General features: G+C 40.1%; 1 protein-coding gene across 2 annotated transcripts; it reads left to right on the forward strand.

The window, feature by feature from the left end:
• The first annotated feature begins 29287 nt into the window (after positions 1-29287).
• On the forward strand, positions 29288-97130 carry ERH3 (P-loop containing nucleoside triphosphate hydrolases superfamily protein). 2 transcript variants are annotated; one of them, XM_087673457.1, is made up of 8 exons: positions 29289-29836; positions 50071-50245; positions 52288-52789; positions 55704-55904; positions 67781-68025; positions 68144-68302; positions 68422-68509; positions 95878-97129. In XM_087673457.1, the coding sequence occupies exons 3-8, from the start codon at positions 52460-52462 to the stop codon at positions 96154-96156; spliced, it is 1302 nt and encodes a 433-aa protein (XP_087529583.1). In that variant the 5' UTR covers positions 29289-29836; positions 50071-50245; positions 52288-52459; the 3' UTR covers positions 96157-97129. The 2 variants fall into 2 exon arrangements, with proteins under 2 accessions (XP_087529582.1, XP_087529583.1); XM_087673456.1 differs by lacking the exon at positions 50071-50245 and having other exon boundaries at positions 29288-29836; positions 95878-97130.
• Positions 97131-144179: the final 47049 nt, after the last annotated feature.

Raw genomic sequence — 144179 nt, forward strand, 5'->3', positions numbered from 1 at the left:
TTCTCTTGCCACTATGTTTGCACATCATAAGGATTTTTGAATTCATGAGCACTTCACATTGCACTTGTCAGATAAACTACACTCAAGAGTCATCTCTAGATTTTATCAATTACTTCCGTGCCATGGGTTGGGTTGATGCAATTTTTTGCACCAACATTGAGCACTAGCATTGCATGATGCCCATTGCAATTGTATGCAGTAAATCTTAGATGTGTGCGTACTTGGGAGAGCACCTTCAAGAATTGTACACACACAATTCTTTGCATGCACGAGAGTTGGGATGTTCATCACCAAATTAGGAAACCTAGAATTAGTGGGAAAGGAGGTTGGGTGAGTTTGAGAGTCATAAAGGTTGCTTACAATTGTTAGAGGGGTTGTTTACTTGGTCAACGTCATGAGGTCTATATTTTTGTTGAGTGATTGTGAGATTTTGGGTGGGTGAAGCGGAGTACAAAACTTCTTATTTGCTGAGAGTTGAGAGGTGAGTTTAAGGATTTTAAATTAATCAAGGAACTATGTTTGCATTTCACACGATGCATGGGCACATGTAGATAGGCTACGCACTAATTATTCAATGCATCAATATCTTTGTGTGTGGCATTGTTTGTATGATTGTGTAACATGGTTCGAATTATGCATTTCTTTTCAAAACATAAGTGACCGAGCATGGAGTTAATCTTCAATAGCACATTTTGGCTAGGACACAATGCACTAAAACAAAAGCATTTAATCTAGGAAATTAATACTCTTAGAAAGACATGAGCATTGAATTTATCTTCAATAGCATATTTTTGCTAGGACACAATGCACTAAAACAAAAGCATTTAATCTAGGAAATTAATACTCTTAGAAAGACACGAGGGATGATCGAGCTATACAAGGAGAAAGTTTATTGTCTTTCGAGCTCTAGGATCTATGCCAGGATTTTATTAAAATCGATTGCATTTTATTTTTGCTAAGTATATTATGCAAAAGGATCAAGGTAAGTCTTCCATGGAGGAGACCATTGATACTTTGAAGCATGCTAATATACGAGAAGTCGAGATGGCTGCTTTAGAATGACAACTCACTCCTACCAAGCCAACAACACCTAGTCCTACAGATTGATTGAGAGCTATTGGTTTTGTGAGTGTTGGTATTGAAATTGAAGGAAATACAGGAGCAGGTGCAGCTGATACTTTTAGTCAAGTGCTAAGAGATCCTGACGAGATGGATTTTCAAGAAGGAGAAAAGAGTGATATTGAAGATGTGAAAGTGGAGTTAGATCAAAAGCATATTCGTGATATAGTATTTGGAAAGTTGGTAAACACTCATAGGAAGCTTATGGAGCAAGAGGAAAGTACTAGAAAGAGAGAAAAAAAAGAATAAATGGGCGATGTGGAAAGGTTCAAAAAAGAAAATGTGGCAATTATCAAAGCTAGAACTCGACAAATAGCCAGCTTACAATTGCATGCTGGGGGGAGAGTCCTCTAAAGTTAATAGGATTATCAGTAAAAATCTGGCTAGTGTAATCATAGTGATGCAAAAGGAAGTTGGTTGCCAGATAGAGGATCAAAATCATTGTGTCTTTGCACTGCATATTTGATGTGTGTCAAAGGACGCAAAAACTACTACAATCCATGTAAACTACACTGTGCCGTCATGTAGAAGAAAGATTAGCTGCCACAAGAAAGAGAGTGGTAGGTATACAACATAAATTACTTGAGCACTAATTGTGAAAGCCATTGAAGAGGAAGACAATGCCATAAATCTTGAAGAATAGCGAAAAGGGCTAGCGATTGCATTAGCACAACTTTGAGAAATAAGGGTATCTATATCATTAAAAAAACTTGTCGTGAGTTATCCAAAGATTTGTAATCTCAAAGAGGAAACTGAGAGCTTCTAGAGATAAATCAAAAAGTGCTACAAATTTTGGCTATGATATGCCTCAAAATATCATCATTTTAGGAGAGCATTAAATTTTCAAATATACTAGCTTTCCTTCAATCAAAAGACTACTTAATGCATGCTTCAGGAAAAATCACGTGCTATGCTACTAGCCAAGCTATACAAAGGGAGAGTAAGGTTTCATCATGCAGCTATGAGTTGCTTGAAGTTTTCCAGGCTCATAGATTTTTTACTATAGGGTGGTGGCTTGGTTTATGAGGAAATTTTGAAAAGCATAAAGGAAGAAAAAACACAAGGCTTTTCAATAGGTTTAATGAAACACAAAAGCGTTAAGCTTTTGGTTGTGGTTTTTGGAAAGAGAAACACTATATAAAGCCTTCAAGATTTAGAAGGAGGGGCCTTCCTCTTGTGTATGTTTTTTATTTCTCATATGAGAGAGAAGAGGGTCACACAAGAAATAAATTAGATTGTAAAAACAAGAGTTTTCTTGGGAAACGCCTATGCCATTCAAGTTTTTGAGCTTTGTGGAAGTGACAAGTCTTGTGGATCTAGAAGTCTATAGACAAGTTGACATGAGTTTTTATGATGTTGCTATATATAATTGCTTTGTGTGTTCCATACACTATGACTATGAGAGGAGAAATTGTGATTGGTTGACTTGTGTTTCAAACAAATATTGTCGTTAAATCCCATCTTAAAATAAAGTCAATAAATACACCAACACTCCTTGTCTTCTTGTTTTCAGGTTGTGTGAGAGGAATATTTTTGAACAACATTTGCGAACATCTTTTTTTGGTGCCTCTACTGAGGAGTGCCGAAAATTTTAACTTTGGATGCAAGTTTTGAATTGTTGAGATTGTTTTCCAATGGCTAGTTCTTTTCTGAAATTTTATGACACAAAAGGAGAGGATCCTTAGCGATTCCTTGAAAATCTTGAGCTTGGATGCATAGTCTAGCGAATTACTAACTCAACCTTGAAACTTCAAATTTTAAAATATCATCCAATTGAATGAGAATAGAATTTGGTTTCAATATTATGAAAAAAATCTAAGATTGAGAAATCCTCTTGTTCTCTTATGGAATATGAAGCTATAAAATAGGTGTTTCTTGATAGATTTAAAGAAATCAAAACTTCCTGGGACCCTTGGCTAAAAATAAAAACTTGCTAATAAAAAGAAGACCAAACCATAGAATTTTTTGCCTTTGAATACACCCGACTTTGGGATTATTGGAAGACACCCATAGGCCTAAGAGACAGAACACCCAAAATATTAAAAATAAAACATTTTGTGGAAAATTTATGGGAGAGATGAGCACAAAATAAGAAATTAAAGAGCCAAGCACCTTTGAGAAAGACAGTAGTAATAGCAATTGAAAAAGAAAGAAATTTTGAGAAGCTAAAAAAGAGAGAACATATAGAAAACCAAGCATAAAAAATAGAGACCAAAATTGGTAAGGGGATGAAAAAAAAATTCGCATTTTAGCAAGACAAAATGCACAATTAGCTCCAAAAGTTGAGGATCAATTGTTTGGGCAAATGCAAAACATGAGGTTGGGAGATTTGAGAGTGGTGCACAGATTGGGTGCCATATGCGCGCATAGTGAATGCAGGAAAGTCCCCGAGAATAAAGAACTCTACAATTCTTCATTAAAAAGTAAAAGAGAATTTGCATAACATGAGACAAAAAGACAATTTGGGTGCAATCTCCCCCTATGCCTTATGTGAGCACTTCACAAGGCATGTATTTATAGATTAATTTATCTCCAAGCTCAATAATAGCCCACTTTACAAATAGCATGCTTTTGGCTTTTGTGTTTGCTTTTGCCCAAATAAAGAGTAAAGCGTTTGGGCGTCCAAAAATCGGGTTGTGCCCAAATACAAATATCAAACAATGAAATATTTAATCGAGCGCCTATGCGCATATAAAATAATAAATGTTTTGTCAAGTGCTTTAATAAATAAGTGCACCTAAATAAATATTGGCGCCACGCCTTTAGTGATAAGGCATGTGCCTACCAAACATAGTAAATCTTCTAGGCATTTTGAATTCACACCATCGCCCAATGCTACCCAACGCCATCACCACCTGCTCTACACATCAACTGGAGCATTCACAATTGTTAGAAAAGAATAAGATAAAACCTAACAAAAGTGAATACCTAGCAGTCTTCAACTACAAATAATTAAATAGGTTGGAACTCTGTCCTAACCTTAATTTAATTTGAGTGTGCACTCTAAACTCATAAATATCTATTAATTTGAAATGTATTTTACGGAATCACCTAATGCGAAATCACCCACGTACACATTAAATTAATTTGACGCTCGAAAAGGGCATGCGTCCCTGTCAACTTCTCGCACAAGGAACCCACCTTGTGTACAAGCCGGCAAATAAATATAGTTTTACGGAATCCACCGAAAAACCTCATGGAATCCACCATAGAATAAAAACCTCACGGAATCCACCGTGGAATATGCCTCATGGCATCATACACCCAGGGTGGGATAGCAATTGTCCTCAATTGATGTTATCTCAATGTAGAGCGAGTAGTGAGGGATAAGCACTTAGGTCACAGGCGTGCATCCATTGGGCTTCTTCAACAGGATGATTTTTAAACTTAACCAAATATCTAGAATATCTACGGCCAATTCTAGTGGTCATAAAGTCAGTGTCTAGAATAGTTTCAGGTTCAAGGATTTGAGTGTCTTCTTCTAACAAATGAGGGTTTTCATAGACAAGGTGGACATGTAATTGGCCTCTGAAAGGTCGTAGTAAACTTATATGAAAAGTATTATGTATCTTCTAATGTTGGGATTCTTCTAATTTAAATACATTGTCATTGATCTTGAGAATTATTTTGAAAGGTCCATAAAACCTAGGTGCTAGTTTAACGACAAAGTGTTTCTCAACACTTTGCAATCTTCTCTTTTCAATGCGTAACCATACATAATCACTAACATTGAAACTCACGGATTTTCTTTTCTTATTAGTGTGTTTAGTGTATGATTGCTAGGCTTTCGCAATCATATCTTTAACTTGAGCAAAAATAGTAGCATGCATATTGGCAATATCATCAACAGCTTTAACTTTATTCGACAATGATGTAACAGGTGTACGCAATCTATGTCGATAAATGATTTCAAAAGGTGATTTTGAGTAGCTATGTGCGGTGTATTATTGTATGCAAATTGAAGTAGGTGCAAACGTGTATCCCATGTTTGTGGTTTTAAATTTGTATATGCACGCAAAAGATCTAGAATTGTACTATTAGTAGCTTATATTTGCCCATTGGTTTCAAGATGGAATGCAAATGAGAAATCAATCTTAGTACCCAAATTAGCAAATAAAGTAGTCTAAAAATTATTGCAAAATCTAGAATCACGATAAAAAATAATAACTTTTGGCAAACCGTGATTAGTGAAAATAGTCTTCAAAAATAATTGTGCAGCTTGAGATGCAATTAGTATTTTCTTGCATGGTAGAAAATTGGCTTGTTTGCTAAATCGATGTACTATAGTCCAAATCATATCATGATTAGCTTGTGCATTAGGCAGACCAGTTATAAAATCCATTGAAATATATTCCATGGATGGTCAAGAATTTGTAAAGGTATTAACAAACCATATTGTTTACCATGGTGTCACTTGACTCTTTGGCAAATTAAACACTCAGAAACAAAGTTAGAAACATCAGATTCCATTTGTGGCTAGTAAAAATCTTCAATCAAAGTTCTTAAAGTGAAAATAATACCTCTATGTCTTTAATATGGGGGACAATGAATTTCGCGCAACACAAATGATCTAAATTGAACAATGACACACAATCATTTTTCTCATAAAACATAAATCCATCAGGATAAGACAAAGAATCAATTGGAATCCAGTTATTAGCAACTAATTTATTCCAATTAGCTTGAAAAATTTGGGGTCATAGTCATAGGTATCCTTCATAGGAATAAGGGAATCAAAAGATAGAATGAAAATATTATGGATACTTGGTCTTCCAATCAATGCATCCGCAACAACATTCTCTCTACCTGGTTGATATTGGATAAGTGGATGAAAACTTTGAATGAAAGCGGCCCATTTAATAAGGTGGTCAGAAATCTGTGGCTAACTAAGGAGATGTTTGATACTTTGCTGGTCAGTTTTAATTATTATTTGAATCCCATTGGATAGTGTTTCCATTGACGTAAAGCTTGTACTACAACTAACAATTCTTTATCATAGGTGGAATACTTCAATTCAGAAGGTTTAAGTTTGCAACTAGAATAGGCTATGGGATGTGAATCTTGCATGAGGACAACTTCTATTCATGATCCGCTAGCATCACTGACTACTAGAAAGAATGGTCGATTAAAATTAGGTAATTGCAAGACAAGTGCATGTGTTAAAGCCTGTTTCAACAAATCAAAAGACTTTTGCTAGTTGTCAGACCAATGATATACAACACCTTTTTTTAACAATTTCGTCAAAGACAATGCAAGTAATGAAAAAATTCTCTCAAATTTTATATAAAAGTTGGCAAGTCCTAAGAAAGAATGAAACTCGTGCACAAATACCATCAAAAGAAAAAAATTGCCTCTATCTTTTTAGGATCAACATGAATACCATCAAAAGAAACAATGTGACCTAAGCATTCAATTTGGGTTTGGAAAATTTCACTCTTGTCAGGGTTAGTATACAATTGATTCTCTTTCAACAATTTGAAAACCAAAGATAGATGTTCACAATGCTCATTCTCATTCTTATTGAAAACCAATATATCATCAAAGAAAACAATTACACAATTCTGATACTTCAAAAATATATGATTCATCATACAACTGAATGTAGCTAGTGCATTAGTCAAACCGAAAGTCATAACAAGAAATTCATAATGACAAAACTGAGTTCTAAATGCAGTCTTGAAAATGTCACTTGTATCCAATCATACTTGATGATATCCAAATTTGAGATCTATCTTACTAAAAATATGGCCCCTTGTAGTTTATCCATGAGGTCGTCTACCCTAGGGATCGGATATCTATTCTTAACAATGATTTTGTTTAGGGCGAGATAGTCAATGCACATTCTATAGCTATTATTTTCCTTCTTGACTAATAGGACAGGTGCACCAAAAGGAGAACTACTAGGCCTAATGAGTCCTCGGTTTAACAGTTTTTCAACTTGTGCTTGGATTTCTTTCTGTTCAATCTGATTGTGTCTATAAGGTGCTTTACATGGTGGTTGAGGACCTAGGATTAAATATATTTTATGGTCTTCAGGACGTGTAGATGGTAAACCATGTGGTAAATTGGTAGCAAAACAATATTTAAATTGTGAAAGAAATTTTGCATGCCTAGGATGCATCTTAGCTTCAATTTCATTCACCCATACTAAATATGATTTACTATCTTTTCTCAATGCATGTTTAGCATGTATGTGACTAAGCATTGGAAAGTTATCAAAGGTGTGCAATCCATGTAATGTGATTTGGTTCCCTTCAAAATGAATTTTCATGGAATGTGTGGAATAATCTATGTTAGGGTTATATTTGTGACGCCAAGGCATTCCTAAAATAATATCACTAGCTTGCAAAGGCACAACCAAGAAATTTATGCACTCAACATAATCACCAATTTTAATTTCTAAATCATGAACTTCTTGTGTACCATTATATCTAGTACCTAAGAATGCAACCTTTATGCGATAATGAGTTGGAACAGTAGGTAAGTTCAATTCCCTTACCAACTTTCTGGAAATAAAATTATGTGTACTTCCATCATCATGTAAAACAATCTTTTCTTGACTATACACAAAACATTTCATTGTTAGTAATGAATGAGGATTTGGCATACCTGGTAAAGAATCTGAAGCATCACCGATATCATCATCATCTTTAGTGAAGTCTAGCATATCTTCATGGTCCTCATCATCAGTCACTCCCAAGTGATTGATTTGAATAGCTTGCTTCTTGGACTAACAGTTCACTGTTACATGTCCAGGTTGATGACACTTGTAACAAAACATAGGTTTTGCTTTGGAGACATTATTGGTAAGGGCTGGAAGTTTGGGTACATTGGGATTTGGGTGGAGAGAAGGCTTAGGGTTTGAATTAGCAGTTGATGGTAAAGCAGGAAGTTGAGTCCAAGGTTTACAAAAAGAAGAAGGAGCAAAGTGATTTTGATTGAATCTTCGGAAGTTAGAATTGAATTTCTTTGTACCAAAGTTACCATTAATCGAAAATTATTGCGGTTGCTTTTCTCGTCCATGAATTTTATCCTCCGCATCATGCGCTAAAGAATCCTCCAAAGTCTTTGCCTTGAACATTTTCACTTCCGCATAGAAGTGACCAAGTAAACCGGACATATGCATGCACTTATGGGTCGCCTTAGGAACATCTTCAAGCATTCAAAGTTGAAGTAAGGCACTCCAAAAACGCTCAGTGTATTGCAGAATGGATTCATGATCTCTTATTGCAAGACATCCCACTATTTGATAGCTTTTTCATGGAATTGAGGTGGAAGGAAATTCTGCAAAAAAAATATTTTGAAAATGCTTCCCAAGTAGAGGGACAATCAACACTCTTGCAAACAATAGTCCACCATAATGATGCTCTGTCTGCTAGATGGTTAGTGATGCATTTAAGTTTATCTTTTTCAGCATATTGCTCTTCATGAAAATAGTCATCAAACTAATTGATAAAAGCAAGAACAATTTTGCCTTCACGTTGCCCATTAAAAGTATGGAATTTGAAATTTATTATACTTATCTTGGCTTCTTTCCTAAGAGCCTATGTATCGAGTGTCGCATCAAATAACATCTTCAGGTTGCGCTCCATCTTGATCAACAGTGGATTGTTGAAGTATAACCAGTTGTGCTTACAAATTTTGACATGCCCTTCACTATTCTTAAATTTGCATCATGATTAGGTCCAATTTTTGCTCCATAGTCGGCTTTGGCAAATCACCTTCGCCAATTAAATCCTCCATGTGATGATCGAACATCCTGCAAAAATCTCAAATAATCTCACACACTCAAAATCTCATTAGAAGGATGAGCGTAGCTCAAATTTGGATTTACAAGGCTTGCTTTTTTTTATAAAAATGGCTTTTGCTTTTATGATCTTGCTTTTTTCTCGGGTACGACAATTGATAAACGGTCTTCTTACAAAGCAAAAAAATCTTCCACATAAACTGTGTGTGACAATCTGCTTGCTATGAATCAGCTCTGCCAAGTTGCAAATGGGAACAGAGGCTTGTTGAAGCTTCAAAACTGGTTTGAGAATACGACAATGCAGACAATTGCTAGATAGGAGATTGGTAATTGAATTTTAAGCTTTAGTTAATCTTTAGAACTTAAGCTTTTAAAAATCTTAAGGAATTTTTGGAATTCATTGCAGGATGATGAGAATTGGTGACGACCAGTACATACTCCCGTCACAAATTGTTGAATTTCAGAGGCTTAAGCTCCTTTTAAGCTTATTAAGCTTATTAACTACAAACTTCATAATCTTCTTCTTTGCTTCTCTGTAACAAAAAACGACTTGCAAAAGAACTTCAGAAGTGGTCCTCCATCTCCTGGGACAGGTTCTTCGCGATTAGAGGGTACAACAAGGGGTTCTTCACCACCAGGAACACGCCTGTATTGTAGGTTTGAGCCTGTAGAGCCCGTTCATTCTGGGAGCTTTGCCTTCATGTGAGATGGTAAGCGATTGGAAGCTCTTGATCTTAGCCTCGCTTTGATATCACTGATATGCAGATCAGGTGTCGTATGCATGCGTAGTGAATGCCGAAAGGTGCCAAGAACAAAGAACTCTACAATTATTCATAAAAAAGCAAAAGAGAATTTGCACAACATGAGACAAAAAGACAAATTGGGTGCAATCGGCCCCCATGCCTTATGTGAGTGCTTCACAAGGCATGCATTTATAGATTTATTTATCTCCAAGCTCAATGATGATCCACATTACAAATAGTATGCTTTTGGCTTTTGTGTTTGCTTTTGTCCAAATAAAGAGTAAGGTGTTTTGGGTGTACCCAACGTCGTCGCCGCCTGCTCTACACATCAACTGAAGCATTCACAATTGTTAGAAAATAATAAGATAAAACCCAAAAAAAGTGAATACCTAGCAGTCTTCAACTACAAATAATTAAATAGATTGGAACTCTTTTGTCCTAACCTTAAGTTAATTCGAGTGCGTACTCTAAACTCATAAACGTCTATTAATTTGATATGTATTTTACGAAATCACCCGCTATGAAATCACCCACGTACATACTAAATTAATCAGATGCCCAAAAAGGACAGGTGTCCCTATCAACTTCCTGCATGAGGAATCCACCTTCTTGTGTACGAGCCCCAGCAAATAAATATAGTTTTACGAAATCCACCAAAAAACCTCACGAAATCCACTATGGAATATGCCTCCTAGCATTAGAGAGGTAGGCCTTTATGAAGAGGTAATGGGAGAATGATAAGACAAACTAATCAAGAAAATATGAGAGGAGCAAGAGCAAGAAATGGAAGAGGGTACTTTAGACAACCACTAACTTGTTATTCTTGTGGGGAGATAGGTCACATAAGCACAATTGCCTGTATCCACCAAGAGCAAGAGGGGATATGTATTGTCTAACTCAAAATCTTCCCAATAGATAGAATGATTATGGTATAGAAATTAAAGACCATACTTCTTCTCAAACACCAAAGCCAATTGAACAAGAGAAAGGAAAGACTACCAAAAATTGTATCCTTGTTGAAAAAAAGGGTGAAGAAAACAAAACTGTAGATGGAATGCCAGCAACCAAAAGAAGGAGAAATGTAGAGAGAGATGAACTCGAGACTAGTAAGGCTGGTGAAGAAAGAGGAAGAAATATTAAAACATGAGAGAAGAGAAAAAAAAAACTAGGAAACATTATCATGCTTCTGGTATCCCTTTAGGAGATGGGAAAAGTGACTATGACCTAAGAAATGATTTTATGGGTAGAAAAATAGATATGAGATTTGCTCAATTGATGGAGTTGTGTCCTAGGATGAGAGGACAATGGAAGAAATTAGTAAATCCAAAAGAGAGAGAAAGAAGAAAAGGAACAGTAAGAATTTTGAGTGTAGAGGAGTTACCTGATATTTGACCTATGGTTGATGCCTTGTATAAAAATCAAAATATAGGAGAGGCATATGTAGATGGAGAAGCACAAGTTAATGTGATTACATAAGCATGTGTATAATAATTTGGACTCTAAATAATTGCAAGATCTGGATTTTGGATCAGGCTTACAAATCATGCTAAAGTTAAATGTTTAGAAATAATTCAGAATTTGGAAGTCAAAGTGTATGGAGTAGCTATGAAAATAACTTGCCATGTTATGCCAGTTGGTTTGGGTGCTTTTTCATTTATCCTAGGTAACCATGGCCTAGGAAGGTGAGTGTAATATAGGATTGGGAGAGAGGAATCACAATGATTTATGAATGTAAAGGAATAGAAAATAAGTTTAATATGGCTTCAAGAAAGGAACTAGTAAATGAGGATGATAGTGAAGAAGAAGAGGAAGAAAGTGAGTTCTGAGGAAGATGAAAGTGAGGATGAGAGTTCATAACAAACCTAGAGGTTTTATCAATAATAATATAGAAAGTGAATTTAAAAAAATCCTTAAACACGAAAAAGAAGTCAATAACACATCTCTATCACTCAATAATATTGAGAGTATTTGAAAATTTAGAAAAAGATACAATACTTCCTTTAGCAAAAGAAAAAGGACTTTTGTTTTTGCTAAAGGATGAAGAATTATCATCTGAAGAAGAACTTTCAAAGAATATTGAGGAAGAAAAAAGAAGAGTTCAAGTTATAAATGTAAAAACGGAAGAAGTTCAAGAGAACATAATGATCAGAGAATATGAAGAAGGAAAAATAGCGGAATTAGAAAAATTGATGGAATGACCTCAAGTTTCTTTTTAAAAAAAGAGAGTTGTTAGAGAAAATGTTGAGTATTCACCTAACTGAAGAAGAGAAAAAAAACCAAATAGTTATCAATAAATATCAAGAAGATACAAAACTAGTTTGTCAAAAACTAAAGCCCTTGAATTTAGAACAAATGTCTGTTTTGAAAGAAGAGGTCAAAAAGTTGTTGCAAGTAAGATTTATTTATCATGTTGAACATTTTGAATGGATAAGCACAATAGTGATAGCACCAAAGAAAACTAGAGGTTGGCAAATTTATGTAAACTATAAACCTCTAAATGCAGTCACAAAGACATACCATTATCCACTTCCTTTCATTGATGAGATTTTGGATTTGGTTGTGGGATATGAAAGATATGGTGTTTGTGATGGCTATTCAAGATACTTTCAATTACCCATTGCTCCTGAAGATCAAAGGAAAACAACTTTAATAACATTGTGGGAATGTTTTTGGTAATAGAGTTCTATCTTTTGGACTCGGTAATGGACTAGCTTGATATCAAGGGAGAGTAAACAAAGTGCTAGCTTCTTTTTTAGGAAAGTTTGTGAGAGATTTCATTGATGATGTTTGTGTACATAGGACAAGAGTTAAACATTGTGAAAAGTTGGATAAAGTATTTGAAAGAGAGGGCAGCTATGGTTGTCAATTAAATCTAGAAAAATGTAAGATAGCTCAACTAAAAGTGAAACTTCTTGGTCATATGGTTTCCAAAAATGGAATTGAGCCTGAACCCGAAAAGGTTAAAGCTCTGGTTACCTTAGTATCACCTGCAAATACAAAGAAACTTATGACTTTCATTCATAAGATAAGATATTTGTCAAGATTCATACCTTTGGCATCTCAATTTCTCTATCTATTGCAAATGGTAGTAAAGAAGCTTTAGAGTGGATAGTAGAAGCTAAGTATTTTAACGAGTTAAGGAAACTATAGGCCATGCATCATCCGTCCAAGCACCTAATTGGAAAATGGATTTATTTGTAAAACTATCAATAGGAGAAGATGTTATTGGAGCAATCCTTATGCAACAAGGAAAGAATTCTAAATACATGAGACTAATCTAATTTGCAAGTTGAGTGAAGTTGCAAGTAGAAAGAATATACACTGAAATTGAATTGGTGACAATAGCGTAATATTTGCTTGTAAAAAGTTTAGGAGATATTTGTTACCAAAATCTTTTATAGTTTTGACAAGCTATACACTCTTGCCACAATTAGTAAATAACTCAAATCTTTCAAGGAGGGTTATAAAATGGATTGTTGAGCTTGAGGAATTTTAATATAAATTTCAAGTTAAGGATTCAACTCGAGCTACAATAGCAAATTAACTTATAGGGGAAGTTCATTCTTGTTAAAAGAAAAATTTGGAGACAAAGAAGAAGTTAAACCAGAAATTGAAAACTCATTTTTTATGTATTTCCATGGATCATATCGGAAAGCTCATCAAGCATCATTAGGAGGGATTGTAATTTATAATCCACATGAAAAATAAAGAAAGAAAATGTTAAACTTGAGGCAACCAGCAACACTGAAGATGAATATGCAACCTTGCAAGCAGCTATCTTACTTTGTCAAAGGATGGAAATTTGAAGATTGAGGATTAGAGGTGATGCTCTACTTTTAATAAAGCAAATTATCGTAGTCTAGAAAATCAAGAATCCCAAACTTAAAAGAATGTGTAAGATTTAAACCAGTTTGAGGCTTTGTACATAGCTAAGAAAAAGAATTAGGAAGCTCATAATGCTTCCCAAGAAGCAATCTATCAAGTATTTTCTATTAAAGTAGATTCCCCTTTATATAGAGGAAGAAAAACCCTTGAATTGGAATAAGAATTTCTCTTAACTAAGAAAGTGCCATCCAGTGCTCCTAAAGATAAGAAATATGGCTTTTTTAGTGTATAAATTAGTGAATGATGTTCTTTATGCCAAGCGAGTGGATTTGATTTTGGAAAGAGTGACTTGGAAGGAGGAAATATATCATATTCTTAAAAATAATCATGAGGGAACATGTGGCAAACATTATTCCTACAAATAACTCTTCAAAAACTTTCATTTGAAGGATATATGTGGTCAAGTGTGCATAAGGATGTCAATCAATATTGGTGTAAATCATGTCATTAGTGTTAGAGAATGAGTAATGAAATATTAAAACCAAAAACAAGAAAAATAAATATTGAATATGACATTTTTGAAAAATGGAGAATAGATGCAATTGGTCCATTACCTCATACATCAAGAGGAAAAAAATATATATTGACTGTAGTTGATTACCTTTCTTGTTGGGTAGAAGCGAAAGCAATCAAAAACATCAGAGCCATTAATGTGGGTAATTTCATATATGAGGACATATGCTGCAAGTTTGGAACACCTATAGAGATTCTATTTAATAGGGGACCATGCTTCAAATGAGAATTGATCGATTATCTTTGTGAGAAAATGAAGATAACAAAGTGGTTTGCTTCAATGTATTATCCTCAGTGTAATGGTCTAAATGAGTGATTCAATGGTGAGTTCATAAGAATGTTGTCAAAAATGACAAAAGATCATCCTCAAACAAGGGATATTAGGTTGCCAAAGTGCTTTATGGGCCTATCATTTAGCCAGAAAAGAAAGTATTGGATTTTCTTCATTTAAGATGGTTTATTAAAGATAAGGCTTTTTACCTATAGAAGTGGAAATATGGACTTTGAGAATGTTTGAAAAATCGATTGAAGGTGAGGAAAAAAATTATTTCACAAAGAGATTGTTGCAATTGCAAGAAGCACAATTGAATAGACAAGAGACATGCATTCATTATGAAAGAAGCCAAGAAAGAAATCTTCAATAATTTAATTAAAAAATCAAAAATAAAAATATAAAAGAAGGGGATTTGATTTTAAGATATGACAGCAAGTTGGATCATACTTTCCAAAAGAAATTCTAAACAAAATGGAAAGGACCATTCAAGGTCACTAAAACATATAAAAATGGGACTTCTAGATTAGAAGATCTAGCTGGAAAGGCATGTAAACAAAGAATCAATGGATATAGATTAAAGAAGTACATCTCAAAGTTGATGTCAATTAAACTAGAAGAGTGGTCAGAACACAAGAATGAAGAAATTGAATGGATGATAGATGTAGTATCACCTCATGAAAGTGATTGTTGTGCATGAATGCTTACAGACTAGAGGGAGGGCTAAATATGTCAAGCACTTTCACATAAATAGAAATACCCTAAAAAAAGCATTAGATAGGTAGGATTTTTGTAGGTTAGTTGTATGTGTAATTGTTTGCTTTGTTGTTTTGTAGATTTTTTGTGTTTGTTTAGATCAGGAATAGTTTTCTCATTTTATTTTGATTTTTTGAGCTTGGAAACTTGATGGCATTGATCCAGATTGGTGTTTTTGTCAATAGATTGGAGCATGATTTTGGCGGTAGCTATTAGACATCCTAAAACGGGTATATTCTCTTACCACTATCTTTGCACATCGTATGGATTTTTTGATTCACGAGCACTTCACATTACACTTGTTAGATACATTGCACTCGAGAATTGTCTCTAATCAATTACATCCATGCCATAGGTTGGGTTGATGCACTTTTTTGCACCATTGTTGAGCGTTGGTACAGCATGATGCCCACTTCAACTATATGCAGTAAATCTTAGAGATGCATGCATACTTGAGAGAGCATCTTCATTGTACACGCACAGTTCTTTACACGCACAAGAGTTGGGATGTTCATCATCAAATTAGGAAACCTAGGATGAGTGGCAAAGGAGGTTGGGTGAGTTTGAGGGTCATAAAGGACGCCTACGATTGTGAGAGGGGTTGTTTACTTGGTCAACATCATGAGGTCCATATTTTTGTCGAGTGATTGTGAGATTTTGGTGGGTGAAGTGGAGTACAACATTTCTTCTTTGCTGAGAGTTGAGAGGTGAGGTTAAGGATTGCAAATTAATCAAGGAACTATGTTTGTGCATTTTGCATGATGCATAGGCACATGTAGATAGGCTAGGCATTAATTATTCAGTGCATCCATATCTTGTGTGTGGCATTGTTTGTATGATTTCATAGCATGGTTTGGATTATGCATTTCTTTCCAAAACATGAGTGACCGAGCACTCTTCAATAGCATAGTTTTGCTAGGACACAATACATTGAGACAAAAGCAGTTAATCTAGGAAATTAATACTCTTGGAAAGATACAAGGGATATTGAAGCTATACAAGGAGAATTTTTATTTCCTTTCGAGCTCCATGATTTATGCTAGGATTTTATTGAAGTCAGGTGCATTTTATTTTAGCTGAGTATCTTATGCAAAAGGATCAAGGTAAGTCTTCCAGAGGAGACCGTTGGTACTTTAAAGTGTTCTAACATATAAGAAGTCGAGATGGTTGTTTTAGAACAGCAACTTGCTCCTACCAAGCCAACAACAACTAGTCCTACGAATGGATTGAGAGCTATTGCAAGCATTCCCACACTTGCTACTGAGCATGAAGAAGAAGTTGAAGGAATTTCAAGAGCAAAGGCAACACAAACAAAACCTGTTGACCCTGAAGACAACCTTCTTCTTATCCTCTTTTGTGTGTCCATATCTAAAACCTGTTGACCCTGAAGACAACCTTCTTCTTATCCTCTTTTGTGTGTCCATATCTAGGGAGCCTTAAAAAACTAATGTGAATGTTGGTATTGAAATTCAAGGAAATACAAGAGCAAATATTGTGGATACTTTCAGTCATGTGCTAAGAAATCCTGACAAGATGAATATTCAAGAAGTAGAAAGAAGTGATGTTGAAGATGCAAAAATGGAGTTAGATCAAAAGCATGTTGCTGATATAGTATTTGGAAAGTTGGTAGATAGCCATAGGAAGCTTATGGAGCAAGAGGAGAGTACTAGAAAGAGAGAAAACAAAGAAAAAATAGGTGCTGTGGAAAGGTTCAAAAAAGAAGAGGTGGCAATGATCAAAGCTAGAACTTGACACATAGCAAACTTATACAGTTGCATGCTGGGGGGAGAGTCCTCTAAAGCTAATGGGATTATTAGTAAAAATCTGGTTGATGTGATCATAATGATGGAAAAGGAAGGTGGTTGCCAGATAGAGGATCAGAATCATCGTGTCTTTGCATTGCATATTTGATGTGTGTCAAAGAACGCAAAAACTACTACAATCCATGTAGACTACACCATGCCTTAATGTATAAGAAACATTGGCCACCACAAGAAAGAGAGTAGTAGGTATACAACATAAATTACTTGAGCACTAATTGTGGAAGCCATTGAAGAGGAAGACAATGCCATGAATCTTGAAGAATAGAGAACAAGGCTAGTGATTACATTGGCACAACTTTGAGGAATAAGGCCATCTATAGCATTAAAGAAATTTGTCATGAGTTATCCAAAGATTCGAAACCTTAGAGAGGAAGCCAAGGGCTTCTAGAGATAAAAAGCACTAGATGGCTATGATATGCCTCAAAATATCATCATTTTAGGAAAGCATTAAATTTTCAAAGATACTAGCTTTGCTTTAATCAAAAGACTGCTTAATGCATGCTTGAGGAACAATCACATGCTATGCCACTAGCCAAGCTATATGAAGAGAGAGTAAGGTTTCATAATGTGGCTATGAGTTGCTTGAAGTGTTTCAGGCTTGTAAAATTTTTACTATAGGGTGGTGGCTTGCTTTACGAGAAAAAATCCAAAAGCATAATGGAATAAAAAACACAAGGCTTTTCAATAGGTTAAACAAAACACAAAATCTTTGAGCCTTTTGTTGTGTTTTTGGGAAAGAGAAACATTATATAAACCCTTTAAAATTTAGAACGAGGGACTTCCTCTTGTGTATGTTTTTTACTTCTAATATGAGAGAGAAGAGGGTCACACAATAAATAAATTAGATTGCAGAAACAAGAGTTTTCTTGGGAAGTGCCTATGCCATTCAAGATTTTGAGCTTTATGGAAGTGACAAGTGTTGTGGATTTACAAGTTTATGGACAAGTTGAGGTAAGTTTTTATGATGTTGGTATATATAATTGCTTTGTGTGTTCTATAGTCTACGACTATGAGAGGAGAATTTGTCATTGGTTGACTTGTGTTTCAATTAAATATTATTGTTAGGTCCTATCTTAAAGCAAAGTCAATAAATATACGGGCACTCCTTGTCTTCTTGTTTTCGGGTGTGTGAGAGGAATATTTTTGAACACTGCTCACGAAACAACGTGGTGGCTATTTTCTACAACAATATATTGATGATGCCTATTGCAATATTGAGCAATGTAGATTAGCTTGGCGTCATCATAATCAAATAGCTTTGCAAATTGAATGTGTAAGGGGTAGCCAAATATGGTGAATTCAATTGATGCAATTGATACCAATATTAGTGGAGTTGTTGTGGGCAAGAGAATAATATTGCCATCTTCTTTTACATGATGACTTGGATTCACGTACCAGTTATATCAGGATGTTATGGCAATTGTACACAGCAAAGGAGAGCATGATCTATTTATTACCATGACATGTTATCCTAAGTGGCAAGAAATTACAGATGCTTTGTTGCTTAGGCAATCAACATATGGTCAGTCAGATTTGGGTTGCATGAGTTTTCCATGAGAAACATAAGGACATTATGAAATTGGTAGTGAAGAAGGAACTTTTGGCAAGGTTGCTAGTTACGTATCTATTATAGAGTTTCAAAAGAGGGATTTTTGCACATAGTCTTGATATCAAAGCCATGATTTAAGCACTTAGAACTACACCATTGTGATAGATTAGTGTGTGACAAGCTTGCTAATAAAGAATAATTTATGTCTTTGTATGAAGTCATCACTAAATGCAACACACATGGTCCATCCAAGATGTTCAATGGAAGAAATCCTCACATGAGGGATGGACAATGTACAAAAGGGTATCCAAAAAAGTTTCTACATGTAACTATACTTGTTAACACCAATTATCCTTTATATTGATGTCGAGATGATGGAAAAAAGCATAATGGCAATGGTAATATCTTAAACAATTGATGGGTTGTGCTTTATAATCCTTATTTGAGTTCAAAGTACAATACTTATATGAATGTAGAGGTATGCTTGACAATTGTAGCAGCAAAATATTTGTATAAATGTATTTATAAGGGTCATGATCATGCAACTATTAGATTTACAACTAGGCATGGTTCCACATCCAATGAAAATAGTAGGAAAGATAATGACAAGTAGAATATTGGTGAAATTAAGAGCTATTTAGATGCACAATATGTATTTACTTTTGAAGCATGTTTGTGGATATTTGAATATAAACTTCATGATGACAAACCTGACATTCAACAATTGTAAATATATTTACCTATAGAAAATAATGTTGTGACTTTGAGAGTATTCACGATGTGTTCCAAAATGAGAATGCTCAAAAAATAAGTCTCACAAAGTGGTTTAGTTGCAATCACATGCATCCTAAGGCTAACACCATTCTTTATCAAAAGTTTCCAATGTATTGGGTTTGGAATGAACTAAAAAAAAGGGACAAAGAGGAAATAAGAAAATACATATGGTAGGATATATTTTGTTGCTCCTATATGTGGAGAAATATATTTCTTGTGTGTACTCCTCACTATATGCAAGGTGCACTTCATTTGAGGCTTTGTGTACGATTGACAATGTGTTGTATTCTACATTTAAGGAGGCTTGTATGGCATAATGCTCATTGGAATTTGATGAAGAATGAAAAATGTCATTGCAGGAAGCTACATTAATGCATAATTAAGAGCTTTATTTGTGTCCATTTTGGTATTTTGTCCACTTGCCCAATTTGGTCTACTTTGGAAAGAGCTTTTGGTGACATTAACAAAGGATATAATGCATCAATTGCCTTTAAAAAATGAAAAAGTATTTATCTACAAGATTATTTCAATAGATAAAAAAGTGTTGAGAAGAGCGGGTAGATATGTTGGCTTAATCAAATATATGAATTGTTTTGCTTTAGAATAATGTTTTTGATTTAGTATTAGATACATCCTAAAATCATATTGAAAAAATATCTAAAATCTTAGTACATTTATATAGCATAGTTATACATGTGTCAAGTATAATGAGACTTGAATTATGATGTAAAGTGTCATAAATATTAGAAATATTGATGCTTCAAGCTTTTGTGTGAAGAAATAAGTGAATACTAGTGCGAATCACTAGAAGAACACTTGCATGAAGCGCTAGTAGAACCTAGGTGTGGAGCACTTGGAAACTATGTTATGAATACATGATTACATAATGATCATGCATTCTGTGCAAAAAACTACACTATAAGATGATTGAGATGCAGATTTAAAGGCATGCCTTATATAATTTTATGGCTTTTAGACAGATCCACAATGTATTTTTAGTGTAAAATGAAGATTTCCAACTTAAAAGTGGTTTGTGGTGTGGAGCATTAAAGGCACAAGGCACAAGGCATTTCAATGCTAAACGCGGAGCAGAGCACAAAATCAAGTCTACACGCAGTGAAGAAGTGTCTAACCGTGATAGTTGCATAAAATCTATGCATTTAGATGTTAAGTGCATGTATAATGACCTTAGTTTGAGGGAAAATGGGTGAGTGGACTACACAATGTAATGTTTTAGAGTTTTGAGAGATCTTCTGGTCATTGATAGTCGCTCATGGCCACAAGGCCATGGGGGTTGGTTGTTTAAGGTTTGATAGTGAGCTTAGAGTGTAAGAGAGCCATTGTCGAGCCCATTTTAGGACCTGACAAATGGTGCATTTACCGAGGGTCTTTAGGATTTCTCGTTAAGGTCCTAAGACCCATGGCTCACATTTATAGCTCTCCATTTTGAAGGTAGAAGGAGAGGAACAAGGAGTCATTCCTAGTGGTTTTAAGTTTGTATCATGGGTTCTAGGATGAGTAGTTCAACAAGTGCTAAAGATGGCACATCGGTCCTTTGTGGATTAGCAAGGGTCGTTGTTGGCCAATGGGTCATGTTATTAAATTTTTGCCCCACAAATGAACTCATGTTTGAATTTGAGGCATTGTGGTTTAAGTCTTCTTGTACATGTCATGTAAATATATTTAGCGAAGTGCCTATGGGGTATTTCCACTTTAAGGATGGTCAAAGCGTTGCACAACATATGACTTTAATGATGGTCAAAGCATTGCACAACATATGACTTGAGATAAGAGTGCACTTAGACCTCTTGTGCAAATACATATGTACAACAAGAATATTTGTACAACAAGAATATTTGTACATACATTGCAAATTTGGTTGAACCTAAATCATTCTTAATGCTAAAAGGCAAAATGCATTAAGTTGTGCATCTCACTCAACCTTCTATGATAGGAAGATTATATATATATATATATATATATATATATATATGAAAAAAGGGCAATGCTCTTGCATGTGTGATAGTATGCCCTTGTTCTACGAAAAACCTTGTGCAATATTGTGGCTTTAAATTGACATGCATAGGGCGAATGACTTGCCTATCAAGCCTACCTGATAGACCATTCTGCCAGAGGCATGCAATAGGTGATGACTTCCCCCCAAACATGGCTTAGAACTTTCATTGTATCATGCTCTTTGAGGAGCAACTCCCCCTAAATCATAAAGGACCAAAAAAGTTGGCAAGTTATGAATTGTGTATGGAACCAAATGTCAGACTCAATCTTGATGTACCCCAAATGGAACATTTTTTACTACCCCAAGATGTGACTTGTGCAAGCAGTGCCAATTGACATAGAAAAAGCATGAACACACACTTGGCTAATTTGATTTTGATGCCAGGAGGCATATTCCACGGTGGATTCCATGAGGTTTTGCGGTGGATTCTGTAAAATTATATTTATTGTCGGGGCTCATACATAAGGTGGATTCCCTGTGCGAAAAGTTGATGGGGACGCCTGTCCTTTTTGGGCATCTTGTTAATTTAATGTGCAAGTGGGTGATTCCGCAAAATGCATATTTAAATTAATAGACGTTTATGAGTTTAGAGTGCGCACTCGTAATAAATTAAGGTTAGGATTTAGTTCTAACCAGTTTATTTATTTTGTAGCTAAAGACTGCTAGGTATTCACTTTTGTCCGTTTAATTTTATTATTTTCTAACAATTGTGAATGCTTCAGTTGATATGTAGAGCAGGCAGCGGTGGCGTTGGGAAGCACTGGGCGATAACGTGTATTCAAGTTATTTAGAAAAAATTATTATTTTTTATGGGCATGTATCTTACGCGTGGCACCAATATTTATTTTGATACACTTATTTATTGAAGCGCCTGACATTTATTTATTATTTTGTATGTGCATGGACGCACGATTTAAATATTTGTTATTGGACATTGTATTTAGGCACCGCCCGACTCTTTGGACGCCCAATAGCTTTAATTCTTTAGTGGGACAAAAGTAAACACAAAAGCTAAAGTGTGTTAATTGTAAATTGGGCTATTTTTTTGAGCTTGGAGATGAATAATATATCAAATACATACTTTGTGGAGCGCTCACACAAGGCATGGGGGGAGATTGTACCCAATTAGTCTTTTGCTTCATGTCGCGCAAGCCTTCTCTCTTGTTTTTTGTGCAAAAGTAGAGCTCTTTTGTTCTTGGGGACCTTCCGGCGCTCACTGCACGCGCATACAACATCCAATCTGTGCACCATTGGTATCAAAGCGAAGCTGAGATCGAGAGCTTCCAATCGCTTATCATCTCGGGCGAAGGCGGATCTCCTAGAATGATCGAGCTCTATAGTCAATCTCGTGGCAATCCGTCAATCCCTGTGCATTCTTGGCGATGAAGAACCCCCTGCTGTGCTGTCAGATCACGAAGGACCACTTCCAGACGGCAGAGGACCACTTCCCAAGCCCCTTTGCAAGTTGTTCCATACTCAAAGAAGTAGATAAGAGATTATTATTAAGTTTAGTTTATAAGCTTAATTAAACTCAACAAAAGCTTTATAAAGAAAAAGCTTAGCTTTCCAAAATCCCACGAATCATGGCGAAAGGACGCAGTGAAGGACGTCGACGTCATTCAGGACATATCGACATCCTAATTTTAAAAAAAACGACTAGACTAAAGCTTAAAGCTGTAAGCTTATTAAGTTCCAAATTACTAAGTCACAAAGGTCAAGATTCAACTCTCTTTCATAGCGGCAGTTCCCAACGGATTAAACACAAACTCGTCTTCAACCTTCTACAAGCCCCTGTTCACACCTGTGGACTGACAGAGCCAGATTCCAGCAAACAGTTTGCAACATGTAGTCTACACGCACGAATTATCTTCTTGGAAGACGACCGTGATATCAAATTCTGCATCCGTAAAGAAGAAATACTACAAAAAGCCATAAAAGAAAAAAAGAGAAATAAGCCTTGTAAACTCAACTTTGAGTTATGCTCATCCTGCTAACAAGATTTTGAGTGTGTGAGGTCTTTTGGAATTTTGGGGGATGTCCGATCAAACCATGGAAGATTTTATGGTTGAAGGTGACCTACCCAAACCAACAATGGAGCAAAAACTGGATTTGATTATGATGCAGCTTCAAGAGGAGCGCACGTCAAACTTTGCAAGCTCAATTGGCCAATCTGCAATGATCTACCGCCGACCAAGATGGACCGCAATCTGAAGATCTTATATGACGTATGATCAATGCAACACTTGAAGCGCAATCTATTCAGAAAGAAACAAAGATAAATAAAAGAAATTTCAAATTTCATACTTTCAATGGGTCACGCGATGGAAAGGTTGTACTTGCTTTTATCAGACAATTTGATGATTATTTCCATGAAGAACAGTATGCTGAGAAAGACAAAATTAAGTGTGTCACTAATCATCTAGTGGACCGAGCATCCCTATGGTGGACTATTGTCTGCAAGAGCATTGATTGTCATACTACTTGGGAGACTTTCCAAAAGAAATTTTTGCAGAATTTTCTTCCATCCCAAATCCACGAAAAAGCTATCAAACAATGGGATCTTCTACAACAGAGGGATCGTGAGCCTATTTCACAATATACTGAGCATTTTTGGAATGCTTTATTGCAACTACGAATGCTTGAAGATGTACCTAAGGCAACCCATAAATGCAAGTTTATGTCTGGCTTACTTGGACATTTTTATGTGGAGGTCAACATATTCAAGCCAATGACTCTCGAAGATGCAATTTCCTTGGCCCATGACTCTGAAGACAAAATTCGAGGACGAGAGAAGCGACCACAATAATTTCAAACTAATGGTAACTTTGGTTCAAAACAATTCAATTCAAATTTTCGAAGATTCAATCAAAGTCGTTTCCTTCCATCTTCATTCCGTAAATCTTGGACATGACCACCTGCTTTACCATCAAACACAAATCCAAACCCTAAGCAATCTCTCCAACCAAATCCCAACATTCCTAAACTTCTCGCTATTACCAATAATGTATCCAAAGCCAAATCCATAGTCTGTTACAAATGTCATCAACCTGGACATCTAACGGCAAATTGTCAATCCAAAAAGCCAACTGTACACATCAATTATTTGGGAGTGATAGAAGATGAAGACCATGAAGAAATGCAAGATTTCATGAAAGACGATGATAATATCGGTACTACTTCAGATACTTTACCAGGTATGCCAAATCCCCATTCTTTATTAACGATGAAATGTCTTGTGCATGGTAAAGAAAAGATTGTTTTACATGATGATGGGAGCACACACGACTTTATTTATGCAAAATTGGTCAAAGAATTGAATTTACATACTGTTTCTATACATTATTGCATTAAGGTTGTATTCTTAGGTACTAGATACAATGGAACACAAGAAGTGCATGACTTAGAAATTAAAATTGGCGATTATGTTGAGTGTAGAAATTTCTTAGTTGCGCCTTTGCAATCTAGTGACATTATCTTAGGAATGCCTTGGCATCATCAATACAATCTTGATATAGATTATTCCACGCATTCAATGAAGATTAATTCTAATGGGAAACAAATCACATTGCATGGTATGCGCACTTTCGATAATTTTCCATTGCTTAGTCATACTCAGGCTAAACGTGCATTACGAAAATGTAGCAAATCCTATTTAATATGGGTGAATGAAATCGAAGCTAAAGAAAATCAAATGCACCCTAAGCATACACAAATTCAAGATTGTTTTGTTGCTGACTTACCACCTGGCTTACCACCTATACGTCCCAAAGATCACAAGATAGACTTAATTCTTGGATCACGACCACCAAGTAAAGCACCATATAGACATAACCAAATTGAACAGAAAGAAATTCAAGTCCAAATTGAAGAATTGTTAACTCGAGGACTCATTAGACCTAGTAGTTCTCCATTTGCTGCACTTGTACCATTAGTAAAAAAGAAAAACAATACCTATCGCATGTGCATTGATTATCGTGCCCTAAATAAAATCACTGTTAAGAATAGATATCCGATTCCTAGGGTAAATGATCTTATGGACAAGCTACAAGGATCCGCAATATTTAGCAAGATAGATCTTAAATCTGAATACTATCAAGTAAGATTGGACACATCTGTTATATTCAAAACTGCATTTAAAACACAATTTGGACACTATGAATTCCTTATTATGCCTTTTGGTTTAACTAATGCACCAGCCACATTCAGTCGTATGATGAATCGCATATTTTTGAAGCATCAGCATTGTGTCATTATTTTCTTTAATGACTATTTGGTTTTCACTAAGAATGAGAATGAGCATTATGGACATTTATCTTTGGTTTTTAAATTATTGAAAAAGAGTCAATTATATGCTAATCCTAAAAAGAGTGAAATTTTCCAAACACAAATTGAATACCTAGGACATATTGTTTCATCTGAAGGTATTAAAGTTGACCCTAAAAAGATAGAAGCAAATTTGAAGTGGCCGATACCTAAAAATGTGTACGAATTACGTTCTTTCTTAGGTCTTGCTAGCTTCTACAGAAAATTTGTGAGAAATTTTTCATTGCTTGCATTACCTTTGACAAAATTATTAAAGAAAGGCATTGTGTATCATTGGTCTGACAATCAACAAAAGCTCTTTGATTTACTGAAACATGCTTTGACTCATGCTCCTGTATTGTAATTACTTAACTTCAATAGACCATTTTTTCTAGTAGTTTTATTGATGCTAGTGGATCTAAAATAGGAGCAGTCCTTATGCAAGATTCTCATCCCATAGCCTACTCTACCTGCAAACTTAAACCCTCCGAACTTAAGTATTCTACATATGATAAGGAATTGCTAGCTGTAGTACAAGCTTTACGTCAATGGAAACACTATTTAATGGGATCTGAATTCATGATCAAAACAGACAAACAAAGCATTAAACATCTCCTTAGTCAACCACAAATATCTGACCCACACATTAAATGGGCTTCTTTTATTCAAAGTTTTCATCCACTCATACAATATCAACTCGGAAAAGAGAATGTTGTTTTGCCAAAGAGTTAAACGACACCATGGTAAACAATATGGTTTATTAATGCCCTTACCAATTCTAGAATGACCATGGAAACAGATCTCAATGGATTTTATCACTGGTTTGCCTAACACTAAAGCTAATCATGACATGATTTGGACTATTGTTAATAGGTTTAGCAAACAAACATATTTCATTCCATGCAAGAAAACGTTAACTGCATCTCAAGCTGCTCAATTGTTCTTGAAAACTGTTTTCACTAATCATGGTTTGCCAAAAGTTATTATTTCTGAACATGATTCTAGATTCTGCAATAATTTTTGGATTACTTTGTTTGCTAATTTAGGAACAAAGATTGATTTTTCATTTGCATTTCATCCCGAAACAAATGGGCAAATAGAAGCGACTAACAGTACCATTTTAGATATTTTGCGGGCATACACAATTTCAAAACCACAAACATGGAATACACATTTACATTTACTTCAGTTTGCATACAATAACACACCACATACAACTACACAGAAAGTACTATTTGAAATTATTTATGGATATAGATTACCTACACCTATTACATCATTGTCAAACAAAAGTTCAAGCTGCTGATGATATTGCTAACATACATGCTACTATTTTTGATGAAGTTAAAGATATGATTGCCAAAGCCCAGCAATCATACACAAAACAAGCCAACAAGAAAAGAAAGGCTATGAGTTTCAAAGTTGATGATTATGTCTGGTTACGTATTGAAAAGCGAAGATTACAAAGTATTGACAGACACCCTGTTGTAAAGTTAGCTCCTAGATTTCATGGACCTTTCAAGATCATTCACAAAATCAATGACAATGCATTTAAACTAGAATTATCACAACATTGAAAAATCCACAACACTTTTCATATCAATTTATTACGACCATTTAGAGGCCAATTACATGTACACCCCCTGTCTATGAAAACCCTCATTTGCTAAAAGAAGAAACTGAAATCCTTGAGCCTGAAACTATTCTAGATACTAACTTTATGACCACTAGAACTGGCCTTAGATATTCTAGATATTTGGTTAAGTTTAAAAATCATCGTGTTGAAGAGGCCCAATGGATGCACACTCGAGACCTAAGTGCTTACCCCTCACTGATGGCTCCACATTGAGCTAATAGAAATTGAGGACAATTGCTATCCCACCCCGGGGGTATGATACCAGGAAGCATATTCCACGGTGGATTCCGTGAGGTTTTGCGATGGATTCCGTAAAATTATATTTATTGCCAGGATTCATACACAATGTGGATTCCTTGTGTGAAAAGTCGATGGGGACGCCTGTTCTTTTTGGGCGTCTTGTTAATTTAATGTCCAAGTGGGTGATTCCGCAAAATACATATTTAAATTAATAGACGTTTATGAGTTTAGAGTGCACACTTGTAATAAATTAAGGTTAGGATTGAGTTCTAACCAGTTTATTTATTTTGTAGCTGAAGACTACTAGGTATTCACTTTTGTCAGTTTAATTTTATTATTTTCTAACAATTGTGAATGCTTCAGTGTTGATGTGTAGAGCAGGCAGTGGTGGCGTTGAGAAGCACTGGGCGATAGAGTGTATTTAAGTTATTTAGAAGAAATTATTATTTTTGATGGGCGCGCATCTTATTATTTTGACGCGCTTATTTATTGAAGCGCTTGACATCTATTTATTATTTTGTATGTGCATGGGCGCACGATTTAAATATTTGTTATTGGACATTGTATTTAGGCACCGTTCGACTCATTGGGCGCCCAATAGCTTTAATTCTTTAGTGGGACAAAAGCAAACACAAAAGCTAAAGCGTGCTAATTGTAAATTGGGCTATTTTTTTGAGCTTGGAGATGAATAATATATCAAATACATGCTTTGTGGAGCTCTCACACAAGGCATGAGGGGAGATTGTACCCAATTAGTCTTTTGCTTCATGTCGTGCAAGCCTTCTCTCTTGTTTTTTGTGCAAAAGTAGAGTTCTTTTGTTCTTGGGGACCTTTCGGTGCTCACTACGTGCGCATATAGCATCTGATCTGTGCACCAGATTTAGCATTTGTGGTTAATTAGAGTCAACAAAGAATCTCCTCAAGAGGGGTACTTTGAGCAATTGAAGGCTTTCTCTACTCTCATCTCTACCCTCCTATCTCATTTGTGCAAGTGGGATTCATAGTGAGGTTGGGGGCATAGCCCAATTGGTTAGAGCTTGTGGCTATGAGCAAGGGTGTGCGAGTTTCATTCAAGCTTCTATCGAAGATTGCCCTCATCTGTATTTTGTAAGGCAACATATAACACCTAAAAAAGAAAAGTGGGATTCACATGTTGTTTATTTGCATGTGTAGTACAATTGTAAAATAGCTTGAGTCCACCATGTAGAATTTGATACACTCAAGGATGAGCTCTCATATATTTAGAGAACTCTTGACCTTCGTGGGGCTTTCTAAAAGGTATTAAACTCTAGAGAACTCTTGACCTACACAGGGATGTGTTCTTAGGTATCTAGACTCTAGAGAACTCTTGACCTGGGGGGAGGGCGGGATGCACTCTTATGTTTCGTTAATCCAAATAGATTGAAACATCAAACTCTTGGAGTGCGCGAGGATGGGCTCTTAGGGCTCGTTAACACTCCAATAAGGACAACAAAAGTTTGAAGGGGCGTGGAGCTGACATGCCAAATGCTCATGCCTCAAGAGGATTGTCTGTGGATGGAAAATTTGACCAACATGACCTTAGTACCCAACCTAATAAAGGAACAATAATTGTACAATGCTAGTTTTGAATCAATGAGTTGCAAACCAACTAGTATCATGCAATCACTTTATTGTTAGGCTAATTCCCATTCGATAAGTGGATGAAGCTCTTTTACATCATCAATCAATATCATTTGTTTGTGGTGCATGAAATCACCTTGTCGAGTATTTTATTGGATCCGTTTTGGTTGTACGCCCGAGTGTTGATCTAGTTGATCTAGACTCTAGAGCTCAAAAAAGTTGGCCCATGTTTCCATTGCACATGCATGGGTTGTTGTGCTTTCAGAGTCTCCAAAATGAAAGCTTTACAATCCTCCGAAAAAAATTGACAATTTCAAAAAATCAAGAGGGGAAGAAAAGGCAGAAGCTCTTCTAATGCCTGCGTGTTGTTTTGCACATATGTGCATCTACCCCCCCAATCTCTCTCTCTCTCTTTGTCTGTCTGTCTGTGCCTTCGTTGTAAATTGCTACATTCTCTCTCTCTCTCTCTCTCTCTCGGATAGCCGCAGCTCCCTTCAAATTTCAATTCGCCCCAACCTCAGAAGCACCCGTCCCCGCATCGTTGAATCTCCCATTTCGCCTCGCCTGGCTTTCTTCCCGTCTGCATTCCCATGAACAGGGTTTCTTTCTTCCCGGAGTTTACTTCTAGCTTAGGTCCAGGGGATTCCCGCGCCTTGTTATGAGTCACAGATCGATTCATTGCGTCCCAGATACAAATAAGAAGCAGCGGAAGGAATCCACAGATACAGGGGAGGAAGATGGTCGGGAGTGCCATAGCCGGTATCCAGGAGCATTTGAAGTTGGCCAGAGAGTATGCCTTGGAAGGGCTTTATGACACCTCGATTATCTTCTTCGATGGTGCCATGGCGCAGATTAACAAGTACGTGGATCCAAAGTTTAAAAAAAAATTCTGGATTTGTGGGAATTGCTTGGTAGTAGGGTTTTTCCCCTTGCTTTCTGATGCAGTCGCCACAGTAAAAGAGTGCAAAGCAGATACCATGTCAGCATTGTAGCATATCAACTCGATGTGGCAGAGCGTTTTACATGCCCCGTTTACTCGACACATCTCTTGCTCCTGCTTGCTTGTCTGGACATCCTGTAATATAAGTTCAGCAGAAAAGCACATGTTACTGTAAACTTCGCTTCACCAATGAGCCATCCTTTGACTCCGATACAATGCTAGAATTTTTTCTGCAAAGGTAGATGACATATAGAGATGGATATGCAAGGTGCCAAGGCTTATGTGTGCTCGGGAGAGAGAAAATGCAATTTGAATAGAAGACCTTGGCTAGGTTTGATAAGTTTGGGTAATGGTGTAAAGAGTGCAAACACAAACTGCTTTTGCATCATAGTAGCAAGGGTATGAGAACGAAAATGGGAACTAGAGGTCCTGGGGGAATGGGGATCTAGGGGGAACGGGAATGTGAGGGGAATGACTTCTACTATATACATAATACATGAGGGGAATGACTTCTACTATATACATAATACATATATGCCTAAATTTATGCATTTATATACATATCTTACATAAGCTCTTGAAAAGAAACATGTACAATTTGGAAAATATATGACATGGTTACATCAAAATGGAACATAAGACCCGAAATAAATGATAATCTAAAGGTAAAACTAGATGAAAGAGTCAAGAAGCATCAAGATAGTTGAAAGTGGCACAAGCTGAATGTATGAGAGAGAGAGAGAGAGAGAGAGAGCCTATTTTAGCCATACAGCCTGCTTGAAAGGATTTCTTCATTGGGAGCTCGACTTGATTGAGTTAACAAATATTCTCTCTAGACAGGATTTGTTCAGTTGGCATGTTGCAGTTTCTTTTGCCCCTCTCTAGTCACTTTGCTTCCTTTGTACTTTGATTGTGATGTCTCAAATTTTATGCAGGATGGTCTAGAGCCATCTTGTATTTTGTAATCATGTAATCTTGGTACTTTTTTTGTAATTAATACAATTACCATTTACGAAAAATAAGAGATAGAACGTATTTTGAGTGAAATTATTGGCACATGTATATGACTATGGAAGGAGACAAAAGCAATGGTGCATGGGCATTCAATGCAAGTAAGATGTTTTTCTCTTTTCCAACAATTAACACTAAATCCCATGTTCCTCTTTGGTGAAATGGGAGTTGTGAGGTTTCCCTTTGCATACCCCTGTTGAGCTAAGAAATGCATTCTATGTCGATTAGCCACTTAAACAGCCCCAAAACAAGCTTAATTTAATGAAAACCCTAGAACAGGGAGTGGTTTGAGAGAGTTCAGTGAAACCCTAATTTCGGAGTGTCCATCCTCATCTATAAATAGACAGGCTGTCCCCATTCAACCTTAATCCCGTCTATGCAGGTTTCTCACCCTAGAGTGTAGATTTCAGCCATTAGTCGACACACACATGGCTGTCCAGCCTTCACGAATGCTGCCATCACCTTATTTTACTGCTGTGTTTTATTGCGGCGTTTTACTACGGCGTTTTACTGTAGCGTTCTAACGTGGCATTTTATTGCAGCGTTCTATTTCTACGTTTTGCTACTTCGCCCACATCATTAGGCATCATTCTCTGCAGTCGCCTCAGTCTCCTCGCAGTTTGGTGATTAGTGTTTGGTGTTTCTCTCACTCCATCACTCCGATTGGTGGTCACAACACTTGGGATTTGTCTCCAGTGGACGTGACTTCCTGACACACTGCTCTGCCCTTGGGCACACTATATACTCTTGCATTCATGTCAACATTCATTCTCTTCAAAGTTGTGTTCTTTCTATCCCTTCTTTTGTTTGTGTTTGAGTTGGAGTTTTATGTTTAGGGTTTAAGTTTTGCTTTCTGTGTCTGTGTTTGTTACATTGTGCTTCTGTCATGGTCGTATACTGTGTTTCCTCAGTGTAAACCCTAGCAGTGCCTCCATACTCTCTTGACATGGTATCAGAGCTGGTTCTCTTATAAAGAGTATCCTGCGAATATTGTGGAGTGCTAGTCTTTGCATGAGGCACACAATACAACTTGTAACCGAATCATAATGTCACAGAGACCTTCTCGTGACCCCATGATGTCTTATTAGGCTTCTCCATCACTGGAGGCGTTGAGGAGGCATTATGGACTCGGTGAGGAAGATGACACTATATATTCATCCTCACCATCACCCTTTATGTTTACATCTATGCTAGATATTCCGGATTTCATTAACTTGATAGAGGAGGAGTTTGAGGAGTACCCACGCAACAAGTATGGACTAGAAGACATCCCTTCTTCTAGTTTTGCTACTTCTTTTGGATCGGTTGGTGAGGTTGGTCGCCTTTCTGATCATGGAGGCAATATGACATTTGGGATGATTGGTGATTCATCTTCATTATCTTTGCTAGGCCTCGTGTTAGGTTAGTACAACCCTTTTGAGTTGTTTGAATTAAAACCCTCTTCTATTTTGCCTTTTGGTGTGCAGGATCCGGATGGTCAAATGTATGTAAATCTAAATACAGGGGGCTCAAGAAGCAGACATTCATTGTTAGGTATACCTATATCTTCTGTTTCATTTGAGCAAGTCAATTGCGCTTCTTCTGTCCCTCCCATCCCATCCTTTGCTCTTGAAGCCATATCACCCTCATTTCAAAACCTCGGCTTACATTCCACATCCGTCTCTACCACATTGGGAGTTCGACCTTCTGTCTCTGCTCCTAGCAGATTCTCATTCTCTATTCCATATTCACATCACAATGTCTCGTTAGGGGGCATTCCACCTCTTAACATTATCACCTACCCTTTTTCCCAATCCATTCCGCACTATGGGACTTGTCATAGGGAATTCCACCCTCTAACAGAGGCATCTCTTTTCTTACTAGGATGGTTGTGATGGGCATCCCCCTCACTACCCCCAGCTACATGCACACCATGACCTCTCAGATGCACGGATTTCCATCCTCTCCTTATGGTGCGTCATCACACTTTCCATGGGTCACTGCTACGCAAGGATTTTCATCATGTGTTCTACGTGTCCCTATCCCTTCACCATTGGTTTCTCATGTGGCGACAATGCCCATGCCTAGTCATCCCATGAACACATTTGTATCCACCTTGCACACTTCTCGAACGCCTGGTGGGCACTATGGGACCCATTCCCAAGTGTACTCTTTTCCACCACAATATCCACCCTATCCACCTTCTCCAAGCACTACCACTCCTGTTGCCTCGGCCAAGAATGCCTTCATGGATAATACTCATTTCAACGGGTTGAATTTCACCCCTTTGTCGAACTATATGCAACAAGTGCTTGAGTCTTAGGGTCTTTGGGACCTTGTTGTTGGTCTTGAGCTTATGCTTGACCCTCACCTAGCCCACCTTGATTACATCCGTCTATGGAAAGCTCGCAATGCTACAGCCAATGTTGAGCTGATGTAAGGTTTGCTTCCAATACATTATCTCATTGCCTAGATTACCGACCTACGAGTTTGAGTGTCAGTTCTTGTGTTATACGAGGTTGCACGATCAAGTCCACAAGAAGTCCTTCACTCACATCTATTCAGAGGGGCAAGGGTTGGTTGCCTCTTCTTTGGAAGGGAAAACCAGTAGTGGTAAGAACTCGCAAGATGTGAAGGCAAGCCAAAACAAGGGTGATACCAGTTCCTTCTACAGAAACAAAGAACCTCGACTCCTTTGGCAGCAAATTCCTAAGAAAAATGGGTTTTGTATTGATTGCCAGAGATTGGGCTATGTGAACAAGGAGCGTCGTACCAACGCCAAAGGTCTTTCTTCTAGAAAACCACATCAGACTCCTACAACTACATAGTCTTAGTCGGGCTTCGTCTCCCGCTGTTGCCTCATCTTCTCCTTCAGCTCCTATGGCTATTGGAGATGTGGCACATGGATAGCCTCAACGGCCATTCTACTCTACTTTTGAGAGGTTGACTAATTGGTTTGCTAGCACCGATCCTATTGTACTTGACGCATCCATTCCTAGGAATTCCATTGCACCTTCTAGGTCTTCTTTCCTACCTCGTCTTATGTAATAGTGACCACACACTTAGTCTTTCATTTTCAAGTCTTCCGCTACATTTACACACATACACACACACATTTGCATTATTATACTTGTTCATTTAGTTCATTTTTCATTCAAGTTTTGTTTTTCTTTTTAGAGCATCTCACTACTAACCTTTGTGATTGTAGATCTCACTCTCTTTTGAAGACTTTGTTTTCAGTGTAGGGCGATTATACAGGTTTGCCTAGTTCTACCTAGGCTGGAGAGATGGGATATGTACCGTTCCTTTCATGGTTTATCTTCCAAGGAGTTTTGCTCTTTTACTAGCATGGAGGCTTTCTCTCTTGAGGCGGATCATATAGCATCTCTCTTGATGCTACCATGGCGGTGACTTCTAACTCACTCTTCAGTCGGGATGCTTCTCATTATGGTTCTCAGCACTATATGAGCTCTTTCTCCTTCGGCGTTGCCATTCCAAGTTGAAGGGAGGTTCTATCCTTCTTGGTATTCTATAGGCTTCAACATTGTAGAATTCATCATTGATATTCTCAAGTGGATGGGTAGCTTGTCTATTTTGTGATGGGTTGGACCTAACCATCCCTTCTCATTCTCTTGTCTTCTCCTTAATTGATCACAAACCATCTCTCACTTAAAAAAGAATAAAAAAATCAACATTCATTATAGTTCCATCTACCTTTGTAGAGCTTGGTATGCCATTGGGCAGCCAATGTGCACCCTTTGTTCGATGCCTTGTCCTCCTTGGGGTGACTACTTGGACTTTCTTGGTAAGATAACCATCACCTTCGTAGTCTTGGTAGGCCACTGAGCAGCCAGTATGCATCCTTTGTCTGATGCCTTGGTTGCCTTGGGGTGGGATGCCTTGGGCAAAATGGGTTGGCATTCTCTCCTCACCGTATTTTGGGCATGAGAGTGGGTATTGAGCTAAGAAATGTATTCCATACTGATTAGCCACTTAAATAGCCCCAAAACAAGCTTAACTTGATGAAAAACCTAAAATGGGAAACGGTTCGAGAAACCTTAATTTGGGAGGATCCATTTGCATCTATGAATAGACAGGCTGTCCCCATTCAACCTTAATCTCATTTGTGTAGGTTTCTCATCCTTGAGTGTAAATTTCAGCCATTAGTCCACACACACATGGTTGTGCAGCCTTCGTGATTGCTGCCGTCACCTCGTTTTACTGCGGCGTTCTAATGCCGCGTTTTACTGCGGCATTCTACTGCAATGTTCTGCCACTTCGCCCACATTATCATGTTGCACATTGGCTTCAAAGGATGAAGTCAAAAACTTTTTGTTAAACATATTCTTAAACTCTTTTCAAGACTTGGGTTCCTTTTCTTCTTGAACAACTTTGAGCCACCAATTCAAAGTGGCATCCTTCAGATCTATTTTAAATTTTGATTTTTCTGTATAATCTTCACCACTAAAAGTAACATCAAATTGTCTAGTAAAAGACAGCTTTCTAAGAATCTCTCTTACCATAGAAAATGTCGAACTTGACGCTCTTCTCTCTAGGCTTGAAGTCTCTTTTAGCATCATTTTCCTTTGCTAAAAGGATCTTTGGAGATTTAGCTACCATGGAAATAGCTGGTTCTTTGTCTTTCTTTGTGCCCTTCTCCATGGAGAGATTCTTGGGACAAGAGGAGGCAACTTGTGTATTATGTGACTGTGAAGTCACCGCTTGGGTGGATCCTTGAATAATAGGTGATATGTTACCTTTCATAGACTTAGTTGCATCAATAACATTGATACCTTTCATGTTGAGATAAGTCTTCATAGCCATAATACCATTTGTTTCAGGAGCCTTGTCAATAAGGAAATCGTCAAAGATCTTTGCTTTAGTCTGTGCTTTAGTGCTTTTCTTTGTCAAGGCTTGAATTTTGGATCGGCTTTCAGCTTCTTGTATCTTCTCATAATCAGAGAAGTATACAAATATAGAATATTGGGAGCCTTCCGGTTGTTCACTAAAATTCTCCTCTTTGCCTCTTGACATTGTGAGAAAGCTGAGCCCAAAGATTGTCACCTAGAAACGTTCTTGCAAAGATAAAGTCCTTGCTTTGATACCGTTGTAAGCGCGGGGAAGGATGCGAGAATGACAATACTTTGAACTTAACCAACTCGATCAATTATCACCACTAAAGTTAGTAGATAGAGTGTATGAGAGAGAGAAAAGAGTTGACACTATGTGAGAGGGAAACTGACCCCTTCCCCTTTTTAGGAATTTATTGAAACAAAACCACAGGCACCAAGGGCTTGAACCATATACAAAAGGGCTGATTTGTTCCAATTTTGAAAATTAGGGTTTTGAAATTCTAATTTCTGTAAACTTCAGGCAACAAGTTGATTTTCTTCTTTAGTGCTTGGATCAGATCAAGCTAAGTAGAAAGTGTTTTTTAGATGAGAGAGAGATAGAAGAGTACAAAGCATGAGAGCTTGTTTTCAAATGAAAAGAGAGATCTCCAATATATATAAGTGTGGGGCTTAAGCCTTAGGTGCTTAAAAGTGAAAAGTAGAGGCTATAAATGACAAGTGTACTAAAAATGACAAGTGCAGGATTACTTGTCTCTTCAAAATAACACATGTTCTCTTCTAGATGCCACATGTCACTTTCCTAGAGAAAGAAGCTTCCAAACCTTCTACTCTAAAAATCTCTCAGATGGTTAGGAATTTGAGATAGTTGTTGAAGACAAAATTGTTCCTCGTGAAATTTTGGAGGCTTTGTCGCGAATGGAATTTCCATTTGAGCAACTTCCAAAAATAGTAACCTTCTAAATTTTAGGAGTTGCTAAATTGAGCTTCTGGAGAGCTTCATTATATAGGTTTACCAGTTCATGGTTTGTTTCTTCGATCATGAGCACCTGGTTTTACTTTTTGAAGCCACTCATTATATAGGTTTCTAGTCAATGTGACTATCTGAGTGGAAAAGTCTTAGTTATTTGAGCTTTCTAGTCAGTCTGACCACCTCACTGAACTTTCAATTTCTCTTGGGCATCTCGTCAATGACAACCCAAGTATAATAATACAAATATCCTTTCAAAGTATATGAGCATCAAATTAATTTGGAATCATTGAGCCGATATGTCTTGGTAACAATTGATATACAAAAGGTTTGTTACATATAGTGAGATGGAATTAAGTAGTGATGATGCCTCTCAGTATGGACACTCACGTGGGGAAGAAGAAAATGTAATACTTGAACTTGGATAAGGCTCAGACCATGGACAATAAGCTGAAAATGATACTGTTGGGCAAGATGTAGGGCCTTCAAGGCATAATGAGGTTGATGACTAGCAAAGTGAAGAGGGATTTGATGACTAGTTTAAAAATTGGATGAGGACAACAACAAATGTGTTTGTGGAATTGACAAAGGATCCTCAGTTTGCCCGATTTTTGAATGCTTCGAAGGACAGTAAGGTGCTTTGAGGGTAATGGCAGAGTCTTCACTTAAAGCTCCTCAAGATGCTAATGAAGCAAAATAGTTGGTTCTGTTAGCCATTGACTTGATATATTATCTTTGCCCTTAGTATGGTTCAGAGCCTTAGTCTTTACTATTTCCCGTATGAAGTAGACTTAAAATGTTTCATGGAGTTGTAATAGTTATGTTGGCAGTTTTCAGGCGTGACTTGAAGAGGTATTATGGATGTCTCACGTTTTTTGATCATTGCTGATGATTATGACATGTTGTATGATGGATTTTCTTAATATTACATGAGATCTAACAATTGGTGCCATAGTTTCTCTATACTTTTGATCTATTTTCAGCATACACTTTGATATCTATCTCTGTAATTATTAGTATTGTAGAGTGTGGTTCTATGCCTATATGCCATTATATCCATGTTTTTGGTTGATTGCTTGATATAGCATAATGTATTTTCTATAGTGCATGAAGCAGTATAGTCTATTCTTGTATAAGGCAGTTCAGCCCTATTATGCACTCTGCATAGATTTGGGGCTGAAACAGGTACCTACACGGTAAGAAATGCAAATGCAAGGCTATCATAGAAGTGCATATCCAATGGACTTTGGACAACCGGGCATACATGCTATGTTGGGGTAGCCAAGTTACTTTGGTGGTAGGATGATTTTTCATGCTATGGTTGGAGAGAGACTATATATGGGAATGTATAGCGCAAATCCTTGTGGTATGCAGTAGCCAATGCATAGTGTTCAAGGCCCAATGCATTTAGGTATGACTGGGAATGTGCATAACCCTATGTATGGTAGCATTGCCTTGATGCCTGGGGCACAAAGTAGCATGTTTGGTAATGTATTTGCACCCTTGAATGCTTATGGGGCTCAAAGAGCGAGTGTTGGTCATGCAAATGCTCCATTTGGTGTTGGTTTTGATGTAAATTCAGCAAATGCACCCTTTTTACAGCAGCCAATGTATGACAACTTCACACCCAAAGGGGCAGCAAAGGGCTATGATTAGGGTGGAAAAGTAGTCAAGTTTGAGTCCTTTGGTGGTGTATAAGATATGTTGAAAGCTTTTACTTTCATTCGATAGTTTGATGTGTCTATTTATGAGGAAACTTTACTAAGTCCTCAAAGATTCAAAAGGCAACCACTTTCTTAAAGGGGGATGCATTGCAGTGGTGGTCGACGGCAATGGAAATTTCAGCATTTGAAAAGTTAAAGGAAAAGATGACCTCAAATCTTGTGCTTGTTTTTCTAGATCTAAGGAAGTCATTCATAGTTCGGTGTAATGTTCGATCTAGGGAAGTCACTCGTAGTTTAGTGTATTGCCTGGTCTAAGGAAGTCATTCATGGTAACAACATTGGGGGTGTTCTTATTGCAGGACAGTCGAGTTGTGGCTTATGAGAGCTAAATTCTCCACTGCGCAGAAAAGAATTTCCAAGTCTATGAGAAAGAGCTCTTGGCTATAATTCATGCATTGTCTACGTTGAAACATTATTTGTTGGTGGTAGATTTTACAGTGCAGATAGACCATTAAACTTTGAGGTACTTCTCTGACGCAGACAAAGTTGTTAGAAAAGTATATACGATGGGCAAATTTTCTCTCTATGTTTCACTTTTAGATTGTACATATTGATGGTAGAAAGAATGTCGTGGTTGATACACTATCGCTTAAGCCATAAATTTCAGTCGTTAGTATGGTTTATCACATTGAGTTGGATGCCATGAAACAACAATATGTTGTTGATTCGGACTTTGCTAATGTTTATGATCAGCTCTGCAATGGCCAAAGGCCTAGAGTTATCATTGAAAGTCATGCCCCTTCGTCTGCAAGACATAGAGGTATTGATGCTACGGTCAAGGCAGTGGAGCATTTTATTTATTGGCTAGCTTGGAGGCTTGATGTAGAGCAATTTGTTAGGATTTTGAAGAAAAGTATGGAGGCATTGCTAGGGTTTGCACTGAGGAAACACAGTGTACGACCACGACAGAAGCACAAGGAGACAAACACAGACACAGAAAGCAAAACTCAAATCCTAAATACAAAATTCAAAACTAAAACACAAATAGAAGAAGGAATAGAAAGAACAGAACTCTGAAGTGAATGAATGTAAGAGTATACAATGTGCCCAAGGGCAGAGCAGTGTGTCGGAGAGTGACATCCACGCGGGGACAAATTCCAGGTGCCATGACCACCAATCGAAGTGATGGAGTGAGAGAAATACCAAACGTTGATCACTAGACAATGAAGAGATTGAGGCGACTGTAGATGATGATGCTTGATGATGTGGGTGAAGCAACAAAACGTAGTAGTAAAAGGCCGTAGTAAAATGCTGCAGTAGAACGCAACTGTAGAATGCCGTTGTAAAATCCCGTAGTAGAGGAGCAAACAAGGTGATTGCAGTAGTTGCAAAGGCTGGACCGCCATGTGGGGGGAGAATGATGGTTGCAATCTGCACAAGGGTGAGAAACTTGCCGGAAGAGATAAGACTAAATGGGGGCAGCCTATCTATTTATAGATGAGGATGGACCCTCCCAAATTAGGGTTTCACACTGAACTCTCTTGAATCACTCCTTGTTTTAGAGCTTTCATTAAGGGCTATTTAAGTGGCTAATCAGCACAAAATGCATTTCTCAGCTCAACATCCCCTCTCAGGCTCAAAATAGGGCGAGAAAAAAAGGCCAACTCATGTTGTCCAAGGCATCCCATCCCAAAATAGCTAGGGCATCGGACAAAGGGTGTATGGTGGCTGCCTAGTGGCCTACCAAGACTATAGATGCGATGGTTATCTTACGGAGGGAGTCCAAGTAGTCAATCCAAAGAGGTCAAGGCATTGGACAAAGGTTGCTCGTTAGTTGCTGAGTGGTTTACCAAACCATACAAAGGCAGATGGAACCACAATGAACTTTGATATATATGTAATTTTTTGGGGTGTAAGTGAGAGATAGTTTAGTGTCAATTGAGAAGAAGATGGAAGAATGAGAAGGGATGGTTAGGTCCAACCCATCACAAAACAGACAAGCTATCCATTCACTCAAAGATGTCAATGACGAGGGAATGGTGAAGAAGTAATGGTGGTGTGGTGGACAAAGTGCCAACGGAAATGAATTAGGATCTATCTAGTGGTGCTTTGCACAATGAGTATGCTACATGCTGTGAAATGCTCGTGCAGCGGGTGCCACTTGAACAGTGTCCCTCGTGGGGAAATTGTTCATTTGCCCAAGCATCCTAGTATAAAGATGATGAAATCATACAATGCAAAGGGTGAAGGTACAACTGGAGGGGGGGGGGGGGTGCCGAGGACCATGATGAGAAGAAGCATCTTGATTGGAAGAACGAGATAGAAGTCACCACCATGATAGCATCAAGAGAGATGCTGTACGATCTGCCTCGAGAGGGGAAGTCTCCATGTTGGTAGAAGAGCAAAACTCCTAGGAAGATGAAACCATGAATGGAACAATGGGTATCCCATGTCTCTAGCCCAGGTAGAACTAGACAAGCTTGTGTGTTAGCCTTGCATTGAAAACAAAGTCTGCAAAAGAGAGTGAGATGTGGAATCATAGAGGTCAGTAGTGAGATGCTCTAAAAAGAAAAACAAAACTAAAATGAAAAATGAACTGAATGAACAAGTGCAATAATGCAAATGTGCATGTGTATATAAATGCAGCAGAAGACTTGAAAATGAAAGGCTAAGTGTGTGGCCACCATTGCATATGACGAGGTGGGAAAGAAGGCCTAGAAGGTGCAGTGGAGTTCCTAGGAATAGATGCGTAAAGTGTAGTAGGATCGGTGCTAGTAGACCAATTAGTCAACCCGTGAGGAGTAGAGTAGGATAGCCGTTGGGGCTGTTCGTGTGCCACATGTTCAGTAGCTGTGGGGATTGAAGGAGTAGATGGGGCAGCAGTGGGAGACGGCGGAGCCCCACTAGATTGTGTAGTCATAGGAGTCTACTGTGGTTTTCGCCTTGGTACGACCCTCTTCATCCAAATGGCCTGACCTCTGGCTGTGAGTGCAAAATCTCTTTACTTAGGAATTTGCTGCCAAAGGGTCGAGGTTCTTTGCTTTTGTTAGTGGAAGTGGTGTCACCCTTGTTTTGGCTTGCCTTCGCATCTTGCGAGTTTTTGCTACTGCTGGTTTTTCCTCTTGAAGAAGAGGCAATCAACCCTCACCTCTCTGAATAGATGTGAGTGGAGGATTTCTTGTGGACTTGATCATGTAGGCTCGTTTAACGCAAGAACTGACACTCAAACTTGTAGAAGGTCAGTAATCCAGGTAGTGAGATAATGTGCTGGTGGATAAAATGGAAGTATTTTATCGCACAACTTGTTTAAGAAGAACGTGACCTACTGATTGTCGTTTAACTTCGAAGAGCCAGTAGTGGCAAACTCGGTTGATAAGCGCTGATATTTGGCCAACTTGACTTTCAGATCATCCCCTTCTTGAATGGAAAACTCTTGAAGCTCAAAATCGATGTTTATATGCCGAGTATGATTTTTGTCCACATAAGGGTCGATGAGATGACTCCAATGTGCTGATGCAAGAGGAAAGTGTTGTAACTGAGAGTGAAACTCAAGAAGTAAACCCTGCATTAGCTCGACATTGGTTGTGGCATTGTGAGCTTTCCATAGACGGATGTAATCAGGGTGGGCTATGTGAGGGTCAAGCATAGGCTCAAGACCAACAACAAGGTCCCAAAGACCCTGAGACTCAAGCACTTGCTGTATATAGTTCGACCAAGGGGTGAAATTTGATTCGTGGAAACGAGTATTATCTGTGAAGGCATTCTTGGTCAAGGCAATAGGAGTGGTAGTGCTTGGAGAAGGTGGATAGGGTGGGTATTGTGGTGAAAAGGAGTACACTTGGGAATGGGTCTCATAGTGCCGACCAAGCATTCGAGAATTGTGCACGGTGGATCCAAATGTGTGCATGGGATGACTAGGCATGGGCATTGTTGCCGCATGAGGACCCAATGGTGAAGGGATAGGGACACATGGAGCAGAGGATGAAAATCCTTGCGTAGGAGTGACCCATGGAAAGTGTGATGATGCACTATAAGGAGAGGTGAAAATCCGTGCATCTGAGAGGTCATGGTGTGCATGTAGTTGGGGATAGTGAGGGGGATGCTTGTAACTAGCCTTCCTCCTCGGATAGGATGGTTAATAACTTGATTAAGCACATTATTTACAGCAATTAACAAATTCACAAAACTGAAAAGTACACTTTACCATATAATCTTGGACATTGGACACCTTGTTGGCCCCAAAACTGGCGCCCCTTTTGGTATTATTTAACTTAATTGAAGAAGAAGTTGATGTACAATGGGATTCTCCCAATCCCTTTCGGTATTCCAACTCCCCTTGCTGTCCAAAATGACCAGTAAGTCTTTAATCTGATTTTCCCCTTGATTCAGGCAATCAATTGGCCTTCACCTGCTTTGATGGAGATGGAAAATGCCCCAAATTCATTATTTGCTGGTCCCTCCCCTTGAATAGGCTAAAAACGTCTTTAGCCCTGTTGAATCCAAGTCTTAGAGCTTCCAATTTTGGCACGCTTCTTGAGGCTGCTGCTAAACCCTAATTTTTGCTGTAGATTAGGGTTTACAGCAGAGAAATCTGAAATTTCTTAGCCTCTGGTGATCTCAATGTTGTAATCTTTGGAGCAAAGTTACAGAAAGGTTGGGAGATGAGAGAGAATGTTGATGAGAGAGAAAATTCAGACTTTCTTTGCGAAGAAATGAAGAAAATCTGTCATTTACTGTTGCTGCCCTGTCTCAGCAGCTTGTAGATGCAAAGAATTGAAGAAAATCAGCCATTTACTGCTGCTGCCCTGTCTCAACGGCCTATAGATGTTGTCACCTGTTGTTGATTGGTCTTCACTTGCCCGTGGTTGCCTCAAAAGGTCCTCGAATGGCTGTAAATCAGACCAATAGCATCTCCTCCTCCTCTCTTGCAGGCTGAATACACTCAAAAGGCCTCTCTCTAGCCTCTAAAGACGTTTTTCAGTCTTGCATGGGTATTTTTGACACGTAACAACCTTCCTTAATGGTTTTTCCAACATTATCCATAATAAATATTAAATTTCAGTCTTTAAATACTGAAAATTAATCTAATAATTATTTTGGTGCCTTGAAAAATAATTTGACTAACCAATAATTGAATTGGCTAGAAAACTTCCATTTCCGAGAGTCTCTACGTCATCTTTGACCATCAAATTGGCATTAGGTACTATTAAACGCCACTTCTCTAGTGTCACCAACTGGTAGAAGAAAGGGCTATTGTGGGTTGCTTTTTGCTACTCCAAGAGATAACACTTGTACCCAAGGTAAAATAGTAGCCTGTAGTAGATCTCTGGTGGTCCACATCGCCAGCCCAATCCGAGTGGCTCTAACCTACAAGAACAAGATCGGCAGCATTTGTACCTGCGGGGTACGAAATCCCTAAGTCTGAGGGCACCCTCAAATATCGAAGAACCCTCAGGATAGCCTACCAATGCGCCTGTTTGGGTTCACTCATAAACCCCGCCAAAAGACCCACAACAAAACAAAGATCAACACGAGTGTTGAGTAGCCAAATCAAGAATCCAATCAACTGACGGTAAGGGAGAATCTGAGTGTGAAGTGGCTTTCCAGTTCGGATCCATAGGAGTAGAAATTGTACGACAAGTCTCCATCTCAAAAGTCACCAAGAGCTCCTGAATGTATCTCTTCTGAGAGATGAAAATCCCCCTCTGAGACTGATAAATCTTGTGACCCAAGAAGAAATGAAGAAGTCCCAAATCAGTCCTTGAACGTCTGATGTAAAGCTGTCTTGGTCTCTTGGACCTTCTGTGCATGATCCCCTGTTGAAATCAAATCATCAACATACAACACAAACAACACATGACCAACCGCAGAAGTGTGCACATAAAGCTGCGGATCGGCCTTGGAGTGCCAATATCCCAACTTTAACTGAAGAAATGAGTTAATCTTCTCGTTCCATGCACACCGAGCCCGCTTGGGGCCATACAAGGGCTTCTTCAACCTGTAAACTTTCCCATCCTAGGATCCAAAGCCAGGAGGTTGCTCAACATAGATCTCCTCCTACAAATCACCATTGAAAAATGCGGACTTCACATCCAACTGATAGATATGCCAATCTCCTATGGCCAGCCAAGGCAAGAACAACTCGAATAGTCGCCATACGAGCAGTGGGGGACAAAAGTATCATGGAAGTTAATGTCTGGGCGTTGAGCAAAACCTTTGGTAACAAGGCGAGCCTTGTGCTTGTCCAAAGAACCATCGCTAATGTACTTGGTCTTGAAGACCCACTTGACACCAATCACCTTTTTGTGAGAGGGACGAGGCACAAGGGACCAAGTGCCATTCCTCTCAATGGCCTCCAACTCGGCTTCCATAGCCTTTCGCCAATGATCAGACTGCAAAGCCTCCTTCATGGAAGTGGGCTCTCGATCTTGCATAACATGGGTCATCAAACAATAGTTAGAGCAAACAAGCTCCGTAGAATGTGCCCGATTCCTCTGTGACCTTTGTGGTCCATCTTGCGGTTCCCACTCCTCAGGGACCCCCTCGATCCTTGAATCGCGAAGTGTGCCATGGGCCCAACAAGGAGGAGGCCATCGCTCCCCATCTGTTGAAGACTCGGGAACATCCACCGGCGGAAGCTCCATGGGGGTGGCTGGTAGAAGGGAAGACTGTGAAGCAAAAGAAAAATCCCCATCAAGAGGCTCTAGCTCCAAAGGAACTGTCTCGAGAGCCCAACTCTCCCTTGGATCACCAAGGACGGGGTGCTTCTCATCCCCTCTTTGGCCAGAACTTCCACGAACCGTACATTTCGGCTCGTGTAGACATCCCGCTTGACGGGATCAAACAGACGATAACCTTGGGACTAGGAGCTGTAGCCAACAAAAACCTGTCTTTGGGAAGCTGCCTTGAACTTGTCCCATTGCGTCTTCGGGATGTGCACATAGGCGTGACACCCAAAGATCTTGAAATAAGAGACATCAGGCGTAGTTTCAAAGTAAGCCTCAAAAGGTGTCATCTTGTCAATGGCCGAAGTGGGAGATTGATTGAGAATGTGAACTACAGTAGCCACGGCCTCGGCCCACAGAAACTGAGGTGTCTATCAGTGCTCCATCATGGTACTCGCCGTCTTGATCACACTTTTATTCTTTCGCTCCAAAATGCCATTCTCTTGAGGAGTGTTGGTGTTAGCAAACTCCTGGTGAATGCCCCTATCTGCACAAAAATGAGCAAATTCATTAGACATGAACGCAAGGTCTTAAGTCGCCAGCTAGATCGGTTCTCCTAAAAGAGAAGCCAATCCTTGAAGTAGAAGAAAGCCTTGGACTTCAATGTCAAGAAATAAGTCCATGTCATCCTGCTATAGTCATCTACGATCAACATGAAGTACAAGCTCCCCTTCAGGGACTTGGTCCTTATCAGGCCACAAAGATCTGTAGATACAAGCTCCATAGGTGAAGTAGACCGGCTCGAAGCTTTGTTGGGAATCGCATCCTGATGCAGTTTCCCGCGAATGCAGGAGACACATGGCTGATGGCTCACCACTATGTTCGGCAAACCTCGGACAAACGATCCTTGCGACGCCTTCCGAAGGTACTTATAGTTCAGGTGGCCAAACCGAGCATGCCATAGCTCGGACTATGTCTGAGAGGTAAGAGCTTTAGAAGACTTCAATTTGTAGATGCCATTCTCCTCATATCTTGAAGAAAGAACCATCCTTGATCCACGATCAAGAACTCGAACAGCATCACTGTCAAACTCCACCATGAGACCAAGAAAACAAATCTTATGGACCGAAAGCAAATGATAACCCAAGCCTGGTACATGTAACACCTCGGAAGTGTGGGTACCACCACGTCCATCTGGAATTAGCTGCATCTCACCCTGCATAGCAATAGACACAGAAGAGTTGTCTCCAATGAGAATCTGCCCATGCGAAGGTCTCAAATGGGCAATACCAATGGAAGAAGGAGTCATGTTCCGTGAGGCACCATTGTCCATGATCCACTCTCGAGCTTGGGGAGCTGTCATTGCAGCATTAGAAGTCTTCGGTGTAGTTCTCAATGACTGCTAAGTGTAGAAAAGCAGTTGATGAGGGTGCAGCCACCGCTTCAGAATCCTTCATGTCCTTGTCTTTGTCGGGGCAATTCTTCTTCCAATGACCGGTCTTACTACAAATATGGCAAGTCGATTCCTTATTCTTGTCCTTCTTGGATTTGTTGTTCTCTTTTCTTTTGGTCCTTTCCCTTCTTCTAAGAGGCTTGACCAACCAAAGCCTCCGATTTGGAAGCATTCTGTCCCTTCAACTGTTCCTCTTGGTCTAAGACCATAGGAACCAACTCTTCCCACCAAAGAGTCGACTTCCGCCCTGATGCAATAAGAGCGGAATAAAAGGTATCAAATCGTGGTGGTAATTGGGACAACAAAGTGATCGCCATGTCTTCGAAGGAAATAGGCTTCCCCGCATTTTAAACCTGCACCTGAAGCTGTCAAAGCTTGTTGATGTGTTCCTGAAGCGAAGAAGACTTATTCGTGGGCAAGGTTTGAATCTGTACCTCCAAAGAAATCCTCTTCATCAAAGTCATCCGGTTATACATCTGGTCGAGCTTCAACCATATCTCTCGAGCCACCGTCAAGTGCTCGATGTGAGCTATCATGACTATAGTGCAAGACAGAAAAAGAAAAGAACGAATCCTAGCATTCAGTTTGTCCCAATGAGATTGGGCCTTGGTCAACTCCGCCCGAGCATCATAAGAGAGTTTGGACTTATCTCTCATTGAGGGCGTGTTAATCTCCTCCATCACAAGTTCCGCCAAATCATAAGACTTCAGAATGGCCAACATCATCACTCGCCAGATGCGGTAATTGTCACCATCTAGCTTCTGATCTGATGGAAGAGCCGGTAGGACAGGCACCTTCCTGTCCATGATCGCATGGAACTCCAAATCAGTCTCTGTAGACATGTCCACTTGCAATGCCTGCACAAACGCAAAATCAGCCCCCTCTAACTGTGTAAACGCAGCCTATTAGTGCTGTTTCCTCTGCTTCCCGATCCTTCTTCAGCCGCCAGAGGCAATGAAAAGGTAAAATCTGCAGTGGAAGGCCTAAAACATAGCCTTCCTTCCCTTTGAAAAGTAATAACCTGCAGCAAATTCACCAGTTGGACTCCTTTCCCGCACGCCCACACTCGCTTCAGCCTTGTTCTGATGCGTAGGCCTTCCGCTTGCCCTCGAATGCTGAAAATGTAGCCTTGTGTCGCGCTGAAATCTCCTCTTCAGGTAGGTTCTGCAATCAGTCAGTCCGATTTCATCGCTCTGATACCATGTCAGAGTGCAACGATGTAGAAGCACAGGACAAAGATTGAGAGAGAGTGAACATAGAGAGAAGAGAGAGAGAGACAGGAGACAATGAAAAGCAGAAAATCTGCAGTGTAGTATGCTGTATAGGAGTGCAGAAATATACACGGGTGCAGAGAAAATATCTGCGTGTGTCTCCGCCTTGAGGACCTCGATCTTCGTCAGCCCACGCCATCAATCACAGCAGGCTGTCTCTGTCAGGTCTCAAGATCAGAATATGTGAGAGTGTGCCACAAACTGACTATAAATAGCCAAGAAAAAATAGTGCCCAGCACCTGTTCGGCTGCAGTAAATGCAGCCAACTGCATAAAATAATGCTAAAAACTGTATGACTGATCAAACTGCTACTGATTAGTTTGCTGCCACATGGCATCTGCGGCAGCTGATGTAGCTCCTACTATGCACTTGCTCTGCTGATGTGGCTCCTCTGCTGTCCGTATTGCTGACGTGGCACTGTGCTGTCCAGGAAAAAGGAATATACGAATTTGACATAAGGCCTAGTTGTGACGAAGGAGATGGATTGCCAGATGCGTCGAATGTCGTGGTCCCTCCAAGATCAAAGAGATGGCTAGTCTCACCAATTGATCCAAATGGAGTAGTAGCACTCGTTGGAGGAGTGTAAACCGAACTGTACGTGATGCGCAAGGACTCCTAAAACTCTTCATTTGTAAGGTGACCAAAAAAAGAAAAAGAAGACGGTGAAGGTGAAGGTGTGCCTATCTCCTCCTCGAGATCATAATGCCTTCTTAGAGTCTCCAATGATGGAGAATTGTGATAGGGCATGATAGGATCCTTAGAAGAAGGCGTCTGTCGGACCAGCTTTGATACTATATGAAGATATGCTAGGGTTTGCATTGAGGAAACACATGTACGACCAATATTGAAACACAAAGACTTAGATAGAGATAGACAAAACTCAAACCCTAAACGAAAAATGCAAAATCCAAAAACTTAAAACTCAAACATAGAGACAAGCACACAGTGAAGAAACTTTGAAGTGAATGAATGTTGTAAATGAATGTAAGAGTGTACAAAATGCCTAAGGGTAGAGCAATGAAGTGCCACAGAGTGACATCCATCGAGACAGATCCCAAGTGCAGTAACCACCAATCAGAGATGAGACAGTGCTGAATGATGAAGGGCAGCAGGGTGGTCATCAAAATAGAGCAGTTGGAGGTTGAAATCTAGTAAACGCAACAGCTACCACCAAAGGAAGGTTGAAAATTGATCACCCAAGGCAGAGAACTATTAGGTGACAACAAAAGAGGGTTTGCTAATGTAGATGGCCTGCTAGACAGCAAAAGCGCAAGTACTGGACCCAGTGGGAGAGATGGCAGCTTGTTGCCTGGCACTAGATGCTGAAAACACAGGTTGATCAAGTGCTATGATGACAAGCAGATGGAGACCTCCAAACAAGAAGGGAATGGTTGAAAACAGGTCGCCTAGGGCTGGATAGTGATAGGCTGTAGTCGGTGATGGCTGCACAGCAGATGGTAGGTGACTGATGGCTGAAATCTGCACGGTAGAGTGAGAAACCTGCACAAAAGGATGAGGCTGAATGGTGGGCGACCTGTCTATTTATAGAGATGTTGACGGGTGCCCCAAAAATCAGGGTTTTGGGGGACCATTGAAACTCTCTCAAACTGTACACCAAATTTGCATTTTTCATTAATTAAGCATGTTTTGGGGCTGCTTAAAGATCTAATTAGCTATAAAGCATGTTTTACCTTAACAGTGTGTACTATCTTTCTTCTAACCTACTTTGTGGATCCACCATAACTTGTGACCAGTCATAAGTGGCTAGCTCCAATGTACGTTTCTAAATATATAGTAATTACAAAATAAACAAATTCAATAGATAATTGATTTGTGCAAACTAATATTATGTTGTTACAATAGCAATGTATTATGTTGTTACAATAGCAATGTCAAAGGGGCTCTTCAAACCAAGTCATTAGGCTGAGAGGACCATGTGACAGTGGGAGCAGCACTCGGGAACTGAGATATCCTCCACGAAGGGGTGTGGACAATAGTGGAGGTTAGAGTGCTGAAGTTAGCTGGCTAGAATGAAAGGGATTAAGGATTCACAAACACAAGACTCCTATTTAGTGAGGATTGGGGGTGCGTTTGTCCTATTGTAAAAAATTAGCCATTTACTATTGGTAATTTTGCGATAATTGCTTTTTGGGGCTGTTTTAAGGAGGCAAAATTAGAGGCTATGCACCGTAAATATGACTGAGTACAATCCCTAATATCAGTGGCTTAACAGCAGCAGCAGTCCAGAAGGCTTTATTGATGTCTGATGATGATGGCATTGTTTTTGCAGTGTACATAGTTCAGCAGGCTGAAAATACAGATCTGGCTTAGTGCAAGTGCTGGAGAGGGTTGTGATCAGCTGGCCGGCATCTAGGAACACGAAACACAGCACCTGCTGGATCAATGTGGCAGCAGTCACAGCAGATCTTCCATTGATGACGATGTCCTCCACGTGGCACCTGCAGGTAGATGGTGAAGATAGGCTCAGGAATGACCAAAAGCTCCTCTATATGGGGTGTGCGAAGTAGTGTGACGGTGTAGGCCGATGATTGTACAGCAACAGATGCACAAGCGTTGACTCTATTTGTAGGGGATATTCATGCATTTGTCCTACTGTTCAAAAATGAAGCCATGTAATTTTTGATAAATCAGCATTAAATGCTTTTTGAGACTGTTTTAAGGAGAACTAATTAGGGATTAATGCAATGTAATTAAGTATTAATGCAAATCCTGTAGCATGGTCACCATGAAAAGTGTTTCAGTGGGCATGAAACTCGAAACACATTTCACTAATGAAACGTTTTGGTATGCAATGTTTCACATATTTGACTCATTCCAAGGGAAAAAAGCAATTTCTATCAAAAACCTGCTAAATATATGTACTTTGAATGTGTTATTTTGCTGTTTCATGTGGCATTTCACTTGGCACCTACCCAAGTGTGAAACATTTCGTGCTGAAACACAACGTTTCGGGCATGAAACGTTTCAAGGGTGAAACACTTGGCGGTTACCTTGCCCTGTAGTGGCTCAACACAAAACTTGTACTCTCTGCCAACTTACTGGTCCTTTGAAGTTGTGAGAGTGCACAAAGGAGACCCTCCATGATCATGTTCCGTGTTTTTCACCCTTTGGTGTAGCCTAACTGGCCACCCTTTGAGCAGGTAGCTGCCCATCTTTGACTGCTCTTAGTCTTGCAATTCTGTACTTAGATCTGACACCCTGGGCCTGCAATCTCTGCCCAGCGGCCATCTCTTTTGGGTCGAACCTAGTAACATCTGGCAGCCCCTAAACAAGCCACTGCAGGCCTCTGATTGGCCACCTTTGACATGATGGGTTGGCTGCCAATCTCAGGTCTTTCAAGCAGTCTTGTTAGGCCTGCAATGACACCTCTAGTCAGCTACCTTCTCTTGAAATTGGATGAGAATCATTTGGCGCATTGGAACTTTTCGAACCTGAAATTCACAAGTGAGCAGCTGTGCTATGCAAGTATCCAGCAGATATGCCTGCTACGAAGTAGCCACCATCAGCTTCAGTTCTCAACTGACAACTCTTCGAACCCTCCCAAATTGTCCCATACCATCCAGCTGAGAGAAAGGATGGAACCATGAGGGAGTGTCAGAAACCAGCTGATGTATTTCGCCCTTTCTGAACCTAGTTGTCGTATTGGGTCCATCCCAACAAACTGTGGCTTTGTTACCACTATTAAGGCCACGCTTGAATCAATGGATCAGCCTTAACAACCCTAACATGACAGGAAAGAAACACTCAGCCCACTTGTTTGAGATCTATACCCACAGATTAAGATAATGATACTCCAATTCTACTATTCCATACAAGGATTAGCAATTCTAGTCAAAGAGGACAGATAATAATGTTTCAATTCTATTAATTTATACAAGAATTAGCAATTCTGGTCAATGGGGACAGATTATTGTTCACATTTCCAAACTTGGAAGGACTTAGAAATGCTCAAGTAAAAACAAATGCATAAACTAACTTAAGGAACACAAGTAAATTGAGTTCTCATATATCTACAGCTTTTGCAGAAACTACATTGTTATCAGGGTGCATGACATTTTCATGTATAGAAAAACTGGTATGTTTTTTGAACTAATTTGGAAAGCTTGAATTGGAGTAAGTTAATTCCAAAATTTTGGAAATTAGGATTAGGTAATTGGCAAATTTTTAGAGTTGGGAATAGTCTAAAATTGAGTTGCAAAATTGGGATTTCAGTATTGGAGAGTCGAGATCTGGATGGTGTGAAAATATATTTGAATCAGAGGGCAAAGTACATTCCTTCCTGCTAATTGTGAACACTCTGATATCAGATTCCTGTCAGCAGGATGTTGAAAGCATTATGCAGTATAGTTTGTGTTTGTTGACATGGTTCTTTGTTCATGTTTTACTTGGAGATTATTTTTTCACAACGGTTTAAGGCGAATATGGTGCAATTCAACAAATATTAAAAAGACTGAAAAGTTTCTACTTCTATGGTCTGTATTTACAGGCATTTGAACACAGTAGAAGATTCTTTGGTTCGCACTAAATGGCTTAAATGTAAGAAGGATCTTGCAGAAGAAGTAGAAGTTGTCAAACAGCTAGATGCTGAAAGACAAGCTTTCAAAGATGGCCCTGGATCTTTTCGTCCAGTTCCATCTCATGGAACGTCTAAAGCTTTTATGTTCACAGCAGTTGACGAATATTCTTCTGGAATGTCTGAAGATCCTGATGTTTGGAGAGCTCCTGGAAGAGATCCTCAACAGCAGTATGGGAGCCGTAGGCCAACTAAAGCTGGTCAAATGAATACAGCAAGACGTGGTAATCAGGATGGAGACAGCAGAGCTCCTTCCTGGGCTCGTAGCTCACAAGTCAAAGGATCTGGCCGGGGTTCTAAAAATACTTCTGGTCCATCTGGCAGGCCAACCAGTGCAGGGGCTCGTGCGGGGAATACCTCTGGTCAAGTGGGGAAAAAAACGTCCGGAAAGACCCCAAATAAAAGAGACTCTTTGGTATGCTCATAGCAGTGTTTCTGTGGTCATTTAAACAAACTGTTAGCAATCTTTGCATGACGATATTCTGCATGGAATTTGTAATTTTCTTTTTGAAGCTTATTTGCTGGCCGTTGAGTAACTGCTGCCTTATCCTGTATAAGTACGATGTTCAATGTATTCATTTCCAGTTGTGTTTCTCTGAAAGGAGGGGTAATGCATGTTAGTTGTTTGTATTTTGCACTGTCAACCTTGGAGTTAGCATGTGCCAGCTTGTCCTTAAGTCCACAGCACTCAGGACATCGAGCTCTACTGCAGTCCAAAGCAGGTGGGATGGATTTTACCCCGATGGTGATCCATCAAATATTCGGGATTGCAATCTCTGTGATAATCCTATTTAAATTCCCACACAAAGGGCTCAAAACCCAGGTGGCTGCTATTTGAATTTCTACCACAGCCAGCACATACGAGCTGATCCCTAGTTTGTTGGTTCTATTGTGCATGCACATTCATTTTTACTATGTGTAGAAAGTGAAAAGAAGATACACAGGTTGGCCCTTCAGAGGAGTGACTGTGGTGTAATGTTGTTCAGGGGAAGATCTACAGTGTGGAATATAGAACTGGACAGGAGGGCCATCCACCATAGAAATTGAGTAAATAAGCAATAACATACACCCTCCTTCTACATGGAAGCTATCTTAAAATTGAGCTTTGATGTATGCAGTATCCATATTGCAAGGATGAGAGAGGTATTGTACATACCTTTTATGAAGCACATCATGTGCAGACTGAGGATCAAGCTCCATTTCTGTAGGGACCTCTGACAAATAAGGTACTCTCAAAGCTGTAGTATCGTCTGTGAAGAGAGAGTCACTGTATTTAAAAGAAATTAATCTTGGTACCTGACCTTTCTTGAATTCCACTCATTGCTGATTATAATGCAAGGCAATGGGCTTTGGTACCAAAGGGGGTTGACCTTGTAACGATGGGTGCATTTGCTGCCTTCACCACATGCTGTCCAAGGATTGGCTGCCTTGAGATTATTTTTCTGTATTGTATTAGTTTCTTGAGCCTTAGGATGCAGGAGAGCAGCTAAATCCTTTCAAGGCAAGGTATCTTCCCTTACCCTACATTGTCTTCCTCTGTTACTGTCTTCTGTTGTTCATACATGACCCTCATGAATTTGATTGAAATAGTCCTTGTGCACATTTTGTGACATACATTTGGAAATACGTTAAGCGAGTTTTGTATTGAATAGCTACTCAAAATTGAAGCCCACTGTTGAAATAGATCTGTATGGGGATATTAATGTTGCACAGTAGACAAACCCTTATGTTTGCATGTGCGGTAAGTTACTCTTACTTAGGAACATTTAAGATCCTTCTAAGAAGCACACATTCACATCAATCCTCTTAAAAAACATTAGTTTGAAATTGACATGTTTCATGGTCTCTTCTCGTAGGCATTTACTAACCAGATTAGATGGCAGTTCAGTGGTGGACCCTTTGGAACCAAATCAATTGTACGATCCTAGACTCCTTTAGGAGGCAACTCTTTCAGAAATGCGTCTATGAACAATTGTTAAAGGTCTGTGTGAAAGTTAGCCTCTGCTTATTCTTGGGTTCTTTAGGCACCTACCGGCTAGAGTCCTTTAGGAGGCAACTCTTCGAGAAGTGCATCTACGAACAATTATTAAAGGTCTGCAGGAAAGTTAGCCTCTGCTTATTTTCAGAATATTCTGGGCTTCTTTATGCAACAACTGACAGTTTTGTGTTCTTATTTTCCTTTAATAAAGCCAGATTTTTCTTTCCTTTTAATAAAGACTAACTATGACAACTAAATCTCCCTGTTGCTTTTGTGAGTTTCACATGGCTTACAAGTGGAATTTAATTCCCATAATGTCCTACATCAATTGCTGTTCTTGTATCTCTATCGATCAGCTGATTTTTGTCATATTCTGGCTTCAGTCTTTCAAAGCCTAGGCTGTCCAATGATGGGACCACAATGAATGCTGTACAATGCTGGCACCACAATGAGGCTTGAGCTGTTTAATGATGAAAGCTGTGCAATGATGGCTCCTCATTCTGGGTTTTCTTGCAAAAAGCAAGCTCAAACCATCGAGTGAAGCTGAGGGCTCTTGTAACATGCACATATAAGGATTATTTATGGTCTTCTCTCATACATTGAACTGCTCAAGCTGCTTCTCATGAGCCACTATAGGACTAAGTGGATTAAGGCACTTTACTTGCACCTGGCACCAAAGTTGTAGGATATATTCCACTGCTGGTACAAGTTTTATTGGTCCCAACGCAAATCACTAGGGAACAAACTATTCAATTTTGTCCCCTTTTCGTCTTTGAAGAAGCTGGATGATCCTCATGTTTTTCTTCTTCTCTACTGGGATATTTGAGGGGAACGAGGAATCTTTCTCCATTCCATGAACTGCTAGGTTCTGTATCGAACAAGGAAGCCTTCAATCACTGATCCATTCTTGCTGGGTGACGAATCAAAATCAAAAAGATAGTAAATTTACTAATTTTTCAATGTTCTTGTACAGGATAGTGAGATTCGTTTGTAAATAATCACATATTAGGCATCACTTAAGTCTTTAAATTATAAAGCTATGCATCCAAACCTTAAGCTATGTGCACATTCATCAAGAAGACATCTTGTTTTGTGTATTTAGTATACTCAATGCCTAGTGACACATTGACTATCTTATTGCTATTTGCCTTCTGGATACGATAGTTTTTCCTATGCATGCAAGCCTGCTTGAAGGTCTTTTTGAGTTTTAAGTACCACAATCTTTGATACTAGTGGATTACTGGCACTAGTGTGATGGGATGCTAATCATTTGTTAGCTCACATATTACCACTGTAAGATTTCATTGTTGATCAGCTAATTATGACCATTTTGGAGTTGTTTGTCATGTAGGGTGGGGCTGATGACGAAGATGGGAGGTCGAGGAAAGGGCGTTATGAAGGTCCTGATCAGGAATTAGCAGCTATGCTTGAGAGGGATGTGCTGGAGACAAGTCCAGGTGTGAGGTGGGATGATATTGCAGGCCTAACGGAAGCAAAGCGTCTTTTGGAAGAGGCTGTTGTGCTGCCACTGTGGATGCCAGAGTACTTTCAGGTAGGATGCAAACCTGTCTTCATCCATATCTCAGTTCATATTTGCTGTCTCATCTGCATAAGTATACAGGATACTGCATCCCTCAGTTCTGACATATGCTCCTATCAAGCCAAAGTTGAACTTCTTCGACAATGCAGAGGCACAAAGTCTTCCTTTACTGAAAACAAATCTAGTAGAGGTCACAAAAAAGCCTAGGTGTATTACATCATCATCCAAAGGGAACTTACTTCTCTGTGTAATGACACAGTTTTGGTAAATTATGTCCTGTTCTTGTCCTTCATTCCATCTGATTGTGTGGTACTTGAGAGTTGACTCACTCTGCCCTTTCCATTTCTTTGCCTTTCATAAGACTTTGAGTGCAATTTGTTTTAAGATTGGTTATGTTCTGAAAAGAAATTATATCTTGTAGGCATGGAAGTTCCACAGAATTGAAATTAGTCGATGGCAATGGGGGACTGTTGTCAGCAACATCTCACATAACTTCGGCAAGACAGGACAATTTAGTTGATGGTGGACTTGCAGCAGATTTGAACTTGATCTTTCAATTATTCAATTGCTGATAAAATGTTATGTAGATAATCAGAATTATTATATCTAATTTGTGGGCATTTGCTTGGTGCTAATGATTGGCTAGGATGTGAAGAAATACCCTGACACAGAAACACAAATAACACCGTACGACAAAGCACAGACTGATGGAATAACATAGTTAGGGTTAGGGTAACTCGGAGACAATGAACACAGAGAATAAATGAAGTGATATGATTATTGAATATACAATGCTCATACAGCAAACACACTATGTAGTGAATGAATATTGTACCTCGAACTCGTGTATCTCAAGGATCAGGGTAGGGGTAATGAGCTAGAGAGTGTGTTGTACTCCGAATGGATCCCGAATCGCAGCAAGGCAGCCTCGGGATGTTGAATACCAGCAAACGCAGCCAAGGAAGGTTGGATCTGATGTAGACGGCAGTGAGGAGAGAGAAAGGCTAAAAATGCAAGTGAGGAGAGAGAAAGACTAAAAACGCAGGCTGCAAGAGAGAGAAAACAGCAAACGTAGGTTGCAGGAGAGAGAAAGACTAAAAATGTAGGAAAAACCAGGAGTAGCAGGCAGCATGCTGAAATAAGCTCCAAATAGTGTGTGGTAGGTTGGAAATAGGCGCGAGACTGTTGTAGACAGCAATGGCTAGTTTGGACTGTGATATCCTCCACGTTTGGGGTATGGGCAGCAAGCTGAAATACTTGAAATCTGCAAAAACGAGATTAAGGCTAAAAACACAAGAAAAACTAGCAACAATAGATAACATGCTGAAATAAGCTTCGAATAGTGTGTGCTAGGCTGGAAACAGGTGTGAGACTATTGTAGACAGCAATGGCGAGCTTGGACTGTGATATCCTCCACGTCCGGGGTGTGGGCAGCAAGCGGGAATGCCTGAAATTTGCAAAAACGAGATTAAGGTTGAATGGAGGGAAGCATATCTATTTATAGAAAGTTTGGGCCCTCCCAAGTGGGTTTGTGCTTATGGGATACAGACATTCTCTAGGAACGCATTTCTTTTTAAATAAACAAGGTTTCTTCCTTAATTAAGTATGTTTTGGGATTGTTTAAGTGAGGCAAATGCATTTTTAGCTCAATAGCCCCTCTCAAGCCCAACAAAGAAAAAAAACCTTTTATCTTTTATCCTAAGGCGTTTCATCCCAAAGTAGCCAGAGCATCAAATAAAGGGTGCGCGTTGGTTGTCAAGTGGCCTACTAAGGCTACATAGATGATGGATATCATACCAAGGAAGCCCAAGTGATCACCCTAGAGAGACTAGGGCATCGGATAAAGGGTAAAAGTCGGCTATTCAGTGGCCTACTAAGTCTTGCAAAGATGGGTGGAATCAACTATAGACTTTTTTCTCTTTTTTTTGAGGATATTGTGGTTTTGATAGATTTAATAGTAAGTGAGGGTTTGAAATCAGTTGTCGTTCTATTGAGTATCTGTGTCCCAAACGGGAGAGTGATAAGGGATGGTCAGACCCAGACTTCACAAAACAAGTATACTATCTCTACTATTGTTGGGAGTCCATAAAAAAGAAAAATGACTAAGGTGTGGGTGACACAAATATAGCAAAGATGTGAAGCAAGCAAAACAAACAAAGCAAGGAAACAAGCTATGGAGAACTGCCTTGGAGATTGCCATGTGCAATGCCACGAATATGATGGATCTAGAGTCGACCACTCCAAAAGAACGAAAAGGGATAAATGTGCATAGATGCATGCTTACATGAATAGAAGGCCAATACATGGGGTAATGCAAAGGGAGATGCAAGATGTTATGCTCACGTAAAATGCACTGTAATGGTACTACCTGGACAGTGCCCTCCTAGGGAAATTGTTCACTTGTCCAAGTGCTCTTTTACAATCATGTCATCCTAATAGTACAGATGAAGTTACGAATGTTCATAAGTACAATACAAAAGAATAAATGAATGAAAAAACTGTAAGCATCATCACTGTCACTATTAAGAGAAGTCGCGTCCTCTCAAACTGAAAGGGAAATCATCCTCTCCTCGTCAGTTTGAAGAAGTAGGGGAGGGTGTATCTAAGCTGATCCTGGGTAGAAGGTACTGAAGAATCGGCCGGTTGATCGCTTTGGTCAAAATGTTTGCAAAATTGTTTGATGAAGGCACAAACTCTAGGCGGATAGTGCCTAACTCAACCTACTCTCTGGAAAAGTGGAAGTGGACTCCCACATGTCGTGTCCTTGGTGTGATGATTGGATTGCTTGCAAGGACAATGACACTTTGGTTGTCGCAATAGACAGTGGTGGGAGAGCCACAAGGGAAGTGAAGCGCCGCAAGTAAGCTCCTCAGATAGATGGCCTCGGTGGTGCCATGGAAGAGAGCCTTATACTCAGCCTTGACCGTAGAAGCTACCACCATCTCTTTCTTATGGTTGGACCAAGAGATGGGATCCGTGCCCAAGGTAAAGAGGTAGCCACAATGGGATCGTTGGGTGTCAAGATCTCCTGTCTAATCAAAATCAGTGTACCCTTACAAACATAAACCAGAACCATAAGTGAAGCCATAACAATAAGTGCATCGTAAACAACGCAACACATGAAGACATGCAATCCAATGCGACATCCTAGGTGCTGTGAAATACTGATTGAGAATGCTGATTGAGGAAGCTAAGTCTAGCCTAGTATAAATTAGCCAAATAAGTTTTCCTATTTTATCATGAGGTGTGTGTGTATGTACGATACCTGAAGACTTTGAAGTGGTATATGACAGGCCGAGAGCCATAGAATGGCTCGTATGGGGTCTTTTGAGGAAGAGCCATAGGGGGGTATCCGCAGTGTTAGCAGCCTTAACCTAAAGGCGCTTAGGGAGCTCTGCTGCAAATAGCCTAAAGTGTGTCATTTTCATGATTGTCCGGTTCCGATGCTCTACGACTTGATTCTGAGAGGGAGAGTTGGTAGAGGTGAGCTGGCGAGAGATGCCATGCTTCTGTAGAAACTCAGAAAACTCGTGGGAGATGAACTCCCCACTGCTATCACTCCTCATGCAACCAACATGACAACCCGTCTGGTTATGAATCAACAGTACCCAAGTAGAGAAATATGTGAAAGCATCGGACTTATGCTTGAGGAAGTATACCCATATGCATCTCGAATGATCATTTACTATAAAAAAGAAGTACAACACCCTGTTTAAGGCGGCAGTGCATGTGGGCCCATAAAGATCAACCTGAATCTAAGAGGTGCCTCAGCTCCATGTGTAGACTGTGTCGAGAGAATGGGGTACGATGTTGCTTTCCAAGATGACATGCTTTACAGACATCTCGGTCTAGCTTGAGGTGAGGAAGGCTGTCAACCATCTCTGGGCGAGACAACTCATAAAGAGAGTCATAGCCAAGATGCCCTAGGCGGAAATGCCAAAGACGCTCATTGTTCGTAGGCTCTTGAGATACGGCTAATGCCTAGAAACTATGGAACACGGAGCCCTCGGCTGTTGGCTCGGTAAGAAAATGGGTCATGTGGTATAGGCCATTAGGTTGGGCCTCACCGCGAGCAATCACTAAACCAGTGTGAGACTCTAGAACCTTGACTGTGGTTGTTGTAAAGAAAACTACTCGCCCCAATTGGCAAAGTTGCTAAACGAATAATAAGTTCACTCCAAGCTGAGGGACATCGTATACATTGTCCAACGAAGCCAGATCTGAACCCTTGTCAATGACAAAATTGATACAACCTTGAGCCCGGATCTTGATCGAGAAGTTGTTTTCTACGTAGACACGCCCGACCACAGGGGCTCAAGTACGGAAGATGTCCTCTATAGGAGTCATGTGATGTGTAGCTCCACTGTCCACAATCCAAACATGTGTTGATGTCCTCGGCTATAACGAGTGGGCCTTTGCGGTAACCTCGTTGGGAGGCAATCCACAGATGTGGACGAGACTCGTATCGGATGTCTCTATGGAGACGACATGGGCCTTTGCAGACTAGCCAAACAAGCCCTCTGGAGTTGAGAATGTTGTCGACTGAGATGGCTAACTGGTGGAGTGTGGATCTGACCTTTTCATTGCCCCTTGCTATCACCTTGCCTCCCCTGAGGGGGGTTGTCCGATTGAGGGGCAGGGGTCTGTGACTTGGGTTTTGGTGCTGTGCCTCTTACCTTTGATTGACACTCCGCGTCAAAATGACAGCCTTTTGATAATGTAAATAATACCTATTCTTCTTAGGTACATTCTACTAGTCGGAGACTAGGAGTTTCCTTGTGATTCCCCTGCTTGTTTTTGATTTTGATTTTGATTTGGTTTACCCCTCCCTTGCTACCCCTGATGAGAATGAGCAACAAGAGCATGCTCTGTGGGATTATTCATATGAAATTGATCGAATAGTCGTGCCTAACGCAATAGCTAACATTCGAATTCGTAGAATGTGGGTCAATTGAACAGAGAAACCACTTACTGCACTAAATTGAAGTACTTATGTAGCAGTTGTCGAGAAACCCTTCACCCGCAGTTTGCGTTTTTGTGTTTTGCGTTTAGGGTTTGCAGCTCCAAAAAGGGGCGTCATCCTCGACTGATTGTGCCTATTTATAGGCCACTCTCTCATTCATTCCTTATGACTGATTGATTCAGGCCGACACCCCTTCTCTCCAGCCTCTCCACTACCCTCACACACCTTTAGGAGGACATTGTGGTTCATGGTTCGTGGTTGTCTTCATCATCTTCCTTGTGCTACGGCCCTTGGTCCCTTATATCACATTCACTTCATTTGTCAGAACTTCATCATTCCATTCATCAGAGTTTCTTCTCTCTTCTCTTCCCTTCTCCATGTTTGCCGAGTTCACTTTGTGTTCCTCCTCGCAAACCCTACTGTCTCGCTGGCACGTCATCTTTTGACATGGTATCAGAGCTGGATTTGCTCAAACAACGACAAAGATCCTCCACTCCAGTGAAGGCACTTCTTTACCAACAGATGATCAGACTACTGGGTACTTCTATTGTGGCATCACCGAATACACCACCGATGCTTGCCGACATCGACCTTTGCTTTCCACCCCTCCGGAGTGCATGCGTCTTCCACCAGGCACTCCTTGTGCCACCTCTCCTTTCTGGGCCACAGAGATCGTTCTGCATCGGCTATCAGAGTACTATGCTCAAGGCAATAAGATGCATCCGATGCGCACTAAGTCCTTTCGAGCACATGGAGGATCAATTCGCGCTACGGCCTCTTCGAGATCGTCGCAATACTAGTGGCAGTCTTCTCCCACTTATTTTCAGGTACAGTGGCTTCCACGACCTATGGATTTACAGTCCGCTCCATCGAGAGACAGTGATTGTTTGATACTGTCTCCTCGTCAGTCTACTCCTTCGAGAGACAGTGATTGCTCAACTCCTTCCTCTTCTTTGGCTACCCTGTTTGCTCCACTGAGAGAGAGCGACTGTTGCCCACCTCTTGCTCATTTTGAGCGCTACCCTTTCCCACCCTCGACTACTCAAGTTCGAGAGGCCACCTCTGGGAGCTCTTTGGCACACTAGATACCTTCTTTAGCACCACCCGACTTCCCATAAATATCACATTTAACATTTGGACAGTTTCTAGGGAAATGTTGTCCGCCACACCACTTACAAAACTGAATCTTGAGGGACCACCCTCTTCAGGGCGTCGACTCCCTATCAGATTCTGCTGCTTCTTCAAGAAATTGACGTCAACAGCTATTTGTCGATATTGTTCGAAAATCATGTCAGTGTAGTGCTTCATCATATCCTTAACCTCGCCAAGGACATTAGATGCACTCGACTCATAGCCTCGATCGTCTATCCGTCGTTCTATTGGCCTAACAATTTGATTGGGCATTGGTTGTTCACTCACAGGAACAACACTAGGGTTTCCTTCGTCATTCGACATTTCGGAGTCTGTGATCCATGAGTTTTTGGATTCTCTATCTACTTCAGTGGGGGATTCAAAGGGGGATATTATTTCTTTGCTCTCAGAGGGAGCATCTACTTCTTTGACTTTAGCAGGGGTCCCTCCATCTCCCACTTTAGAGGGGGAACCTACTCCACATGAAGTTATTCACCCATCCTCTACTTTCTTGGGGTGGCTGTCTTCGACCAATCTTCTCTTCTACTGATACCCATGATCTTCAAGTACCACCTAGATCGGGACCTTGGAGGTTCAACCACGACTTGGTGACGAGGTCTTTGTATTCCTTCCAGCATGGATGCACGGAGCTAGTGGCTTCTCTCCTGAGGTTGAGTTTTGGGTTCTCTAGTTCACTCTGTCTATTGTTCTTTACTGCAGGTTACCTTTTAGGTGGAAATCTTGGATCTTCGGGATCCCTTACATCTTCTTTCTCCTCTTCTCTTTTTGCCTTGGTCACTTGGTCAGCATGGAGCCACCTCCCGAGATTGAGTACGGGCATATCCTTATGGTTCTCGGCACCACACAAAGTCCGACATTCCTCCTATGCATTGCATGTTTTCATCATCTTTGTACTAGGGCCCTTGGGTAAGTGAACAATTTTCCCATGAGGAACACTGTCCAAGTGGCACCTGCTGCATGAGCATTCTTCAGCATGTAGCATTGCATCTCCACCTCACTCTTCTCTTGTTTTCCTTTTTGGGCCTAAGAGGGGGTGTTAAGAAACCCTTCACCCTTCACCCGCAGTTTGCATTTTTGTGTTTTTGCGTTTTGCATTTAGGGTTTGCAGCCTCAAAAAGGGGCGCCATCCTAGACTGATTGTGTCTATTTGTAGGCCACTCTCTCATTCATTCCTTATGGCTGATTCATTTAGTCCATCACCCCTTCTCTCCAGCCTCTCCACTACCCTGTATCACATTCACTTTATGATTCAGAACTCCATCATTCCATTCATCAGAGTTTCTTTTCTCTTCTCTTCCCTTCTCCATGTTTGCCTAGTTCACTTTGTGTTCCTCCCCGCAAACCCTACTGTCTCGTTGTTACGTTATCCTTTGATAGTAGCTTGTTAAGAAATAATGTGATCTGATTGTCAGAGGACTTAGGAGTCCTTGTTGTGGAGAATTTGACAAGGAGGCGTCAATACTCAGCCAACTTGACTTTCAAGTCATCGTGGTTAGAGATTTTAAAGTTCTAAAGCTCATGGTCAAGATTTATTCGACAAGTCTTATCTCGAGGCGCATAGTGGTTAGTCAAATGTGCCCATCGCTTTGACCTTGAGTCAAAATGCTGAAGCTGAGAATGAAACTCAGGTAATAAGCCCTACATCAGCTCGATAATAGCGGAGGCATTTTCAACTTTCTAAAAGCAGACGACCTCATATGGAACAAGTGCGGGATTGGGTTGGGGTTCCAACCTTTGCACAAGATCCCATAGGTTCTGTGAGTCAAGGACATGTCTCTTCAAGTTCAACCAAGTTATAAAGTTTGACCCATTAAAACAAGTCTTGTCATTGAATGCATGCTTGGTGGAAGATAAGGTAGAACTGTGAGGTGTCGAGAAGGTGGGGCAAGATGGATGTGGAGGATAAGATGGTGGTGGTGGTGGTGGAGGTGGAGGTGTTTGATAAGGAGGGGGAAGAGGTGGGTAGGCAGAAATAGACTGTGAGTGTCCAATGAGTGTCGATTGATGCGAAGACACTGGAATATAAATGTTTCCATAAGGTGCCGGTGGAGGTGGAGGCACTGGGACATGTAAGCCCTGCCCAAATGTCAGCTGGGACATAACACAATGACTAGAGGGTCCACTAGGTAATGCCATGGAGGGAAACTGTGGCACCAACTCTTGGGAGAGACTTGGGAGAATACCCAAGTTGTAATGATCTTGAAAGGGTGTGAGGAAAAGATGGAACACCACTTGGTTGAGGATGAGTTGAGGTTCTAGCAGTTGTCCCTAAGTTTAACGAACCCCTCGGAATAAGAGGGTAGGATGAGAGGGAGATTAAATGGATTTGTGATAGATGTAGATTTGGGAAATAATGTGGGTTTCTTTTGTCCATTAAATGCTTTAAATTGAAATAACGATGATGAAGATGCATCTACTCCATTTTGACCTTTGAAAGCAAAATTGTTTGAAGGAAAAGAAGAGAAAGAAGTACTCAGTTTCTTGTTTCAACTGCTTATCTAGTCTTGAGTTCATAAAGAAATATCTATATTTCTTAGTACTCATAAACTAAAAATTGTTTTGCGTACGTCATTCATTATGAAAATCATCCATACCAATAAGAGAAGGGGAATCATCATTAACAGAATCTGAAATGATAGACATACCTGGCGCCAGAGAGAATAAGCATGAAGGCAATGGAGTGTACTCTATGCGAGTTTCCACTTGCGGATGGCCAGCCCTAAGTGGAGATTCCGCCCTTCTTGCATGGTTAGTAGATCGGTGCATCGAATCTAAAGGGTGAAATTTAGACGTATCTTCTATTTGCTGCTAGGCTCTATGCCTCAAAATGAGGTCGTACTCAGCTGTAGTGATCTTGTAAGGTCGTGGAACTCCATGGTAGTCCAATGTTTGTCTGGCCATGTTGGGAGCTTGTGAAGCAAGCTGTGAGGCCCACTTTGACTTGTTCTTCGATGGATTTAGCTTGGATGTGAGAAGTGATGCGGAAGTAGTTTTTGTAGTCATCTGCCCTTCTGTTGTTCCTGCTTCTTGTGTAGAGCTTTCAGATCAAGGCCTAGGTTTCTCTCAAAGAACTCAACTTTGATACTATGTGAAGAAATACCCTAACACAGAAACACAAATAACACCGTACGACAAAGCATAGACTAACGGAAGAACACAGTTAGGGTTAGGGTAACTTAGAGACAATGAATATAGAGAATAAATGAAGTGATATGGTTATTGAGTATACAATGCTCATGTAGCAAACACATTATGTAGTGAATGAATACTATACATGGAACTCTTGTATCTCAAGAATGAGGGCAAGGGTAATGAGCTAGAGAGTGTGTTGTACTCCGAATGGATCTTGTTCAAATGTCGAATACTAGCAAACACAGCCAAGGAAGGCTGGATTTGATGCAGACGGCAGTGTAGGAGAGAGAAAGACTAAAAACACAGGTGAGGAAAGAGAAAGGCTAAAAACACATGTGAGGAGAGAGAAAGACTAAAAATGCAGGCTGCAGGAGAGAGAAAACAGTAAATGTAGGCTGCATGAGAGAGAAAGACTAAAAACGCAGGAAAAACCAGCAACAGCAGTCAACATGCGGAAATGAGCTCCAAAAAGTGTGCAGTAGGCTGGAAACAGGCGCCAGATTGTTGTAGACAGCAATGGCTAGCTTGGACTGCGATATCCTCCGCGTTTGAGAGAAAACAGTAAATGTAGGCTGCATGAGAGAGAAAGACTAAAAACGCAGGAAAAACCAGCAACAGCAGTCAACATGCGGAAATGAGCTCCAAAAAGTGTGCAGTAGGCTGGAAACAGGCGCCAGATTGTTGTAGACAGCAATGGCTAGCTTGGACTGCGATATCCTCCGCGTTTGGGGTGTGGGTAGTAAGCTGAAAGACTTGAAATCCACAAAAACGAGATTAAGGCTGAATGGAGGGCAGCATACTTATTTATAGAAAGTTTTGGACCCTCCCAAGTGGGTTTGTGCTTATGGGATACAAACACTCTCTAGGAACGCATTTCTTTTTAAATAAACAAGGTTTCTTCCTTAATTAAGCATGTTTTGGGGCTGTCTAAGTGAAGCTAATGCATTTTTAGCTCAACATGGGATGTTTCTGCACAGTACCTTTGTGAAAAGCTTGGAATTTCACATGTACTCTTGTAGCATAGTTTTCATTTGCTTGTCGAGTGTCCTGTCATTGATTTTTGAGTGTCTTGTCATTGATTTTTACAAGCTAATATTAGCACTCTGTTAAGCTCCACCTCTCTATTGCTTGAACTCTCTTGTGGAAGGTGTTTCTGCTTTAGTTAGCAGTGCTTGCCCCTAAGCTTCCTTCTCTTCTTGAACCTCCTTGATGATATTGCATTCTTGGATCTGGTATGTTCCACATTATAGAGGGCTTGTCTATTTTGGATTTCTTCTCAATTGTGTTGTAGCTTCTCTTTATAAGTGATATATCCTCTTTTGGCTCGAAACATGCAACAACAATTGCATAGGTTACATGAGCTTGATGGCAGTTTTTTATATGTGTCATTAGAATGTGGAAGAACCTAAAATTTTAACTATTACAGATTAGTATTTTACCTTAAAAATGTCAAATCTGGAACCTTGAGCTCTTGCCACATGGCACCCAGATGCATTGTCAGTGGACTCTAGACAGTGTTGAGTTGTATAGCTCAAAGGTGGGACCAAAGGAACTGTCAAGAGCTATGTAGCTCAAGGAGAAAGTGAAAGGAACTTGGGAAATGTGCATTTCCAAGGTTGAAATGCAACTTTCGATTAATGTGAAAGTTTCACCTAGTAAGCATTTGTGGACTTATGTCCAAGGAAGGATGCCTTGACTTATGTATTTTAAGCAGTCCCTTCAGGCTTTTATGCATTAAAAAGCAGCCCTTTTGGGAGTAAATCAACTCTTGGACGTTTTTCAGCCGCTAAGGGCTGATTTGCAAGGGTAGATGTGCTATTCTTCTGCCTGTACATTATGGTTGGTAAATAAAGGAGACACTGATTTTTTCAATGCAGAAAATACCAAATTACAGCAAGTGTCATTCTGACGGGATGTTCCTTTCGTAAGATTAAAAGAATATTGCTGCATATAACTGGTACTGTAAATTAAGATAGATAGAGGAAACATTGATTTTTGCAATGCAGAAAAGATCAAATTACAGCAAAAGTTATTCTGAGGATGTTACTTTCATAAGATCAAGAGAATATTGCTGCATTCAATCTACCAGTTATTTTGTTTGTTTAAGTAAAAGGTCATATAAGAGGGCATTACTATGGGAACCTTCAGAATAACAATGAAAGGTGGATCAAGGTTCAGCACAGGAGAACCTGTGAAAGGCTGGTACTGATTAGGCTTTTTTGGTCAACATCCTTTGTGTAGCACGGATTGGCCTCTTTCCTTGCTAATGCAAAATCCAAGGCTACCACATGGATGGACTCCTAGCTACTATTAGTGTGGCATCTAGTGAGCCATAAAGGGTCAGATAGAGGTGGCTAGGGGCTAGTGCTTTGCTACCAAATTCTTGTTTTGAATTGTGAGTTATGGCATTCTCTTCCGTTTGTTTAAAACAAAAAAAAAGGGGTGGGATTTATACCTAACTGATGTGTTCAAACTTCAGTGTAGAAACCATACTCATAGTCTGCAGAATTAAAGGTCAGAAATGACACTAATGTGAGGGGGTCATGATAGTAATTTTATTTTGGCAAAATGATATTATGATTTATCTATTCCAGTGTTGTATGTAGTGTTCACACAAAAACGTAAAATTTCCTTCTTGCAGGGTATACGCCGGCCTTGGAAAGGAGTTCTGATGTTTGGTCCCCCAGGGACTGGAAAAACCCTTCTTGCTAAAGCTGTTGCAACAGAGTGTGGAACTACCTTTTTCAATGTTTCATCAGCAACATTGGCTTCAAAATGGCGTGGAGAAAGTGAACGCATGGTTCGCTGTTTGTTTGATTTGGCAAGGGCTTACGCTCCAAGCACAATCTTTATTGATGAGATTGATTCTCTATGCAATGCTCGTGGGTATGCATCTGTAGTGTGCCCCAGCTGTAGGTTAATGAATTTCATAGCTCTGAGATACTGTTTCTTGAAGCCTATTAATGGTGTGATTTCCCTGCACTATTTTTACTTATTTGCATAGGGCCTCTGGGGAGCATGAATCATCAAGACGAGTGAAATCAGAGTTACTGGTACAAGTAGATGGAGTCAATAACAGCAGTAGTAGTGAGGATGGTGAAAAGAAAACAGTTATGGTGCTAGCAGCAACAAACTTTCCCTGGGATATTGACGAAGCTCTCAGGTGAGCAGGGATTGTCAATTCATGCTTGAAGTGGAGAAATCTACAGTTTTTATTTGTGATCATGAAGTTTCCGCAGACATTTAAGGTGTTACAGTTTAAGTTATTTCTGAAATTTGCAGGAGACGACTAGAGAAGCGAATTTATATACCTCTTCCTAATGAAGAGAGTCGCCGGGAGTTGATTCGTATTAATCTCAGAGGAGTTGAGGTTGGCTCTACTCCTCATTCTTCTTTTAATATTCTCTGGTGTCTGGATGTTTATTGTCGCTGAGATGGTTTTGCCAGCAAATTATCTCATTGTAAACTAGAAAAGACTTCAGTTTCTTCCTTGTCACCTGGAATATTGTGTGTGTTTCATGTGGCAGTTGTTGTTTGTGTCTAGAGAAGCAAGAGAGAGTAGGGTGGTAAGATGGTGTGTGAAACTAGCCTTCCTCCTTGGATAGGGTGATTTAAGCCTAATTGAACTCAAATTAGATCAAGCATTAAATATGCGTAAAATGAAATGCAAATATTACCACTTAATCTTGGATAGTCGACACTAATTGGCCCCAACAAGTGGCACCCCTTGTGCTATTTCTTTATCTTGTATTGCTCTAAGGTTGAAATACTATGAGATATAAGTTGATCTCCTTCAATCTTCAATACGCTCGTCGTCATAAAATGACCAACATTGTTTGGGCACAATTTGCCCTTGATTGTACAACAATCTAGCCTCAAATTGGGTCACACTCTCTTGCATGGGGGCCACAATAATTGGTGAATGGGCTACCCCTTGGCTCAGCTGCAACTCTCTTTGCCTTAGAGTTGCAACACAAGTGTTAGGTTTTGATAACTGGGCATGAATCTTGAGGTGGCAATTGAAATCCTAATTTCTAATGTAGATTAGTGTTGCAACAACAATTTATGCAATTTCTCTTCACCCCACGTTGGAAATGGTTGAGAACTGTTGAGGGCCGAGTGGTAGATGAGAGAGAAAATTAGCTGAAAAGAGTATCTTTTGATCAATAGCTTTGATGGCAATTTTGATGGTGCTAATAGCTTCAAAAGGGGGGTAAAAATATAGTGTGACTGCTGGGCCCTCCTCTTCTATTAGTGCTCACTAAGGCGGAGAACGAAACTTGGTGCCCCTATCTTGTCGCATTGCACAATTAGCTGTCACCTATTTGAGAGATAATTTGGTCATTCCTCATCCCTCTCTTAGCCTCTAAATGCTGGAATGACCCTTAGTCAACCCCCAAACAACCTTTTCTCAGCTTGTATGGGAAGTTTTGACAAGTGACAGCTTGTTTTGCCATTTGGCAGCTTTCCAAAAGTAATCTCTAGCTTTAATTAATTGTTCTTTTGACCTTGCCCAAGAACTGGCTAGTGCTTATCCCAAACTAATGTGCTAACCTCCATGGGACATTTAATGCCCCAACACTAATTGGCCGTGGACTTAGTAATCAATTAATGTGTAGTTCCTCTAATGTCACCATTGGACATTTAATGGCCTAGACCCAAACTAACACCAAATACCCACAAGTACCTGTTCGACATAACTTTATGCAACTTTTGCCAATGTCACCCAGCGATCACTTGGTTTACTAAGCTCTCACATCACTTAATTGACTTGCATTTCACATGTGCACCTCACACATGCTTAGCTTAATAATGCCAAAACTAAGCATTAAAAATGCACATCCTTGTGACACTCTAGCTTAGAGTAGAGAATTCATCGCCCTCAAAATTCATGACTTAAACAGCAAGAGCAGCTGCAACAAAATAGAGCTGAGACACGACCAGCATTGGATGGGTGAAGGGGCCCCTCCACCTTCTTAGTTATGATGTAAGAAATGGTCCCACAAGCATGGATTCACATGGATGAAAATTAAAAAAAATAAATCAAACGTGATGCTGCAGATGCAGGAACTTCAAGAGCAAAAAGATCATTCAGCTTCTAGAGTAGAAATTGCAAGGAGTTGGACAGTCAATTACTATTGGAAACAAGAATCAAATTCGTTTATGTAATTATTAATTGCGATGTTCTACATACCTCTTATAGTATGTTGCAAAGGGAAAGGCTATTGTGGAATATTTTATACATAGTTCCTTTTGGCTTTACTCCCTACCACATAGTATCTGAGAATATAGCTGAGATTGCAGTTTCACTGCATAATATGAGAAATAAGATTTCTGAATTTGAAATACAGGAACTAACAGTTGAAATGTGTTGTACAATTTTTCTCAAATGTGAGTCACGATGATGGGAAAAATAAATTTGGGCAGTGGGGGACATTGGCAGAATTTGTGAAGAACGGGGATATATTTGGGCAGAGACACTAGATTGATCATTTCCTCTCGGAAACGACCTCAAGGAGTTAGAGAATTAAATTATTTAATGTCTCAGATTAAGGTTTGTGAAGGGATGGAAGGTTTCAAACACTTTAGGTTCATAGAGGTTAAGACTTTAAAATTGAGGCTGGGTAGTGTCAAATGGGTTAGCGCCCAATTATTTTTCATATCCTGAACGTAATATTAGCTGAAAAATCAATTTGTGGGCTGCTGGTTTGCATGGGCAGTTGTCAAGATCACATCAACTCTCTTGAGTAGGTGGACCCGTGGCACCTAATTGCAAGCTAGATTGCAAGCAAGTTGTTGGCATTGCCTTTAGCTGTGATAAAATTCAGCAAGCATGTCTTCAAGCAGTGATGAATCTTGTTATGGTGGTGCTCTCTATATGAGGAACTAGAAGACAATAGAAATAACACATTGACTGATAATGGAATGTGCATTCAGCATGGGCAGCATGCTGAAAATGTAGGGTTGATCTTGCTAGAAGTGGCCGTATCACATGTTCACGGAGGCCCATGGTCTAATTTATGGATACTCTCTTATTCTTTATTTGGTAATTGGTCAACCTATTTTGTGGTAGAACAACTCTTTTATTTTTGTCTATAAAAGGAGTGTGGCCATAGTCCACTATCCATTCATGTACTTGCAGATTCTTGGTGTGGAGAGAGGGAGCTTGTGAAGTGTGAGCTGGTGCTCAACCATTGTACTCTTGTCATAGTGGATTCCTATTTCTAGGTTACATCTCGTGTATCATCTCTTTCTTCAATCTTGCGTCTTTCATTATTTTGCTATGTGTTTTACTCTTCTAACATGGTATCAATCATTACGCTTTGACGCTTGAGATACGCTTTTGATTACTTGCTGACATTGTGTGTTTGTCTTCATATTTTGTGGTCAGAAGTCTTGTGTTTGCCAGCTATGGATGTGCAATTTTGATCCATTTCTTGTGTTGTGTGATTGATGTTTGCGTTTGTGGGAAACATGGTTTGCTTTGCCGACCTTTGATCATGTGTTGACCTTGTGCTTGTAAACCTGAATTGATGTCCCATGATATGCATGTTGATTGCATCTGAGTGTTTCTAACCCACATGCAGAATTTTCAACTGTGACATGTGTGCCTTGTATCCTGCGCTTACTGTGCCTATGGCCTGCGATGATCTGCTTGTAGCGTTCTATGTTGTGCATGTTGACCTTGTGCATTGTGTTGCTCTGGCTGTTGTGTTGATCTGTGTGTATGTGGCAGTGTTTGCGTGGTTGTGGGCCTCACTGGGTGGCTGCCAGCTTGTGTTGAGCAAGTGTATTGAGTACATTAAAGTCTTAAGCTGCAGTCATAGTGTTGTGAGCTCCGTTTTGACCCCGCCTGTTGCTATGCAGTTGTGTGGCATTGCATTGGGCATCGCTTGTGCTTTTATGTGGCTGCCAACAATGATGCAAATCACCCTGTGCGTTGACCCGCAAGTTGCACCGTCGTGTCATTCATTCTCACAATCCATGAAATTGGTACTTCGTGGTCTTGAGATGGTAAAAATCAATAAGAGAAAGAGGATCTTGATGCCCAATTCAAAGCTCAACTCATGCTAGTAGTGGGACTGTCTCAACTTAGTAAGGACTGACGACTTGCTGAATTTAAGTAGTCACTGAAGATGGGTGTCAAAAATAAAAATAGGAAAGGACTTGTCGATGCTTGAGGACATCAAGTGGCTCAAAAATTGGATGTGGCATAGTCTTAGAAATTACCAAAATTCAAATGCACCTAATGAAGAGATGCAAATGTTTGCTTTGGGACATGGTCGAGGAATGCATGGGAGTATTGGAAATGCATACTCTATGCCTTTGGGACAGCAAGCTATCAGACACCTATGATACTTTGATGGTGGTTTTGTGTTTCATGCTATGGTTGGGCATGGTATTGGTTCTTTGGAATGCATGGCTCAAATGCATTTGTTTCTCAGCAAGGAATGCATGGAATGCTTGGATAGATGTATCTTGGTATGGCAATTGGTATGCAAAATCCAATGTATCACATTGGCATGGTACCTAGCATGTAAGTTGGGATGTTTGACAATGTTTCAGCAGTTCTTGGTATGTTTGGTGCTCATGGAATTGGGGCTGGTCCACAATGCTACGTTTAATGCTCGTCAGAGTGGTATGGCAGCCAATGTGACATTTTGCAGCCACTTGTTTATGGTAACTTGGCCCCAAAGAGCAAAGCTAAAGACTTTCAAGGAAGAGGGAAAATTAGTAAAGTTACGATACTTTCAATAGTACTCAAGATAAGTTGAAAGCATTGACATTCATTCAACAGCTTGATGTAGCTTATTGTGTTGGTAACATTATTGAGTCATCTAAAGTGCCCTTAAAGGTAATGCTTTGCAATGGTGGACTTCTCTTCCAATGCAAGGTAGGGTACCATTCACTTGGATTCAGTTTAAGCAAGTGTTTGCTTGAGCTTGGTTGACAAGCACTTTGAGGTGGATGCCGTGACTGCTTGGCAGATGTTTTGGGAAGCATTGTTGCTAGTCACTTCTTATAGATATATGCCTCTTTTTGAGAAGATTAAAAAGTGCTATTGTGGTTTTCCTAAAGAAATCAAAGATTTTTACATAAAGATAATTGTAACGAGCTCATTTGATAGAGACAATATGTACAATAGATGTGGTGTTGGGTGGTTATTTTTGGGCTTTAAAAATGCTTAGGCCCTTAGGGGGATCTAGAGAAAAAGACAACAAAGTCTAAGAAGCAAGCTAAGGCATCATATGATGCTATATAGAGGAGGAATTGGCTATATAGACCTTGGAAAGTGATGATGTATGCAAAAAATTGATTACTTCTATTAACTGATTCGTATATGAACAAGGATGGAACATTGAAAGGGATTGTCTAAAAAGGGAGCAACCTGAAAATTCTATAGCTAGGTCGAACCTAAGGTAAAAAAGCTTAGACCTATTATTGATTTGGTCCTAGATGTATTGGGTGAACAACCAAATAATGATAGCAACGAGTTATGTGGAGCATTGGACAAAATAAGAGATCTGGCTTTCATTGATATTCTTTTATCTCGGAGCCGATGCAAAGTTTATTCCCACAGATTAGAGAGAATAAGATGGGGTGTTTGGGTGAAGTTGATATGGCACCTTCTGGTCATGCAGAGCTTGTGACACCCAATCATTGGAAAGCTCCATTTGCACATCTAGAGTTATATGGACAGCAAAGAATTCTTCATTGCTCCCCTTGATGGATGTGATGCTTTACTTGAAATGCCATGGTGTTATAGGATACATGCATTGGTTGATACATATGCAAAGGAGTTGTCTTTGAAACATAGAAGTAAAACCCATGTGTTGGATGCAAAATTGAAAGGAGAATTTATCCCTATTGTATCAACTTCAGCCATATCAAAAGCAATGAAAAATCGCCTTGTTGCATGCGTAGTCTTTGCGAAAGGTCGATGATAATTGATAATGAATCAATTAGTAATGCGTCCAAGTTGGATAAGTAATAGGTAGCCTTCTTAAAAGAGGTTGAGGATTGTTTTTCTTTGTCATTTCCTAGAGAGCCACCACTAAACAGGCTGGAGGATCATGCTATTGATTTTGATTCTTGGTAATTGTCTAGTGAATTAGCCATCTTGTAGGGTAAGTGCAGCTCAACAAGAGGAGATTATGAGTCAAATGCAGTAGTTGTTGGGTAAGGGGCTCATTCAACCCAATTTATCACCATATTGTTCTTCTATATTGCTTGTGCAAAAGAAGGATGGTTAATGGGCCTTGGCAAAAATACATAGATTTTCGTGGCTTGTATAAGATCACAATTAAGAGTCATTTTTTGATTCCTAGAACCACTGATGTGATGGACAAATTGCAAGGTTTTGCTATATTTAGGTGCATTGGCTTGAAGAGTGTGTATCATCGGATACACATTATGACTGAGGATGTACATAAGTCAACCTTCAAGACCTCATTTTGGCTTATATGAGTTCTTGATGATGCCATTTGGGCTTATGAATGCTTCTGCCACATTTAACTGGGGTACAAGATCTCTTGACCATATAGGGCCATTGTGGGTACATTCTTTGATGGCACGTTCAAAGAATGAAGAAGAGCATCACAAGCATTTTGCTTTTGTTTTTAATAAACTTAGGAAGAACGAGTTGGTCATTGATGATAAGAAGAGTGAATTTCTTTCAAATTAAAGAATGTCACTTTTTTGTGGTGTATGTGTAGGTTGTGTATTGGCATGGATCTTGCAAAGGATGACACTATGTGCACTTGGCCTCCATTAAAGAATATGCATGAGATTCATAGTTTCTTGATGATGTGTGAGAATGCAATATTGAAGGAAGAGACATATAACCAAGAATATTACAAAGAAAGAATAAGATATGAGACAAACCTTGTGTAAAGGACCTATCATAGCATAGAGGCATCAAATACATACCATGCAAGCCCATGCATTTCACAAGATTTCCTTATCCCAACATATTCAAGTGATTAACGTCTTTTGAGAGAGAGAGAGAGAGAGAGAGAGAGAGAGAGAGAGAGAGAGAGAGAACTTAATATAGAAAAGTATAGTGTCTCCATGTAACGGACCCCTAATTGAGGAAAGTGATAACGGACCCCTAATTGAGGAAAGTGAAAAGCAAGAGGCATACAATCGAGAACATTACAAAGAAAGAACAAGATACGAGACAAATCTTATGCCAAGGATCTATCATAGCATTGAGGACATCAAATACTTACCATGCAAGGGGAGGCTTTTCCCTAGCGCTCTTTTCTCCCAACACATCCAAGTGATTGATGTTTTGAGAGAGAGAGAGAGAGAGAGAGAGAGAGAGAGAGAGAGAGGGAGAGTTTTTGATTTGGTTCAAAATTAGGTTAAGCTTGAATGGAAGAATTTGATGGGGGTGGATATTATTGAGGCTGAAGTGGAGGATGTACTATCCCATTTACCACGCAGGAAAATCTTAGCTAGGATGGGCCCCCTAATGTGTTGTTTTCAGACCATGTTGAACAACTTAAGGACTCATTGGCTCGCTTTTGTCAGCATGTGTGTATCAAAAGATGGGGTGGTATATATTGATACCATGTGAAGAGACAATAGCGTTTGTGAGGAGAAACATAGAATGTACAACAAACATTGAGAGAAGAAAACTTAGAAATGCAAAAGAAGAAGATGAATGAAGAATGATAAACACTGAATCATGTTGATACAATGGAGCAAGGCTCTGAGATGATTGTAATCCTGTTGACTAATCAGATGGGAATACTTGAAGGGAATTTGCAATGTGAAGGGAGCAAAACACAATGTTCCGGGTAGAAGGATATCAAAGTAGATGCTGTAGAAGGAAGGATAGTTGTGAAGGGAGCGAAAGGGAGTCCTCAAGGGCTGTTGGAGTGAATGAAGATGATGACCAACAATCACTGTGTGCTGCAGGAGGTGGAAATCAGCTGCACATCTTGTTGTGATAGCAAATGCAACTCTAGTAGGATATGAATAACAAAATGCAGATTTTCCCAAGGCCAAAACTGCAAATAGGAGCCATGTGCAAGACTGGGAGGCAATTGGATAGTAAAACACAAATCCAGACTACCTAGAGAATGGTTGCTAGCACACAATCTAATGTTGCTATTATGTAGAAGGTCGTCAATCAGCTAGAGGAGTGGTAGATAGGCAGTTGGATTTGCCTTGGAAATGCAGCATATAGATGATGGAATAGGGCACTAGTAGTTGTAGAGATAGCACAAGAGAGTCCTCTACGAACTGAGATGTCCCTTGTGTCGAGGTGTAGACAATAGTGGAGAGGCTCAAGAATGAAGAGGAGAATGCTGAAAGAAAATGCGATCTATGATTTGGTGGATTGATAAGATGAATGAAAGTGTGTGTTAATGAATGAAGTTTGTGCCTTGTTTATAGGCATTGATCAATCTAGGGTGGCATCCTAGAATATGGAAACTCAGTCTTTTTGGAGTTGTAAGTGTGAAACCAAATGGGAATTAAGTAAAAGAAATGTACTTAATGATTGGGTTTTCTTAACACTCCCTCTGAGGCCCGTAAAGGTGTCCTAGGAGAAGTGAGAGAGAGATGCTTTACCATGTAATCCAAGTATTCCACTTGAAAGGAGACATGTAGTGAAGAATAGTAGATAAGAGGTGTCATGGGGTTGTGAAATTTTGAGATGCTTTAATTTTGCCGATAACATTTGATCAAGTTATTAATCAAATGTGCAAGATGGTTTAGCACATGTTGCACATGGCAGTTATTTCATGGTAACAAGGCAAGGACCGCGAGGATGCAGTGGGTGTCAAAGGTAAAAGTTGTGATAAGTTATGCCAATTGGGTTTTGGTGGTTAGTTGATGTCAGTTTTGACCCTAGGACAATTGTTTGGCCAGTAAGTATCAATGGTGACACTAGGGACTGGCATCAATCAATCAATCAATCAATCAATCAATTAATGCCAATCTAAGGGTCAATAGAGGTTGGGGACCACTCCAAGTTGCAAATGGCCTTGCCAATTTGATTATGGATGGGCACATTTAATTTTGGGCAGACTCGGAAGGGTTGAAATTAAATAATTTTTATGGTTGGATAATGTTGGAAAACGGGTTTAGAAGATTGCCACTTGGCAAAAATGCCCATGCAAACTGAGAAAGCATTTTTGGGGGTTGGGTTTTAGCCATTCAATCAGTTTTAAGCCTAGGAGAGAGGAAGAAGGTGCTGCTAGTCAGAATTCAGACCTGTTCTTAGTTAGCTATAGGAGGTAGTAGACAACAGTCAAGAGGTCAGGAATAGTAGGCGACAACAATTCTGGTACCAAGAGCTGCTTGCGACAGTATTTAATGAAGGTGATAGCAAATTGGAGGACTCTTGCAAGCAAGTGACATCATTAAATGCTGATTGGTGCAGGCTGTAGGTTGAATCTAGGGTTTTTTTGCGTGAAATTATGAATTCTCTCTCTCTCTCTCTCTCTCATTTTCTCACCTTCTCCAATCAATTCTCAAGAGATCTCAACATTTCTTAGTCATTTGGAACAGATCTTAGCCATATTTGGTGGACGATAGAGGGAATTCTGTTGTAAACCCTAAATTTTTTGCAAAAATCAGGGTTTATTAACAGCTACCATGGAACCTGTGCCAAGAGGAGAAGGCACCATATAGTGAAATTAACACTTGCAATTTGTGATATTGACAGGGATTTGGGATGTCGAGCCATCCATTTTAAGTTTGGAGCAGCATTTGGCCGGTTAGAGCAAGTCTTCGGTAAAATTCAAGGGGCAAATTGCCCGATTTGTTTACTGATTGCATCTACAATAAAGGGCTTTTGGATTAGCTAAGGAGATTGTGGAATCTTGGCCTGTAATCAATCCATTGGCAATTGAAGTTAAAGAAATATTGAAAGGGGTGCGAGTTTTGGGGCCAATAGGGTGTCCAATGTTCAAGATTATTAAGGTAAATTGTGCATATAAATTTATGTTTATTTGCTCATTGTTGTAATTAAGTGCTTGATCAGGGAGTTACCACCTCTTGAGAATTAGGCAAACACACCCAATGTAGCCTCTTTGTATGGAGCAGTTGGGCCAAGGGAAATGCAAGTAAATCTAGGAGAAGGGATTGAATCCCATAAGTACAGTGGTGAAAAGAGCTACCTACCGAAAAGACTATAAAGCATTGTACTTGCCTATAATTTGGATTGAATATCATTGTACTTTTTGTCCTTTTAGTTAGTGTCATTGTCTACATGCACACGATTGTGTTTATGAGTTAGCTTCCATCTTGAAACCTAATTCACTTGTGTGATAGTCATTGTCTCTAAGCCAATGTTATTGTGAGTCCTCTCTTTCTCTTTCATCCGCCATAGCCATGCTCTAGATCCATGCATTCTAACATGGTATCAGAGCCATGGTGAGCATAGCTCAGCTTTGGAATCTCTTCTCTCAACTCCTCTTCATCTCTTTTTAGCTTTGTCCAAGTGGTTGATTTCATCTCCAACTTCATCTACACTCCCTACCTTCATGGCAGCCATAGCTAGCATGCATCTACCCTTCTTGGAGTTTTCATATCTCTCAAACCAGGGCATATCTCATTGAACTTCCTTTTGTGGACCTCTTGCTTTACTCAGCGGGCAACTTGCTATCACTTCAAACATCAACATTGCCTTGCCCCGAGTCTAGTATTGCATAAATTCGTCGCCGTTGCTTGTTCTACACCTGCGTCCATTTGTACGGCTTGCTCTCCCCACACACAATGCGATTCCCCCCGAGATCATAGTGCTTTGGAAGCTCTATACCTAAGCTCTCTCCGACTCAAAGGGTTTTCAAAATGGTCATCTTTGTGAGTTGCAATAAGTAAAAAATCAGCCCCTTGTTCTCAAACCCTAAACAGGAAGCCATAGCCATTTGGGTTGAAGCTCATAAAATACTACATTTTCTCACTCCTACCACTTGAATCAAGTTCTTGCCACTTTGATCAGTTGATTTAGTAAGTTTTCAGTAAGATTTGCCCATCAAACCAACAAGGAGGGGAAGATCTATGAAGATTTGAGGATTCAAGCTCATCAATTCAATTCAACTAGTATCTCTTGATACTATTTATCATTGCCATTGCTTGTGTCTCTTGACACAACCAAAGTCAACTCGTTTCTAAGAATTTTGGTATTGATTTTACTGTTGTTCCAGTCACTCTAGCACAGGCAAAGACTCTCTGACATGTCACTTCAAAGGAGTCCGGTTTCATACCTGGCAAACATGCATAAGATTATCTCGATGAAGAAGGGCCTATGGACCATTACTAGTGGACAAGAGAAGAAGCCTTGGGATGTAACTCTTGCAGTTGCTTGGCAGAAAAGTGATGACCAAGGCTCAAGCCATCATAAAGCTTGAACTGGATGATAGCTGTATCCACCATGTGGATATCAGTGACACGTCCCATGACACTTGGAAAATATTGGATACTTTGTTTGGTGCACAATCAAAGTCTTCAAAGTATGGGTTCTTAATTGTATTTTTTAGACCGGACATGAAACCTAACACATCTCTTGCAACACATCTGAATTACATGGAAAGTTTCTTAACCCAGCTTGTAGGAATCAATATTAAAATGGATGAAGATATATGCATTGGTGTTTTGTTAAAAAGTCTACCTTCAGATCATGATAATGTCTCCACTACTTTAATCAACATGTGAAATCCTAAACTTGTTGACATTCAAGCCTCTTTGTTAGAAGAAGAAAAGAAGATTAAAAATAAAGAAGAGCTAAGTACCTTTAAGGATGAACAAGTGTTCCATGTCAATAACAAGTACAAAGGAAAAAAGGACCAGCTAGTTTGTGATTTTTGCAAAAGGACCAGATGTACTGAAAAGTTTTGTCATGCCAAAAAAAGGCATCAAAAGGCCTATCTTGCATCTGTGAAAGAAGAAGAAGATCATGGACATGAAGAAGCAGAAGGAGAAGAAGATCATCAGGAGTAGAAGAATAAGCCTCACCAGTCCTTCTATTCACACTACTCTGATAGACTTTTTTGAAGCCTTGTATAACCTTGCTCTAATGTTCCTCTCATAAGCTTGTAAACTCCTTATGTAACTTGGCACTACAGCCTTTGTACAGTTTATGAAGCGTGTGGTACAGCCTTTGGATGTCCACCATGTTTTTGGTACCCACACTTAGCTTTGTTTGTGACAGCCTCTGGATGATTACCATGTTTGTGGTGTGCCCACGCTTTGCAGGTGGTTGCTCACTTAAGCCTCTACACACTTTGTGCCTTTCTGGTTGTGATTTGGGAGGGGTGTTGAGAATTAGGCAATCACACCCAATGTAGCCTCTTTGTGTGGAGTAGTTGGACCAAGGGAAATGCAAGCAATCTAGGAGAAGGGACTGAATCTCATAAGCACAGTGGTGAAAAGTGCTACCTATCCAAAAGACTATAAAGCATTGTACTTGCCTATCATTTGGATGGAATGTCATTGTACTTTTTGTCCTTTCAGTCAGTGTCATTGTCTACATACACAAGATTGTGTTTATGAGTCCAAGCTTCCATCTTGGAACCTAATTCACTTGTGTGACAGTCATTGTGTCTAAGTCAATGTTATCATGAGTGCTCTCTTTCTCTTCCATCCGCCATAGCCATGATCTAGATCCATGCATTCTAACACCACTCTCTCTAAGAAGGAAGGTTTGTTACATGAGATGTTATATAGCATCTACTTCGATATTCTACTACTCGTAGGACTGCATTTTACTCCCTTCAAAGTGTAGATTCTCTTCAGGTGCTATTGCTTGATCACTTAGGACAATACAATCATCTCAAAGCTTTGCTCCATTGTATCAACATGATTCATTCAGCATGATTCGATGTTCATAATTTTCCATTCACCTTCTTCTTTTGAGTTTCTGAGCTCTCTTCTCTCAATGTTTGTTGTACACAGTGTTTCTCCCCACAAACCCTACCATTTCTCAACATGATATTAGTACATACAGTCTTGTCTTTTGACACTGTATCAAAATAGAGGTGCTTAGAGAGCCAAAGTTCCTCTTCATTCAAGAAGGCAAAGAAGGTTGCAAGATTGGCAAAACCTTCAAATTTCCCCCTATTCCTATTGTATTATCGGAAGATACCCCTATCTTCTTCTCCCTCTCACCCTTCCTTTACAAGTTTTGCACACCAATGCGATGGCTTTTCCATAAACAAAAGGACAAACCATTGGGTGCTTGTCCTACGGCAAGAACGCTCAAAGCACGAAAGATTGTTGTCCTCGAACTTTGCTTCCTACCCCACTGAAGTATATGCATCTACCTCTTGGCACTTCTTGTGCCAGCTCACGCTTCTGCGCCACAATGGCCATTCTACAACAACTATCAAAGTTTCTCCTCAAGAGTAAAAGGAGGCTCTAATAACCTCATGAGGCGCTCAGACGCTCTATCCTCCTATAGACCACCCCAATGCGCTATGGCAATTTCCCCCACCTATTTTTGGACAGTCGTAAAGGGAGTGAAACACAGTCCTCAAGGGATGGAGTGGATGAAGATGATGACCAGGAATCACTGCCTGCCCAAGGAGGTGGAAATCAGCTGGGTTGCTTGCTGTGACAGCGAACACAACTGTAGCAGGGTCTGCAACAGCAAAACTCAGATCTGCCTAGGCTATAAACTGCAAACAGGAGCCATGTGCAAAGTCTGTAGGCAGCTGGTGGACAGCAAAATGCAGATCCATTTGCCCGGAGAATGTTTGGCAGCACACAATTTGATGTTGCCAGCATGCAACAGGTCACCGGTTAGTTGGAGGAGGAGTGGCAGCTAGGAGGCCAGATCTGCCTTGAAAACACAGCCTGAGGATAATGGAACAAGATGCTAGTGAAAGACAGCACGAGAGAGTCTCCACGAACTGAGATGTCCTTTGTATTAGGTGAGACAATAGTTGAGAGGCTGAAGAATGAAGAGGAGAATGATGGAAGAAGAGAATGTGATCTGATGGATTGATAAGATGAATGAAAGTGTGTGTTGATGAATGAAGTATGTGCCCTATTTATAGGCATTGATCACCGTAGGGTGGTGCCTAGCCTTTTTGGGGCTGCAAGTGTGAAAGAAAATGGGAATTAAGGAAAATAAGTACAATTAATGATTGGGGTTTCTCAACAATGTGTGGAGATCAGTTCGATGCCTTTGGATTGGAAGATTGCAGCACAGTCACAAGTAACGGGTAGGACAGGCCCTTGGTATGTCGAACGCCCTCCCCATGATGGTTGCATAATAGGACACATCATGTTCGGAGTGTTAGCAGATATTAGTCAGCTCATGGTGTGAGTTTGTGTGCAGAGGCTGGGCATTTTATGTAGCATTTTATGCAGTATTTTATGGCACATTTTTGTGGCCATTTATGATGTACTTTTAGCATTTATTGCTGGCCGACCAGCATTAAATGCTGGCCGACCAGCATTAAATGCTGGCCGACCAGCATTAAATGCTGGCCGACCAGCATTAAATGCTGGCCGACCTGCATTTTATGCTCCCCACTTTTATGGCTATTTATAGGGCTCCTCCTCCACAGTCTTTGGTACTTCAGCCATCAGTGGAGATCCTTCTGGGAGAGAGGAGCCGGTGCTGAGGAGCCCACGCAGCCAGTGACTCACCGTTGTATGCTGCTGTCTCGTGTTCGATATGGATTCCATTTCCCGAGCATACATCTGAGTTCTCATCTGTCTACTGTGTTCATTCTTTCTTCTGTCTTGTGTTTCAGCATATTCTTTACGCTTCCATTGCTGCAGCACTTCTGACATGGTATCAGATTTCAGGCTGCAACCTATTTGTGCTGTGTTTTCTTGCTGATTTCAGGATTTACACCTTTCTTGCTGATCAGCCAGCTGTCCTTCCTGCTGGCGACTGCTGATTTGCTGCTGGCGACATTGTTTCAGCATTTGCGTTTTGCATTTTTCTGGACAGATTTGCGTTTACTGCTGTTCCACTCTTTGCTGCCGTGTTTCCTTCATCAAACTGTTGGCAACAGTCTTTAGCCCCTGTTTATTCAGTTTGCAGCCTGCGTTTTGCTGTTTACAGCATTATTTTTGCCTGTTTTTTTGATTATTCAGGCCGTTTTTGCTGTTTTTGGCAGTTTTTGACTGATTTTTTTTCACTTAGTGCAGCAGCTTTTGGCTTATTTTGGTCAGCCTTTGGGTTATATTGCATGTGAATTCACTATTTTTGGTGTTTTTGGTTGCGTTTTGGCTGTGCTCACTCTCCAAACGACCTTCTTTTCTTCTACTTCTCTTTTCTACCTCCTCCAGATGGCCCCTCCGTGCACCTCAAGTGAAGATAAGCTACAGGGACGGCTTCCGTCACAGTATGGAGGGTCAGGTGAGGCTCTTGGAGCTTCAGAGAGGGGTTCGAAGAAGAAGAAGTCGCAGCCACAGCGTTACCATTGTGGGAAGAAAGGTCATCTACGGAAGGATTGTATAAAGTTAGCGGCGTCCAAGAAGAAGGCGAAGAAGTCGAAGCGGGATGCGGACTCCTCCGATGAGTCATCATCTGCCTCTGATTCTGACTCCGATCCTCCAGCCTCGGCCACGGCCAAGACGCGGAAGGGCTCGTCTTCGACAGATCGTGGGAAGGGATTGATGGCCCCTTCCACAGTTGCTTTCTAATGATGGCATGATGTCATCCCTCACGATTCCTTGGTGCCAGAGAGGGACTGTGAGAGGGTGTGTTGGTGGGGCTGCAGTGCCCCATCTATATTTTGATATAGATGCACAGGATCCAGAGAGGGATGTCCCTGACGCATCGACGGTATCTGGCAGTGAAATCCTAGAGACTGGAGTTGATTTCTGGGTTCATGATGAGCTGTTCTTCTTGACAGAGAGCGAGAGGCTTTCGTCTGGAACTCACATGAGGAGACACTTTGGTGGTTTGGCCAAAGGCGGGGAATCCATGGTCACATGTTCAGAGATATGTTTGGCAGATTGGCTTTGTATGTCCTGAGTGACATAGGTGACATTACACAGAGAGCTGCTATGAGTCTTCTCTATTTTCAGGTGTTGTTGGTATGATCGACATCGACATCAGATACTCTCCGAGGCATCTTGGTGGTGGGCTGGCCACTCACCGCTTGGACATCCATGGTCCTTCTGGTGTTTCTTTGTTGTGTAGTTTATGATTCTCCATCATTATTTTATTGTATCAGATCACACATGATCTGAGAGAGGGTGTTAGCAGATATTAGTCAGCTCATGGTGTGAGTTTGTGTGCAGAGGCTTAGCATTTTATGTAGCATTTTATGCAGTATTTTATGGCACATTTTTGTGGCCATTTATGATGTACTTTTAGCATTTATTGCTGGCCGACCAGCATTAAATGCTGGCCGACCTGCATTTTATGCTCCCCACTTTTGTGGCTATTTATAGGGCTCCTCCTCCACAGTCTTTGGTACTTCAGCCATCAGTGGAGATCCTTCTGGGAGAGAGGAGCCGGTGCTGAGGAGCCCACGCAGCCAGTGACTCACCGTTGTATGCTGCTGTCTCGTGTTCGATATGGATTCCATTTCCCGAGCATACATCTGAGTTCTCATCTGTCTACTGTGTTCATTCTTTCTTCTGTCTTGTGTTTCAGCATTTATTTCAGCATATTCTTTACGCTTCCATTGCTGCACCACTTCTGACACGGAGGTGATGGATCATAAGATGATGTCACGATGTGACGGGATGGGGACATGTTGCAAGATGGAACATAGTCAAATTTGGCGCCGATATTGACCTATGTAACATGTCTGAAACGCTCATGTGACACATCCTTGCAATTTGCCACATGTCTAACTTGCAAAGGACTCACCACTGACCTAAAAATTACCAACCTATAGGCTCCCTTTGTGAAGTACAATGCATTATAAATACCACCTTTGCAAAGTGCTGCACGTCAATGCATTCATTGTTCACTGTTTTAGTGGCCAGCTTTGCTTTCACTGCTCACTGCTTTGTCCATAGCTGCCAACCAGCCCATGCTTGTATTCCGTGCTCATCTTGAGTCTCGAATCTCCATGAGACATGACTATCCGCACTGTGTGGCCTCTCTCTCTCTCTCTCTCTCCCAGTCTCATTTGTTACTTTTTAAGTGTATCTATATGTGTGTGCGCATGTGCGTGCACGTGTATGCATGCATGCATGCATGCGCGTCGTCCCAGTACTCTATTCCCTGTCCCCTATTTTTCGGCCATCCCTATCACGTCCCCATCACATCCCCATCCTCGTTTCCCATCACTTGTGATTATGGATTGTAGTTATTTGGTTGTTGCCTAAGGCTCCTTCTGTGTGTACCTTGAAACATGAAGCCCATTTCTTTCATGGGTTCCTAGTATAAAATCTTTTCTAAAATCATCGCCGATAGATTGCAAAAAGTATTTTTGTAGTTGATCCATCCACGTCAATAGGGAGATGGGATGTTAATGTCCTATGAAACTGATGTCTACCATGGGTTTTGACTCTCATATGACTTATCATATTATACTATCAGTTGGGATGTTGTGGCCCATCTTGTTTATCATGGGTTTTGGTGCTCATATGACTTCTATTATTGATACCATCAGTTGGGATCTTGTGGCACATATTGCGCTTAATGGGAGTGTCACAAACAAGATTGCCTTGTGCCATTCTCTTCATCAAGGATGCCCTCTTAGTACTTTATTGTTTTCATTGGTCACTTACCTGATGCTTTCTTTATTGGATAGGTTGCTTGATGATGGGGAGATCATTGGTTTGACTCTTCCTAGTGGTGTTTAACTTTTGGGTCAATCTTTAGTAGACAATTCCTTTGTGTTTCTTAAGGCTGAATGGACCAATATGAATTGGGCAATGGCTATTTGGAGTTTGCTTGGTTTAGCTTCGAGGCTTCATATTAATGCTAAAAAATCTACGTTAATTTATTGTACAAAGATTGATTTGCAAGTTTTGGGTTGACAGGGAGCTGTTGATTCTAAAGACGAAATTACTTGATAGTTGGGATATCCCATTGGTCTGGATGTGGCTCGGGTCTCACTTTATTGGATGTCCTCTTGGGTTCATGATAGGTTTATCTACTAGAAGTCTCAAGGCTGGCATCTTCATGTGCTGCTCAAAGTGGCTCAATCATCATGATCAATATGGTCTCATATTTTCTGCCCTTATTTCCTTGAACTAAGAGGTCTCTCTTGGAATTGGTGCAGTTCATCTGTTTTATGTTGTGAGAAAAGAAAGGCAATCATTTGGGCGAAGTGTGTATTTCTTGGCAGCATGTTACTACTCCAAAACGATTGGGGGAGTAGCTTTGTTGGATGTCAATCTCCATATGATAGCTCTAAGAATGGCACTTTTTTCAGGCTTTGTGTGCATAGTCCTCCTTGGACTGATATTGTGAAACTTTTTATTGAGGAGATTGGTATCTCGCATAATCACATAGCTATTTGCATTTCTTGATGGCATGTGTTGAATTCCATTTGGCCTCAAACTTTCACATTCCTTTCTCCTTAGTCATTTGATTGGCTTTTGGTAGGAGATTCCCCGCTACCTAGTTTGGTATCCTCGTGATCTTAGAAAGGAGGCAAATTTATTACAAGTAGAAGTGTTGGCCACTTCCAAGCTACTAGATTGGCTTGACAAAGAGTCAAGACTTATAGTGGGATACATTTAATTGGATGGCTCGATTGGGGTTTCGGACCATAGTAGGAGGAGAACACCATTACTTGTGTTAATTGTTAATTGTTGGGAAAGGGGAAAAAATTTCACTTGCATTGGATGTCCATGCACCATTGATTTTACCCCCTCCCATAGTTATATACATGTAAAATCGTTTCTCTCTCTTTTTTTTTTGTAAAATGTAATTGTATTAATTATGAAAAAGTACAAGATTACATGATTACAAAATATAGTATAGCTCTAGGCCATCATGTATAAAATTTGAGACATCACAGTCAAAGTACAAAGGAAGCATAGTGACCAGAGGGGGGCAGAAGAAACTGCAAGGTGCCAAGCGAGCAAATCCGATCTAGGGAGAATATCTATTAACTCAATCAAGTTGAGCTGCCAATGAAGAAGTCCTTTCAAGCCGGCTGTATGGCTAAAATAGGTTCTCTCTCTCTCTCTCACACACACACACACACACACACACACACACACGCACGTACACAACTTGTGCCACCTTCAGCTATCTTGATGCTTCTTGACCCTTTCATCTAGTGTGATATCAGATTATTATTTATTTTGGGTCCTATGTTCCATTTTGATGTAACCAATGCATATTCTATGGAGCATATTGTCATGTTTTGTAAATTTATACAAGTTCCTTTTGAAGAGCTTTTGTAAGATATATTTAAATGGATAAATTTAGGTATATATATTATGTATATAGTGGAAGTTGTTCCCCTCACATTCCTATTTCCCCTAGCGCCGCGTTCCCGTTCCCCCAAGAGCTCTCATTCCCATTTTTTTTTCTTGTTCCCTTGCTACTATGTTGTAGATAGTACATGATGTTGTCGCTCTTGGGTAGCCTTGTCTTTATTCTTTCCGTTGCATTCCTTGTACTTTTGGGTACTTAGATGCTATAGCCAAATTTGGTTGTCCTTACAATAGCAACGTCAATGGTATACTCCATTGCCTAATTTTTAGCCTTCTTCACCTTGGTAGGATTGGATGTTTTGTGAAACTTGATGATTTCCAAAAAAGATCAGCTAATTAGATCTACCATAAGATGGTAGAGGGCAAGAGATGGATCATTGAGAAAGCCAATAAAGTATTGCATGTTCATGATACTAGAGGGAAATGACAGGATAGATTTCTCTAACTATGAAAGTCCAAGATTGCTTATTAGGGGAAAGTTTTTACATGGAGGCAGCATATTGGGGCTCTTCCCATTGGGGATGTGCTACGTGTTTGCAAGATCTCATGTAGTTGATGTATCTTTTGCACATGTGATGAGACATTGATTCATCTCTTCATCTCCTACCCTATAGTAGGACAAATTTGGAGCTTTGTTTCCATGCGGACCTCGGTGACTCAGCAAAAGCGGAAGGCCGTCTATTCTTGGGTCATGGGTAAGATGCCTTCTTGTCCACGTTGCAGTCAGATCATCCTCGCATCTTCCATTTTCTTATACAGATAGCTCTATAGCACATTTGATGCACCCATAATGCCTTCATTTTTGATTCAGCCTGGGGTATTCATGGTCATGTGGCCCATGTTTAAGGGTCACTGTTATGGGAGATCTGCTCCATGGTTTCGGTAGACTTGGTTCTCCTTGACGTGGTTGCTCCTTGACTAGATATTGTTTGCCTACTCATATTGGGTGGCCTACATGGTATTTTTTTGGTACTTTTTGGTAGCCTTTTGGCTTGACTTGTGATTGCTGGGATTTTCATGGCTAGCCAAAAGGTTTGATACTAGTACTTTCATTTAATTTAAGCTTCTTCACATGAGAGAAAGAAAGAAAGAAATATTAATGTTTGTTGAGGTCAAAATCAACCTATGAGACAAAACCATGCACAAGGCTGGTTGTCACTAGATATCAAAGTGTTACGTGCTAAAAGATGGTTGGTGATTAGTTAAGATGGGATGGGCGTGATGCCCAAGCTCATGCTTTGCTTGCAATTTTGTATAAAAGATAGACTATCCCGCATATTTAGTCATGCACAAAGGCCAAGGATGCAAGGATAAGCTTGTTTTGTTGGATCAGGTGCGCAATGAGGCTCATGTACCTATTTGTGTAAGCACCTTGAGATGGAGTACATGATAGAGGGTGATTCTGTGAAGGCATACATTACGCATGCCAAAGATATCATAGAGCAACATGCTAACATTGATGAAATCATTCCCGATGCATCTCTTATATCTACAGTCTTGGCTAGTCTACTTGATACTTATCAAAGTTTTGCCACTACACTTCGGTTACTTGCAAAAGGAGATGCTAATGCTTACACATTTGATGCATTGGTATCACTATTGTTGCAAGAAAAGGAATCAAGGCTGAATTGCTCTAATATAAGTTTGGATAATCAAGCATTTACAGCCAACCATCGAAACAAAGGAAAGTCATGGCAGCCCTCAAACTCAAAGGAAAAAGACAAAGTAGCTTCGTCTATGGACTCCTCAAGCACCAAGGATGATGGTGCTAAGAAAAAGAGTTGCAATTATTGTAGAAAGAAGGGGCATATTATTGAAGAATGCAAAAAGGGGATGACAAGTAAAAATAATAAATAATCGGGCATGAATGTTGTTGAAAATTCAGCAAATTCGAAGGATGCAACTGCACATTTGGCAAGCGTGGACATTAGTTAGTCTTAAGTCTTTGTTGTGCGTTGTTCATACGATCCTTCCTTACATGAGCATGGCCTTTCAGTTGCTTAAAATTGTAGCATATGTTATTTTGACAGTGGTGTTTCTAAGCACATAACGTCCTTAGGTGGCTTGTTTGTATCATATGTAAACGTACAAAAGGGGGGATTTGTTGTATGTGCAAACAATGCTTTGTATGCAATTCGAGGCATTGGTTAGATTCCATTATTGTCGTGGATGGGAAAATTATCATGCTTGAAAAAGTCCTCTTTGTGTAGGAATAAAGTAAAATTTGCTTTCAATTTCAGCCATTGCATGTGATGGTTTAGTGGTTAAATTCCACATGGATCGATGTAGTGTCTATGACTATATAGATGGGGATGCTCTTTTTGTCACTACTACTTTGTAAAATGGACTCTTATCAGATTGATTTATATGAGAGGAGAGCATTACAGGTTGATGCTACCATTGTGGATGACATTGAGTTATGGCCTGTTTGGTTTTGTTATCTTATTATGGCAGTTTGCTATACCTAAGAAACAAAAATGTGGTGTTTCATCTCCCTCCGTTGAAAGCACCTACGAACAATGTATGTGAAAGTTGTATACCTAGCAAAATGCATCGTGCTTTCTTTTCGAAGGGTGGTACTATGTGTGCTAATAAAAAATTATAGCTTGTGCATAGTGATGTTTGTGGGCCCATGTCAAATCGATCGAAGGATACTTGTACTTTGTTGCCTTCGTTGATGACATGACTCGTCACATTGTTGGGTATATGCTTTGAAGCACAAATCTGAAGTGTTTGCATGGTTTAAAACATTCTTGGCCTTGGTTGAAAATGGTAGTGGATACAAGTTGATTACAATACGTATCGATCGTAGGAAGAATATATGGCACGGGAGTTCTATTCCTTTTTGGTTGAAAAGGACATTATCCATCAATGTACTATGCCTTACACACCTCAACAAAATGGTGTGGTTGCACCTTGATGGAAATGGCACATTGTATACTGTCACACAATAAGCTGTCCCCAAAGTTTTGGCTTGATGCTATCATGTGTGCAATATATGTGCTGAATCGCAGTCCAACTAAAGCATTGGCTGAATGTATGTCTTATGAGGCTTGGAATGGCCAGAAACCAGTGGTGCCACATATCCGTGTCTGAAACCAGCCTTCCTCCTTAGATAGGGTGGTAAATAACCTGATTAAGCACTATTTACAGCAATTAACAAATTCACAAAACTGAAATGCACACTTTACCATATAATATTGGACATTGGACACCCTGTTGGCCCCAAAATTGGTTTCTCTTTCGGTATTTGTTTCACTTAATTGAAGAAAAAGTTGATGTACAATGGGATTCTCCCAGTCTCTTTTGGTATTCCAACTCCCCTTGCTGTCCAAAATGACCAGCAAGTCTTCAATCTAATTTGCTCCTTGATTTAGGCAATCAATTGGCCTTCACCTGCTTTGATGGAGATGGAAAATGCCCCGAACTCATTAATTTGCTAGTCCCTTCATCTGAATTTGATTGAAAACAGCTTCAGTCCTATTGAATCCAAGTCTTGGGGCTTCCAATTTTTGGTACGCTTCCCAAGGCTGGTGCTAAACCCTAATTTTTGCTATAGATTAGGGTTTACAGGAGAGAAATATGAAATTTCTTAGTCTCGGGTAATCTCGATGCTGTAATCTTTGAAGCAAGGCTGGGAGATGAGAGAGAATGTTAAGGAGAGAGAAAATTCAGACTTTCTTCACGAAGAACTGAAGAAAATCTATCATTTATTGTTGCTGCATTGTCTCAACAGCTTGTAGATGCAAAGAACTGAAGAAAATCGGTCATTTACTGTTGCTTCCCTGTCTCAATAGCTTGTAGATGGTGTCATTGTTGTTGATTCGTCTTCTCTTGCCCTTGGCTGCCTTAGAAGGTCATCCAATGACTGCAAATCAGACCATCAGCGTCTTCTCTCTCTCTCTCTCTTATAGGCTAAATCCACTAAAATGTCTCTCTCTAGTCTCTAAAGACGTTTTTCAGTCTTGCATGGGCATTTTTGACAAGTGGCAGTATTTCCAAATGGTTTTTTCAGCATTATCCATAATTAAATATTAAATATTAATTTTCAGTCTTTAAATATTAAAAATTAATCTAATAATTATTTCGATGCTGTGAAAAATAATCTAATTGGCCAATAATTAAATTGGCTAGGTACCTTCCATTCCCGAGTGTCTCCGCACCATCTTTGACCATCAGATTGGTGTTAAGTACCATTAAATGCTACTTCTCTAGTATCACCAACTGACACTTATGGCCAAATGAATGACCCAGGCCAACAATTGGCACCAGATACCACCAAGTACCTATGCAGCATAACTCATAGCAACTTTTGCCTTTGACATCCAGTGATTTCCTTTGGTCTCGGGCTCGTAAATTTACTCCCCAGTTATACCTCATATGTACAACATTCACTTAACCATGTGATTAGAAATTAATCCACATGTTAAGCGAGGTTTCAAAAATACAAGTCTTCATGATAGTATCTTTGGTTGCTTGGCACATGCGTTGGTGCCACAACCACAAAGACATAACTTAGAAGACAAGGCTATCAAATGCATTTTTATTGGGTTATAGTGCAGAAAGTAAAGGGTACCGCTTGTACCAACCCTCCACCAACAAGATTTTTGTTAGTAGAGATGTGGTATTCGCTAAACATGTTGGTCAGCCCTTCATGGATTGCAAAATCAGCAGCAAACATATGCTGAACAACCTATTAAGGGTTTACAGTATCAGCAGCAAACATATGTTGAACAACAGCATGAGTTTTAGCCCATTGATCAAGGCATTGTTGATTATGAAGTGGCTGATAAGAGGGTTGCTAATTGGGAAGCTAAAAAAGTCCCTAGATAGTTGTTAGATACATTATGGGAGAGCAAACAATGTGTTTCTCTTCCCGGTAGAATTAGAGTAGCCACTCGCTATGCACAGGGTAACATGGTTGCAGAGACACTTGTAGGTACTGCATGCAATGAAAAAGCTGTTTCTTTACACGATGCTTTACAAAACGAACACTGGATGGCAACTATGCAATCATAGTTAAACTCTATTGATAAAAATGGCACATGGGAGCTATGTGACTTGCTTGCTGGCAAGCGTGCTATAGGCACTAAGTGGGTTCACAAATTAAAACATAGATTTGATGGTAGCATTGATTGCTACAAGTCACGTCTTGTTGCCAAAGGTTATGCTCAACAACATGGGATCGACTATGATGAGACGTCTGCATCCACTTTATGTATGACTACCATTTGCAGTGTCATTACTTCGGTTGCTCATTACGATTGGCATGTGCATTACTTGGATGTGAAGACTGCTTTTTTGGATGGTGATCTTCACGAGGAGATTTATGCCACTCAACCTCTAGGCTTTGTTCAGAGAGGGTGAGAAACAAAGTGCGCCACTTGCATAAGGCCCTCTATGGCTCAAAGCAGGCACCCAAGGCATGTTATGAGAAGATACATGCATATTTGATTGCTCTTGGTTTCAGTGATTCACACACTGAGAGCACACTTTATGGCTGCAAAGAAGGGGATAGTCTCTTGATTCTCATTCTTTATGTGGATGACATGCTATTGTGATTGGACATCATCAGAAACATATTTCAGCCTTAAAAGCTGAATGGCAACATGTTTTTGATGTTACAAATCTTGGCCACTTGCACTATTATCTTGGCATATAGTTTACTACAGCTGAGGGAGGTATTATTTTGCACCAGTCTAAGTACATTGGGCAGCTTCTTGAGTGCTTTTAGATGCAAGACTGCAAGCTTGTCTCTACTCCTGTTGAGACAGGCCGCAAGTTTAGACTTGAGGATGGAAGAGAACCTTTTGATGCTTCTCTTTATCAGTAGACTATTGGTTGTTTATTGTATTTGTGTAGTACATGGCCGGATATGTAGTTTGGGGTCTCTTAGTTGGCACGATTTATACACAATTGTGGTACTGCGCATTGGCAAGTAGTTAAATGTGTATTTTGTTACCTTAAAGGCACTTAAACATTGGGCTTTTTTTATTGTAAAGCCACTTCTCTTTGCTTGCATGCATTTATAGATAGTGATTGGGCTAGTTGTTTTGACATCCACTAGTGGCAATTGTTTCATGCATTTCTTGGCTGAGCAAGAAGCAGTCTTTAGTGGCCACATCTAGTTGTGAAGCTGAATACATGGTAGCATTTACAACTTCATTGGAATGTGTATGATTCAGATACCTTTTGGTTGATCTTAGTGTGGGACAACAGTCATCCACTCCTATCTATATTGAAAATGAGAGCGCCATGGTAGTTTCGAGGAATCTAGTTTTTCATGCTCACACTAAGCACATTGAGGTACACTATCATTATGTTAGAGAGAGGCTCTTTGTAAGGGAGATTGACTTGGTTTATGTCCCTACACAAGACAACTTGTCAGATGTGTTTACGAAAGCTCTCTCTAGAGAGAAGCTCAAAGCCTTTTGCAAGGCTCTTGGCTTGATATCATGATTGATGTGCCTATTCCTTGTATATGTTCACATCATTGAGTTGAGGAGGGTTTGTTACACTTATCGTGTTCCTCCTAAGTTTTGGTGTGAACACTCCCTTATCTCACGGGTACTTTTTACCTTCTAGCTCAAGAAGGGTTTTTTTCCCGCGTGAACACCCGTTAGTGGGTGTGGTACTTAGTACCTTAGGCATTGTACTTTCATTCATTCTCACATAGTGGGTGTAACCTTCCAGCACTCTCTTCTCTCTTGCTGTTCACTGTGAGTATGCATGTGTTGTTGAACCCTGACCTAACATTATTGTCATGGTAGATGGTTTTGTGATGTCGGCAAGGATTGTTATCTATGATGTGGTTGCTCCATGGTTAGAAGTTACTCGCATGACTTCAATCATTGTTTGTGGGTGAGAGTGCAAGGCAACCTTACTTTTCAAGAGCTTCGACAAGTTCCATTTTCTTGCTAATAGTTACATGCTTGACATCCAAGATGGACGGTCGGATGCATGTAGCATTGATCATAGCATTGGGCCATTTGGGTGACTAGGTGTGAATGGGTCTTGCTAGGATGTCTAAAATCTCTTATAGTACGAACACACTGGGGGCACTTTAGGGCTAGGGGAATTGAGTTCTCTTTCTAGAACTCAAGGGCCATTTTTGCACATCATTGTGCAATCACTACGCTTGGACTCCAGGCCCAATGGCCATTGTGTCCATGTACCGGGCGGGATATTTGTGTGTTTGGAGAGAGAGAGAGAGAGAGAGAGAGAGAGCCTTGTTCCTTTTATGAAAAAAAAAGAGTCTTGTTCCTGTGGGATTGTGTTTGCATAGCTTTTTGGCTTCATGAGTGTTTGCTGCCTATCTTTGATTGTGCTTGGCTGGCCAGAAGGCCTGATGTAAATACTTCAATGCATTAATTCAAACTTCTTCACAAAAAGGGGAGAGAGATCCTACATTGGCAGTTTAGAACCATAGTTCCAGAATGATTTGGCTTCTTGACATGTGAGTGTGGGGAGTGTTCTCCCAGGGTGGAGGATGGGGGCTACAACAAGACATGGGATGGAGAAGAGAGAAGGGTGGGTGATGAGGCATGGCTGCAGGAAGAGGTGCAGATAGTAGGAAATTGCAAGCAGCAACTAGCCTCTACAATAATACATCACGTGTTTATTGGGGGACTGGGGATTTGCAAGAAGCAACTAGCCCCTGCAATAATACATCATGTGTTCTCCCAGGGTGGAGGATGGGGGCTAGAGCAAGACATGGGGATGAAGAAGAGAGAAGGGTGGGTGATGAGGCATGGCTGCAGGAAGAGGTGCAGATAGTAGGGATTTGCAAGCAGCAACTAGGCTCTACAATAATACATCACGTGTTTATTGGGGGCTGGGGATTTGCAAGCAGGTAAAGGGGGTCGGAAGGTGATGACCTTATTGACTATTTCTGATCTTCCTCTTATGATCACACAAATGTGTCACCTTTGCAACAGATGAAGCCCAAAGTTAGGTTGGCTTTTTCTGATTGGTATTGGTGGCTTCAATTCCTTCACTTTCTTTTTTCTTTTTGTTTTTTTGGGGGGGGGGGGGGGGGGGCGCTGTGGGATTGCTGTCGTTTTCTGGGCACTTCTGCAACGTTTCTTTGAGAAGTTCTTCAATACCCACCATAAGCGTCCTTGGTGGTGCTGATCACATGATGAATTTGGCTGCAGCTAAGTATATCAAGGAGGGGTTCAATACGTAGAATACTACTGAGCTTTCTAGCCTAACTGGCTAGGACTGAGATTTCAGCCCATTGCATACTATGGGATGACAGACTTGTTTATTTGATCGGAAGTGTAAATGTTGATAGCTTTACTTTAGTTGGATGTTTCAATGATTCAACTTGCAATTTTCTTCTTTTAGTTGTAGCTTTGGAGTCTGCATATCCTGGTGAGCTGACATGGATGTCTTGGACAGGTGGCAGCAGATGTTGACATTGATGAAGTGGCTCGACGTACAGATGGTTACAGTGGAGATGATTTGACAAACATATGCAGAGATGCTTCCATGAATGGAATGAGAAGGAAGATAGCCGGAAAAACTAGAGATGAGATAAAAAACATGACCAAAGATGCAATGCAGGAGCCAGTTGCCATGTGTGATTTTGAAGAAGCTCTTTCTAAAATTTCACGCAGTGTGTCAATTGCTGATATTGAACGCCATGAGAAATGGTTTGCTGAGTTTGGTTCAGCATAGCAGGTCCTCATGTTTTGCCAAAGCATCACAGCTAAGCTGGGCATTGCAATCTCCATCATGCGATTTCTATGTTTGCAAGTAAGGATTGGATGTCAGATGAATGCCCTACTATATGTGTACAATCTGGGACTTGACAAATTTATACATGTGAATTATCAGAAGAAAGGGATGGTTGCATTATGTGGTATCAAATTTCAGGGCCAATACACTTGGGGAGTGAGTGGGAGCAGTGGAATGCAAGTGGGTGGAAGAGCCCTTTGACTTGCATAGCCAGAGCAAGTCTTGTCAAGGTTGATAGTAGAATACCATTTAATCTGAAAGGTACTGAATACATGATTTGGCCAAACAGCAGTACTGTGGAGTTCTACTTTCACACACATAGGGATCCATGCAGGCATTGTCAGCAGTTCTTTATTCTTCTTGTGATTGACTGTAACTGATCGCCCATGAGGTCACTGGTGATTATGCTTTTGGAGAGTTTTTGTGGCAAATGCAGTCTGATCAAGTTGCATGTCCCGTCTCTCCTAAAAGTTTTGTTTAGCTTCATACTTCCTACTTTTGAGTACAGTGGTGCTTGATACTTTGCCATTTGAACTATCAAAACAGGTCCTGGCACTAGAGTCACTCCCAATATCTTGTGATGTTTTTTGTGCAAAGGTTATCTTTAAAGCAAAGATGCAAGTATGGTACGGTTTATAACTTGGGTATAAACAGTTAAGAAACATATGAATTTGCAGGGTGTTATGACTTCAGACTACAAACATTTAAAAATGTAATTTTGGTGTAAGTGGGCCGCAAAATTCTGTAAAACTCCTAGTGACCTGGCCCGTTGTTGATGAGATCAAACATTTATATTTTGTGGCACTGGTAAACTTTTCCTCTAGTCCATGACTTTAAACTGAAATTTGTAAATTTATTTGTGTGCAAGTATGGCCCATTTACTGATCAGTGACACTTATGAGGGCATATCTTATGCAAAAAATACCAAAATCAATACCCATAGATTTATTTATAACAACCATCTTCTAACCCATAATGACTGTTTGTACCATTAAATTGAACCTATCCCTAACATGAAAATGATATGATTTGAAAGGAGTGTCAACTCGCAATATCTAAGAGGGGTTTTGCAGGTTGATAAGGGACATTCATATTCATGCTTGCATTTCCCTTCTTAATACATCTATCTGAGGATAATGTTTTGTACTTGAGAAGCTTAAATAAGATGATATCGATGCCTTGTGCCTAAGATGACTTTCTCTTATCTTGACTTGCTATCTCTTCAGTCTTGTTCAAATGTCTAGTCTCCAACAAATGGATACTAGGTGGAGATAGTATCTTAGGATTGATCCTAAGGTTTTGGTTTGTGTTCATACTTTCCTCACGATATATAATGCCATTATAGCCTTTTGCCATCCATTCTTAAAGAAAGAGAAGAATTTATATCTATGTTAACAAGTGTTGTACTTTCATTATATTGATGCGACAAGTTAAATGATCTAAAACCAATCAAACATATGCTCTCTTTAGGAGCCTATGGTTGACTTTGAATGCATGTCTTCACTTCCCAATGCAATATCCAAAAACTACATCAATTGTAACTTTAGACTCCTTGATCATAGCCACTTTGTTTTTGTTGTTCTAGATGGCTCTAATAGCCATGGCTTAGATGATGTTCTAGAGATTAAGGAAGTAAGCACTTATTTGTCAAAGGTTGTGGTTTTTGTAGTTAATGCCAACATTTAACCTTTTTATTTGTTTTCCAAGCCTCGCTTTGTACTTGGGAGCAAGGGTTCCTTTCTACTTCCACTTGAATAAAGGTGGTATTTTTCTTCTTGTCAAAATCCTTTTTACTTTTACTAGATAGTGCCCTATTCCCCTTAGAGTCTTTAAAGGGGATAGGGGTGCCATAGGCATGTATGAACAAGTCGACCAACATTAAACTTTAGCTTACAATGTCTCTTCTTGCCAATTTGTCTTGGCCTCATCAAAATTATACGTCCTTGCGAGCTCTTGGAACTCTAGTAGATTGCCTCTAGTTGGATCCCAGTATTTAACAATTAGGAAAGCCCTTTCCTTTCCAATGCCTATGAACTTTTCCAATCCCTTTATGTAGGTGCCACCCCATCTTGGAAGGCCAATGGGGATAAGCCAAATGCTTTGGTCAAGCGAGGAATCACCACCTCTCATACTTTGGGTGACCGCTTGGATTCCTTAAAAGTATCCTTCTAGCTCTTCAACAAAGGCTTGGTTGTGGTTGAGGTTGGTATTTTGAAGCCATTTCCAACCGAGAGGATATATTTCCACTATAACTCATCTCATTTACCATTGATTAGTCGAGCCTTAGTCATCCAGTGTCTCATTATTATTGCCCATGGGGTATTTAGATGGAGGCGTGCCACTAATTTGAAGAGCGATTTGGATAATGCTACGACATCATTATATGTAAATGGTGGTAGTGCATTTGTTTTACATACATTACTAGTTTTTGGTTTTGGTATCTCAAGTTGTTAAATATTTTCTCATCTTATGTTCGAGTTACAAAAGTCAGAAGATTAAGCATTGCTATTACTTACTATGGTTTAAACTAAATCTAGGGCTAGAAATGGTAGCTCATGTTAGTGGAGTGACTGTGGATGTAGGCGTATGTTGTTTAGAAAAGTCATAGAACTCACACATGGCTTTTCTTGCCTAAGGTCAATGTGAAACTTAATTTTAAATGTAATTTTGTGTGTGCGCGCTTTTTTGGGGGGGGCGCGGGTTGGGGTTGTGTTGGCTACATGCATGCCTATGATCCACCATCCTAGGCATGATTCAAAATGTAAGTGTAGCTTATTGTTGGATTACTATCCATTTGATGTACATAGAGGTTCATCAATGTCAATCCAAATATAGGAAAATCACTTTCCTGGAGGTAGATATGATTACCTTGAAGCAATATACAAGGTTTGTGTAATTGAGAAATAGACACCTTATGGCTCATCATAATTTGCAATTACTTCTTTTGAATGAGGGTAGACGTAACACCATGGTGGATGTTCAATTTTCACACTAAATTAAAGGAAAATTTCCCAATTAAGTCTTTTTAGAATAAAGATCATGCTTACCTAAGATGACATCAATATTTTCCCCATACCAATAAAGGTTGGCTTCCTATCAACAATTCTGATGGGTAAAATTCATAAAGCAAATTCCTTGGTTTGAGGTTGACTTTTATAAGGACATTATAAAATATGAAGAATATTGTACAATATAGGTCATAAATGGGTTCAAAACAAGAGTTTGAATCATAACAATATGTGAACCTTTCTATGCTTTGATAGCCTTCGCATACACTTGATTCCATAGTAAACACACATATTTTTAATTCAAGGAACTCATGTAAGGCCATGAGTTTGCATTGTTAATTGTAATATTTTAAGCCTATCAAATGTAAAAATGTTTGAATCTAAGATCTTTTGTCAAGATCTACTAGAAAAATTCATGCATACATAAGATTTTTTAAATCTAACTAAGGAATATTTTCATATGAAGAAGGTATACAATCTATACATATAATACTAAAATCCTTGAAAAAGTTAACCAAAAATCTCTAAAGAGGAAGCAATTAACCACAATGGATTGCAAGTAGAATTAGGAAATCCTTTAACGTTAGTTTGGATTCACAAGGAACAATAATCATAACCTTTTGAAATCAATGAAAATAACCCGACTCATTATAATGACTTGTGTACCAAAAATTTGAGGGGTCCCTTTCTTTGAACAAGTATTTCTAAGCAAAGGAAAAAATAGAGCAACATGTGGCAAATCATACCCTTTAGAATACCATCACACTGATTTTGTCACTTGAGGGGTCCACACAATAAACACTACAATAGAATAACATTTTAGAAAGTGAATATATGGATTGAAAGATGAGTTCTTAACTTTTGTGTATTCTTTATATATGATAGAATAATAATGAAGAGTATCATCAATCATGGCATAATTACATGATTAGGATATGAGAGAGAGAGAGAGAGAGAGAGAGAGAGAGAGAGAGAGAGAGAGAGAGAGAGAGAGAGAGAGAGAGAGAGAGAGAGAGAGAGAGAGAGAGAGAGAGAGAGAGAGAGAGAGAGAGAGAGAGAGAGAGAGAGAGAGAGAGAGAGAGAGAGAGAGAGAGAGAGAGAGAGAGAGTATGAATGTATCCTTAATTACATAGTAACATTGAGAAAGCAAGCCACATTGTTTATCTCTAATTATGATCATATTGCAAGATTTACCATTGTGGAACATCATCTTGAAGCCAAATACTAGACTAGTAATAGAAAAGTTGTTGCACAACAAAATGCTCTTCCAATGGAGATAAAAAGGCTCTTAAAGGCAATATTTATAAAAAGAAAAATAAAAAGTGGATTTAGAATGGGTTTCATCAATTGTGGTAAGAACTAAGAAAAATAAAAAGTGCAAGGTTTGAGTGGACTACAAACCACTTAATGTGTTTGAGAAAACATTTCACAAGTATTACTCAAATCAATGCTTCTTCCATAACTATGTTTTATCGTAGTTAAAGAGATTGATTGGATTACATAAAACTCTAGATTAAGAAATATCATAATTAATATGTGATTAGCAATCATTGCTTTTAAATGTTGTTTTGATTTCTTCTCAATCAAGCTATGAAGTAGCCTTCGATTAGTTTGCCCCAATAGAGGAGATGCACATCTTCATGACAACAAGATGAGATTAATTTGGGTGAGCTCCAACTTAATGGGAAACCCTAAGCATAATGAATCCACATAACCAAGTTGATACATCAAATTTGGACGTCAAAAGCATTACCTAGTTCTCGCTTAATAGCATAGAGCTAATGGTAATCCATTTAAGGCAAATAAAGAATGACTTGAGAGAAGAGCTGGTAATCATGGGTTTGGGTGGCCCTTGATTGCAATTATCAATGTAAGCCAAATATTCAATTAATACAAAATCATTTAACGTTAAAAAAAAGGGCCCAAGAGCGCATGTTGGTGCGGCTTCATTGGGCCCACTTTTTATAAGGTTTTTGTCACATGCTAGAGCAGGAAGTATGCATTTCTATTTGTTTTCTCTTGATTGAAATACAGTTTATGTGAAGAATCAATATCATTTTTTGGTTGCATTATTGATTGTCCAAATATTCTGTAGTTGCATGCAAAAGTCTTGTTATCTATACCTCTTTGTAATATATGGAAAGGATTGTTGAAAATTACTATCGCTAAAGACATATGTACTATCACAATAGAAATGTGTGGAAAATTTAATAGAGATTGAATGATTTTCTAGATGATTTAGATCTCATTGGATGTCCCTACCTATCACGCCCTCGACTGTGTGCATGTGATGCTTCATCCTACTAAATTGGTGTTCTTGGTATCTGAATTCAAAGAGGCTTGTCAATACCAAACTTGTGAGTCCTATGTCTCATGGCCAAAAAAAGGGCCGAGGATGTAGCACTAGTGTGTCCTCTTAGGCCCACTTTTTTGACTCTAATGACACTTGATTGCTACTTAGTATGATTGCTAAAATGGCATGAGAGCTAAGGTGATGCTCCACTGATACTTTCTTACATATTTGCGCAACACTTATTGACTATTGAGATTTGTGACCCTTCTTTTATTACTTTTATTGCTAAAAAATGGTTGGATGTAATCTTTGCATGTCATTACAAAAGGTCTATCAGGATGCTACAAATTATTCATGACCTTACTTTTATTACTTTATTATGTGACCTTGCTTTAGTTACTTTATTGTTGAGGAATGATGAGACATGATCTCTATAGGGCATTACAAATGGTGCATAGAGACATTATGAATATTGTTGAGAAATAGACATACACTAAGTCTATATTCTATGTATGCATAAATAAAGTATAAGTTGAGTGTGAAGTAACCTAAAGGTCAAAAGGTACCTATCACTTTTGAGAGATATTTTGTGTGTACTTTGTTGACAATGGAAGAATGCGATGAAAGAAGAATAATATTGTTTGAGCCTCCATATCTTGTGCCATTGTTCCTTCCATTGCACATCCATATCCATTCTTTTCAATTACGAATATGGCATTGGCTTTTCTTCCTTGTGTATAAAGACACACTTTTTATGTATCATTATGAATTAAGTTGTTTTGAGTTTGGAAGATACTATGGTGGTGGGTGTATCTCTTTGTAAATGCTTCCATCAATTTTGAAGGTATTTTTGTATGACAGTGTAGATTAAAGTTCTTGTGACACATATTAATGACCATTACATGTTGGTTGTGTGTGAGTCTAAGGTGTAGAAAGTAAATATAAAGATCCACTAGAGAAGGATGATGTTGCAGTGGATGTGGATGAAAATATTATGCGTGTAGTAAGAAAGAGACACATACAGTAACAATAACTCATGTGTTCTTGGAAGACATAGATTGCGTGCTTCTTCTCCTATTATGAGAAAACATGCATCTTTCTTATTGAATCATTTGTAGCTATTAGTATGGGTTTTATAATTAGCATGAAAAGTGTGATCTTCATCTAGATGCCTGACCACATATTGAGGCATACAAGTGCTAGGAGAGAATATGTAAGGAAGGGCAATGTCTTGAATTATTGTAAGTTCACAAGACCAATTGAACCATAAGAGACAAATTTGAGGGATAGGAACTCCAAGGAATGAAGTTGCAAAATCCAAGAAGAACTGACAAGCCTGGAGAGTTGAACGCGAACACCCACACTAAGAACCACACAAGACCATTGCAAGAAGAGTTGAAGAGTTTGTCATCTTGCTACTAAGAGCCTTACACTTTGTTGACATGTCTCATAGTGGACTCAACCTTAGGTCCCGAAGTCCTAAAACCTAATGAATCAACACAAATGAGTGAGCATTCCCATTCATCTATCCATTCACATGTTGCCAGAGCTAGCAACATAAGAGCCTAGGCCAAAGCTAGCAAACCGGATGGTGATAGATAAATTTCCAAGGGCTGACCTTAGGTGCATTGATTGCAGCATCACTCACATGTATCATGACTGTTCAACATGCAAGGTTTCATGTGGTACCCTAACTAGGTCTACCATGCCTAATATATGAAAGCTCCAAGCCACAAACACTTACCCAGAAGATGAAGAGCTAATCCATCTTGCATGTCTTAGGGTCAAACTAACTACTAAGTGAGAGCTCATCATTGACGCTCTCATAGACTAAGGTTTAGGTTACAACATCTTGACCTATGAGGTATGGACTGAGAGGACAACCAAACCTCGTCCCAACCAATGTAGCTATCGAGCTGTATGGAGGATTAGCCTATTCCCTCTTAGGATGATGCAAAATTCTCTTAACTATTGAGAGTGAAAGCATGCCCATAGTGTTTTATGTGCTTCCAAATCAAGAAGATATGGGAAAGGAAGTCTTGCTTGGAAGACCTTTCAAGCATGCAACCACATGCATTGTGGACTACAAAGCACACCGTATACACCTAAGCTTATGAGACATGGAGATAGTCACTACTTTTTTAGCAAAGGGGACATTTTATGTTCTCTAGAGAAGGGCAAGAAGCTCGTCTCAGAGTTAGATCAAACACCTAGAGAGGGAATCTAGAGAGTTCTTAATAAACTACTCAAGGCACACAAGAACAAGATAGAACTGCTCAGTAGGAAGCCTCCTGGAACAAAAGAAAATCCCACAACTACTAGAAACACTATCACAACTTCTCGAGTTGTTGGGAATAGAACTACATCTAAAAGGGGGAAGAGATTTAGGGCAAGTAATCAGAAGTGTCAATGGAGAGCTAGCACAAGGCCATGATGGGTTCCCAAAGCGTTGCTCCATACTCAAGATTTTTATGTGGGAAATTATTGGATTTGGTTACCAAAACAACCTACAAAGCCACCTCTAGTGACCATAGACCAAGTCCCATCTAAATCCAAGAGAAAGCAAAAGAGACCCACACACAGATCTAGGTCAAAGACCAAGATACTTGAGGAGACAACACCAGATAAGTTAGTGACTAACAAGCTAGTTCCTATGACACTTGAGCCCACAATTCCAAAAGGGAAACCACTTGAAGTTGTTGCTAATCCACACGAGGAATTGATAGTGTCTCAAAAGTCATCAACCAAGGAGGAAAAGCTAGAGCCAAAGAATCCACTTCCATGTGAGGTTGCTCAAGCTGAAACAGAAAGTCCAAGGATAGATGAGATAAATCCCTCAAGTGTTGATAAGCAACAACCCCATGTTATTTTTGGTTCTTGAAAACAACCAAAGTCTCCTCAAAACCAAGAACCTTTGTCACACAAACCAAAACAAAAAATCTGGCAACAGTAGCCTAGTGTAGTTGATCAATCTAATGAAAATGATCCACAAGGGACAGCTCTGAAAACATCAAATGAGTGATGACCTCCCTCTACGAGTGTTGTCACAAATAAATCTATAAATACCATGACCATGAATACTTCCTTTCAACAGTCCAAGGATCCAAGTGCATAGTCATCTTTGACTGTCACATGATTGACCACTCCACTGAAATCGAAAGTTACTACTTCCAATTCTGAGATGGAACCCATACAATCAGAGCCCTTAGCTATGACCAAGACTATCACTTCAGTTGAAGAACAAGCCTCTATTACTTCAGTCTCACACAAGGATATAGAATCTAGTTCACAAAGCATAATGAACCCATTGATTCACAAGTCATGGTCTTCTCGACCAAAAGCTCCAATACACTTGAAACCAACTAAATGATCAATCATGGAGATGTTAGAAAAGAGAGGGCAACACAGAGAGCAATCATAAGCTACGAGTTCTCAAGAACTAGATGAAACACTCTTGACTTCACTTGCTCATGCATATATTTAATCCAACCTTGGAATTCAAACTCTTGAGTATCAAAAACTCTTAGAAAAGCCTTTGACATGCTCAGAGAAATCACAAATTTGTTGGATTTACCCAGCAGTCATAGGAGAAGTTTTAAAGCAAATGACCAAGGTAGAGTAGGAGAAGCATCGCTTAATTCTTGTGTTCTACTCTGGGAAGCACACAACAAAGAGAGAAAATGTTGTAGTATTGGCCAAGAAAGCAAGACAAAGTGAGTTTTAATGGAAATGGTATTCTAGTCAAGGGTTAGCTGCACGATATGCTAGCAGTCTTATGAAAATTACTGAGCAAAGAAAGGCACTTTGGACTTCAATGCATGATCCTACATATGTCGCTCCTACATCTCTATGAGTGCTTGCACTTGTCTGTGGTGTCAAGATTTCTAAATTGGCTAAAGTTGATCCCTTGCGTGACAAACTTCTTTGAGTGGAAGAGCTACACATTGCAAGTCAATTAGGACAATGAGACATGATGATTAATGTCACTAGATATATATTTCGTCTCACCCATGACCCACAACTTCTTGATAAGCATGCTTCATTATAATACAATCCTAATTTCTATGATTGGTTTATTCCAAGGCTACGTGCATGACACAACACCAAATGTTACCTATGCTTCTAGTACTACAATGGCTGAATCTTTATCAAATGCTATGACGTAGAGTGATGTATAGTAAGACTTCTAACCTAGACACAATGGCTAGAATAGGTATGCTTGTGACTCCAAATCCTAGGCCTAATGCCACTGATGTCCATACTAACTCATCCCACCAGTTATTCCCAATTGAGCCGATTGAACCTTGAGGTGCTTTCGAGGTGGTTTGCTGAGACACATCTTCATATCAGCCCTACTAAACTTGACCCTCCTTCTAGCATCAAGCCTTTGCTAGTATGTCAACCATTGAGTACCATGGCTACTCATTTAGCAAAGAAATTCAATTCCTCTGAAACAGACTGCCTACTCCAATTTGAGTCCATATACACTACTTATGCCAAGTTGTTTGCAATGATTGATCTAGGCATTGCTGATGATGAGGCAATTCAGGTTGCTTCTAAATGGCATTCCACTTGGGAGGACAATGAACATCATTTCGATAAAAGGCTCTTGATTCATGAGGAATATGTTAGGACTCTCCCTCAAGAGAACTTGCTATCATGCTGATTTATTCCTTCTTATGCTTTTGTGAGCAAAATCCAAGACCAATCCGTACTTGATGAGCTTGAGCAAAATTGACATTCCTCAAGTCCGTTCTTGTAGAAGTGGTTTTCTCATTGACTTGAGATTCCTTGCAATGGCAGTTGTCTTATGACCATAACTTAGCAATGTTGCATAGTCAGTACACTTCAAGCTAACCCAACTTACTGTGAGACCACTTCATTGCGCTCTATCATCCTAGCTTCGAATCTTGCCTTGCCACGAAAGTTGATATATCACCCATTGCTTGACAAGATTATGATTGAAGAGGAACTAGACATTGCTAGTTGCTTTGGAGGACCGTCTTTGTTGGTAATTTGATTACCTACATTTGTGGACTGACTACCAAACCACCTAACTTGGATGCTTTTTCCGAATTGGAGTACAATCCAAATTTCTATGACTAGTGGCTCCCAAAAAATGCAAAATGTTAACTCTTTTTCCTTTTTAGTCTTAGTTTCTTTGTACATATTTTTCTTTAGCTCAATTTGTTACACTGACAAGCGCAAAAGTCCCTTTGACTTTAGAAACAATGCTAAATCTTATGTGAGGCAACAAATAAAAACAAGAGGTACAAGCTCAAACCCTTTCACTCCTCGTGTGATGGTGAAATTCAAAGAAGAAAAAAAGTTATTCGTAATTCTTTCTATCTTTTTCCCTTGAATCCACTGCATGGTATCCTCAAAGTTTCACCAAGTGAATGCAGGAAAACAATAGGTGACAAAGCAATGCAATGAACCTCACAGCTTGAAGACAATATCATCAGCAATACAAGCTTTCCATGAATATCCTAAGGTTGCACCAACATTAAAGACTTGAAGCTCACACTAGCATCAAAACCGACTTGAAGATCTCAAGCTTGAGAGGCATCACATCAAGACATCAAAGGCCAATCAATACAACAAATTTATCTTGGAGCCTCTGTGAAGAAACAACAAACTTAAAGGACCATCAGCAATGAGGTTCCACTTTCTTCAATGATACCATATCTTTACTACAACATCTAATGGTCATCTACTTCCTTAGGAGTAGTTGCAAATTGCTTCATCCATGAGCATACCAGTCTTCATCGACAAGTTCAAGTTCTTCTTCAAACAACTTCATCAACAATGCGGCAATGTGCTTCCATGTCCAAGCTCAATGTTCAACTCTTCATTGTACGCACTTCAATGTACCAATCATCTTGTGTGTGCCAAGTTTTATTATTTGTAGTCAGTATTTTTCTCTCATACTTCCATTTCTCCTTGTAAGGCTGCATGCCTTATTATATATCATTGTGGTAACTTGACTTGCCAAAAGAAGAGAGAGAGAGAGAGAGAGAGAGAGAGAGAGAGAGAGAGAGAGAGAGAGAGAGAGAGAGAGAGAGAGAGAGAGAGAGAGAGAGAGAGAGAGAGAGAGAGAGAGAGAGAGAGAGAGAGAGAGAGAGAGAGAGAGAGAGAGAGAGAGAGAGAGAGAGAGAGAGAAATGCACTCACATGCACTACGCCAAACTTAGGGGTCCTCAAGTTGGATGCGTCCAATGACCTTGGTCAACCAACTTCATCTCTAACCCCCTAGCCCTTTTTTCCTTTTTCCTGCACATTTTCTTAGGGCACATCAAGGTCACGACTTACCCAGGCAGTCTCAGCTTGCCTAGGTTAGACCTCTCCTTGAGTAACTTGCACATTTCATCCCTTCATTTGATTCACCCACTTTTATTAATCCTTACTTATCAAAAATGTGGAAAAGTTTCTTCAACATAAAGTCAACATAAAGCCAACAATTGCATCAGCTACCATGAGTGGTTGGTCCAATGGAGAACCATGCACTTCAAGAGCTTATTGGATTGGACTCTCCTGCTCATGCCCATCCCACATCATTGTCTTCCTAGCATCTTCATCAACAAACCTTTTTCCTCAACACCTTAAATTCTTCCCATCTTCATTAGATCAAGATCCCTTGCTTCATTAAGCACTAGTCACATCACTCATAGAATCCATGAAGTAGTCTTCTAACTATGTATTAGACTATGTATGCACATGCACTCACTATAGTGTTTGCACAATAACCTATTCACGGTTTTGGGTCCTCAAGTGTGGGACAATGCTTCAGGCTTGTCTGGAGTTTGTTGACCCATCTCCCAAACCAACATCTTCATATGTCATGTGCACCATAAAAAAAAATAGCACTTTCCCCTTGGAAGTGATTGCACGTGAGGTTTTCCTTTGCAGGTACAACAGTTCATGGCGTCATCATTGCTACATCAACACTACATCACCCATCCTCTCCAATCTTTCATTCATCTCCAATGACCATTTAAGCTATCTCCATCAACAAGATCAACCCTCAAGTGAATCTTCAGAATCACCAACTTCTACAAGATTGTCAGCAACAACTTCAATCACCATCTACCCCAATACTAACACTATCATCAGTACCAATCGTAGCAGAAAGAATATAATCTTCATCAGCAGCATTCATTTCTCCACCATCAGGACCACTACTCCTTCATCGACTATTCCCAACATTTTTCATCTTTAGTGCAAGTTCCAACATGCTACCTCTGATGTGAGTGCCATGGGATTGGCACTCATCTAGGGGGGAAATAATGTTAATGGTATTTTGAGAAGGCTATAGAAAGTGAAAGTGTTGGCTACTATTTTGGATTATGGACATCACCACATTATCATGGTTTTATTACTTTGTGAGAGCCGGGCTCACTCCCATGCACATTGTATTTATCTCTCGTAGTTGTATTTAGGCTAAGGTTGAAGCATGCTTCAAGAATTGAGTGACCTAGAGCCCACTAAGTGGGTAGGACGCCTAAGAGAGGGTGCAAAACCTAATTCACAGTTGTGGAAACCCTAAATGCAAACTATAAAAGAGGTGCAAACTCTAAATGCAAAACACAAACCCTAACCCTAATTCTTGGTCTATATAAGGGTGGGAGATCTCATTTGTATTCACCCTTTTGGCACATCCATGCTGTGGAAGCTCTATCAATGTGACTACTTAAGCTTTCAATTCAATCTTTCTTGTCTATCATCTTGCTTCCATTATATTAAGACTGATTGAGAGGGAGAGAGTGAGAGGTGTGTTGAGTGAGGGATTGAGGGAAGGTGAAGCTCTTTGCCATTGTCTTGCTTTTCTCATCTTCTCTACCACCTCTTCAACTCATTGGTGTGCTCGGTGATAGATGCGAAGGAGCGACGACATTGGATCATGTTGATCGTGGTTGTGCAACCATCTTCAAGCCTTCAAAAGGTAAGTTAGGTGAGTTTGCTACAACTCAAAGCTAGTCTTATTTTCTTGCTTTCTTGGGTTGGACAGGAGGGTTCTTGGATATTCAAAGTGGAGTGTTAAGAGACAAGGTGAGAGATTATCGTTGAAGTGAGTTGCAGCTTCTGAAACAATAGAATTCTGTCCAAAGTCCCAATTATTGGTGTGTTTTGGCTCAATAGTTTGGGATTCCATCTATTCAAACACCTAGTGTGTGCGAAAAGCATAAGAGGATGCTAAAACACTTGGTAGTGATCCAGGTCCATGCAGGTCAAGTAGAGTGAGAAAGCCAACGTAGCGATTGACATATGATACCTATGTGTCACAATGCAGACATCGCTAAGATTTTGCAGGAGGCGGAACCCACTTGTTTTGAGGATGCAATGGGTAATTCGTATTGGGATCATGCTATGGATGAAGAAATGGCTACACTTATGGATAATGACACATAAGAGTTGATACCCTTATCTAAAGGCAAGAAAGCTATTGGCTACAAATGAGTTTACAAGGTCAAGCATAAGTCACATGGATCTATTGAGTGCTATAAATGGGTTTACAAGATCAAGCATAAGTTAGATGGATCTATTGAGTGCTACAAATGGGCTTACAAGGTGAAGCATAAGTGAGATGGATCTAGTGAGTGCTACAAATGGGTTTATAAGGTCAACCATAGGTCAGATGGATCTATTGAGTGCTATAAGGCATGATTGGTTGCCAAAGGATATGCATAGACTCATGGTATTGATTATGAGGAGACCTTTGTTCTAGTGGCTAAAATGGCCACTATAAAGGCTATCATAGCAATGGATGCATAAAACATTTGGATCATGCATCAAATGGATGTTAAGAATGCCTTCTTGTAAGGAGATTTGCAAGAGTATTTTTATGTGGAGTAGCCACATGGTTATGTGAATGAGAATCATCCATATTATGTATGTGTGCTTTGTAAGGCCTTGTATGGGTTGAAGCAAGCACCTAGGGTATGGCATGATAGGATTGCAAAATACCTTGTCAACATTAGATTTCATAGAGCACAAGACTCACTTTATGTATGTGAGAGTGATGCAAGTATTGCGGTCATTACTATATATATGGATAATTTGATCATTGTGGGTGTGATACTGAGATAAAGATTGACAATGTGAAGGCTCTTCTCAAGGCTGAATTTGCAATGAAGGATTTGGAAGAGCTGCACTACTTTCTTGGTAGAGAGATAATTAGGACTTCAAAGGGTATATGGTTGTCATCACAAAGACAATATGCATTGGATATGTTGAAGTATGGTATGGCTAATTGCAAGCCTATTTCTATACCTTTGGATATTAATGCTAAGCTTAGTGCACATGAGAGTGACTTCATTGACGATGTCATTATGTATGAAAAGATTGTGGACAGCCTTATCTATTTGATAATAATCACTAGGCCATACCTAAACCTAAACTATATAGCTGGTTTGGATAATCATTTTATGAAACTTCCATGCAACCCACATTTGGATGCAATGCGACATACATTGCACTATGTTAAGTCCACATTAGACTATGCCTTATTCTAGAGTGCAGGTCTACCATTGGATTTGCATGGTTACACAAATATCGATTGGGTTGGAATTATTTTAGACAAGAGATCTACTAGTGGTTTTATGTTTTCCTTTGGGAGTGCTATTGTTACTTGGAGCAATAAGAAACAGCCGATGGTTGCCTTATCTAGTATACATGTAGAGTACAAAGGTGGTGTAATTGCAGCATATGAGGTAGATTATGCAAGCCACTTGGTGATGTGGGGATGTAGGTGGATATGAAGGTTATCATCTACTGTGATAACATTAGTAGCATTCAATTGGCTAGGAACCCAATGTATCATGCCATGGACCAAACACATAGAGGTCCATTACCATTTCATTTGGGAGCAGGTTCTAGCTAGTGATATATTGACTTGGTTTATGTCAGCACAAAGGATCAATCTACTAACATTTTCATCAAGGCCTTGGGAGCTGAGAAGATTCAACGCTTCACGACTATTCTTGGAGCTCACAAGCTCATGTGGAGCTTTAGGGGAAGTGTTGATATACATAATCTAGAATCCACTACGTGCCTTGATGATGTTCCGGGATATTATTCACTAGCATATTAGCTTACCACCATGAGAATACACGAGTGATTATATAGCTGGACTACACCCACAGAGTCCACATCCTTGGTTATGGCACATTCATTGTGCCACCTCTTCTCTCCTAGCAGGTTCACACTTAGTGACCACGTGTACATACATTGTGGTACTTTCATATTAGTCTTTTATCATGTTGTAGACTTAGTTCTTGTGTATGGGAGAAGAAAAAATAAGAAGAAGAAGAAGATTTCAACCCTATCTCTCTGTGTTCTCAAGTCTCCATTGCTTTTATGTGTGTGTGTGTGCTCTTGGGTGTTTCACCTCTCTCCCATCTCGTTTGTTTTCTAAAAGTAGCCACTTAAATATTCCATTATATTCTTTAACATTAAATATTGTGACATAACAACAAAATACAATATAAGCAAGTATATGTAGCATAAGCATATTGAGGAGATGATCAAAAGTACATGTTTTAAAATCGTTTCTCCTTACAATCTCTTCAAACATTATTAAGCATAAAACTAGGGTGTCTTATTATAATGTCATTAAGGATTTTAAAAGGGTTCTAGGATTTGCTTAAAATTCACAGAACTTGAGACATGTGGATTCATGATGTGGACATCTTGAGCTCAAAACTAACTAATACATGTGGTTATATGATTATTAAGGACAATTCAATGACCAAACTTCTATGTTGAAGCTCTTGAGACATGTCAGTTCATGATGTGGACATCTTGAGCTCAAAATTGACACAGTAATACATGTGGCTAATGGTTATATGATTATTGAGGAAAATTGGATGACTAAATCTATGTTGAAGCATAATGCATGATTATGGATCCATGATGTTAAGAATGACTAAAATTACAACTAATTTAGACTACTTGGATGTGTCAAATATAAATAAGGACATGATGAAGTAGATGACTAGTGAAAAACAAATGCATGGTGATATATGAAATATTATTTACATTTGTCATGGTCAATCATGACCTCATAGTTCAAAACAAGTAATATTGCAATATAACAATGCAAAGTCTTCTACCAATAAAACAAATGAGTTATCATATAATAGGATTTTTACATAATGCCATTATTTGCAATTATGATTTTGTAAAACCAAGGTGCACAACTTAAAAAGTGTGCTTGTATGAAAAATCACTTTTTGGAGGACTTTTAGATCCATATTTTGCAAATCAAGTTGACATTTGAGGGAGATGTGAACACCTACATCTATATCAAGCATTCTCTTGACCAAAATCCAAGATATTTTTCAAGTTTAGAGAATTTTAAACATTCAATAGGTGATAGAGAAATACTCTTAAGAAGAAGTTTTGTAGTTCTCCTTTTTTTTCGAGCAAGACAAGAAAACATATCCATACATGGCAAAATTAGATAATTGTAACATGCTTATAATATATAAAGTGCAAATAAGTATTGGAGAAGAAGCACTACAATTACAGATAAGTGCCAAATGACTATAAGTCCACAACTATGACTCCAAACCAATAAATCCAAGCTGGCTCTAATGTGTCCATCTTATTCACATGATTTGTACTCACAATACTAAACACACTACATCTTTTATGTGTTTTTGGATAGTCCACATCATTAGCATACTTTTTGCCACTACTTTTGTAAGTAAAGGTAATGCACTTATGGAGATGGGACAAACAAAGTTAAGAGTGAGTAACATTCATGACCAATAAGGAAACTTTGCATATCATAAACTCTATTACTAAAATTTAGATCTTAGCATAGCCATGTTTATCTCATTGACATACAAGGCTATCACAATAGAATTCAAGATATATGAGAATGGTAGGAATTAGATCTCATATAACATGGCCCTTTTGGATTTGAACACAAATTGTTTCACCATCCTAACTTACATAACATGCTACAAGGATTACCTTGAGTATGCAAAATATCATGCATATCAATATCATAAGAGACATACTTGTGATTGTTTCTACAAAGTAAGGGTCTACATACTCTCACTAGTTATATGGGTTGTCATCCACCCTCTCATCCATCTCATCATCAAGGTTTGAACAAGTAGCTTTTATATGCTACTTACTAGTTTTTGGCTTTTCCTCTCTCAATTTTTGCGGTCTTGGCATTTTCTTTGAATGGGGTTCAAAATGATTCAAAGGGGGCTTAGGACTTGTGGCAACTTGGTTGACAATATTTTACTCATCGGGCCCTTGTAATGATTGCAATGGAGCACATGATGATGGCTGCTTAGTTGGATGATTTTCCCCTTAATGAATTGTAGTGTGTCCTATATGTAGATGTGAAAGTGGCTATTGTGATTGGGCACTATTATCCTAAATGAGCTAAGGTAATGCCAGCTAAGTGTGTGTTGCCGAGGTTGCCTAGGTGATATGTGCAATGTGTGCTAGGTCCTTGCAATATGACGATGTGGTTACTTAGTTTAAAAAGCTCCTTGTTTAGTTCTTAAGCCATTAAGATATTTACTTCAAATGCTTGACTTCAAAACCTACAAGTTATCAAGGCACTTTGCAATACTTTGATTCAAAAACTCGCAAGAGTGAGTTGTGCAAAATTAGGCTTTCTTCCCTTCAAAATTCAAAGTGCACTTGTGCAAGCAATTCCAGAAAGGCACACTTTCATGACAAAGATGGAAAAATATTAGGACCAACCTAATGCAAGAGACAAAGACAAGACTTCTTAGAAGCGATTGTGCAAAAGTAGACAAAACAAGACGTCTAGATGCACCTAGATACAATGAGAAGGAATGGAGGTTGTGCAAGGGTAGAAAAGTGTATGTATGGAATTGTGTGTGTGTTTGGAGGAGTATTATGCATGTGTGTGGAGGAGTGTGCAAGTGATCTATGTGTGCGAGTGAACTCCTATGTGTGTGAGCAAACTAATGTGTGTGAGTAAACTTCTATGTGTGCGAGTGATCTATGTGTGCGAGTGAACTCCTATGTGTGTAAGTAAACTTCTATGTGTGTGAGTGAACTAATGTGTGTGACTGAACTCTTATGTGGGCGAGTGAACTAAAGTGTGCGAGTGATCTATGTGTGCGAGTGAAATCACCTCGTGAGAGTGAACTAATGTATGTGAGTGATATATGTGTGCGAGTGATCTATGTGTGCGAGTGATCTATGTGTGCAAGTGATCTATGTGTGCGAGTGAACTAATGTGTGTGAGTGAACTAATGTGTGCGAGTGATCTTGTAATAAAGCATACGTCACTTTAGTCTAGAGGAGTCTAGGGTTAAGTATAAAAGGGGGAGATGAAACTTGTGAGGGATCTCTTTTTGCCATTTTCAACAATACATGTTTTGAAGTTTCTTCCTCCCACCAACTAAGAGGGTGCATGCTCTTAGCCACCAAGATATGGGATGCATACCATGTCCCACCTTGACATGAGGCAAATTTACATGTTGCAGCTTATATCTTTGATTCTCAGCCTTCCATGGCAATATTACTTCAAGCTTAGCTATCTTAGCTATGGCTATTTTACAAACTTGGTGTATTTCTTGTATTTCTTGAAAGAATGGTATATTTCATGAATTTTCCATTAAATTGACTTGCTATGAGAACTAGTTTATTACATTGGTATTAGAGCATGAACTTTGATCCATGGGAAGAGTCATTTTCATGGAGAATTTAGTCACAGTGATAGGAACTAGTTAATTGGAGCACTAAGATTTGGTCACAGGGTTTGGTACAGTTCAAACCGTGACTAGTCAGAGTTCTTTGCAACAAGTCGGGACTAATTTTGAAGGCTTCTTGAAGAAGATCTTGAGGAAGATGGAGGTTCTTGGCCAAAATTACAGGGCGTGGTCAAATGGAGGTTCATTTTGAAGGCTTTTGTCCCTAACTGGAGTCTAAGTGGGGTTACATTGTTTGATTACTTTTTGGGGATAGTTTCTCTCTCCTCTTCCTCTCAAGTTTTTCTCCAAGAAACCATGGATTCAATTGCTGAAATCTTCTTCCAATGGCCATTTTCCCCCGAAGAGACGTCGCAGCTTGATTCTTTCAGTCATAAGCTTCAGGTAGAGCAGCACACTACTCAAACTTGTTGAGTTTGATAAGCCATGGTAGTAGGCTGAGTTTGCGCATGTTGCGCTGAATCCCAACATCTCTTTCTCCACAAAATTTCATCATATGAAGCTTGGCTATGGTTTAGGCAAGCTTTGGCAAGGCTCCTTCAGGTCTTCAACAAGCATCTATGGTCTCTTTACACTTCCTTGATCGTCCTTGATCACATGGCGGCCACTTGAATTTTCAGGATTCTTGGACTTTGAAGGATGGTATCATGGGGCTTTTGGTTCTTGATGCATCCTAAAGCTTCTGTGCACGGGATTATATCAAGAATTCATGGTATTGCATCAATATTGCAAGAATAGGGCTTCTTCTTGTCATTGCAAGTGTATGGACAACATATGCAAGCTTCAAAGCTTCAATGGAAGAGTTTTTCATCAGGGATTGATTGAAGTCTTCTACCTTTGTGGATGCTCATCATTGAATTCTTTCCAAGATTCCAGCCACATTTGGGCTACAAGGGTCACTTATATCAAAATTTTGGATATTGGAACTCTCTTGAAGATAAATTGGAATCTATGAGCTACAATTTCATAATGGGAATTGCAATTTGAATGTATTCTTGGCTACATCAAGGGGGATTTTGAGAGTTTCAAGTTTCATAAGGGTATTGGAGCTTCCATAATCATCCACTTCAACAATACAATAGGTAATTCTTAATTTTACTCTTAATCCCTTAAAAATCAAATTGCTTAAGCCATCCATTTGTTGAGAAGGGATAATTAAGAGAAATCTCATCTAAGAATTACCATTTGAATTGTATGTAGACCCAACTTAGGGCTAAATGATGTCATGATGAATTCTTTTCATCTTACCCAATAAAAATTAGTAGCCAATTGCTGTAAATCCCTTCCATTTGTTGGAAAAATTGTGCTAATCCTAACCTTGAATGGCTTGTTATGATGGAATGCAATATGGTTGAAAATAAGAATCAATAAGTAAGTGGAATTAAATTGTGAAGCAGTGAGTCACTGCTGTAGATATTCCTTACCCATATCCATTTCAATTCAGCCCTATTCCATTTTGTTCTTGCATATCATGAAATGGCAAGATCTTGATTTAGCCATGCATATCATACTTTGATTGATAGAATACTAGATCTGCCATGTATATTCTGACCGAGGAAAAAGGTCGAAGCCGAATGAGATAGCAAGACAAAAGAGAGGTGACACTCCCTTGCTATTTAAGACTCTGTAGGGGTGCACAACCTGACCCAGAAGGAACTTTGCATGCCTTTCGGAGTTTCAGAGCCCATTTCGGTGCTCTTCCTGCCGTTTTATCCCTCACAATAGGTGGTGGACCACGGAAGACCACTTGGGAAAGAGTGGATGAAGATTTGAAGACTTGAGGTACCGAACAGGACAATTTGTGACATCCTTGGGTAGATTTACAAGTCTTTTCACACAAGTACCTATCAGTTGTTGCAAGAGTTTACTGGATACTTACAGGTGCCTTACAACATATCACAAGCCTACTAATTGTTTGAAGGTCTACAAGTACTACACGATTCATTTTAGGGTCAAACAGGGTTCCCACAAGGTGTTAACAGGTTGCATGAATTCTGCGGACAGGTACATAGTTCCTATTATAGAAAATTCTGTCGTGATCTGAATTAAGATCTTAATATTTATTATTTTAGTGAGGATATGATGTAATATTGAGAGAGAGAGAGAGAGAGAGAGAGAGAGAGAGAGAGAGAGAGAGAGAGAGAGAGAGAGAGAGAGAGAGAGAGAGAGAGAGAGAGAGAGAGAGAGAGAGAGAGAGAGAGAGAGAGAGAGAGAGAGAGAGAGAGAGAGAGAGAGAGAGAGAGAGAGTCAATTCTATGCAAGACAATGTATTTACATATGAGAGATTGTGAGAGAAAGCTATGGAAACTGTAAAGATGAATAATATGTGATATCTTTCCATTCAAAGTGGTATATTACCTTGTGTTTTTTTGGTCTATCCCAAAGAATCCTATGAAGAATATGAAGAGTATGATGGATTTTGTTAAAGTTGAAGCCGTGGGAGAATTGTTTCTATGAAGCTGTGTGAATATTTATTGTTCATGGTGTTCTTTTCTTTGTTGAGATCATATCAAATATGAAAAAGATGGTTGTTGATAGTACAAGATAGATTTTCTTGTAGTAGAAACCCTATTTCCTTGGTGTCTCTCTTAGGGCTCCATGTTTTTGGTGCGCAGTTGTGGAAAACTACCATCAACAAGCATAGAAGAGGTTAAAAATGAAGGAAATGGCATTGCCAAGAAGATAAGAATTCAATGGATGCTTGCAAAGTTCCTTCTACCACTGAAGAATTAGAGATTTTCATTTCCAAAGCCAGTTTCTACAATAGGTTCATCTCACAATGGTGGAAACATATTACCATCATGATGTAGGCTCTATGTGGTGGACTATTTCCTTTCCCTGTTGAAGCAACATAGATGTGCATCTTGGTGGCAAGTTGTTTGGGAACAAATTGAAGTGTAGGAAAACAGAGAGAATGATCATCCATGGGAGATTCGGCATTCATTGAGAAGTTTCTAGACATCATCAAGTGGGAGATCGTGAAGAAGCTTCATGAGCCGTGGTTAGTGGAAGTTCATGAAAATAAGAAAAAAAAGAGTTGGAATTTATTCATGGATGCTCAATAGCAGGACATGTGGGACGCATGGTACACTAATAATCTCATGTTTGTCCAATTAGTAACCCATTGGAAGTTAGTAGATAAAGTGTTCTTCATAATATACACTATTGAAACCATCAGAAGTTGGCATTACTATGATGATGGCACCACAATGATCCTCAGAAGAATGAGGTTTGGCACTTTCAGAATGGAATATCTTTTCCTCTATAGCGGACTAAAAGCTGAATTCAAAGACCTAGAAAAGAAGAAAGTAGAAGAAATTTTGGCAAGAGAATCCTCCAGAGGCTAAAGCCCCCTCGGATTCTATTTTGATTGAGTACATACCAACTGGGTGGAGCTAACTCCCTAATGAATGACGTAATCAAGATGCAAGTACTAGAACGAGTCTAGAGGTACGTGAGAAGAGAGAGGGCAAAAATTTAAGCTGAGAATGAGCTAGTAGCAGAAGCCTCCTTTAACTCCCAAGCGGCACTTTTTATAGAATTTCCCATGGTGACTCAAGGTCCCCTTCCTAATCAGATCCATCTTAGAAATATTGATGACATGCCAACGAATGTAGTCCCATTGCCCATTTTTAAGGGAGAGTACAATGAAGACCATGATCTTCATGTAATAGAGTTTATGGTAGCATGTGTGACTAACAATGCTAGAACCCTTGAGCATTGGTTGGCGATATTCCCTGCCACTTTCAAAGGTGTGATGTTTCAATGGTATGAGAGACAAGCAACATGAAATTTTGGCACATGGGGATGACCTTCCTAAGTCACTCCTCTGGTGAATGAGTAGAAGCCTATGTCTCGTGAATGGAATCCATATTGAAGAGATGGACCAACCATCATTTGGATGAAGGCATCTAGAAGGGAGTTTTCCTTAGAGGCCTACAACTAGAAGTTCACAAGTTTGTGGAGCTGAGAAGACCAGTCAATCTACAAGCTATAGTGGAAGGTGCAAGACTGTACGATGAAGTTGAAGCAAGATTGTCGATGACCTTAGGAAGAGGAGTCCTACCTCCTTCCATGCCAGGAATGGCATACCCACCAAATGCTATCACAAGGACAATTCCCTACCCCTATCCTTAGATGAAAACATTGCCACAGTACAATGCATCGAATCTAGAGTGGCCGCAGATGGTAGTGCCTCAAATGATGGTTCAACCACAACAACAGTGGCCTTAAACAGTTCCCTCAATGGCAACTCAACAACAACAATGGAACCTTACCAACTGGAATCAACAACCCTAAGTCTCAATAGGAGCTCTGAATTAGAACCAAAATAGAGGACCCTTTGGATCAACCCAACCAATTTATGCGATGATCACAGAAGCTTTCCAAAACCTACTGCAAGTACTCCAGGAGGTGAAAATTTGAAGCATTACTTGTCCAATTCAATCAGCAAGCATAAAGAAGGAGCTTATAGATGTGATTTTAGAACAGCTACAGGCATTGAAGATGAATACCACCAATATATTCACTCTTGTGGGAGGTGGGAGAGATGTGATGCGTTCTAATACATGGTGTGAAAAGTGCCATCAAGAGGGATATTTAGCCACTGAATGTATCTGAAGACCAACCATCAGTGGAGCCTTCTATTCGTATTATTTGAGGAAGAATCATACATATGATATCTGCTCTCTGAAGGAGATGCACAAAAGAAGAAAGAAAGATAAAGAAGTAAGATTCAACTTGTTGGAATCCAAGATGACCACCCAGGATATCAGACCAAATCCTAGGGAGTTCGGTCCTAATTTCGGCCTAAGGAGGTTTCCCTCTCAGGGTTACAGAATACAATAGTCTGGTAGTGACCAATGAGATCAGAAATCGAGTGTTACAGATGTGGAGAAAAGGGTCATATCTCATTGAACTATCCAAACCCTAGAAGGTCTATGGACTACAAGCCCTTATGCAGTTGATGCAAAGGAGAAGGCCACACTACAAAAGATTGTCCAAGTCTCACTCTTGTAAAAGCTACTCCTGAGACTCAACAAAAGACCCAAGAATCTACTTCCAATTTGGTGGAATTGGAGGTTGCCCCAATAATGCGTGCAAAGAAAGAAGAACCCATAGTTCCAAAAGAGAATGTTTTCTCTTTCAAGATAGTGAAGTTCAACCTTTCTAGGGAGAAATAGAATAGTGCAACATATAACAATGTAGTACAGAGCCACAGAGAGCTATAGAGACAATTTCAGAGACATGACCAGAGGTCTAGGAGATAGAGGATGCCAAAGTACCTCCTCAAGGAGAAGAAGCATAGATGTTGCCACTCCTAGAAGAAAAAGGGAGGATAAAAGTGGGTGTGGCCCCATTCCCTAGCCGATTGGAGAAGCCTATGGATCCTATCAAAGAATGTGATTTGGTCAAGGACCTACACCCTTAACCTAACTTATTATTTTGACGGTTGCTAATGTTTTCTCCTAGTTGTCGAAATAAATTCAAAAGCATACTGACACGAAGACAAGGCTTACAGATTGCTCGCTCAACAGCAACCAAGTCCAACAAAGCCCCAGAGCCTGTGAAGGAAGTGGATGCAGCTAACACCTCCTTGGATTCTGGAACCCCAGAGATTGGCATATGGATTGAAGGATGCTTTATAGCAGATGCCTTGATTGATGGAGGCTCATTAGTAAACATAGTAATGGATGTGACAATGAAGGATCTAGGCTTGCAAGAAATGCAACCTATGCAGTGGCTTACCTGACTGATAGTTCAAAGTAGAATTAAGCCTTTGGGAATTCTCCCATACGTGAAGACAACCCTTGTAGGAAGGGATTATTGACTAATATATATGATGGTCAAACCAAAATCCTACGGGACCTCATACCCCCATTGGTGCTGGGAAGACCTTAGCTTTTTGAAGCAAGAGCAAGGACGGATTGGTTCAAGGAAACCCTAACCCTAGGCAAAGGAGCCAACAAGGTGGTGTTGAAGTTGTATAGATTGAGAAAAGGCAATGGATCCATGTCCATCGAAGTCTTAATAGACTTCTCCAATGATGTTACATATGGTACATTAGGAGACAAAGAAGCTGTCAAACAAATCTTTCCCAAGAAAATAGAAGCACAGTCCGTGACAGTGGGCACTATAAGCCAATTGTTGAAATAAGTAAAGTCTTTTTCAATGGGTGAATACCTCTTGCCTGAACCCGAATTGACTTATAAAATCACCTTTGACAGTGAGATAGAAGTATGGATGTACTATTTTCCTTGTTACAGGGCTGTAGCAGAGACAGAGACAGAATTAGAGATAGAGACAGAGATAGAAGTAGAGATAGAGATAGAAGCAAAGACAGAGACAGAAGTAGAGACAAGACACAGAAGCAGAAGTAGAGGATATAACAAAGAGTTTGTTCTTCTCTTACAGAGCCCCCATAGAGGCAAAAATAGAATCTGAAGAGGACGACGATGACAATGAAGAAGAAGACTATGAAAGTGATCTAAAAGAATCTATCCTATTAGCAGAAGGCAAAGATGAGGGAGAAGTTCTAGAAGCCTCAGAAGCCGAAGATCCCTTGCTGCTCATCGACATAATGACTATGGTACCCTTTGGATTGATTAATGAGTTACGCCATATACAAAACCTCTATAAGAAATGGATTAAGAAGACTAAGCCTTCCTTCAGCAGTGGCTCTTGCTGCCCTAATCTACCCCTCTCATGAGAAGATGATGATGATGCAACTTGCCAAATTGTTACCCCATGGTACATAGCCAACCTCTCGGCAACCCAACAATATCCCCCTGGTAACTCGAGCTGGAGAAGAAGAAGATTATGTTAGAATTCAACCCCTATACCTTGTTAGGTGGTGCTTTGTAGTACAAGAAAGGCAAAGACGAAGTATTGCAAAGATGTGTTACAGGAGGAGAAGAGATTGGAATCATGCTAAAAGCATGCCACAATGAGCCATGTGGTGGACACTTTGTAAGAGAAGCGACAACTAGAAAGGCCTTGCTTGCAAGATATTGGTGGCTAACCCTCCACAAGGATGCCTATGACTATTGTAAATGTTATGATGCTTGTCAGAGAATGGAAAAGCCTACCAAATCCAGTGCCATGCCATTGCAACCCGTTCTTCCCCTAAAGCCATTCAAGAAGTGGGGAATCGACTTTGTTGGTTCCATTGATATGCCAACCAGAAGGAAGATAAACATATACATCTTGGTCCGTACAACATGACAAAGTGGTGTGAAGGCAAAACTCTCAAGCGGGATGATGTCAATAGTGTGGCCTTGTTCCGGTATAAGAATATCATCACTCGTTTTGGTAGTCCCCCTAGAGCTTGTAAATGACAGAGTACGCACTTCCTTAACAAGATTATTGAAGAATCAACAAATTTGTACAAGATACGCCATCATAAGTCCACAGCCTATTACCCTAGAGCCAACGGCCAAGTTGAAGTTACCAATTCCATCCTTTGCTTGATTCTGACAAGAATGATTCCTACACATGCCGTGATTAGGACGATTGACTTACAAAGGCCCTCTGGGCATACATAACTTCCCATAAGGCTACTACAGAATAGACCCCTTTCCAACTGGTATATGGAACAGAAGCCGTCTTTCCTGTTGAACTCGAGCTACTCTCTTTGCACGTGGCTATCAAAGAACGCTTGGGAGATGAAGAGTCCCTGCAACATCGTCTCTTGCACCTGGAATGTCTAGGTGAGACTTGTAGGATGTCCCTACAGTGCATGGAAGCCATGCAAGCTCGTAGAAAGACCTATCATGAGATAGCTTCATCAAGAGTAGGAGTTCAAGGAAGGTGACTTAGCCTTTGCTTATGATTTGCGATTTGGCAAGTTTCTAGGTAAGCTTCAACAATGATGCATGGGACCCTATAAGGTACTTGCCGCATCAACCCTAATGGCTCTTTTCAAGTCCAGTTAGTCGAAGCTTCAGATGATCCCTTCCTGATTAATGGCTATCGCCTCAAGAAGTATTACCCTCCCTGGGGATCCTGACAATCACCATCGATAACTCCCTCATTCCTTGTGCATCGGTTGGTAAGGTTTTGCCTATTGCTATTGATAGCTCTCTTACTGATCCTGATGATGTGGCTTCATTCTATTAGCCCCTTATAGCCACCTTCCTCCTCTCCTTGGCTTCCTTTTCGTTTGATGCATCAAAGGTGGAGAGGATGGTTCTGATGCATGGTGTTCTTGCCATTCTCCTCTTTCAAAAGAATAAAAAGAAAAAAAAAACACATATATCAATCATGGGAGAAAAGGACTTCGGTCCCTTTCATCCCGACCTATTCTTCAAGAAAAGGTAGAACCACCCTCAGGAGTACGGTAAAATAAAAGAAAAAAATATAAAAATAAAAACAAAATTGTTATGGGAGAAAAAGAAAAAATTCCATGTTATAATAGGCCTTGTTCCAAGAAACGGTGGCACACACCTTGGGACACGAAGCTGGCTATGGGAAAGGTGGTAACACCCATAGTCTAAAACAATTTAATTACTAGTAGAACTCTTGCGGAAAGAGTTTCAAAGCCGCCTCCCTTGGTGTAGTGAATCCTGTAAACCCATCGGTGCTTCTAACTCCTACAACAGACAATATGTCTCATATACAATCCAAGTACCGGACTTGTTGGCTACCTCCCTGGGTATGCCTCTTTATCAACCGATACTAGTTGACATTATTATATCAAACGAATCCGATCTTCATCGACAAACCTAGAGCAATGTGAGATTTCATCCTAACCAGATGGGGATGTGAGGAACTAGATTGCCCTTTGTAATCATCAATAGAGCATGAGACAGAGGGTGGGGTGAGTGACCAGTCCTTGCCCTTTATATCCAATAGAGAGGTGAGATGTGTGAATGGAGTGTTGCATACACAGGATGGGCCTCTCAATGCACAAAGCACAAAATTGTTCCTATGCATGGCATTATAAGGCTCCTTGGCCTTCCTTCTTGCAATGTATGCCAGCACCGGGCGAGATACACTCTTGCACCATCAATTGCGCATAAGGCATACAACCTTCAAACAAGTAGCCATGAGGATTCAATTAATGGGATGTGAGTATAGGTTGCCCTCCTATAATCACCAAAAGAGCATGTGACAGAGGGGGGTTGAGCATGATTGATTTTTCTTTCATCAACTGAGAGGTGAGGATTGATGGACGTTTCGACACTTGGAGATAGGTACGTTCTCGTTTCCCTATGCACACACAGGACATGCCTCCTCCACCATCACTCTATACCTCATTCTCTTTGGCACACTGCACAACAAGACTCCTTGGCCTTCCTTCTTGCACCTTTGCCAAATGGGCTGGGACACACTGATACACCATCAACTGTGCACATTGGCTTACTCCCTCTGAACCATTCCTATTATCACTTTTTAAACCAGATGTGAGCTTTGGGTTTCCATCATTATTCTTTGAGTGACACGCGCCATGGGGTGAGCGATTGATCTATCATTTCAACATGAGTGTCTGTCAAGATTGAGTGTTGGATACCTAACCAATGCTTCATCAACAAAGCTACCTCCCTAGTTGTTGTTGCATGGTCCCTATCATGCTAGATGAGTGTGACATGGAGATCTGTGGTAGCTCCTACCGACGACTACAATTATTCATGTGACAACAATCATTTCCTTTGACCAATTGCAACTTGGGCCAATTTTTTCTGACCCTATCCATTTTGATTTCAAGAGTTGTGGGGATGTACGTGTATGGTTCTGTGTTAGGACCTTGTTGCATCGTCAATCTGATCTATTAATGTCTTAAGTGTTGGGATGCATCCTTGTGCATTCGCTATGCATATCCTCATGGAAATATCCCTATTGGATGGCTTAAGCATACCATGTCTTGGTCCTACCCTACCGGGGTCCCTTCCCCACCTATCCATCATTTTTTCAACCTGTCTTGGAGTTGTTTCTTATCTGTTTGCCTTTCTTCTTAGTTTTACTGCTTTTTCATGAGAATGTATCCTACATTAACCAAAAGTACAATATGACCTTACAACCCTATTTTTCCCTTTGAAATGGGTAGTTTTCCTTTTTGTAGCCCTCTATTTCAAGCCACAGATCACGAGTTATTAAATTTTGAAGAATTTTCTGTCCATTTTACATATTTCCATGAGAATGCACATTTTTTGCTTTGGCATAGTGATTTGATGTGACAACCTTAACCTACACCTTCCTCTAGACATTATTCCTTTTCACTACCCATCATTTTGATGTACAGTTTGTTCGTTATTCATTTTTTCGTCTTTTGGGTATTTTTGTGAGCATTTTTGTCAGTTTTTCCATGTAAACATGCCTTAACCACCTCAGAATTCAGTTTTGATTTGACGTCCATGCTCGGCTTGATCCTTGCATGATTTTCCTTTTCCCCTATCTTGTTTTGGCCTACCGATTTTATTTATTAATTTTTCTATGCGTTTTTGTGCTCCTTTTTATTCTTTTTCCCATGTCAATGCACCCTAACGCCATCGGAACTATGTTTTGACCTAAGAAACTAGTCCCACAAGCTTCCCTTGACATTTTTTCCTTTTTGTTGCCCTTCGTTCTGATGAATGGATTTTTTCATATGAAATTTTGACTCTGTTTTTGTTGGTATTTTTATCGTTTTTTCCGTGCGAATGCCTCTACTGTCCGCGCAACCACGTTCGACCTTACCTATCCTACATGACATCTTCATGTGGACATTTTTCATGTTCACCTCACTGGGTTTTGCCCGATGGATCTCTCTGTATTAATTTTTCTTCCCAGTTTTGGGAGTGTTTTTTCAGTTTTACCCATGGGAATGCATCCTATCCCTATCGAAACGGCGTTCTCATTTGACAAACCTGTTCGACACGTCATTTTGCACACTCTTCCTTTTTTTGTGTTTCATTTCGATGGCCGAATTTTTTGACATTATTTTTTCTATGAATTTACGTTTCGATATTGCGTGTGTTTGCGTGCGGCCATCCCCAATTACAGCTTGTAAGACAGATCGATGCATCCATCATGCCATCCTCCACCTGCATGTTCCTGCATGCTCTCTCAATCCCCGAAACGTAAAATTTTTTACCCTCTTCTCGCACACATGCATGGGACAAGGGGGACACAGTCCTTATGCCAACCAAAATCACAAAACAACAATAAATAAATAAACACACAAACAAACACCAATTTAAAAAAACACAAGAAAAAAACAAAAAACATTAAAAAGAAACCAAAACAACAACTTACAAAACCCAACCCCCTCCTAACTGCCCCTGCCTACCCTAAATTTCCTACCCCCCTCCTAAATTCCCTTCCCCCCTCCCACGTGCCCCTTCCCACCTACTCCCTTCCCTCCCCTCCCTCCAACCGTCCCCTCCCTCTCCTACCCTCAGCACTATCTCCCACAGGGTCTTTATGACCTCGGGGAGTTGGGATCAACGGCTCCTCTTGACCCCCTCCTCACGGCAGCTTCGCGGACATCGATCCTTGGGCGAGTAAACCCATCCCAAATCTGTGACCCTGCCCACAAGTTTAGACCTGTCCAGCCGGAAACCGTCGATGGGACTGGAGAGACGTGTGCGCATATGCGAAACTAGAGACGCCTTAACTCCTCATCATTGGGAGCCGCCCAGAGAATGTGGCGCCGCAAACGAATAGGGTGCAGGTGACACGTGTGCGCATGCGAAGTCTCCCCTGCCGCCTTTGTTTCTCACGAATGTGTCTCCAGCTCCTGCACTATCGTTCATCTGTCCTCTCCGTCTCTCTCTCTCACGACCCACAAACGCAATAGAGCCGCCATTGATATGGACCCTGTGACGCATTCGGCTCTCCCACAGACAGGTTCAAGGACGCCGTTCCGTGCTCTCCGTCTCTCTCTCTCACGACCCACAAACACAACAGAGCTGCCATTGATATGGACCCTGTGACGCATTCGGCTCTCCTATAGACAGGTTCAAGGACACCGTCAACGCACTCGGCCCGAGGCTAGACAGCCAGCCCATCCCTCAGCACTGTTGGGCATTCGCATCTGCATCACACACGTCTGCAGGAAACAACAGGTTTGGATGCGTAAAATCTTTGTTTCAAGGCCATTTGATGCACAAAATCTTTGATGCACGGTTGACAAGGATTCCAATTCTTTGATGCATTTGAGGATCTTTGTTATCACTTAAATAAATGTCTGTTGTTGAGATGCTTCTCTCAAACTTTGATTTTTGACAGTTTTGTTACCAAAAAGATAATTCTACACTATGTTTTTAATCCATAGCATTGTTGTACGGCCCTAGAATGGTCTTGATTCTTGATAATGCCACATTGGTCTTGATTCTTGATTATGCCACATGAGTCTTATGAAATCGTGTCTTGCGAAACATGTCTCATGAAGTAAGAAAGCACACTATTTTATATGTTTCCAACTACATGACTTGTAGAGAACAAATGAATGACATTCAGGATCATTCTTGGGTATGCTATTGTCATCCCTTCCAAACAATTGATCTTGTCCTCCATTCCAAATATATTATCTTGTTGTTGTGATTGTAATTTTTAAAGCTCTTTCTATTGCCATGGTTTATTGCACTCTCATGGTAATGGAATGATGATACATAATAGATGTTTATTGTAAGATTAATAACAAGGGCTATGGGGTCTAGGTGTACGTGACTAACCATTGCTTGAATAATTTTGTTGTTGTCAAGATGTGCCTCCAACACTAGAGGAGTTGTCTATGCAAAAACCACTTATAATAACAAACGTAGCTCTTCGAAAGATTGCAAAAAGATAATTCTACACTATGTTTTTAATCCATAGCATTGTTGCATAGCCCTAGAATGGTCTTGATTCTTGATTATGCCACATGAGTCTTATGAAATCGTGTCTTACGAAACATGTCTCATGAAGTAAGAAAGCACACTATTCTTGATGTTTCCAACTACATGACTTGTAGAGGACAAATGAGTGACATTTAGGATCATTCTTGGGTATGCTATTGTCATCCCTTCCAAACAATTGATCTTGTCCTCCATTCCAAATATATTATCTCGTTGCTGTGTCTAGCTGTACGTGACTAACCATTGCTTGAATAATTTTGTTGTTGTCAAGATGTGCCTCCAACACTAGAGGAGTTGTCTATGCAAAAACCACTTATAATAACAAACGTAGCTCTTCGAAAGATGCTGGACAAAGATGACGATGCTAATTACATGTCTATATGAAAATTAATGGACATTATAATGGAGGTGGACTCATTGTTTAGTGAAATTATTCAATGCAAAAATGATCTAGATATGGCTTAATTACATAGATTAGAGTTGACCATGCCTACTATAGTTGGGTACATGCATATCTATGGCATGATAACCATGCCTGCTAAGGATATGATTAGATAGGTGATGGAGTCTCTAGTTAGCCATTGATGTGCCTAGGATTTGGGTTTCTCTAGCCAATCGGATTGCTAGTAAGATCACTAATATAGTATTGAATAATAAACGCTACATATTAGAGTGGTCATGTACTTGTTGTCATGTACTTGGGTTTCTCTAGCCAATCGGATTGCTAGTAAGATCACTAAGATAGTATTGAATAATAAATGCTACATATTATGGATTACTCATTTCTTGTTGTCATGTACTTGTCATGATGGATTACTTTATGAATTCTGTTATGTTACATGGTTTATGTCATGGTTATGAGTAGTTATGGACTACTCACTTTTTGTTGTAATGTACTTGTCATGGATTAGGTGACATGGATTTTTTAATAGATTATGAGTAATTATGTACGATACTGTGTCATGGATTATATCATGGAGTACTCACATCCTTTGCAGTTAGTTGACATGCACTTGGTTATGAGTAGTTATAAATTTCTAACTTTTTGTTGTCTTGTGACATGGATTATCCAATGGTTATGAGTAGGTACGCACGCTTTTACCTCCGGCAAATGGCTCCACGCACTTGCAGCCATCCTTCGTCGGATGTCCATTCGCAAAAAAATACCAGAGTAAGATGCCCTATTTAATATTTGTTTAGGCTTTTCTTGACGTTCATTATTGATTTCTCACATACTGTGTAGTTCCGTTTCTTTTTTTTTAGGTTGCATCATCTCCTCAACGTACTTGTAGAGGGGTTCGGACGACAGGTGCATCTCAGACATCCATCGAAAGAGATGTGCCGAGCTACACTCAGGTAAGTGTTTTTCCTACTTTTGGTTTTGTTAGTAAGCATACTCCTAAGATGTGATACTTAATAGAATGTCACATTACATAGGAAAACCCACCATACATGGAGATCACACTGCCTGATGGGTCTATTGCCCGTCAGTGCCGTGTTGATATTCTTTGTCTGAAGAGGCATGTCAACATAAAGAGACGGACAAGGATGATACAACATTTGAAGGATGAGCATGGTATCCATTATGATATTCCATGTCGAAAGATCGGCCGTCCCATAGGCACATAGCATGCTCGCCATACTGTTGGTGCTTGGCACCGCCAGGCAGAGGCTCGGTTCTCTAACCTTGAAAGAAAGTTGAGTTTGGCCCGGAGTAAATATGAGAAGGCTCAGTATGTGAGAGCTAGCTCATTATGGGACTTACTCGAAGATGCTGAGCGTACCATGGAGAGGCAGGAGTATGTGGAGGCATTTGTGAATAGACAAATGGGCAAATATGATTCCAAAAGAGATGAGCGTGTGCGGAGAACTCAGAGTCGAATAGCGGATGGCTACCAAAAACATGTAAGTCTCTTACCTGATATTGTTTTTTCTTCTATAGTGTCATATGCAAATGCAATTTTATTACCTTGGCCTTGAGTTTATCATTTTTTATATATGTATATTCACTCACAAGTTGCCTTCCTTAGAAACGACCTCACACACAAGAGTATGAGGATGTGCCTCATATTGATGATGAGGGTCAAGTCCTAGACCACCATCCCGAGTTGCAAACAGTGGAGCGAAAATTTCAGATGGAGATGGATAGCTTATTGCGGATTGGTCCTCCATCCATTGGCGATGTTATGGATTTTCAGGTTAGTTTATGGGCAAGTTTGTGGCTTTTGGTTATGGTTATGGTTCAGGTTAGTTTATGGGCATTGTGTAGTTAGGATTATAGTTATGGTTATGTTTATGGTTATGGCATTGTTTGTTGTGTAGTTTATGGGCATTGTGTAGTTAGGATTATGGTTATGGTTATCGTATAGTTTATGGGCATTGTGTAGTTAGGATTATGGTTATGGTTATTGTTTATGGTTATGGTTATGGTTATTGTTTATGGTTATGGTTATGATTTTGTGTAGTTTGTTATGGTTCTAGTTATGGCATTGTTTGTTGTGTAGTTTATGGGCATTGTGTAGTTAGGATTATGGTTATGGTTATTGTTCATGGTTATTGTGTAGTTTATGGGAAAGTTTGTGGCTTATGGTTATGGTTATGGTTATGGCATTGTTTGTTGTGTAGTTTATGGGCATTGTATAGTTAGGATTATGGTTATGGCATTGTTTGTTGTGTAGTTTATGGGCATTGTGTAGTTAGGATTATGGTTATGGTTATTGTTTATGGTTATGGTTATGGTATTGTTTATGGTTATGGTTATGTTTATGGCTATGGCATTGTTTGTTGTGTAGTTTATGGGCATTGTGTAGTTAGGATTATGGTTATGGTTATTGTTTATGGTTATGGTTATGGCATTGTTTATGGTTATGTGTAGTTTATGGGCAAGTTTGTGGCTTATGGTTATGTTTGTGGTTATGGCATTGTTTGTTGTGTAGTTTATGGGCATTGTGTAGTTAGGATTATGGTTATGGTTATGCTAGGATTACGATGGTTATGTTAGGTTATTGTTTATGGTTATGTTATGTCATGTTAGGTTAACACTTTAGGATTATGGTTATGGTTATGTTTATGGTTATGGCATTGTAGGGCGAGGGGAGTAAGCGCTTCACGTCGCTCCTCCTATCACCTTGACCCACCCCTATCACCATCTCCTCCCCTCTTGAGTATCCAAGCGACGCTCCCCATTGCATATTCACAATTGGATGTAGTTCGCTTGACACCATTAAGAATGGCTCTCTTGTCAAGATTAAGGGGCAAAAAAGTGCCATCTCAAGGTGCGTTCTTATTAATTGTAATGCTTTGATTGTGCTATATTTCTTGTACTTGTGATTGGTTGCATTGTGTATGCTGTTTTGGATGCATTGCGGTGTGTAGAGGAGGCATCCACCTGTACTATGAATTTGTTCGCCATGTAAGTTTGCTAAACTAGTTATAGCTCTCTTGGTTGTTGCCTGATGATTAGGGCTAGGGGTTTTATTATTTTACTAAACTAATTTGGGCTTTTATTCATAGTTGGATGGAGTATGTGATTCCAAGAGAGTACACCCATGATGTATGTTTCATGGATAGTCTGTGGTTTCCATACATCAATATGGTTGAGCCACAAGACGATAGTGTTTCGTTGAGGAATTACTTTGATATTGCGATCCCACGAGGGCCACATTTATATTTCTTCCTGTGCTTGTGAGATTTGTAGTCCCTTTATGCATGCTTATTGGAAATGGCAAATCATAGCCCTTTGATGCACTAGTTTTAATAGCATTCTTTGATGTATAGGTCACATTGGTGTCTTTTTGTGGTCTTCAACCCTATGCTAAAAAGGGTTGAAAAATTACCTAGTGATCGGGGAGCCATCCTATGCCTTGACTCATTGGAATGCACTGATTTCACAGCATGTCTACCTTATGTACACAGGTATCTTAATGTTCTATATGCATCCATGCTTTATGTTGTGTCACATATGTATTATGTTTATCTCTTTTGTGTCTATGTTTCACGGCCGTGTTTACATTATCGAGGCTTTGTACTGACCTAGTGTGCGCTAAGTTTCTATCGGAGGTGGAGAAAATGAAGCTCATCCACATTAAGGTGTGTCACTATAGTGCTAAAGTAATGCTGTCACTTAGAAATGTAACATAGGGAAGTTCACATAAAGATGACTATAATCCCTTTTCACAGGCCCCTCAACAGACAAATGCAGTAGACTGTGGGGCTTTCACAAGACTACTCATTGAGGGTGGTGTGGTTGGGAAACCAACCAGAAACTGGGTAAGCCTATACTGGTATAATTGCTTTTGCTATGCGACTTTGAATGGTCTAGTGTGCATACGTCAATCCATAATCAACTTATTGTATTGCAGTTAACAAGAAAATGGTTCAATGCCACCTACGTTACAACTTTGAAGGAGGACCTTTACCAGTGGGCACTTGGAGTGTTGGAGAGGTGATCTTGTGTGGATTTACTTGGTTTGTGACATTTACTTGGTTTGTGGCAGTCATGGACTTATGGTCTCACTTATGGTCATGTACTTGATTTGCGGCAGGCATGTACTCACTTGTCAATGTCTTTTGGATATTGATGTAATGATACATATACAAGGTTTCAATTGTATTGTTTTTTAATGTAAAGGTTTCTTTTATTTCAAGCATTTTTATGCCAAGGTAATGCTTTCATGCTATGGTTTGGGATTTATTACGTATTTTTTTTAAATGTCAAGGTAATGCTTTTATTACGTCATGGTTTATGCAAGGTTTTGTATGTCAAGGTAATGCTTTTATGCTATGTTTTACTAACTTTGATAGTGCATATGCTCCATGGTAGAAAAGAGAGGCATTTAGTGCATGTTTTATAGGTCACAAAAAGAACTAGGGAGTAAAGGGGTTTTGTGAATGGATCATAAACATTTGCTTCTTTGATTGTGAAGATCAATTTTTTGTTTTGTGAATGTGTTTATTGACACATTGTTATCCAATGGTTTTCTAAGTAACAGGTTCAACCCTCCATTGTATTTGGTAGTTTAAAACTCGCTTGTAGAATGATGAAGTCACTAATCTCATGATTTAATGTTACTAATCTCATGATTTAATGTTACTAATCTCACGATGAAGTCACTAATCTCATGATTCTCTCTCTCTAAATCAAAGCTTATCATTATTGAATCCTCATGTGGTTCAAAGATTTCATTGCACCATAGTACTTTGTTACATTATTCCATAGGATGTGTGGTTTAGAAATCATTATTTGATCTTATCTTTTTCCAAGTTCAAAGTAAATGTTCAAGTTGATAAGTTGTCTATATTACGTAATCTGATAACACACACACACACACACACACACACTCTCTCTCTCTCTCTCTCTCTCTCTCTCTCTCTCTCTCTCTCTCTCAAATTGACCTTCGAAACATGAATTGAACTCATGCATCTTTTGGAATGGACCCATGCATTTGCATTATAAGAAAATTGGATGTAGCTTCTTCTTGCTTTATCACATGAGTCAATTTGTTAAAGTGTGTTCCATCTAGTTAGTTATCATTTTGGAGTGCATCTTTTTGACATATATGACTAGAAAACACATATACATATATCCATTAAGTGTTTCATCTCATTAATTCATAGTAGCCCTTTCAATAGAGTTACTACACACACACACACACACACACACACACCCCTCTCTCTTAGTTGGTGCTACACACATGAATTGTACTTATACATCCATTGTTCATAGACCCTTGTCTTTTCTTTGAATAATAAAATATAACATAGCTTCAACTTGCTTTATCACATGTGTCAATTATGCTTCCCAACAATGCACCCATCATTACTAACTTAAGCAATCAATTTTTGTGCAACTCTTTAAACATGAAAGCATGTCACATTTGGATTACATGAACATGTGGTGATAGGAAATAACCAGTTGGATGTGTTGCCAAATACACACACTAATTTCTAAATAATAAAATTAGATAATTATCCAATACGACACCACCATAAAATCCAAGACACCACCATAAAAACTAGCTAATTCCTGCAAATAGAGTAAGATAAAATCCAGGAGAACGTTATCCATTAGATGGACAATCATGTGTACAATACAAACATTCTGAACCTAGATGCCAAGACTTCTGTGATCGTGGACCCATCAGGGAATGAGAGAGAAAATTGACGCTCCTCATTCTCACTGTTGTAGGTGCAATACAAAATACGACAAGTGCCAATGTAAGACTCACCATACAATCGCACGGCCCTGCCGATCAAGATAGAATCCGTTGGACGAGGAGCATACCGCAAGGATAGAGGGAGCAGTGCATGGCAAGTATTGCATGAATACACTGCAAGAGGGTCCACCAAAAATGTTTTGGTGCAGCAATGAGGACAATATATCCGCGGTTTTGGGCTAAACCTTACATGACCCCTCCCTCGTTGATGCTTGCGCCTTAACACGCCTGTGATAGATGGACGCTTGGGTTGTGATGAGGACTCCCCCCTCTCATTTGGACGATGACGATGATCCTTGCCATGCCCTAGGCGTGTCTGTGTGACATTTTCCTGAATCTGATAGATCCGGCCCTTTTTAGGCATGTCAATCTCTTGTGGTGTGAACATGTGAACAAGAGACTCTTTAGCACTTTCCAATTGGCGCATACAAGCATCCATCTGTGCTGCTGTGTAGGTTGGAATCCCATCCTCGATCCTTTGAAGGAGGCCTCTAAAGTCTGCGATGGAGGACACGAGATCCCCTTCTTGCACACCACCATTGGAAGCTGGTCTCTCCAATCCAGTGATTTCATCGCCACCTGGTCTTTCCTTTATGTCATCAAAGGCATGCGCACTATCGATGATGGGGAGAACCTCATGAAGGTGAGGAAAATAGCTCTTCAAGATGAGCCTCAAACCATGAAGATATTTACAGTCAGTCGACCAATCAGGGCAATCACAGTAGTTTGATTGTACACTTACATGATACCATTTTGCATGTTGGGTTGCGCTCGCTATTTTAAACAACATGGTCCCCTCGTTAATGACTTGAAGAGAGGAGGGATCTTACTCATACCACTGAAGAATCTTCTCCCCTGCTGCCAATCTAGCCGTATGACTCTTGCTTGACCCATAGACTTTGAAGTGCTCAGAATCAGCTGGCATAAAAAACATGTATAAGACAACAATGCGTTTCAAGGAAAGGTCAAATGTGCAAATAGAAAGGAAATTGACCACATTACCTATCTCTTGATTTTGCTTGAAAAACTCCAAAGCCGATCCACCCATTCTAGAACCCGACGACGAGTCACCAACAAGGGCGTGCAGCAGATCCAAAATGGACCTGTTGATCCTAGCATCAAGTAGAGTGTACTTGATATATGGCCAAAGTCTCTCAATGAGGTTGGTTGTGTCGACATTGCCATGTGGAAACATGCGACCAAACTTGGGCCATCTTGCACGCCAAATACAATCTTTCCCACACCATCCATTGGTAACGTATCGGACCACGTTTGGATGAGCGGAATAATGATGAAGCAATTGCTCAAACATATCATCAAACTGCGACTCTATAGGGCAATGCATAAGATTGGACAAAGAAGCATACACATGATCGCGCTCATCTGTAGGGACCTTGATTCACGCAAGAACATGTGAAGTACTCACTGTCAAGCTCATGGAATTCACAAAAAGGCAATGCTTAAAAGTAGAATGGTATTGAAAAGGTGTACCTGTGACAAGAGATTTTCAACCCATGCTTTCTTTGTGTGGAACCAGCATAGAATAATATGGCATGTACGTTGATGTTTGTTGCCACCAAGGTAGTCAGTGGTCCAACAATGAGGGTCTTCCAGAACAACCTTCGAGAGTGCCTCCAGCTCTGGCTAGGACTTATCAATCACCAGGGCAGTAGGGCGAATATCTCCCATCCTAGAGAGGACTAGTCTCATGGTGATTTGCAAAGCCATAATCTCTTAGTTTGACCCATTGTCACTAGTGCATAGCATAAACCAAATAGGGATACCCACCCCATGTTGGTTTGGTAAAACCGCCGCATAAAGCGGAAGACCAAACACATTGGTCTTGAATGTGCTATCGATTGCCCAAGCATTGTTCTTTGAGAACCTCTTACTCATTTGCAACATCCATTCGTCCTGGACTATCAGTACGAGTGGTTTGTCCTTGTCCTCTATGGCATGAGGATTGTATGGTTGGCAATAGAGTACCTAAAAGACCATGTAGATGATACTATCAAATAAATGTACCAATTTTCGCAGCTTATAAACATTTATGAGAATATGACAAAAACCTGGTTTTGATCTCGTAGATGGAGAGCCTCCAAATACATTGCCGTCCAATCATCCTTCGAAAGTTTGCCTGTAGCAGGACGACACGTAGAACATTGATGCTCAAAAGCAACCTAATATCATAGAGCAATGGCTTAGAAGGTAACATACCTTTAGTTCGAATTTGATATGATAGTGTCTGTACCTCCCTTGGTATCATGAAGAACCTATAAATGACACGATCCAATGGAGATGCATTTTTCAAATGAAACCGCTCCTTGCTAAGGCTCATCTTCGCGACGTGCCGACATGTCCCAACGTCAAACAGGTCATCCTTGCAGCAATCAATCACAGTTGGATACACCGGCAAGTGATACAAGTCTGCACGAGATCCAGGTACATGACCCTCTTGTGGTCCATGGACTCGTATAGTGACATCATGGAGATCGTCTTTGTACTCGATTTGCACCTTGAAAGGGCAATCACATTTCTTCGAGGTTCGCAACTTGTGGATTTGGGAGCCCTTTCGAGTTGCTCTACCACCGCGATGACATGCATATTCCACTATTGTCTTCCCTAAACCATGCTTTTTGGTCGAGCGGACCTTGCCCAACCTAACATTGTGTTCAAGCATGATTTCTTGAAGCCTCCGCTCAACAAGAGATCTATCTATAGTAAGCTCCAAGATGGGTGCTCTTCTTTCTAGAACTTTCCCATGAACTAAAAATGGGCCTTTATAACCATGGGGCCTTGTGAACACCTTGCAAGTACACCCACTAATGAGATCTCTCACATACGCAAGAGGAATGCAATGCCTTCTCAAGTCAGTACACCACGTGGATTTGATGGAATCAATTGTGACATTGATACCCTCGTGAGCACCTGTAACCTTGTTTATGTGATTTTCAAGGAATATGCTCTCCCACTCCTCTATACATGCAATGCGCAATGATGGCTCCGATTTCAAGGCCAATTTAATGTATCCATCGCCATTTCTACCAATGCAAAGACCTTCTCTGATTCTTCTCCACTTCTTCAAGTCAAGCAACTCCCTCCTGTGGAGTTGCTTGAGCACCTCCAATGTGATGGTCTTCTGCCCACTCAAATCACTGACCATCAAGCTGTAAGTCTCTCTATTAAAAGAGAAGTACTTCGATGAGGTATAGGTAGTTGGGCTTGGTGCATTGATAGTGATTTCTTGTGGTGCCGAATCATTGTCTCCACTTAAGAAATCAAGCATCTCAACCTCGTCGCTTGATGATCCATCTAATGTCTCTTCATCCGTGTCGAGATCATTGATCTCAATGTCACTTTCCATAATCCATGCATGTTGACTACATACGTATATATCACCAAAACATCATTCCAATGTCACAATGCATCCAATGCAAATATGAGAGGAAGAAAGAGAGAGAGATATGCACCTTGTAGTGGAAGCCATGAGCAAGAAATCACAATATGAACCTCAAACCTTTGTTCCAATGATATCGTGAGCTTGTATGCGCTTGGAATATGGGCCTCCAACCTCCGTTCACAACAGCACACGAATGCGCCCTGCATGCAGGATTTTCCTGTGGGTAATACCGAGAGCTTTTCGGCTTTCGGTACCAGGTTAATACAGTTTACTTTAATGGCTGGGTTTACTATTATGTCTACATTTACTTGTAGTCCACGATTCAAAAACTTGTATTAGAGATAATGGGCCCCGCAGAATCTACTATCTTCTTAGTGCCAGCCCATGCAATCAATTTCAATGACTGGCGGTGCATTTATAGTCCTAGATGGGTTTACTTTTGCATGTGGCAGCAAACATCCCCAAATTTCGAGACGCCGCTGCTCCATCAGATCCAAGTTTCCGGCTGGTTGTGGGTTTCTATTTGCTGGTTGGGTTTTGTAAAGCTGGTTGGGTTTACTTCTGCATAAAGTAGCGGCTCGGATGCATGCCTTTTTTTCGGGGTCAAGAGGAGCCGTTGATCCCAACTCCCCGAGGTCATAAAGACCCCGTGGGAGATAGTGCTGAGGCTCTCCTACCTCCTTCTTCTCTCTCCCCTTGCACCCACTTCCTGTGGCCTTTCATTGCCCTTACTCACGCCGTGTGTTGTTGTCGTAGCCGCCATCAACATCGCTGTCCCTGTCATGGCCGCCATTGCCAATGATTGTGTCCCTACCATCGCTTGTTGTGCCGTTTGCCACCGCCGAGCCACAGGCACCATCGCCAACCTCGTACTGAGTTGTTGTGCCCGCTCTGCCCGGCCCTGATGCCACCACCTAACACCATCACCCGCCGTGCCACTCAACAACATAGGCGTTCAACTGTCTGAAATCCATCGGTCACACAAAGAGACACTCGCCTATGTCGTCGCCGCTGTCACCTTGAGGGCCCACCCACCATCGTAGCACTGCAGGTTGTCCCCACCATTGGGGCCACCATTCACTGCAGTCGTTAGCCGCCTATCCCACCACGTCGCTCTATCCCTCGCCATGTCACCATCCACCTTGCCGCCATGCCCACATCTACACTCGTCCCACCCACCTATGAACTAGCTTGCCCTCCCCAAAAGGCCCCCGCATGCCTGTGCTTTTACCCTCCTCCAAACTTGGCTGCCCACCCCATCCACAATGATCCTTGCCCATCCCCTAGGCCATACCCTACGGTAACCCCGCCCCCCAACCCCCTCCCCTGGCCCCTTGCCCCAAATTTCTTTTCGTTATTTTTAAACTATATATCTATTTTTTTTTCAAAACAACTCGCCATTCCTACATATATATATTTTGTGCTAGTGAAATTGGGAGTTGGGTTGAGGTGTTGTCCCACACTTGAGGACCCAGTTCGTGTAAAAGGTGGCGTGCAGTAGGTGTAGCTTAGGGAGACACGTCTAACCATAGGCAAGTGCGACCTCCCTAGGTGTGTCTTGCCCTTGATGAGCCCTGTGTGTGAAGTGGGGGAACAAAAGGGCTAGGAGGTTAGGCATGGAGCTGGCTGAATGAGGCCACTGGATGCACCTAACTTGAGAACTCCTAGGTGCAATGGTTGTGGCATTTTGATGTTATAGTAGACTTCATTCAGTCTTTCTCTTTTTCTTCATTTTCTCTTTTCTTTTTCTTTTCTTTTCTTTTCTTCTCTTTTTTTGGTTTCTTTTTCCTTTTTCGTTACTTTCTTTTTCTTTTTGGTACAAGTAGGAGGAGATAAGCTAGATGTCATCCTCATGCTCTTTAGGAGCTTCACATGGGTACCTAAGGGATTTGCTAAGGAATGCAAGGTTTAGCATGTAGCCCTTTTGATTAATCCTTACATTGAGTGGGGTAATGGAGAGGAAATGATGGTTACATTTCAAGAACCTACTATCACTCATGTCTTTTAAGAGACTCATGCAAAATGTTGGCAAGAGAGCAGCCCTTAACATTAGGCAGGTCGAACCATAATTGTCTATCCCTACATTGATGTCAAAATAGCGAGGTGTCATGCACTTTTCTTGTTGTACTGGCTTTTGTTTTAATAGGAGTCACAAGAGATATAGGTCATTACAAGTGGTAAGGAAGGCAGGGTAAGGGCATGCTATGAACTCATCTAGGAAGTAAGAGATGGAAGGTCAGAGGTCTTGAGCTCCAAAAATGAGACACTCTTCAAGGTCGGAGGCATTGACATTATAGATCAAAGGGAAGTCATACCTGCCATGCTTCCCTTGGTCAAAATCCACACTGTGGTGCCTCTGGTAAGCCATGTAGGCGGGGTCATCCCTTTCATACGGTAATGTGTTGCAAAAAGCCATCCATGCCTCAAAGTTATTGTCCTAGATTCTTTGGCACCATCTAGGTTAGGCTTCATAGCCCTTGACCTTTCTAGGCTTCGCAGGCTCTCTTCTCCATAGGGTGGGTTTTCTTGCCCTCTCATCTAGCCACCACTTTCCCAGCCTCTTCAGGACCTGGATAGCTCCTTTAACCATTGGAGGGGATAACACTTGATCTAGGGGAGCAAAGTAGAAGAAGTTAAATTCAAATGGTATGCCCCCCTTCTCCCACTGCTCCCAATGGTTTAATTCCAGTGCCTAAATGATTGGCAGTTGTTCTTCAATTTGTGACATCTTGACCTCAGGCATATGTTGTGGCCTGGAATTAAATTTTCTCCTCATGAAATTAGCCAACTCTCTATGTTTTCTTTTGGCCTCGATGATTCTTTATGTAGTTGCTGGATCTTCTTCTTAGCCTTCTTCTTATGTTGATGGAGGCGAGGGTGGGCTCTGTTCAGCAAACTAATTTTTGGTCAGCTGCTCCAAATTTGGGCCTTCCTCAGTTGATGGTTCCACTTGGGTGGTCATGGTATGTTCATTTGTTCTTAGCCCCTCCAATTCCAAGCTGCTTTAAGTCTTCTCTAGAGATCCTTGCATGCAGTAGTAGGATCTACCTTTTTTGCTCTAGGCTCTTGAGCTGGTTCTAGGGGTGTGTTCTTAGAGCCCGTACTTTATGGCTCTTCTTGTGATTTCCAGCTTCTTCCTTGGGCCTTCTTTGTTGTCCTCATCTCCTACTTAAGTTACATGAAGCATAGTATTTAGAAAGGATTGTTGTTGGACCTCTAGCCCTGCCTCTGTTGCTTTGGACCTTGCCTCTGCCATGATCCATCCACTTTTTGCTAGAGCGAGGTGTTTAGCTAGGTCTTTGACCCTTCCAATATTTCTCTCTTTCTAGTCTTTGGCCTTCTCCTCCATTTTTCCTCGACTGTCACCCAACTCTCTGGATAATGTTGCCATCACTTCTTCTTGTTCTTTCTAGGCGTCAAGCATTTTTTCTTTGTATTGTTTTTATGATGGGCCAACTCTTTTTGTAGTCTTTCTTGCTCTTGAAGAGTCTCGAGGAGTCTATTCTCTGAATCTATGACTCCTTATCCTTTTGGGCCTTGACCTCTTGCAACTCCTTGAGCAGTAGCTCTTTTTGCACTTTCTGCTTGTGGTATTGTGCTCAGAGCTTGAGTTTTCACTCTTTTCAGCTCCTTTGTGAGCTCGTCCATGATTGCCTTCAGTTGCTCAAGGACCTCTTCCATGTCCTTTTGTCCTTGCATGAGGCTTGAAAATCTGTTTCCAAGCTAGTTTCTTCCTCTACCTTCTCCAACGGGAGCTTCTCGGCCTTCCCTAACTAGAGTTCCTGTGTGCCCTCTTCTTCTTTTCTCAGCCCCACCTCCTTCTTTTCTTCTAATTCCTTCTTTAGGTCATTCAACTGCCTCTAATATATAGTCACCTATTTCGCCTTCTCGAGCTCATAGGTAGCGAATGCCTCTTTTTCAATCTCCAGCTCCGCCACATGGAAGCCTTTCTTTCCTCTTTCATCTTCTCCAACTATTTGTGGAGATCCTATACCTATTCATCATAATTAGTTGCTAGTGGCAGGGCTAGTGGCATGGATATCATTGACATTTCTACTTTGGGCTTCTTTAGATATTTTTGAGATTCAATGTCCCGTGTGGGGCGGTCTCATTGCCCCTAACACGGGAGCTCCACCACTGGTGGGCATTGGGCCTAGGTGCTTTGATCTTAGCAAGTACTGCACCCATGTGCCACCACGTTGCTCTGGTCCACTTGGACTCTTGAGGTCTCTTGAGTGGCAGTAGGTGTGACCGTCAAGGCTAGAGATGGTGGATGTGCAACAAGGCCTTTCCCTTGCCCAACACAACGGGTTCTTGAGCCCTCTCTTCTGCGGTGGTGCTTGATCATGGTTCTTCTCTTAGGATTCTCTCTATCGACTCTTGAGGGCAGGAGGCCTCCTCAATTGACAAGCTCATAGCCATGGCCAGCTGCTCATGATCTTCTTTTTTCAACCTCTCCTCCTACTCTAGCTGCTTCCTCTTTCTTTTCTCCTTTGATTTTCATGATTCTTCTTCAGTATTCTTTAGCCACTTGTTCTCTTTTTCTTGCTTCTTCATTCACTCATCCTCCAGCTTCTTCAACTCTTCTAGATGCTTTCTCTTCTCCTTGTAGCTTACTTAGCTTCTTCCGTTTGCACTGTGGTTCTGCTTCCTCATCTACTAGGTGTCTTGTGGAGAAGGAGATTGGAGTTTGCACATATAGTGGTGAATGAGATGGTGATTCATGGGTAGGGGAGCGCTCTAGAGTCTCTTCCACTACCTTAAGCTTTTTCGGGTCTCCAATGGCCTCCTGAGAATGATTGTGGTGGAGGCCTTGGCCAATGGTTTCTTCCATGCTTTCCCTACTGTGGAAGTCAGGGTCTCCCCACTTGCTGGTCTTGCATATGTGGCTTGTGCCTTTGCTGATGCTTCAATGGTTTTTCACACATAGCCATTCCAATTCACTTCATCTAAGGACTTGGCCACAAGGCTCTCTAAGCAATGGTACTCCAATCTAGCTTATTAAATCATTGTACCTTTGATTGGACAATAGAGCATGGATCATCTTTGCCTACAACTTGATCTCACGGTCTAGGATATCAACTAGGATGACTCTGTTACTAGTTTGGAATAGGGCCTTGTTCATTACTAGCATGTTGTAGATGTCCCTTTTAGGCTGCCTCTCAATTTTGTTGACCAAGCCCAATGCTCTTTCCACTAGTTTGGGGCTCAGTGTTCAACTTTGACCCTACAGGTTTCTTCTCCTTATCTCACCATTATGGTGTTGCGGTTCGTGTCAACATCAAAAGTTCATAGGAATTCCATGGACTTGCTGTAATTCATGTCAATAAATTAATGTCCATGGAATCCCTGCTCTTCTTCCATGAATTACAGCAAGTCCATGGAATTAATTTATTTTAGCCATTAGCCATACTTTGCCTGCTCTTCTTCCATGAATAGAAGCTTGTTGCCTTTGTCTTGACTTGCCATGTCGGATTCTTATCATGACATTATATCTAATCATTAGATTTCTTGAGACAACTCTTTGTGATAGGATACGTATATAATGAATGCAAGCTATGAAAAGGTGAAATGCTTGTCTAGAATGCAAACTTTTTCTTCAAGAAGTCCACACATTCCAACCAACATTCTTGAAATTTTTCTTGATCATAAGTTGACCTTCATCTGTCACTAAATTGATTGCTTATTACGCATTCTCTATTTAATAAATTCATGTCAATAAATTAATGACTCACTTTTCTTTAAGTGTTGATGATGATCTAGCATGGCCATGAGACCATTTAGAGACCAATATTCCTAATGCATCACTTAATGGGGTGATCAGAGCACTATGACGGGGATAATCTGGTACATGCAGTACAAGTTATGAAGGGGAAAAGAAGTGTCTGCCAAGTGTAAGAGTGTACACAAGAACCAAGGAGTTACACATAAATGAAGATGGATTGAGTTCTAAGAAGAGAAAGTGCATTAACATTGTGTATATATATTTATGTGTGCATCCAAGGACACCTGGGAATGTTTACTTGTGTGTAATGAGCATTGCATTCATTTGGGGCCATCCTCTCCCCTACAAGTCAAGGTTTAAGGTCTTTTCTTTCATTAAGAAAGATGAGAGACGTGATCCTCTGGAAGTGAGGAGAGAAGTGCTTTTCTCTTTCTAAGGTCTAAAATGACACAAGATTTTGTGTGGAATTCAATCTTAAGGTTGAGGCATAAGGCAATCTAATGAACTCTCCTTATATATGACTCAAGGTTGTTGCATGGACCACAAGTTAAGAGTACACTTTAGAAAGTTGTTTTTTGGAAACTCCATTTTAAAAATATATTGCAATAGAAAAACTCTCTCTAAAAATGGGCCGTGAGGGTTATCAGAAACAACGAGATCTACAACTTTTGTGTTGGATATTTTTTCATCCAAACAACGCACAAAGAGATATCTCGAAATTAGTGCTGCAGAGTGAAACAACCACAACTTGCATGAAGATCAACTCAACTCTCTCTCCAAGAAGAGAAGCTCTTGA

Source organism: Lygodium microphyllum, chromosome 30 (genome assembly GCF_053477565.2).
Source record: "Lygodium microphyllum isolate KBCC chromosome 30, Lygodium_microphyllum_v1.1.10, whole genome shotgun sequence".
In the NCBI taxonomy this organism is placed as follows: Eukaryota; Viridiplantae; Streptophyta; class Polypodiopsida; order Schizaeales; family Lygodiaceae; genus Lygodium; species Lygodium microphyllum.

Coding starts and splice junctions, on each gene's coding strand:
- ERH3 (XM_087673456.1), top strand. CDS start 29,715: ATGGTCGGGAGTGCCATAGCCGGTATCCAGGAGCATTTGAAGTTGGCC. Junction 55,905..67,780: donor GGATGCCAGAGTACTTTCAG/GTAGGATGCAAA, acceptor TCCTTCTTGCAG/GGTATACGCCGGCCTTGGAA. Junction 68,510..95,877: donor TTAATCTCAGAGGAGTTGAG/GTTGGCTCTACT, acceptor TGTCTTGGACAG/GTGGCAGCAGATGTTGACAT.